We start from the raw sequence: 113535 nt of genomic DNA on the forward strand, positions 1-113535 counted from the left end.
CTATAACACTTATTGGTTAGGTGCTTATCACTTCTATCCCTTAATGGTTAGTGAGTTTGTTAACTTTCTGCACAAGCTCAAAGGATAAGGGTCTATATTTGGGCAGGGGTCTTAAGCTTATTTACATAAAACAATTTTAACAATCTTCCATGTCCCAGGATGTTTCTCTTCTTCATAGACGGTAGTTCCTGATTAGAAGTTCCTTATTGTTGATGGTTTGAAGAACAGGATGGCCTATCTGGTGTGTCAAATTTGTCCTTGTATTTGAAGAGAAACACTTGTATGGATAACAATATGTACTAAGTTGTCTTGGGTGCGATGAGAAGCATTTGTGGGGCCTGCAATGTGAGATGAGAAACAGTTTTGCGGCCTATGAATTCCAGTAAACAATACATTCTTTGCCATGGGTAGCAAGCACATACAGTTCAAGCAACTCTGAACACGGTCTCTTGTTCAGGGTATCAGTTTTGCCTGTCAGAGGATCATTTTAAATTTAAGTTATGGTGATGTTATTTCTAATTGTGGATATTCTACTTTATTGATAGACTTAAACTTGCTACAGTGTTAAAATTCAGGAAAAACTCCCCAAAACTTAAAAGTATCACTCAATACATTTACACCACATTCAAACACAACTGCTGGGCAGTAAACTTACCTTTAGAGAAACTGCCAGTTTCCAAAGGAAACACTCATTCTGAGAAAAACTGTTGCCTTTGTTGCCATTAAAAAGCGTAACATACAGCCATGTGTCCTGGTTTCGACTAGATAGAGTTAATTTTCATTGGAGTATTTCACACCATGTGATGTCATGCCCAGAGATTTAGGTGAGCGGCTCTCTGGAAGGGTCTTTTGCTGAGGCCTTTGGTCTGGCGCTGTTTGCTCGTCGGGCTGTGTTGTTGCTTGGGGAAAGGGGCGGGGGGAGTCGCTGTGCTGGGTAAGCCACTGCTGCATTTTACCCGTTTCTTTTTGGACTCACTATTGTTACTGTTACCCTCTTGTTATATTTAGTAAATTCTTTCTTGTTATTCAACCTAAGAAGTCTCTTCTTTTTGTCCCTCCCCTATTTCACCAGAGGCAGGTGGGAGGGGGTGGGGCGGGGTGAACGGCCAGCAACATGGTATGTGGCTGCCGGCTGACCTCCGCACCATGGAATGACTTCGCTTGTTCAGAAGCCGAGACATTTGTTGCTACCTGCATGGTTTAGGAACACGGTCCAGCCGGCAGTTCCACGACTGAACTTGTATCAGCTAACTACACCGTAAACATCATCCTGATGTTTATGAAACCAGTTTTTTGTAGTTATTGAGGCCCATGCCTCACAAGAGTAACACCTGCCTTTCCGTCTCTGGGAAGGCTACAAAGCTTGCCAAAACCAGCTGCAAAAGTATGTCAATCAGGTGTGAATTCAGGGGACGGATTCACATCTTTTGCAATCAACTCAAGGCTACCATTTCAGATGACTGGGTACTCTGCACGTTGCACCAATGACAAAAGCTAGTCTGGAGAATGGGACAAACCACACTGAAGGCAGCATAACACACAGGCCCGCTGGGCTGTGGATTTCTCAAGCGTCTCCCACCAGCGAGCAGATGCACCTCAAGTCCCCTCTCGTGCCTACAAGTATACACACAAGCAGCTCTCTTCTCCCTTTCAGAGAGTTACCCACTCGGACACCAGCCCGACCAGAGCACGGCTGTCCCACACAGGACCCCCCATGCTGTCCCCGCACTGGGCAGCACTCCCCTCCTCCGGGCGGTCTAGAGGCAAAAGAGGCAGGAACGTTTGACCATGTCCGGCTCCGCAAAGGCAGGAGCCAGGGCCCCACGACAAGGCAGGGCAGGGCCTACCACCAGCCCTGCCGTGGTCTGGCCTTGGCTACCGGGCAAAAGCGGTTGCGCCACCAGAAGCGACGGGCGGGGCGGGTTCAAAGCAGGGGCGGTGCCACCCGGCCGCGCAGGTACCCCCCGCGCTGCAGCACCCTGGCCCCGCCCCCAAGGCGCCGCCTCCCCCGGCCCGCCCGCTTCCCCTCAGCCGCGGCCGCCACCGCCGCCGCTGCGGGGGGAGGATGAGGGGGCGCCGCGGCGGGACTGGTGTTGCAGCCGTGCTCGCCTGATCGGGCCCGGCGGTCCTTTGCGCCGCCTCGCACCTCGCCACCTCCCGGGGCGTGCCGTCGCGGCGAGTGGATGCCCAGCGCTTGCCCGCCGCCGCCTGGCGCCTAGCGGGCGCCGTCAGGGCAGAGACTCGCGGACGCCATGAGCTGCTGCAGCTCCGCCGCGCAGGTGAGCGGCCCGCGCTCGCCGCCGCGCCCTGCTGTCTCCCCCTCCCCTCCCCTCCCCTGCGGCCCCCAGCTGCCGGGCCCTGTTACACCCGCCTGCAGGCCTACTGTCCCCCACGGCTTTGCCCCTCCTCTCCTAGTCTCCGGGTCTGCCTCTCGTGTTGTCCCGTGGCTGTGCACCCGCTTGTTCCCCCATAGCCGTGCGCTCTGGTGGCCGTACATCCCCCTTTGCGCCTTGTAGCCCAGCTCTCCCATGGCTGTGCGGTACTTTGCTCCTTCCCACCACTGTAGCCCCGCTGTCCTGTTGCCGTGCTTCCCCTTGCTACACCTGTAGCACTGCTCTCACATGGCTGCATGATCGCTTGCATCACCTGTAACCATACTCTCCCATGCCTGTGAACCCCCTTCTCTCCCCTCCCTCGTGCTGCTCTCTCATGGCTGTGAGTCCCTTTACACACACCCCCGAGCCTTGATGCACATAACTGAAGAATTTCGCTGCCCTGTTTAGTACGGCTCTTCCTCTTCACGGCTGTGCAACCCCTTCTTCACTCCCCATAGCCATGCTCCCACCATGCTCTGCACTTTCATCCTCTGCATTGCTCTGCACACTGTTCTGTGCTCTGCTTCCCGTGGGGATCAGCATTATCTTGCCCCTTCTTCCCTCAGCCCTGCTATGGCTGTGCAGTCTTTGCCATACTCTGCTCCAGTTCCCTGTCACAGGTCTCCCCTGCCATCCCCATATTGCCTCACAACCCTGTCCTCCGGCTCTGCACTTCCTCCTTCCCTCTGCCATGCCTCTCTGCACTCCCTCCCCTTCCCTGCAGCTTTTCCTTTGGGGTCCCTACTGCCCCACCCCAAAGAGAGGAGCCATCTCATGGGAGGAAACTTGCCATGTCAAGGGCCTCCCCCATGTCCACTGCCTCTGGGAGGGGAGACAGTCCTCATCCCAGCCCCCTTCCCCACTCCGTGGCCAAGGGTTCAGGGTGCCTCCCTGCATCGTTTTCCCTGTGTGTGACTGTCCCCATGCACGCCTCTTATTTCCGAGCTCGGTTTTTATTTCATCCGCCTCCCCCCCCCTTGCTCTGCTTTGCCCTTACTGACTCCGGTTTTTTTCCCACAGAGTGGTGCTGCTAAGCAAGGCACAATCGGGAGCTCCACCCACCCCTCCGGTTTACTGCTCTGCTTCCCATTTAACTTTCGCTTTGAACAACACGACCAGAGCTATACTTTTTTTTGCTCGGCTCCTTTCTGAAGGCTGTAGGACGAGTGATCGTGACTAACGTTATGCCTGTGCTTTGCTTGCTTGTAAATGTTAGTTTCCTTTGGCTGTGTCGCTTGTGGTGATTGAATCCAGCTTCCAGCAGACTGCTTATGTGGGAAAGTCCGTCTCTGCTGTCACAGATGACTCATCACAGAGATGGGTTTTTGTAGCTCATCTGTTCAGGCAGAGGGTTTTTGGTTTGGTTTTGTTTTTTAATAAGGGCTGTGTCCTTCCAGTGCAAAACACTGCAGAGAGAGAGCTGTCCAGTTGCGATGGGAAACATCCTTTCTGTACAGCAAATTTGCTCTAAGGAGGAAGGCAATCAGCTTTATGGTGCATGAGGAAATGGCTTGAATTTCAGAGAGAGAGAGATATGCAAATGTTAGGGAAAGGTTTTAAAATTGTTTGGTCACTGCAGCAGAGTGCCAGGGGAGATTATAGAGTTTGTGTTGTTAGAGGTTTGCTAACAAAAAATGTTAGCTGAACATCAGTCAGGAGTGGCTTAAGGAAAGCTGATACAGACATGGAGACTGAGAGTGAAGTTGATATTTTGAAGTCTTGTGCAACTTTATTTGCTGTGATTTCCTATCCGAATTGCTTTTAATAGGCCCTTTCTAGCTCTTCTTTATGAATTTGAATTGCTGCTTGCTGTTACGTTCTCTTCTTCAGTGAAAATGCAGGCTTATTTGTGGGTAACATTAGATCAAAAGAAGAGGAGGATCAGATGGTTTAAATATGTGGCCTGTTAATAGGTTTCAACTAACTGATTTTGTTTTTCAGCAAATTTGTGTTCCACTGTCAAGGGTGCATGATGTTAATATAAGCTACTGAACCTTTCATTTGCTTTCTTTGTGCATGGCAAGATATGGTACAGTAATCAAGCTTTGTATCCTGTATAAGGAACTGAAGTATAAAAAATGATTATTTAGTTTCTTAGTCATGAGCAATTGTGTGTCACCCCAAATCAAAAGCTAGTTGCTGAATATTTTATCAGCAACAGTTTTGTCTGTTACATTGATTGCAGAAACCTTGCTACCAACAATAGAGTATTACATTAGAGGTCAATGTCTGTCTTCCCTTTTATCATTAACAATAAATGTTGTGTTCCTCATAAACCACTGTCTTTATACTTCCCCCCCATTATTTTCTTTTAAGTTTTCCTTAAGCAGGCATCTGTCAGATGTTCCTTCATGTTGCCTCACTTAGTTCTTTCTTCTCCCTGTGTAGCTTCATCTTTGACTTTGACGTACAGTTTCTCCTCTTACCATGAATGCTTCACCCTCTTTCCTTATGACTTTGGTTTTCAAGTCGATTTCTCATTAAGTTTATTCTTCAGCTCTCTAGCCTATTTGATCATCTGCTAATCTCCATTTCTGTTTCTGAGAGAAATTATGACTTCTGGTTTGATTTTGCCAGTCATCCAGGCTTCTCCAAGTCCATTTCTCATGACTACCACCTCTTCATCTCATTTATGATAATGCACCTACCTGTGACTGGTTGTTGAACCAGGCAGAATTCTTTGACATCTTATTCCTAACTCTTACTTCATACTCAATTATGCTTTTTTTTGTTGTTTGTTTTTTTTTTTTTTTTCCCCCCTTGAATGTATTTCCTGGTTCCTTAGCTTTGAAGGCAAATCTGGAGCTCTGCCTTAGGTTTTGTCCTGTATCTCTTCCCCTGCAGAATCTAAAGGTTTCCAGAGAAAAACGGATTAGAATTGCCGTGTTTACCTTTGGTCAGCATTCTTGCCTGATACTTACAGTGATGGATTCTTGTGTTTTCTGTCTACTTTTTTTTGCCTGTAGCTGCTTAGCCTTACCCTTAAGCCCCATTCATGATTTTTTTTCTGGTTTAATTCAGAATTTCTGGTTTTTACCTCTTGCTGCCATCTTATTCTCTTCTGAATTTTATTCTGAGTTACTATCCTCTATCCTTAAATAACTGATGACAATCAACTCTAGTCTGCTTCCCTTATTTTCCAAGCTGAAGAGAACAGTTTACATTTGTTGTCATACATTCTCTCCTCTTTCTTAATATGAAATTAATTCCAGTCCAAGTTCTGTGCTCTGCTTAAATTACCTTCATTAAGATAACTACAGGCTCCTTCTGGCCAAGTTGCAAGGATTCCCCTCCCTTCTTACCCTCCTTGATCTTTGAGGCTTTTGATACTATCTGCAATCCTTGAAAAGACACTTGATGTCTTATTCTCCCTGGGCTTCTGTAATACAGTACTCTTGTGGTTCTTCACTGCCTTTTAATCTCTCATTATTATTTCTTCTCTTCTAAAACTGTCCGTGCTTGTATTTCCAGTCTTTCCCCCTCTTTTGTTAACTTATCTACTATTCTACCATATTTTTCAACTTGAACTGTTAAGAGTGATGTTAACTTAATACAGCCATACCAGACTTTCTTCCAGGTGTGCTCATTCTTGCCTGTTGTTCCACTGCTCTTTTACCTGTTGAGACACTTGAATCTGGAATACTTCTTTCTAGTGTTTTGTTTGGGGTTTTTTTTCCGTTTTGGTCTTATTCCATGCTCTAATGACGTTCTTTTGCTTTCCCTGGTATAATATCTTCTCAGATCTGAACTCGTTCTTTATTGTCACAACCACTGTTCTTGTTTACCTGTTCCTTTTTAGTGTTACAACTGTGTCATCCTCTTTGTTTCTTTAGGGCCTCATGCTATTCTCTACTTATTTAGGTGGATTCAAACTGTATTTTTTTGTGATTGCTGTGTCTTGGCTCTCACCATCTTGAAGCTTGAGCTTGTTGGAGAAACCTTAGGCCATGTCAGCTACATCTTACAGTTGTTGTCTTAGAGCAGTCTTCATTAATTATCACAACCAGATCCTCCTAACATGTCTTTGAACTGTAGTTGTTTGGGGAAAGTGTGCTGACCTATATGACATGGAAGCCTTGTAAAGGACAGGAGAAAAAACCCGCCTCTGTGTATCTCTGGTCTTGCAGTGCTGCTGGTTGTCAATACCTTCATGTAGTTTCAGCCCACTGTCCTCCTTTGCCATATCTTTATCATGAGCTGCTCAGGATGGGTGCTTCTGTCTAGGTGCATCTCTTTCATCATGGATCTTCTGTGCAACAAAGCTTAAAAAGTTTCTACTCCTTTTTGGTACAGGGTTTTTGGGGTTTTTTTTGTGCTGTTTTGAAAATAATCTTATCTTCCTGAATGTTTGAATCTTTTGAACAAATAGTGCTTAAGCTCTGAGTTGATAGAATAATCAAATTTCTTTCAAATCTTTATTTTCTTTAAAGAGAAATATTTGCAGTTGAGTGGCAATACTTTCTTCCCTTTCTTTTCATTATTCTTCATCAGTGGTATTTTTTGCTATCTCACAACATTTGTCCATTATAAAACTGGATGTGCAGAAGATAACTGTTGGAGTTAATTTCTCCTATGTCACTGTAACTGTTAAGCTATGCTGTAAATCTGTTTGAAGTAGTCTATACAGGTTTTGGGGGGTTTTGGTGTATTTTTTTAAGCAAGTGAACTTTTTTAAGTGTAACTCGGATTGTTCCACTGATCTAGTTTATAACACAGCTTCACAAATTTTGCATTGTTATCTGAGGGAACAGAAATTTGTACTTCATGAAAGGGAACATGCTGTCGAAGGAAGTGGGCCTTAAATTGCTTTCTCTTGGAGTAGTTGTGATACAGAATCTGTTCTTCCTTCCTGCTCTTCTGCAGTTGAAGTGGCTGATAGTAGCTAAAAGCTTTGCAAGATGTTGTAGGAAACAAGGCAAATAACTGAGGTCTTCATGTTGGTATTGGGACTGGGAAATAAGGTGCGTGTTTGTTTATTTTATCCTTACAGCATTGTATGTTAGTTAATCCAAGATATGTGTGAGAGAAGCTTGAAATCTTGATGGAAGATGGAGGCATGACTGGGATAAACAAAGCTCATGTTATTCTTGGTAGGTTTAGTGGTGGCCTTGGTTTTTACAAGACTAAAATAACTTCCCACTATAAGAGGAGATGAAGACAGGTCATTCTTTAACTTTCCATTGAGCATTTGCTGTCAAAACAACACAGAATAAATTCAGAGTTCCTAACTTTAAAAAAAAAAATTCATAGTTCTGATGAAACATCTCTTCTGAGCTGTTATGGACAATACAGATCATTAATTGTAGTTCAGCCATATCTTCAGTTGTCAGAGGTTCTTGCAGCCCAATATAGGGGGCGTCAAAACATGCCTTTTTCATTGTGGGTGTGACTACAAGCATGGAAGATGACCAGCTGAGTAGCAGTGTGGATGGGCAGAAAGAGAATAGTTGTGAATTCTGCTTCTAGGAGCTAGGAAGATTGATCACCCCTTCAACACACTGACAGTAGATGAAGCTTTCATTCTAGCCTCTGGCAAGCAGATACAGTATGAAGGATGAATCAGGGTCCAAACACAGTGTTAATGACTCAGGCATCTCATGAAGTTGTTGACTACTTTTTTGTATTTCTGCTCTGTGAGCTCTGTTTATTTCTGTGAAGTGTGAGGTGTCCTTTCACAAATGCTGTCACAAGTAACTGCACAACCTGTGCAAAAAATTCCTTTTGATCTTAATCTAGAAACTACATAGATACTTAATCTAGAAACTACATAGATACTTTTAAGTACTCTTTCAAATCCGTTGAGTTTTTTTCTACTGAGGACTAGCTCCTGAACTTTACACTATCTTTCAGTTGTGTCACATCTTAAAAGTTTTAAGTAGCACATTATTTCCTTTACTTTGTCAGGTAACTCAAAGATTGACTTTTTTTTTTTTTTAAGTACTTCAAGAAGTGATAGTTTGGATTAAGAAGAAGTATGGGACATTGCATCCCTACAAGACGTTTTTTTGATAAAGTGGCAACAGTTTTGGGAAAGATTATGTTGCATTGTTAAAAGTAAATGGTAAATCCAAAGTTTATTGTAATCTGATTGACATTTAGAATGCTGTCAGCCGTCAGACCTTTAGGTTAGTAATTGTGAGGGTATAGTCAGTATTTTATTAAAAGTCAGCTTTTATTTTCATTATGAAGAAATGACAATGTTTGTTATGTAGTGAAGTTGTTAACTGTCTTTATGCTGTTGTCACTGAAGGTGAGCTTTGCACTAACTATGCATCCCTTTTTCTCGTTTGGTCTGACTATAATTTTTGTCCCTTTGAACTTAACTCAGTGGTTCCCTTTTTATGAAAATCAAAACTTGCAAACCAACTTGACGGAAAGTTGAATATTTGTCTTGAAGGAGCTGTTGGAAAGCTGTGTAAATCTTATGCTTTGTTTCTAAAAAATGGTTATGCAGAGTGTTGCTAGGTGACTTCTACCCACTGACTAAACTTGATTGCTAATTTTTACCTCTGTTTGATGAAACTACACTGAGAGACTTTTTGTGTATAAGTTTTAGAGACCTAGTCTGTGTTGGTGAATATATAATAGGAGTCTTTTTTATTGCATTGATTGGCCTCCTGTCCCTAGGCTTCCTCTTTTTTTGCTGGTTGGGGTTTTTTTTCAATCTTCAAGGTAAGGAAATTTTCTTCTGTGGAATAAAATTGTACAGTTGTGTGACAACAGCCTCAAGAACATCTCTATACGTATTTAAGAAGAGAAAAGGGTCAACTTAATTTTGAAATTCAGCTTTAGAGTCCTAAAATTAATTTTCTCCCCTTCAATACAGTTTTGACACCCAGTGTGCAATGTGCTGCAAGAATAGGAGAAGATTGCAGTATATAGGAAATCTGAAATTTCATACTGCAATTTCTAGATGTTGCTACTTTAACCAGTAATATTGCTAGAATATGGTGGAGGGTCATGGTGAACAGACCATGGTGACTTGTGCCTGATATTGTCAACAAATGTGATGTAGTTAAGCGGCTGTTTACAGCAGAAATGAACTCTGACCTGTTTTGTTTTGTTTTAAATTGAAACCACTCTTGCTGCTCTCCAGATACATTATTTGACTGAGGAAGAGCATGTCATATACACATCCATAGAAACAAACCAGGAAACTCATTGAAGTATGTTGTTCAAGGTCATGGTAACCATGTCCTGGGAATGCGTTTTCAGACTCACCCTAGTTTGCTTTGAAAATGCTTATGTAATAAGCTAAGGGCTTGACACTTCCCTTTCTATTCTTCTCCTGCCCCTTCTTCCGTAAATCAGATAGAGCCTTCTTAGTGTTGATTCCTGTTAATCTAATATGCTTTCAGCATCCTCAAGCAGTGCTCTCTTACTGTAATCCTGAGTGGTTTTCTTTCTTGTTATGCCAGAATTCTGGTCCTGTAAGTCAGGATTTTGTATTTAAGCAGGTAATTAAGCTCTCATCACCGCCGCCACCCCCCCAAAAAAAAAAAAAAAAAAAAAAAAGTAAGCTTAAAGTTTTTCTGATCTTTGTTAGAGGAAATGGGGAAAAAACGTTCTGGGAAGTTGTTATTATATGATGACATCCTTTAAATGTAACTGAATTTGGCTATTGGCTTCTCAGTTTCCAATACAGGTCTTTTGACTTTCATACACAGTGACATGGAGGAATGCATATGGCCAATGTATGCAACAGTTTATAGTGTTGTGCCACAAGGACTTTGTTTGTGTTAACATGTGCAAATACAAGCCTCTAACCTCACAGAACCCTCCACAAGTCCTTTTCCTTTGAAAGGTAGGAAGTTCTGCAAGGTTGTAAATGCAATACACAAATACATAATTTTAAATTGACAAACTCATTTGAATGTAGGATGCAGTTAGAAAGAATGCATAGCAAACTGCTATGTATGTCTCTAGTAAGTGGCTACACTGTTATTTTTCACAGCAGTATTGTGCAGGCCATGAGCTATTGAAGAGCTGTGATTTTTTTTTTTTTTTTTTTGGTCTTGAAATCTGGCTTTAGACACTAAAAGAGTGAAAAAATTCTTCTGGAGAAAATTACTCATCACACAGGAAGAGAGTGCAAAGAACAGGGCCAGCATTTTCTATGGAATGTCCATCTTCTGTGGAGACCACTAATTGGGGGAGTTCTACTGGTTGGTTTTGGTTTTTTTTTTCTTCTCCTAATGTCATGTGATAAAGCTAACACATTTGGAAGCAGTGTGTATTGTAGTTGGACAGTGTTTTGCTGTTGTCCCCAAAACTGGATTCTTCACCTGGTGTGCAAAGAGCCAATTAACACACAGAGTCAAGACAGGTGTATTTATTACGTGGGTGTACATGCATGGTTTCCTGTCCCCAAAACTATGATTATTTGTACACGCAATCTTTACATATTCAATACACTGATAGATACATACTAAGCGATTGGTCATAATCTCTATGTTTAGCATGTAAATTAGCATGCATGCCTAGTTTGCCCTCCCTGCCGCCATCTTTGAGTCTGGGGTGTAATTACAGTTGGTGGTTGCAATCTCCCCCTGCTGGAATTTGTTTTAACATAGTCTACTCCTAATTTGGCAGACATGACGGTTCATCGCAGTTCGTTGTCTCGACTTCCCATTAATCTTACCTAGGCTTCTGCTTTTTGTCATGGGTATGCAATAGCAGATTTTTTCAAGGTTGATCATTTATTTCTACCCTTATTCTAATAACTTATCATTTGGTTCTACAGTGTGATACTGGTTATAAAAGAGAACTCTGATTCTGAGCTGCAGATCCTATGAAAACTTTTTTGTCTTTTATCCTTTTACATTACTAATCCAAAGTTTGAAAATATTTTGTAATTTGGGACTTGCAGACTGCTAAGAATAAAATCTGAGTATCTGTTAAACAGGTTGATATATAACTAAAAAATTCAGTGTGATAAAGTAACTTGGTAGGTACAAAATATCTTCAAAAGTGAACGGTTGGGTTTGGTTTTTCTTTTTGTTTAAGACTGCTTTTTATTAAGGATTAAGAACCACCAAGAAGTACCAAACATGCGTTGAAATGGATATTTTAATCCCCTAAAAAATATTACTGCGGTATTTGTAACGTGTCCTTATTTATTGCTCCTTTCAAGTAAGTAGTTAGCATGTAATGAAGAAAAGAAACAGTAACTTGTCATGCTTTGAGCCCAGAGGGCTACTGAACACCACACAGCTGCTCACTCACCCTTTTTTCCCTCAGGAATGGGAAGGAAAAAATAAAGTGAAGAGCTGGGAAACTGAGATAAGGACAAGGAGGAGTAACTTACCAAATACAGGGCAAAAGACAGACTCGTTAGGTGAAGAAAAAGAACATGAATTTGATTCAAACACTTAAGAACAACAGCACTTAACAGAGTTGGACGGTGAGAAGCATTAGCACATCTTAAAAACACCTTCCCCCTCCTCCCCCCCTTCTTCCTCGGGCTCAGTTTTTGTTCTCAGTCTCTCTACCTCCTCCCTCAACAGCGGTGCAAGGGGCAGAGGATGGGGTTATCAGTCTGCCCCTCCCTCCTCCTCAGGAGGACTCCTTGTCTTCTTCCTCGCTCCAGTGTGGTTCCCCTCTCATGGAGATGGTCCTCCATGAACCTTCTTTGTTGTGAGTTCTTCGGATGGGCTGCAGCTGTTCCTGTGCTGCTCTGTCATAGGTCACCCCTGCATACTGCAGTCCTCCCAGTGCCGAACAACAGTGGGGGCTGCTTCTTCCCTCAAAGTTGCAGCCTCCTTCAGGTGCAGCTGCCTGCCCCAATGTGGGGTCAGCCACAGGCTGCAGGTCAGCATCTGCTCCACCGGTGACCTCCACAGGTGGCAGGAGGGGTGGCCCTGCTGTCTCACCGTGGGATACAGAGAGGGGTTTCTTCTCCAGGGCACCTCTCCCCTTTCCTCTTCCTTTCTTCTTCTGACCTCGATGTTACACAGGTGTTCTCACAACTCCTCCTCCCAGGTTCTCCTTCTTAAATACATTATTACAGAGGCGTGGCTGCCACCCCTAATTGGCTTGGCCTTGGCCAGGAGCAGGTCTGACTTGGAGCTGGGGGAGCTTCAAGAAACTTCTCACAGGGGCCACCGCTGTAGTCCCATTCCCCACTACCAAAAACCCCTGCCACACAAACCCAGCACATTACTAAATACTTCTGAGGATTAAAAACTGGCCTTTTATTTGCAGATGACCTTATTTCTAAAATTTCAAAACCTCATCAAATGTGCTCATCTTGTCAGCTCTTTATTTAATCAGCTCTGTTATGTTTCAAGATAAGTTGTAGACTGAGGTGGAAACATTGTACTAAAGCAGTTTTAGAAGTGATGTTTAGTAAGAGTTGACTAGAAAGATGAGTGGAAGATGATACACAATACAACATATATTAGATTCATAAGTGAAGTCTCCATGTGTGAGTTTTCAGGGTAAACATTTTTGTGTTACACCATTGGTAATGTAAGTGCTGTCTTATGTGCTCTTAATTTTGTTTACATTATGTTGAAAACTTATAAATGCTGTGTGGGGAGTATGAGAACACCAGTTCAGTAGCAGATGTGAACACAGTGAATTACTTATATGCTTAGTCTCTGAAGACAAGCAAAGTATAAATTCATTACCCTTTGGTGGGTAACTTTAAAGCAGTATTACACCACCAGAAAACTTTTCCTAGCAGAAACTCTGAGTTTCATACTTATAAAGAGCAGATGCATCTTTTCAGTGGACAGGGCATTGGAGAGCAAGTGGTGATGTAGTATTATTAGTCAAATGAGAACATGGGTGCTTATATGTAAAGTACTGGCATGTGGCTCTCAGTAAAATCCAAAAGCATGACTAACATCTGCTTTGCAGTACATGGAAAACTAAAGCATTTCGGAATGAGATTGAAGGAGAAATTCCACAAAACCAGGCGTTAGACACCATTGTGATTTGCATAGTCTGTGAAGTAGTCCCTTTTGGAATTTCTCAGAGGCTTTTGGCTTTGTTATCCAGTGGATGGTGTCATGATGAAGAGCACTTGCAGGGAACAGTGTGCTTGTCTTGCACTCTTTCTAGAGACAGCTGCCACTTGAGGCTCTAATAATATTACAGTGACAAGCTCACCTGCTCCTCGAAATAGGAGACATGGCTTTGGTTCTGTTAAGTCTGGGTGAATTCAAGTGTCTGCCTCCCATGAGAATGCTATCATCAGCAGGCTCTTCGGGGTAGGAGCAATACTGCCCTTCCTCAGAGGTAGATTCAGGACAAGTCTACACTAAGAATGCTTTTGGTGTGTTTATGGAGAGCGTATTTTATTCTTCCAGGGAACTGGTATAGTTTAGTAGAGTGAAAGTCTGAGTTTCTGGTGTCTGTTCCTCCTCTAGTAATGGAGGCATACCAATAATTTGCTGTATAATCAATCAGCATGAACTGAAGATTGTTTTAACATTTCAAAGAGTTTGTGTTGGACACTTAAACAGAGTGCATTCACCATATGAAGATTTTATATAGAGAGAAGTGTATTTGTGTGGGAAAGTGAGTGTGGGGTTTTTGGGGGGTTTGGGGTTTTTTGGGGCTAGTTTAGGCACAGTGTCATTCAATCTTCAGAGTAATAGAAGACCCTAGAATAATTATAGACTTCATTCTCCCTAGAGGTAACAAATACAGACCTTCATATTGGCATTGTCAGGGACTGTAGGCTCATTTATTTATGAAGGTGTTAGAAAATGTCCATGTGTTTTCCTTCCCTCTCAGTATGAATTCCTCTATACAGTGTATTTAACACGTTAAAAGCTGCCTAATGCTTTTGTTTGAAAATGTGAAACAACTTGCTAATTTTACATTCTGATATTTCATACACTTGTTCAAATCAGTCATTATCTACTAAGTTGCCTTGCATGTGTATGCAGGGGAATGCTCTGTTTTTCTGGAAGTAGTTCCTGATTCATGTTTACAGTGAAACACACGTAGTCAACACCTGTAATTGGTATCATGTATGTTTTAACCACTTTGTGGTCAAAAGTAGTTCAGATGCAGTATACTGGTCATCTTTCCACAGTTTAACATTCATAATGAGATGAATGGCTAGTAATTTAGTTTGATGTCAAAATGGCTGCAGCTGTTTATGGAATAGGGGACTTATGTCTTGGTTGTAGGGTTAAGGTTAGAGTAATCTAGAAACATCCTAAACTATTAATGCTTGGGGTCAGGACTCCTTTCCTCTTCCTGATTAGGCTGTAGAATTAAGACCTGTTCAGAGGTGGAAGAAGTTTCATTAGGATGATACACAGTTGCTGCTAGTTCTTCTCTTAACTGAATAGTGTAGAAAGGCATGACATGTCCTGGACAGAAAATGCAGAAAACAGAAACAGAAAAATTCTCTGATAAACTGAAGAAACTTGTGTTGGAAACATTTTCGTAAACTAGTGAATTATGGTTCCTCTTTTTTATATGTAGTATGCTTCATGGTAGAGGCCAGTGTGTGATTGGGACTGTTCTTTAGCTCATGAAGATAGGTGAAATGAGTAAAGAATAACCTTCTTAAATGGTCATTAGGAAACACTGACAAATGTTTCAAGAACTGTCTTTTTTGACAGTGTGGGGATGTTCCAATAGCGTGTGAATCACGCTTTTAAACTTACCCTGCAGGACAACTTTTGGACTGGATGACTTCCTGATAGCAACCTCTTTAACCTGACTTGCCCATTTCCCAAGGAGAACGCAAGAGTGGACTATGCCTTACATGTCTTTTTGTGGTGTGTACAGTGTTGCAAATGGACTGAGCAGTTCTGAAGCACTGAACTTGCACTGTAGGTGTAAAATGACTGTATTATATATTCACTATGCTGCTGGGGTAAGCTGAATCCTATTCATACAATCAGCTGAATCTCTGACACTTTTATCAGAACAAGCTTTCATTCTGGAAAGATAGGTTCTTCAGGATTCAGTGCCAGTGTCCCACAAAAGATCTTGGTCAGGATGAGTATCTTTTTTTTGCCTCTAAGGACCATTTATTAATGCTGTGTGCACACTGTGGCTGTTTGTCTCCTATGTAGATTCATAGCTACACAGTGATTTCTGAATTCCTTGATTTACATATACAAACAGCAATAATTTCTGTTTACTCTCCTGTATTGAGCTACAGTCACATGTACTCTGAATCCTGATGTTACGTCAAGTTGATAAAACAACACAGAATTGAAAGGGAATGTAATTAGATGAATGTGGTTCTTAGGATGGGCTTTTATAATAAATTATATTAAACTGCCACATCAGTAATAATATCCCTGAGCGTTTGTAAAAGTACAGTAAAAACTATACTTTCATTTGAAAAAAAAAAACTAAAATACTTGCAACCCAGAATTTTCAGTAACTTCTTATCATTATTGAAACTAGTTAGAAATTATAACAATGACTGTTCCAAGTTTTTCTACAGTGACTCTCTGCAGAACAAAAAACCTAAATTAAAGGTATTTAAAAAGTTAACTTGTGTAATCCTTTTGTAGTAATTTAAACTGCTGGTAATTTAGGTTTGAAAAAAAAAAAGTCTTGGTCACAAATTATACACATTCCATGGCTTCGGGATACTACTTGTTGTTCCCCCCCCTCAAATCATTTATCCAATTTAGCTAACTTGACAGTGATAGTTAATTCAGCAGTGATAGTTGATTGAACGGTTCTATTGCATTCCTGTGAGCTTATTGAAAGATTTGAGGTCAAACCATTGTCACAGATAAAGGGGTGGTTACAAAAGCTGTGTTAAATATCAGAAAACCTAAATGAAAAGGAAAAAAAATCAGAAATTGTTCCCAATTCATGAAGAACTATGATCAGAACTTTACCTTTGTTAGATATCAGAGGATCTGATTGTGCTGTGCAGAAAGACCAGAAGAAATCAATCTTAGCTAGTTCCATGGCTTCTAGAGCTATCAATTTGTTTTTTAGCTAGGTTCTGTGCTTAAAAAACAAAATAAACCTATGTCCCACTGAAAAGAGTAGTCACAGACACTATTCTGAGGAACAAACAGGAGTTCATATATTCATGTCTGTATTTATAATTGACAGCCTAACAAAACAGGTCTGTGAAAGGAAGATGCATTTTAAATTTTCTTAAATTTTGTAAATGATCTTAGGAAATCTTTATAAAAGATGTGCAGTTGCATGAAATATTAAAAACTTGGAAGGTGGATGTAATACAGAAGGGAGACTAAGAAGTCCTTAAAAATTCAGTGTGCATTGGGGAGAGGAGTGAATGGATTAATTTTGTCAATTTATCCAGTCTTTAAGGAAAAGTCAAATAATGAATGATTATAAATAGTGAAATCAGTGGTGAAGTTTCTGTACACTAGGTCTGTGTCTGGCAGTACTGTAACCCACCAGTTAAACCTACAGAAGTTTCAGAAGTAGTATGTGGTCTGAAAAGTCACATCCTTAAAGCATGGTATGAGCTGCTAAGGGGCAAATGGGCCAAATGCTGAAGTGCCTGAGTGTTCTAGGATCTGAAAAATCTTTGTAAATCTAGGCCTGATTGTTTAGATGGATGAGTCAAAATGCCATGTTTTGTATTCAATATTCAATAGAAAAAAACCTGGCCATTTCTAAGTGTAGAAAATATGAAAGCTTATTCTCAATATCTGCAAATGGAAAACTGGATGTTTTGCAGCTTCTTTGTCTTGTGTTAGAAACAGGTTGAAAGAAAAAAACAAACTAAAACTAAGGAATTTATTGCTTGTTAAGAGGGAATGTCAAAATTATTTGTGCACATCTGTTTAAAAACTATTTCAACTTTTCTGTCTCATTTTCTGTTATTTTTGAAGTAGAACTGACTGAAACTTAAATGCTGAAGTAGAATATTGGGTCACTATGTTTCATCTGCATGTAAGGTTTTACTAACATTACTTACGAGGAGAGGTAATGAACAATTTGTCCTGGATGTGGAGTTTCCAAACTCCAGGAGCTTGGAGCACCTGCACCTGGAAGCCTTCTCCAGCCAGAACAGCACAGCTCATGTAACTAATATCTCATGAAGTTTAATTTGGTTTGGCTTTGCTGGTTGTGGACATTGCTTTAAAATTTTGTCTTCTCTTTGCTTTCTTAACACTGTGTATGGTAGTTAGATTAGCAGTTTGCAAGACTGCTCTTCCTCATGACTAGTGAATCTTCCTACAGGATTTGATGGGACATCCTTTGTCCGAGGTGTCTTCTGAGACTTGTTTGGGGCTGAAAAATGTGAGGGTTGTATTAGTTCATTCTGGTTTGGTTTTATTTTTTGCCCTTAACTACCTGAATGAAGCCATGACTGTATCCTTATAACCAGTGTGTTCATATGCAAATTGGAATAGTCCTATACTCTTCAGTTGCTGTCTTAAACTCACTAGCTGAAGTAAAGCCTAGAGCCTAACCTCTCCCTGCATCTCCTTTTCATCCAGTGAATGTTAGTGAGGCCAGTTATTCACTGGGTTCTCTTTAATTCATCCCATCTTCCTCAGCAGTAGCTTCATTTTTTTCTTCCTGAAACATACAATCAGATCACCACAAGATTTTAGGATTTCTTTCTCTGCCTTTCTCATGATGTTACAACATCCTCTGTTGATGGCAAATTCCATCTTTGCTGCTTACCCATCCATATATATAACACTGCAGATGTTCTTTACTTGGCTTCTTGCTTCTGTCACATCATCCCAAATTGTACATTGCCTGAGACCTTTTGTGTTTACAAAAATTCCCTGTAACTCCTTGCATCTGTAGCCTCCTGCTGACGTGCCATATTTTTACACTTTTTTTTTGCTCTTATGCTCTGGTGGGGCAAGTGAGGGCTTGTGTGGTAGTATGCAGTACAGCTATTGCACTCCACAGTGAAAGTGGTAACCATTGGTTTTGTGCTATGCTGATACCTCTGAAGTAGTATATTACAGGATGTGGAAGAGGCATAAATTCAGACCTGCCATTTGGTGCTGCAAAGGTATATTTTGGAAGTGGCAGGGGGAAAGACATCTGGAGGGGGAGGTTTCTTTGTTTATTCTGAAGGGATTGGATGCCACGAATACCAAAAAAATAGCCACTTTTTATTTTGTGTTTACATACATATAGTTTCTGTCTTGTGACCATGTAGCTCTGAATTCAACTAGAAAAGCCAACAGTTAATGTTTTGGCATTCTTCATGCTTCTCTTCTCCAAAAGAAAGCCTAACTTCAGACATCCAACTTTATAGGTGTGGAGTTAAGACGTAATTCTAAAATCATGCTGCAGCCAACAGTTCTCATTTGGTTTTGAGAAGCATTGAGTTTGCTAAGTCTTCTGCAAAATGGACAGATGTAAACTTCTGAACACATTCATTTGGGTTCTTGAGTAACTTAAAATCAACACAAAAGAGCTTTTATGGGCAGGAAAAGTGTTCCCAACCTGCAGGTTTGTCTTGGAGAGACAGGCTCTTTTGTGTGCTTCCAATCTTGACTGATAGTGCTGCTGTGCTGATAGATTCTCTGTGCTGTCATAACACTGCACAGGTAGTCCTGTTCTTTGTTAATGGCAAGAATATCCATAGAGAGCATAGCATAAATTACAAAAACACTGTTTTAAGAGAAAACTTAAAATGAATCAAATCATTTCCAAAAATATTCTCTTTCCTCTAGGTTATCTAGCTTTCTTGCATCAGCAAATACTGTAGACTCTTAATCTGTATGGAGGAAAGGCTGAAATCTGTAGAAGTGCTGATTTAGGATTACAGGCAAACCATGTCTGCTAAAATTTTATGGTGTTTCAGTTACAACGGAGACAAAGCATAGTTTCCAGACTGTAGAACAAACAACATTTGTTAGACCTTATGTTGGCCATAGATCATCAATCTGTGTTGCTCAAGCATGAGTACCACTGTCTGAGTTTGTAGAGTGGACAAGGAGTGGTGAGCAGTCACTAGAGAGACATAGACACCAACTTCAAAGATGAAGATGAAGGACTGTAAAGCTATCTAAATTTGGTGGGAATCCAGAATACAAGGAAACAACCGAGAAGGAAACAGCAAATGGCAGCTAGCTTGGGAGTGTAGCAAGGTCTGGAGAGGCTACTGGAGAAGGGTGTTGTTCTAAAGATGTATAATTTCATACCATGTTATAATAGTATGCTACATGGCTAAATTGGAGTTTGGTAACTATCTAGTGCCTTTTGAGTTGCCTCCAAGCATAGTTTTTGTTTAAAATACTTTTCTCTTTTTCTAAATTATGTTTTGGAGCAGAGTAAAAACTATGGACACAGAATAAATTCCTCATGGGTAACCTTCTAACTGTGTGCTACAACATGGCATTTAAAGTTTCTTTTGACATATAAATTGCAGTCCACTGAGTAAATAAAATGGATTACTTATGGTAACTGGGACTAGTCAGACAATCTAAATCTTCCAAAGCTATTCCAGAAGATGTCTGGTGGCTTTTAAAAATCCTATTAAAAGATTTTGTTTGCAGATGGTGCAGAGAGGATAAAAAAACCCCAACAGAACAAACCACATTATGTGATGCCATCTTACTGCTCCCTCTTCTGTGAAAGGCATCTTACTCGTAAGGTGCAGCTATAGGTGAAATTTATCTCTAGTGTTAGTAAAGAAAAGTAAATTGCTAAAGAATCCAGAGTTCTTGGAGTGGATTTAGGAGTAGGAAGCACAAAGTTTACATATTTTATGCAATTGTTATTCTGTTAATTATAACACTATAAATGACACAATCTTGTTGAAAATTTGAATAGTGTGTTAAAGTGTGAACCACCACGATCAGAAGACAGTTTTGTTGAATGAGTGTAGTAGTGCATAATGTGACCTTTTAGCAGCTCTCACTATTGATTAAGAAGTTTGACTGTTCAGAACTCGGAGTGAACTTGCACAGTTTCAATTAAAAATATAAAAGTATCTTCCTTAATACAAGACTGCAAAAGTAGCATGGAATTCCCTAATGCTAAATCAGACCACTTAGAAAACTGTAGTTTTTGAAACATGGTGCATGCAAGATTTAACTTATATTGTACCCAGTTTGTAGTTTTCTAATGGTAGTGTTTGAAAAGGTTGCTTTGTGCTTGTGAATTATCAAAAACCAAAGTCCTAAATACAAAAAAAACACCTTGCTAATATCACATGAGTTACATACTATTGCTTTTTTTGGTAAAAATGTGCAAAAACATACTGGAGATAAAAGCTGTTGACATTTCATCCGACCACTCTGTTTTAATTCAGTACTGACATTTTCCATCTTGTCAACAAAGTGTTGAAGATGCTTCAGAGTCTTGAGAGAAAAAGAAAGTAAAAATTTGAATAGGTTACTACTTGTGCTCTGTCTCTGAAGAGAGCTATTCTATATTCTCCCTGTATCAATCTTTTTTCCTCAAGTATAAAAACAGTGTGCATTTTTTGAGTCTTAGTAGACATATGTGAACAGTTAGTATTTGGGAACTAATTGAAAAAGCTTGTCTGTGTAATTGTATTTTTAAAAGTACATATAATTAATATTTTTCTTATGATAAATTCTGATACAGTGGTTAGTTTTGTGCTATAGCCAATGCTCATTCTTTTCTTAAAAACATTTTGCCTAGATGGCAAATGACTGTTTTTAACAGACTTTAATTATCTTAGCAGTGTATACACGTGAGAAATTTTGCCTCATGAGCAGTAACTATTTGAACTGCTTACAGCTCCCTTTTTATACTTTGCAATAGAGCTGCCATCATTGAGTATTTCAACCTTTATGTACATGGTTTTCCTTTCTGGCGCCTGGGCAGTACTGACTAGGGATTTCTTTGCTGAAATGTTAATCTCAGCTGTCTTTTGGTGGGTAGAGAACTGTTTCTTTAATAGCAATTTATTACCTCCTTTCTATGTGCACTGCCAGTAATGTTTTAAAACGTAGGAGCTGTTGAAAAGTTTAATCTTTTATCCTCTCAGAAAGCAGGTTACAGGAAGGTAGCTGTGGAAGACTGCAATAGCAGATATTGTTGATTGCATGACATTAGTTTCTCTTTTCTATTAATAAAAAAATAAATGAAAATAACCTGGTTTGTGGATAAATACCAAAAATTCCTGGGCAAATTACCTGTTTTCTGGATAAATAATTCTTTGTCAATCTAGATTCCAGTGGAGGTGCTTCATTGAGGTATATTTCATGAGCCTTACTCTTAAGTTTTTTCACCAAGCTGCTTCAGCTGTGTTGGAGTTTAAAGATAACTCCTGCTTTATGTTAGTGTCTTGAAAAATAATTTTCTGCTTTTTTCTATTATGAGCAGAAGATAATTTTTAAAAGCGTTGTTAACCTCATCTCTCTCTTCTCACAGAAGAGCTCCAAGCGAGAGTGGAAGCCTCTGGAGGACCACAGTTGCACAGATGTACCATGGCTGCTTTTATTCATCCTCTTCTGTGTAGGAATGGTGAGTGAAAAAAGGATTCTGAAGAGTTTTAATTAATGAGAAAGAATTTTTAAAACCTTCAGTAACTCACTGGGTAAGGTCAGGGTATACTTACATGGCAACCATCACCTGTAGAACAGAATTGGGTGCATCTGGGTCTTTGGTGGGGATACATGATTTATTGTTTGTGCCAATTCTCTCTCCAGCTCCTCTTCCCTTGAAACTCCAGTTTCATTTGTAAGTTATTTTCAGCATGGTGAGGTATCACTGGATTCATATAACTTATGGGACTGTGGATGTCCCAGAAATAATAGCTTTGAGTCTGGAAAACCATTCTGTGAAATCACAGTAGACACCTTGCTCATAAAGAAAGATTTGGAATATTAAACAGTTGACTTTTTTTTTTTCTTGGTGCTTAGTAGAAGCACCTACTATTATCAACCATATTAGTACTGGTAAGATCTTTATTTCCAAGTTATCTCAGCTTTGTCCTTGTGTGATGAAACCATCACCTTTTCCAAGACAGACTCACAACATTGTGCACTTTATATTAAAAAACCCAAACCTCCAAAAGTGGCAGATGAGTGAAAACTAGAAATACACTTCTTTTCATCTTGTTTTGTTTCATGTTCTTTCTGAACAGAATGTCTGTCACTGTCTTGTACTGCTGTGTTGTAAGCAGTAGCCCTTAGGAGGTTGGGACTTTTGTGCTGTCATCTTCCTTTTCCACTGTCCCATGTTCTCTGGTCTCTGGAATTACTCTACTGAAAAATTTATTTTTCTTTCCCCAAAGTGTTTGGTTTTGACTGTGCTTCAACAACAAAGATGATAGTATTTTGTTTAGATCATACGGATCATGTATGATTTAAACACTGTAATGTGAATATCTTGAAATCATAAAAAGCACAGTACTTCCTGAAACAAGCACCTCTTTTTTTTTTTTTTTTTTTTTTTTTGGTTGTCTTACTGCCTTTGATGTTCCCTGCTTACTCAGTCTGTATCTACCTGCTCCTCAATTATAAATTAGTCTGCTGTGTGTGAGTGCCCTAGATTTTCCCGCCTAAGCAGTATGATATACAGAGCAATTATCCTGTTGGGTCAAATGACATGTTAGTAGTTCTAGGGGGCTTCACTTGAAGGGTCAGGTACCATGATGGGTCAGGAGGACGTGGCTGCACTGTTCTAAATTAGCTTAGAGGGGGAAGAATTGCACGTCTTCCCTTACCCTGTCTGTAGGGAAAAAATTACTGAACCAGCCAAGAATCTGAGTACTATTGTATGTGTCATTTACAGACTAGTAAGGGATCCAAGAAGCTGAAAGTAAGCGCTGGAAATCAGCTTTAATTATTACTTGTGATACCCTTTTGCTTATTTTGTCCTTGTTTTCACTTTGAGTATTAAGTCTGTAAGTGCATTAGTGCATGGGCAAGAGAAAGATAATGACCAGCTTGCTGTCTGAAATTTCTCTAGAGAGTCAGTGTGTCCATCAGAAAAGGTCACTCTTCTGTATCTTCAGACCTTTAAAACCACCCAAAAATTAACTGTTCCATTATGACTTCATTACCTCTTGTCATCATCTCATGTGGTCCTGTTGCTGCTATCTGTTGCTCCATGCATTTGTCTCAGCTGGTAACTCTGCTTCCCCTTTTTAAACCTTCACTTGCCTCATCTGTAAAAACAGTTCATTGATGGAGTGAGCTGATGGTTCACTTCTCCCTGTCAGTGATGTTGCTAGAAAGCTAATGATTCTTTTGGACAAGTCTCCTGTTTGCATAATCACTGCTTTGATACTGATTTTGCTAGTGAAATATCTCTGACAGTTCACAGCAAGACCTGCCTGACATTGGTTATTTTCTACATTACTCTGAGCCATTTTGCATTCTCTTGCTCTGTGTCTTGTTTCTTTCCTGCATTTGAACCCAGCATCTGGAACCATAGTGGCCTTGACCTGGTCACTTTCTTCAGAGGATTTTCTTAAAAGGAACTTATGTCAGAAAAGCTTCTTCATTCTAGATTATCTTTGAAAGCCCATAATTTGAAGGAAAAAAAAAAAATCTTCAAGCAGGAAGATCTGGACTGCCTGGAATCCTGTAAGATGCATGCTAACCCTTGAAAACTCCAGCTTTGCTTGTAGCTCTCCTTCACTACCTGCCCTTGGCCTCCCTTCTGACTCATGCACCACTTGCTGACAGTATGAATCTCAAAAAACCCACCTACAAGATTCTTAACTATGCTTGGATAATATGCAGTGTTAGATGTCTGAATCCTCTTTTGGCTTGCATTCAATTTTATAATTGCACAACAGTTCTCTGTGGATGGTCCTTGTCTTTACTTTTTCAGTCTGAAAGAATTTTTAAAGAACCCCTGCTTAGAAACAAATGAATTAGAGTGGCTTTTCCCAGCTGTCAGAGTATTACTAAACTGTGGGGTTTTTTTCTCCTCCAGGGTTTTATCTGTGGCTTTTCAATAGCTACAGGAGCAGCTGCAAGACTGCTTTCAGGATATGACAGTTATGGAAATATTTGTGGACAGAAAAATGTCAAGGTGGAGGGAATAGTCAACAGTGGTCTGGACCTCACACACAAGAAGTGAGTATATGATTCAGTTGCTTCATTCTGTAAACCAGGAAAGGCAAAACCTTTCTTTCTTTGAGAGTCGTTTTCAATAAAATGGGAAAAGGGATATGCTGACTGATTTCCTACTTGTCCTTCTTCACTCTTCTCACCTACAGAACAACAATCTTTTATAATAACCAGCAACAGTACTTGGGGAATATATGTTGATGGATGTGCAAGCAATATGAGTACAGCTAAGACAAGGAGAAATTTCCCTTTCTTAGCATCATCTTCATGTAGGAGATAGTATCAGGCCACTGAAGAATCTTGTTTGTTAAAGTTCTAGATATGACAAGTATTTGCAGATTTGGGAGCAGACCTTTGATATCTATGTAGGCATGGTTTGCTTTTGATGTTCCACGCTCAGTTTCTGCCACGGAGTTTAGGAGGAGATGGGATATATCCAACACATTAAAATGAGACTTTCAAATTTAAACTGTAAGCAGTATATATATAAGTGGCTTGTGGAGAAAATGCATAAAACTTCTAAGCAGCACGCAGCTCCTGTTAAGCAGTGTCATGTTAAAATACATACTTACAGATCAGAACCAGCCAGGTATTTCCTAACTTTTGTGCAGAAAAGCACCATACTGCAATAGTAGTATTGGAACTGAGTAACAAGAATTCTGAACTCTCAGGTTCAAAACCTGTGAATGTCTGTTGAGGTCTGTCTGCTACCTCAGAGTGCATCTGTACAACTTGGGTGACTTTAGAAAATAAATTATTTAGTCTAACCTAAGAACAGTGGTATTAATTGACAAAAAAAGAAAAAGATGTTTCCTTCACTGTTGATTACTTCAAAGAACTAAAAAGTCTTTCATTTCTGGGCATGGTAGCCTTTTACTTCACATTTACTTTCAGACTAACAAAACATCCATAATTTGCATGTATTATTTTGGAAGGATTCTTTCAAAAAATCTGTTTATTTTGAGTTGCTATACTGTTAGATTTCTGAATATCTGATTTAAGATTTAATGTAGCTAGGTAGTGTGTTGCTAGAAGAATCTGAGTTAAATAAAATAGCCTGAAGCATTTTACAGATTTCTTCTGAGAAAATAAGAATTTTTTTAATCTAATCACCGCTTCCAGGAGGCTTGAAAGGCTTAAAACTTATTCAGCATAATTTTTCTATTTCTTCATATAAATATTTTAGTGGTTTCTAAAATCAGATGTGTTCAATACAAAATTGTCATTCCTATGAGAGAAAATACAAATTTTAAAATTATAATTTTAAACTTTCCTTTAGAAATACATAGTGTCTGAGTTTGTGTGAAAGTGAAGAAACTCAGACAGCTTATTGAAATGTAACAATTAATAGTGTAATAGTCTCCTACATGTGAAGAAATGAGGCCATTATGAGGAGAAATATTATCACTGCTAAATGATTCTCCCTTGTAAAGCCAGGATCAAAAGACGGCAAATAAAAATGGAGACTATTTTTAACAGATTTAATAGGCAGAGCCCATTGCATGTCAAAGTCTTAATAAGGTTCAGAAGGATTGCCTTTTTCTAATAAAGGCATCATGGCTTGAGGCATGACCTGAGGAAATGAATGATACCCTCATATGGGATATCATCTCTATTTGGTTAAGTGAGAGAGAAAAACTTCTACCGAGGCAGATTATTCTGTAACTGTTCACAGTGAAGTGCCTGGTACAGTCCAGGGTACCCACCTTTGAAGAGGCCGGTTCTCACATAAGCGAGTGATCCTTCCCACTTTCACACCCTATAGCTTTTAAAATTTGCTTGGCAATTTTTCATAAGAAACTTTTCTTCTTTGCATCTGTCTCTAGCACATGGAGGTCCTACAGTGTCTGAGGTGCAGTCCATGGGAGTATTCATGCTATTTTATAGAAGTACTTTTAGGACAGACTGTAAAAATAAACTCTTCTTCCTGCCTGTACTTTGCAGTTTGTGTAGAGAAAGAAAGGTCTTTAAGCTCTACAGACATGGTTCTGGTAATATGAAGTTATTCTTATTTCATTCTGCTTGGAGGGTAATTCTGTCTTCATTTCCCAGTTCAAGGCAGAAAAGCTAAATCATATGTAAAAGTAACATTTTCTTCCTTGTAAATTGCAGAAACTGATAGGCACTGTAATGAGGAAGTGAAATGAATGTGGTCTGTGTGCATATGGAAATCTGGGTGGTAAGGGTGAAGAGCAGAGTTCCTTCAGGGATATGATTTGATCCATGTGCATCAGACGCTGAAACCAGTGAGCTGAAGGGGAATTTTACAGCCTGGTCTCATTCAATCAGGCATCTTTTTACAAAGAAAACACAGTAGAGGTTTAGTAGGCTGTGCTTTAGAGACAGACACAGGATTATAGTTAGCCCTGGCAGTGCATTCTCATTAAACCTATCCATTACAAAAAAGCTCCTTGCTTTTCAAATTCTGGCAGTTATAAGGGGGTTAAAAAATGACCTTTTATTTGCAAATAAATTATAACCATGACAGCCAAATAGAAGTATGTGAAATACTAGTTCAGTCTGATTTTTTTGATCACCAGTATGTAGCTGCTTGGACAGAATTCAGTTTGTACTGTTCACTCAAGCGTGAGATGTGCATGTGCCACTATAGAGAAGAGTTAAGAGTGGCATTCCACCTTAATAAAAGCCTTTGACTCAGGGAAATGCTTGGAGTTTAAGTAGTGGGAAAACCCAGGGAGAGTTTGCACAGGTATACAGAGAATTTGGTTGAGTGAAACTGTGTATACCCTATCCATACTTTGTTTAGAGTGAGTGTGATCGCTTAATTAACTGCTCCCTTATTGTGATACTTTTAAATCACAGCAGACATTTCTGTAAAGTACTCATTTGTTTATAAAGAGATGCCTTGAGGGCTGACAGAAAATCGGTAACACTGGCAAACTTAAGAGTGTACCAAATACCTGAAGGTAAGATAGGCTTGTTCATGTGATCTGTAACAGTGCTTCCAGAATCAAGGTGTAGTGTACAAAATGATGATGCTCTGTCCTCCTGTTTTTGCAAGGGAAGAGGATACTGCTGTGTTTTTCATAGGCATTAACAGGTAATAGGACACTTGTCTGGTAAGCTACCAGTCAGAAGCCAAAGTTGTTGATTTTTTTCTTTTTTCCTTAACCTCTGCTCATTTTGAAATTATGTTTTCGATTACTTGCCTAGAAATCTGGATTTTTCTTTTGGAAGTGAAAAAAAGAAACGCATTGCAATATAAGCTCAAAATAGTGGTAATGCACAAGAAGTTATCCTATAGATCTGTAAAAAAAAAAAGTTATGATTAATTTTGAAAAGTTGTAGTGAGGTTTATTTTGAATTATATGCCTATGGACAACTTGACCTTATTTTCAGAAACCATGGCTTCTGAAAAACTAAATAAAACTCTTCCCTTACTTTTCTTTATGTGTAGGAATCATCTTAAAATTAAAGATTAATTTAAAATTTGTAACTTTTATTACGGCAATGGGAGGAAAACATTAAAAATTACATGCAGTTATTTTTACCCAAGTAAGCTTTTCATCACACTCTATTTGAGAGGTTCTTTTAACAAACTGATTTCCAGAAAAGTGGGTTGTTAAGATCAAAGAATCATAGAACCATATAGAATGCTTCAGGTTCAAAGACAGCTTTCATGGTCATGTAGTTCCAACCCCCCCTGCCATGGGCAGGGACCTCATCAACTAGATCAGATTGCTCAAAGCCTCATCTAGCCTGACCCTGAACACTTCCACGGGGGGAGCAGCCACAACCTCTATGGGCAGCTTGGTTCAGTGTATTACCACCTTCACAGTAAATAATTTCTTCCTTGTATCTAATCTAAATCTACCCTCTTTCAGTTTAAAACTGTTACCCTTGTCCTATCACTAGGCCCTCGTAAAAAGCCTCTCTACATTTTTCATGTAAGTCCCCTTTAAGTACTGAAAGGCCACAATAAGGTCTCCCCGGACCCTTATCTTCTCCAGGCTGAACCAGCCCAATTCTCTCAGCCTTTCTTCACAGGAGAAGTCTTCCAGCCCTCTCATCATTTTTGTGGCCCTTCTCTAGACCTACTCCAACAGGTCCATATTTTTCTTGTAGCAGGGACACCAAAGCTGACTGCAATTCTGCAGGTGGGGTCTCACCAGGGCAGAGCGGTGTGAGAGACTCTCCTCCCTCAAACTGCTGACCATATGTCTTTCGATGCACCCCAGGATACAGTTGGCCTTCTGGACGGCAAGTGCAGATTGCTGGCTCACATTCAATTTTTCATCCACTACTACCCCCAAGTCCTTCTCTGCAGGGCTGATACTTCATAAAGATTCTTCCTAGATTGTAAATCTAATATACTGAATTTCCTATAGCAAACAAATTTTCATTCTCAATGTTGAACATCTCTAACAGTATGATTACTTTGTTTACTTCAGTCTTTGTATTGCTGATCTAAGTTGCTTTCTTATCAACAAATTAGTCTATTGTTGATTCTAAATGACTGAAATTGCAGCACAAACCATGTAAGTACATTCTTCTAGTGAGAAATAAAATCTGTTCTGTAGTGACACAGTATGGCATTTTCAGCAATAAAATCACATACTTTTCAATAAGTAAGTTTTAAAAACAAAAAACAAAATACTTTTTCCTCTGTAATGCTGGTGCTTAGCATTTTGATTTTTGTTTCAGCTGCTAGAAATTTTTTTTAAATCTTACTTCTTCTGGCTTGCTAGATCATGGACTGAAAACACAGATTTTATAGCCTGGAATTCACTTTGCAGCTGCTTTGTTGTTAGAACTGTCTCTGAACCATACAATGCAGTGTTTGAGTTACATGTGTCTGTTTAAGGGTAACACAGCACACTGCTGTCAAAACTGCATATGGCACTATAGTTTCACTGTATTTCTAAATTTCTAGGCTTGAATTAAAATGGTAGTGTTTATTTTAGAATATTCTAAATATTATATAATATTTAGATATTAAATATAATATCTAAATATTTAGAATATTTTAGTGTTTATTAGAATATTCTAATTTCTTCTGGCCATTAAAATTATGGCTTGGCCCTTGAGTTTAAATCACTGTAGAAGTGGGCTGGGTTGTAGCTTGTTAATGCTGATATTCCTGACTTGGTTTCCTTAGGTAATAAGTGTTAACACTTGGAGGGGCCTTCTCTCTGGGCACTGGAGCCCAGCCCAATACATTCTGGGACCCAGGGTCTCTGCCTGGGCTGAGGGATGTGGATGGACAGAAGGACATGGGACACTAACACAGCTGGTTACAGAGACTGGTGCTGGCAAGGTGCTGCCTTCAGTGGCACCCACAATGCAGGACTCACATAAATACAAGCACAGACAGTCACGTCCCCTCCTTCTCATGGGCAGGCAGAGATTCCAGGCCCTCTTAGCTGTCTCAGTGGTCCTCCCTACTTGGCAGCTGGTCCAGCTTGCTGCTCACCAGCAAACACTCATGCACTCATCCCACAGGCACCAGATGCGGGAGAGATGAACACGCACACGATCAATGTGATCAAGCAATGCCCATTTATTAAAGGATACACAGCAATTTATAGACTACCATAAAGTACACATGCAGCTACTTGATTGCTAATAGGCTAAAGCTACTTGTCCACGTGCCCTTTTGCCCTCTTGGTCCTGGTGTGGTGTCCACACGCCATCTCCTGCTAGGCAAACATCTTGTTTTCCACAGTCCAGCTTCCTTATCTCTTTGCTACACACGCAGTTTCTCAGCCCCTTGGCCTTGCAGGTGTTCTTCACAACAGCTACAGCCTGTTGTTACAGTGAGGCCACTCGGTCTGCATCGCTCATATGTCCATTATTTTCCAGCCATTCCTCCACAAATTCTCTTTTTTGTTTTTGAGCAATCCAGGCCCCTTTTATTGTTCGGTCCATCGTTCTCATAAAACACTTCCACACACAGCTTAACATCATTAAAAAGATTATAATGACAATTAAAACTGTTATTCCATGTAAAAACAAATCCTTTAACCATCCAGTAATTGGTAACCTTTTAGCTGAATCATTATTAAATATTCTTCCTTCTTCAAGATGTAAACCCATCATATAAGTGTCACTACAAAACCAAGTGTCATTTACCAGTACTGCTGAAGGGGTCACGTTTTGCCATCCCAGTCAGACTGTCTGATTATACCAAGCATGATGGCCAGTCAGATTTCATCCTCATTAATAACTATATTTCATCTAAACTACATCTTTCACTAGTGACTAGTAAGCCTAGATATTTCATTGAGGAGTTGCAATTACTGTTAGCATTTTCTCTGTTAAGAGCTGGCAACTGTAGTGTATTGTCCTGTTGCAGTAGCAAACATTACCCAGACATTCTGCTTAAATGATCAGTCGAAGAGGCCACAAACTGTTGGTACAGGGGCATCCACAGCACCCACAGCTGGATCCTGAGTGCTGGCTGCCTCTCACACCTCAGGTATGGTTGCACACAACTTGCTGGTAACCACTGGAGACTGTGACCTGTGAAGACACAAGCATAACCTCTTCCCCAGGTTATTGAAAAGATATGGTCCTTCCCAGTTACCACTTTCTAGGTTTTTTGTTAACACTTGAGCCTTGCCCTGGACTTCCTGTTATTCTGGTATCTGTGATGAGAAGTGATGCAGTATTGGTGGCACCTGTAAGACAGGGGAATGTTTAAAAAGTTCATGACATATAATGCCTTATTTAGCCTTTTGTGAGGTGTAGATTGATACCCTGCATCTCCCCCTTTTTGTTGTAATAACACTTTAGCATGCCACACATATGCTCCCCAATGGCCTGTCCAGTCGGTGAGTGGGGAATGCCGGTCAGAGGCTTGTCTCCCCACTGTATGGCAGGATGCAAGCAGTGCTCCAAAAATAGTATTATCAGACACGTGTATATTTTAACATTTCAAATGCAGCTAAGCGAGTGACATCAGATTGGCCTAATTCTGAGGAGGTGAGTCCCCAAGGGCCAACACCACTTCACTGTTGAAGAGATAGAGTCTTTCTGGTGTTCAGGGCAAGTTGCGATGATGTCTTGAGCCTGATGCCTTGATAAAGAAACCTGGTTTTGTATTGCCCTGGCATTCTGGTGGAAAAAATGCATGTGTGTTTTATCCCACTGAAAGAGCAGAGCATATGTCTGACCTGGAGCCAGACCTCTCCCCCTTTTTGTTTTTGCAGAAGCGCTTTCAAGGTTTAGTGTGCTCTTTCTATGATGGCTTGTCCCATGGGGGAATGCAGTATACCTGTGATGTGACGTATACTCATGATGCTTGTCTGTTTGAGATGGCATTAGCTATATGGTGGAGATCATGTTTCACTTTCTCTGTAAGTACTCTGGATGATGTCAGTGAAGGATCTCTTCATAAAATATCAAACAAGCTATGCAGATTATCATTAGTTAGGCCCAACAACGGCTGTATCCAATTTATGGCTCCTAACAGTTTCTGTAGATCTTTTAAAGTCTTAACATCAGTTTTAAGTTTAACCTGTTGCAGGACAATAGTCTGTTCACAAATTCTCCAGCCCAGGTACTGCCTGATGATGACATCTGTACCTTTTCAAGTGCTATTTGCAACTCCATTTGAGATAGTGAGTCTTCAGTTAAAGCAAGAGCCTTTTCCGTGATCTCCTGTGTTTCTGCTGCAATAAGGATGTCATCTATATAATGATATATAACAGCCTGGGGGACCTGCATTCTAACAGGGCTCCAAGCCTTTGCGACAAACCCCTGACACATCGTGGTACTATTTGTTATGTCTTATGGTAAAACAACCCAGTGATACTGACTTGCAGGTTCACTAACATTAATACTGGGAGCAGAGAAGGCAAATTTAGGTGCATCATCTGGATGCGAGGGAATGGTAAAAAAAAAAAAATCAATCCTTTAGATCATTCATTACAAGATGCCAGTTTCAGGGAATCATTGTTGGGGAGGGCATTCATTGTTGTAAAGTACCCTTATCCTCCATGGATACTGTGTCAGAGATCATGTAAAAGTCACCGTTTACCACTTCTCTTTAAAATAACAAACATCAGAGAGTTCTAAGGACTGGTGGTAGGTGTGATGTGTCCCGCACTTGATTGTTCCAGAATTAAATCATTAAGGTGGCACAAGTTTTCCTTTGGCAAGGGCCGCTGACCCACACACACAAGTGATTCTATTTTCCAGGTTTGTTTCAGGGTGGGTTGTGCTGCAGTGGTGCTTAAGATAAATTTGATCCAGTTGGAGTTACCCATTGAGCCATACAGTCACGACCCCAAAATGTAATAGGGGTTTCCAATATAAATGGATATTTGCTACCTGGTTTTCTGGGCCCCTTACATGATTGAGATCCTTGCTGAGAATTGTTACAGCATGACTCCAACCCCGAAAAGCATTTGAGTTACCCCAGCTAATAGTCAAGCTGCTCACAGATATTACAATCACATCTGCACCAGTATATAAAATGCCTGTCAGCTTAACAGAATCTTCTGCTTTAGTGAGGGCACATTTTACCAGAGGGCAACCTTGTGTCACTGTCTGAGCTCAGAATATTTGAGAAGTACCTGTTGATCCGAATCCTAAGTCACTGCAGCTTCTCAACATACTATTAGGGGGAGCCACAGTAAAAATAAACAAGCTGAGCAATTTTTGACCTTTTTGTTACTGAACACACGGATCCAGGCCATAATTCTGATTTCCGCTTCATAATCAGCATCTACAACCCCTGTAAGGTTGTAGATGATCTTTTGACAATATTTCTGTCAGGCAGATGGTACAGAGGTGCACTCTCCTCTCAGAGTATGCACCTAAATTCAAGACAACAATGAACACAGAATTACTGCCTCCCACTAGAGGAGGTATTTCACATGTAACAGTTAGCCCAAACAAACAGCGGTACTGATGACCTAGCGGGCGAGCACTAGGGCTCTGCACTAAGCCATGTTCACTCATCCTGCACTACCCCCGCACTGGTACAGAGTCTGCCCTGTGCTTCGTTCCTCCCCGGCCGCTTCCCTTGCGGGTCGGAGAACTCCACGCTCCACAGCTGCAGCTGGGCTGCGTCTCACACACGCAAAACAATCACACAACCACACAAAGAGGCCCCTTACTCTTATTACTGACACAACATAAAATGACAAATACTACAAATATCAAAACACCATTAAGAATATATAAAGTCATTGCTGCATTGACAGTGTCAGCACCTTCTCTGTGAAAAAACTGCAGCTTTTGGCAGTCGGGGGGGGGGGGGGGCACTGCCAGGCTCAGCCGCAGGCGGTCACTCCATGGCAGGAGGGCTTGGGGAGGCCCCAGGCCACCACTGCCAACTCTGCCTCAAGAGTGTGCAAAACCAACTTCCAAGTAGTTGCTAATTCACTGGCATACTGATCCCTTTTGGAAAAATCATCCCACAACCGTTCACCTATTTCAGCCCATTTTGCTGTTTCAAAGGCTGTAGTTTCTGCACCATTTAAGTAACCTTCGCACAGAAGTTTCGTTATAAGTTATCCCTCTCTTAGAGAGTATAAGTTGATCACCTCTCCCGGATGATTTTCTGTCGATCAACTGCTCTCATACCTCCTCAATCATTTTCAAATCTAAGACCTCTCCTTCATTGCCTTGTGGGGTTACTATTACTGGAAACACCACTGGTCCAAGATGTTTAAACTGCCTCTCAATTATTGTATCCCGAATAACTCCTCACCATTGATGTGCTGGATTACCCTTATCACCTGTGCCTCCTAGTGCCCCCCTCCCATTTGAGCCGACAATGGAAGCGGCCCGATTGCCACTGTTTCCCCCTGACCACCCCCCCCCCCCAGCACTGGTGTGAAAAAAGGGATTAATAGCAAGAGGGGGTGGCGGCGGTGCCGTAGGAATAGGCTGAGCCAGTTCCTTCATTCGCATTTCAAGTTGCTCTAGTTTTCTTGTTAGTTCTCGCAACTGTGGATTTTGTAAGCCATAATGATATTGTTCACACATCGCTTGGGGTGACGGAGGCAAGGACAGGGGCGGGGGGAGGCGGGTGCCTTCCTTTGCCAAGGCGGCAGCGGCAGTCCATGCGGGCTCGGGTGAAAGGTGGCAGGAGCGGGGCAGGGCGGGGATTGTTCCTTTGAGCTTGAAAGGGGGACTCACGCAGCAGCGGCGAGTCTGTTGATTTTTGCTCTTGAATTTCCTGCTGCATGGGTGCTGTGTGTGAGGTGTCCCCACCCCTCCCTTTAGGAACTGCCTTGGGGAACAGGGATCCCGCAAATGCCACAACAGTAGTGGAATCCTTAGTGCCAGCGCCTTCCGTTTCTGCTAACAAGGCAGCGGAAGCAGAGGCGATGGTCTGCTGTTCTTCTTTCATCTCTTTCAGAGTCTCTAGGGTCAATCTCCACACGGTGGAGAATTTCCTACAGTCTTTGGAAGCTGAACTAATATTGTCCCACAGTGCCGCGCTGATTTTTTCCCAAGTAACTACTTCAAAGGCTGCACTTGCTGTGGGGATTAGCCCGTACCGTCGAGCCCATGACAGCAACTTCTCCAGGTTCGCCTCATCATAAGATAATCCTCTCACAGAGAGTATATGTTGGAGGAGTTTTCACCACTTCTTGCTTGTCTTTAGTAAGCACAGACCCCATTCCTCCATGGCCGCCACCTCTTCACGGATCTTAAAGTTACAGCGCTCTGTTTTTCACCTTCAGACACCGGGGAAGCGTCTGGATCAGTTTCGACGGGCTTTCCCCCACCTTAGATTGCACGCTGACAGGTCCTCATCGCAGGTGAAGACTTGTGCCAATCTGAGGGTCCCTGTTCAGGCACCAGATGCGGGAGAGATGAACACGCACACGATCAGTGTGATCAAGCAATGCCCGTTTATTAAAGGATACACAGTAATTTATAGACTACCATGAAATACACATGCAGCTACTTCATTGCTGATAGGCTAAAGCTACTTGTCCATGCGCCCTTTTGCCTTCTATGATTGGTCCCGTTGTGGTGTCCACGTGCCATTCTCCTGCTAGGCAAACATCTTGTTTTCCACAGTCCAGCTTCCTTATCTCTTTGCTACACACACAGTTTCTCAGCCCCTTGGCCTTGCAGGTGTTCTTCACAACAGCTACAGCCTGTTGTTACAGTGAGGCCACTCGGTCTGCATCGCTCATAATATGTCCATTGTTTTCCAGCCGTTCCTCCACAACCACAACACCCACAGATACCCCAAATACCAGAACAGACCCTCCACACGTGACACCTCTGCCTGGACCCAAAGCCTTCTAATCATCAGCTGGTACATCTTGGAGTTTGCTGATGCACCAGCAAACATGAGTTACACATGCACTTATCCACTCTGGGGACCATACATATGTTCAGCCCTTGCTGACAGCCAGCACCCCAAAGGCTGTGACCCACAGTCCTGTGGCAGCCACCTATGCTGAGCCCTTCACCTCTATAGCTGCTTTTTTTGGGACACACATTGTTCCTACCCCAGTGGCTGGTAGCCAAGACCCCTCCCTGTCCTAGTCGCTGGCACTAAGGCCCCACTTACTTTGGTAGCTGAGACCACAGGCCTCGGGCACCCAAACCCCTGGTCTGAGTCCAGTTGTTGGCACCAGATCCATCACGCTGGCACTTAGTCCTTGCAGCACTTGCAGCATCCATGCACGTTGGATAGAGACTAGAATTATGCAGAGAGAGAGTTAAGAAAGGATTTAGTAGAAGAATAGAACAAACTGCAATGATCAAGTGTCAGGCTTGGTAAAACCAATGTGCTGACCAACACTGGCTTAAATGCAACTGTTCCCTTTTACACCCCTTTCTGTCTGCCCACCACTTTGTTCCTCTCTGAATGCTGTCCCACACACATTCCCTCAGCTGACACAGTCCCACTGACTGCTCCTGCATCCTGCATCTTTGGGTTTGCATCCTTATCAGTTGCAAAGTCCCTGCCTGCAATTTCTTGATAGCCCATCAATTATTGTGATTGTCTGGGTTTCTGGTTACTGTTTTCATTAACACTAATAGGTCAAGTTTTATGTCTGAGTGTTTCCCTCCTTTTCCTTATCATTACAATTTGGTGAGGTGCTTAGCCAGATAATCTTACTGAAAGATAAGAATTTTCACACTTGCACCGTTTAGTGCCACTGACCAGGTTTGATCCCATCACAGCTTACCTCCCTTACCACGTGTCAGTCAGGTTTGACTCTGTAGATTCTTGTTTGTAACTCCTTTGACCAGATAGTCTCAAAGGAGCAGACATTCTCCTTCCACCTACCCTTTCAGTATGGAATAGCAACTGCAGGAACTTGCCCTTATGAAGAGGAAGCTATAGCAGGAGTGTCCAGTTAACATAAGTGCTGTATGTCTTGGTATCAATTAGTATTTTTTTGAAACAAAGCAAAACTGTGGAATTAGTGGCTTATTGCTCATGTGCAGTTAGTTACTCAGGCTGTGTCTGTGGGACAGAAGTTTTCATGTTTGCGCTTGCTTCTTAGACTTGCATGATCTATGGAGTCCTGAGATGTGTAGTATGTATTAAGTAAAACCACAGAAATAGCACTGGATAATTTTCACAGAGGTGTGGGCAAGGGAAGAGAATGTTTTATGAATACAAGTAGTGTATTACCACATTACAGCTGCTATAGATGACATGGGTTTTAATGGACTTTGTACTAAGTACTAATAATTCTTGTATACTGAGATTGGATAATAGAACAGTCTTTCTGTGGGGGAAAGTTAGATAGCAATTGGTGTATAGACTGAAAGGGTTCAGGCAGGACCTAAATTCTCTCTAGGAACAGAAGGGATTTTTCTTAATTACAGAATGAATTCCAATTGTGAGGACTGCAAAAATAGAAATGTAATTTGTATTGTAGTTTGGTGTTGTTTTCCTAAGATAATGTTAGATAATATGAGCAGAGTATTTCAATGCGTAGTATATCACCAGAATTGTAGGAATTTGAAAGGCTTGTTCAACTTCAGAATAGAAGAACATTCTGCGTCTGTGTTATACCATGAATGGACTATACTGTAGTGTTAGCATTTTGATTAAATGTGTATAGTCAGAAGGTGTCAGCTAGTTTAAAAACATCACACTTTGGGTTTTTAAATGACAGTGACTCATCATGGAAAGTTAGCGAATAGAATCTCTTTAAAATACTGCACTGGAACGTGAGATAGTTCTACTTGACAATATCTGAACAATTTTTATTTCAAAATAAATACTAAAATAATCTGCTCAGTCATATGGACCAGTGGTGCAGAAAATCAATCTAAGCCAAAAAGCTGTTCTTAATTACTGGTATTATGTGTATTCATTAAAACAGCCACAGGCTTTCTGCAGCATAAGTATAATCTTAAGGAGTCTTTTTGGAAAAAGCTGGAAATCTTGAAGTCAAGTTTAATTTTGGAGTGAAGCTTTGTTTGTGAATATTTAGATGTATCAGTGAAGAGGCATGGTAGAAGTGCTGCTGGTTTTAAGAACATCACCATTTGAATGGACTTGAATCTCGTAAACATCCTTTCTCTCATCCAGAAGTATATAAATATCCATATATTTGTGGTGTATATGTTGTTTGACCCACACAATTATGATCATTCAGAATTTCCTGTGTTTCTGGATGGACTGAAGGTTAGTCTTGGCTGAATCCTGTAGTTTGAAATTAAATTTATTTTGTTCAGTATAACAATTAAAATAGAAGGAATTTACCTTTTTTTCTTCCCTAGGTATGTGTTCTTCTTGGATCCATGCAACATTGATCTAGTACATCAGAGAATAAAGTCTCTTGCTTTGTGTGTATCAGCTTGCCCAAGGAAAGAACTAAAAACTCTGGCTGATATTCAGAAATTTGCAGAAACTAATGGTATGTAAAAAACATGTTGGTTTTTTTTCATGGACCAGATGTTTTCATAGGATTAAAAAGAGGCTTGTGTATTAGCTGAACTAAAAATGAAGATTGTGTTAAGAAACTTCAATGGAAATAAGGTGATATTAAGGTAAAATTTTACTAGATCTTACAGTATTTATATACTTCTATCATGTTTTGGACAGTTTTGAAAGCTCACTGTTAAAACAGGAGTTCAAAGTATTACAAGGGAATGTCTGACTGTAGGGTACGTTGTCAACTCCTGTGGAATTGTTCTGACATTGATGCTCAAGAGTAATGTTGAAGTCTCCTTGTGTATATGGGATTAGTCAGAGAAATACTGCTACTGAATGGCACTTACTGCACAGCATATGACTGTGGATGTGGAACTATTCCTGATTTCATTCAGTGCTACAGTGTAATTCCTGTGGTTTTTTTGTTTTCTTTCACTTTCGTTTTTTAAAGAAGTGTAAAGGAAACTAACTGTATTAACAGATGAAATATTGTACCCCATCTCTCCGAAGAATGGTACTTTTTCTCAGTAGTCATCATACTGATATTACTAGCTCAGTTCATACTTCAACAATGTATGGAATAAAATCTAAGAGAGGTAACCAACTTTTGGGCCTCCCAAAAGAAAGTAAAGATAAAAACTTAATTTGAGGAAATTTCAGAGCTCTTCAGCTATTCAAGTGGGAGTGTTTTGCCTTAAACTTTCCTACTTACTCTTTGAACATGTTGTGGTAAGATTTCTTTGCAATATATTTGGCTAATGATGAGTCAGTCTGGGTGACCAAGTTCAGAGGAGTGAAACTGATTATTTTTCATAGAAGGAAGTGAAATATTGATTTCTGTTCTGGTACAGGTTATGTGACTACTTCTTGTTTGAAAGCAGAGTGAGTTGAAGTAGTCCTAGGATACTGTTAGTGCCCTTGGGTCTCCCACTGCATTGTGTCCAATTACCTGGGTGTCTGACAGCTTGAATCGGGGAGCAGAACTATCATGTGGCATTACAGAATGTGTGGAGGTGCACGAACAGCTGTGCCAGGGCAGTGCAGTGGGTGGTCTTAAGAATGGGAACGTCCTCATGTGATCTGTGCACTGCTGTCAAATACAAATCCACAGTGAAACTAACTGATACCTGCGGTTTTACTCTTTACCCCTTATCTGAGTGTGCTGTGTTTTTCTTAACTAATGCAGGCCAGTTATTTGTTGGTGTGAAGTAAAGGTCACTAGTAGTGGAGTTTAAGTACCTCTTGAAATAATGAAATGTAGCCATGCCTTGTTTTATCACAAACATTGTTTCTATAAGTCAGGGCTCTTACTAACTGTGTCTGAAATATGTTCAGTATAATCGTCTTTTAAAGTACACCAGAAACCACTCTTCCTAAAAAATGGTGTGCCATGTCCTTATGATTCTCCATTCTTACTGTATCTCCCTTAATGCATTAGGTTTTAAAACCTAAAGATAAAAGATTTTTTTAAAAAAAACTTATATCACAGCCAGTTGTTTCAGTTTATGGAAGCTTGGTTAAAAGTGTGAAACCTGATGTTACAGCAGAACAGAATCATCAGTGAGTTCAATTCTTAATTTTCATTATATGATACTGGGTTACCAAAACCAGGTGCTAAACTAAACTGAGCTTTCCTTTTGTAGATGAACTCTGTGCAAGACTGGAATCGCACAGTTCAGATAAATATTGTCATCCTCATGGTTGTGTTTCTGCTTAAATGTTCACCAAACTCTGCCTGTTCCAAAAAGTGATGGTTTGGAGCAAATGAACAGATTAAGTATTGATCACCTTAAATGTTGCGTATGTATAGTAAAAGTTCAAGCATGATTCAATGTTGTAATAGACAACGAACAGTGATTTAGTACCAAGTCTAAGTAGACAAAAACAAAACTCAGTAAACAGAATAATTTTTCTGAGAGCCACTTTGTAACTATGATAGTAGGTTTAAATTAATTACTACTAGGATTGTATTTGGCAGTCTCTTTCAAGGGACCATAGGCTCCACTGTAAAAAGGACAAAAAGAAATCGAAGGACTGTGAACATGGCTGCAGAGAGGCTAATTGCAGTTTCTACGTTTGTGATATTACCTAGCTAGAATTTAGAGTCCAGCTGTGAAGTTCTGAAGAAGGAGTGCAAGACATGCGTGTTTGGTTTCTTGTGATAATCAGTGCTGAATTTTCCCAGGCTTGAAACTTCTAACACACAACAAGAAAACTACCTTAATGTTTTAAATATATGGGTAGAGAATGCAGGCAACTCTTAATTTTGTTCTGCTGAGCCTTTCTGAAAGCTTTAACCCTTCCTGCAACCTGAAAATAGCAGCTGTGCTGGATGTAGGCTCTGTGAAGGTTGTCGCATGTATGTTTGAAGAGCTAGTCATTTTCACCTAGCTCACATCATCCTTGAAATCACTTACTTGTCCATGCACTTTGGAATTCTTTCATAAATTACGGTTTAAGAACCTTTCTATCCCCCAAAAAACATCTGCTGTGCCTCAGTCCATCAAGAGGTGGTATGGTAAGTTCAAATACAGAGTTTTTTTTATCTGAATGCCTTTATTAAAGGATGTAGCATAGCAAAACATACTATAGCATCCTTTTATTGATTGATGATTTTATCAATGCCGGGTATGATCTTCCAGCTAGCTTAGCATTTATGGTATCTTTCCCAAAGTGGGATGGGCACTTACTTGTCTGTATACAACATGACAGAACTGCAGCCCCCTAAGGTTCAGAGCAATTATGGCAGGGCTCTTATTTATTGTGCAGTACACTTTGCGTTCTGTAAGCAAGGTTATAAATAATTATTTAGGGCAGAGAAAAATGCTTGCTTGAGGCAAGATCATTTCACAACAAAGAGGCCTTTTGGCTTCCTGAATCAGTGATGCACTTGCTATTCTGATGTAATTTGGAAAAAGAAGCTGATTTGGTGAATAATGCTGCACCATTTCAGGACAGTAACTTCACTCTTGCCTCCACCCCACTAGCTGTCCCACAGTCAGGTCCTGCGTTTGCGGTACCTTCCCATCTAAGAAGAGTCCATCCTTCACAAAGCCTTGCTAATTTTAGGAAAACAAGAAAGTGTGCACCTTTAACCTGTTCAGAATAACTGACGCCCAGAACACCAGCATCCAGTTGGGTCTTTTTAAAAGAGGAGGCAAAAGGGAAGGAAAAAGCTGTGCAGTTGACCACTCAGATCTTCAGCCTATGCAAAGGTGCAAGTTGTAAAGTACAAGAATGTTCTGGAGCAGCTCTTGGAGGTGATGCAGAAGGGTGCTATGTAGGCTGAGAACATGTTCTACTGCTGTTCTCACACAGCCATGCTGATACTTGAGCTTGCAGAGACGCAGATTTGGACACAAGCGAGAGAATGTTATATCTTGTGAACCGGCTGCTACTGGTCTCCCCAGGATTTTCTCACCCAGCAGAATGTCTCAGGCAGGGACTACTTAGGATTCAATGATTTCGTTGGTCTTGGCACTTAAAAAATAATGCATTTTGAGTAATGAGACTGAAAGATGTTTTCTCTGGAGAGCTGATTGATGCTTCAAAACTTAATATCCATGAAGTATTGCAGTGCTCTTTTCAAAGACTTGCCAAAGCATTTTGAAATATCTTTGAAGATAATTCATATAGGACTGCCAAATGAATAATGAAATGTTATTGTTAAAAACACTAAACAGGTGGCCATAACTGCTGTCATGTTTAATTCAGTGATAACTATACTGACTGGTCATTATGGGAATTAATATTCCTGTCATGTAAATGACTGGATGCCAGTTTAGGAACCTAAAATTAAATTGCTATTTTATAGTGTGTTGACACATGTCTCAGTTGTCAGAATTCTGTAGCTAGGTGTCCTGGTTTGAGTGAGTGGCGGGTGGTTTTGGTAGCAGGGGAGGAAGCTGCAGCAGTGGCCCCCTCTGAGAAGCTTCTCAAAGCTCCCCCGACTCCAAGTCTGACCTACCTCTGCACCAAGGCCAGGCCAATTAGCTGCGCCTCTGCAGTAACGTATTTAAGAAGGGGAACCTTGGAGGAGTGGTGGGAGTTGCGAGGAGAGTATCTGTGTGAACACCAGTGTCAACAGAAGAAAGGAGGAGAAGGGGGAGGTGCACTGGAGCAGAGACTGCCCTGTATCCCATGGTGAGACAACAGGGCCGCCCCCCGCCACCCATGGAGGTCTGTGGTGAAACAGATGCCGATTTGTGGCCGGTTAGGGGGGCCCATGCTGACCCAGGTGACTGCGCCTGAAGAAGGCTGGGACCCCATGGGAAGAAGGCTGGGACCCCATGGGAAGAAGGCCCCAGCGTTGCTGTTTGGCACTGGGAGGATTTCAACACGTGGGGGTGACCCAGACGCCTGTGGGAGTGACTCATGTCGGAGAGAGTTTGCAGAGGACTGTCCCCTGTGAGAAGGGAGCACGCTAGAAAGGGGAGGAATGCCAGAACTTCCCCCTGCTCTGAGGTGAAAGAAGCGGCAGGACTGACTGCACCCCTCATCCCCTGACCCCTGAGCTGCTGGGCAGAAGGAGGTAGAGATACTGAGAACAAAGCTGAGCTCGGGAAGAAGGAAGAGGGGGGAAGGTGTTTTCAACATGTGGTAATGCTTCTTATGGCCCTGCTCTGTTAAGTGGTGTTGTTAGTGTCTGCATTAAATTTACGTTCTTTTTTCCTTCCCCTAACAACCCTGCCTTTTGCCTGTGCCTTAAAGGATGATATCCTCCCTCCCTGCCCTTATCTCAGTTTCCTGGGTCTTTTGTTTTCCTGCTTCTCAGTGCTGGGGGGGAAGCGGGGAGTGAGCAGTGTCTTTTTTTATTTTCCCCTTAGCACTGGGGGGAAGGAGGGAGTGAGTGGCTGCATGGTGCTCAGTTTCTTTCTGAGCTCAAACCACGACACTAGGCCAGGCTAGTTGAGGTCCAGGTAGATTTAGAGCCAGAGATAAAACTACATTAAATCTGCTTTGGAGACTGCCCTGAAAGAAATCAATAAAGGAAAACAGTCTGGGTAAGTCAGAGCAGATCATCTCTCTGATGAGAGGAACTCTGTTGGGAGGAACCATAGGGGAAACAAAGATTTTTCTTGTGTCTGACGACAATGACGTCTTCATGTGTAGTAGTCAGAGTATGTCTCTGTAGCTACTGTTGGTAATTGCCTTAGAAACAGCAGTTACATTCATTGCTAGCAGTTTCTGATGTCTGTCTTCCGTTCCCACTCTCCACACACACTTTGGTTTTGGTGAAAGTGTGCTTAAGTTAAAACTTAATCATTTGCTCATGATTTTCCTGAAGACTGCTGTACCATATTAGTTACAGACACCTTATGGTTGAAGAGTTTCTGCACCACTAGGTTGTTGAGAACCTGAGTGTGTTCATTTTGATGTCATTTTTTGAATGACTGGAATAAAAGTATGATATGACTGGTTTTCAGATACAGAATAATCTGCTGCTACTTTACCTTGTTACCAGAACTTCCCATCAGGGTTGTCCTGTGTTGGAAATGTATCCTCTAGTCAGAATGAAATAATTTTCACAACAGAAAGTGGCTGCATGTGGAGTCCTCCAGTAGTACTGTGTTGTGTTACTGATTACATTAATAAACCATTAGGAAAGGGGGAGGAACAGTGAGGTAATAGATCTTCCTGTGGCTACTGAATTATTTAGAATTACATGTAAAGAATCTGATATCAATTGCAGTGGAATAAAATGTCAAATGGAAAGGTATGCCTGCAGAATGAAGGAGTGGGAAACAATCACTTACGGATTTACCATTTTACTTTAAAATGTTTATTGCTACTTGGGATAGAGATTGTGAAGCTACTGAGTAGGGAGAGGATTAGATGGAGGCACAGCATTGTCCAAAAGTGTAATGTTTATTAATTGTGAAGAGAAAAAAATAGGAACTGCATTTTCTGTAAACTCACACTCTGTTGGCATCATAAAGGCTATGTTCTGGTCCTTCCTTAACAAGTGTTTTCTTAATTTTTTAAAAAATTATACACGTATACATACATGTATATTCCCAGTATGTATACACATACTGAGAAGGGAAACAAGGATGATCGCAAGAAAAGATAACTGACTCTTCTGCCTGGAAAAGAGAAAACTATTAGGAATAGTAGGGTCATTAAAAGTGGGAATAGCTTAGGGAACGTTAAAAAAAATATTATTCCTTGATCTTACAACCTGAGTAATATGGAACTAAAGGTCAAAAATATAATTACTAGCCATCATAGAGCCAGATATTTCCACACAAATTCAGGTTAATTTACAAAATTTATTGCCATGAGGATATTTTAGATACCAAAAGCTAAACTGTTAAAAAAGTGTTTAGATATTTAATAGGATGCTAGTACTCAAGGATATCCTTGAGTTATAAGTGGTGGAGAGCTAAAAGATACAGTAGAGGAAAGATCTGCTACTGGTCCAGGTGAATTCTGAATTTGATTCCAGAGTAGCTGATTTTATTTAACAGTGGAAGAAATTTGAGTAGAGGAATAGGTAAATTAATATTTGTTTTCAACTTTCTGTACTGTTCATAAGATTGAGCGATAGAAAAGAGAATAGTCTGGAGTTTTTAATTACAACTCAGAATAGATATATATGAATTCTGGATAAAAATCTCTAGGATTTTTATTGTGGGGTTTTTTTATGTATGTTTAGTTGTAATAGCAACTGCTTATGTATCTCAGTAATTCTCTTTCTGGTCTTCAATCCTGGAGACATTTCAACCTCTAAGTAATGGGGTTTTGTGTTGGATTTTTCTTGGAACATTCTCACAGGCACTGGAGAATGCTTACTTTCACTTCAGTCCCTCGTTTATTTACAAAAGCAAGCTTTAATTTCTCCTGCCCTCTGGTTCTTACTCTTTCAAAGAAGTGATGGTATGTCTCTCTGCAACAACTAGAAATTTAGATATATGTAGTCTGTCCTTTCCTTCCTTTAAAACACACACTGTGCTTCTGGAAGGTACCAGTGCATATATTTAGAGAATGAAGCTTAATTTCTTCACAGAGAACAAATCTGTCATATTAATCTGAGAATTCGTAACTGTAAAGTGGTCTGTGCCTTCTTACTCATCTCAAGGCATAATGTTTTTCTAGGCTCTACTGGGGCCCAAAAATTAGATTTAGGTGTTAAGGTTCAACTCTATCCTTGTTTGGCTTTCTGCCTCTATTCCCACACCATTTGCAAAAAGCTGCAATGTTTAGGTGTGTTTGTGCAGTCCTCTGATGCCTCCACATTAACTGCAACTTCAGGCTGTATTCAAATCTATTGCTAAGAAGTGGAGTTCTTGATTTCTCACTCATTTCCAGCTCTGATGCTGATCTGCGCACAGCTAAATGCTACTTCATTCCTAAATGTAGCATCAAATGTGAACTTGTCTGTTTCTGGAATGGTTTTGTTGTTCTAAGCAAATAGGAAATTTATACAAGTCTAAACTTTATGTGTTCTTAGTGCTTGTGCTCTGAGTATTGTTGCAGATGGACTGTAATGAATCAAAGAAATTCATTCAACAGCCAGAATCCAATGTAACTGTTAAGCAGATATTCATTATTAGCAGTGCTGGGGTCATCCTCGGGATTCTCCACTGTAAGGGCTCCCAAGAACTAGCAAGGGACATCAGTTTACATACACACAAACCATACGTATTCATTAGATTTCCTAGAAAGGGGTGTCTTATGATGGCGAGTTCCTGGAATTCATAGTACAAGCACGCATAGTGAAAATAGGGTGAGGGTCTTAGGTAGTCAAGGGAAGAAGTAAGTAGTCATCATCACAGTGTTTGCTAGTTCACCCTCTTCCTAGACCATGCGCTATGAAGTAAAGTCCAGGTGTCTCCCTCCTAAATCAGCAAAATCAGTTTCCCGATAATAGGGTCTCTATGTCTCTTTGTTAGAGCCCCCCCTTATCTCATTCTAGGAGTTGCCCAAGTGTCCACTGAAGGCCTTGAGTGTGCTATGAGTGATTTATGTAGGGAGCTTAATGAATATTTTAATCTTATCTAAACAGACAAAGAGACCTAAGAAATGGTTGAGAAGTCAGGAGTCCTTGAGAAACAAATGAAGCAAAACACAAGCAAAACTATGAAGCAAAGCACAAGCAAAGCTTTTAGACATCACATTACAATTTAGTCTTAATGATTGTTAGAAATTAATTTGTTTGAGCCCTTTCATTCCCTTTTAGTAATTACAGTTATCAGACGTAGCAGATAAAGAAGAAGAAAGTCTGGTCAGCATCAGTGATGACTGATGGCCTGAATCTTCTTCTACTTGACAGGAGTTTGTGAAGAGAGGGTCTTGTTATTACTCCCCATTGGCATGCTTTTTCTGAGGTCATGCAGCATTGTACTCTGTTACTTGCAGAAGTCAGCAATGGATAGTAACTTACTACCTCTGTGAAAGTAGTACTTGGCATCCTTCCTGTTCTGTGATTTTTGGCTGTGGAATTTGCAGCAGAATTCCCTACAGATACATGAGACAGTGTCTTAAGCTTCCACTTTTGTACGCCATGTTGCTAGTCCATAATATGCTAATATTGGTAGTGTACCAAGTTATCCCATTGTGTGAAACTTTGGACTGATAATGTGGTTCAGATTAACAGTTTAGAGCTGATAGAGTCTGAGAGATGGATTTGAGGCAAGCTCTGGAGTGAGAATAGTAGAAAAGTGTTAAGAATTTCAGCCTTGTGAGAGACTGGGAGCCTTGTCCTTCTTGAATACCAGTGAATTCCTCCTTGGTCAATATCCAGCTGTCAATATCTAGCTTGTATTGCATGGGTTGGTCAAGCATAATCATGTGTGAGTCATGTATTCATAATGTCAGCAATGTTTTAACTGGTGACACTTACTCATAAAACACCCAGAACTCAAGAGGAATTAGCACTGGACTGAAAGTACAGAGGCCAGTAGTTGTGATTTAAACAGTCTCCTGATAACATTTCTGTACACTCTGTCTCTGATTACCTGTAGTTTGATTCCTGTTTTGGAGGACTTATGTTACTGATGGGCTAATAAGATGTTGCTTGAGAAGGAGAGAGAATGCTTAAAATGGAATAAGATGTTGAGTTTTTTCACTGTAATCTCTGCTTCATCATATGGTCAGTTATGTCACGTGTACAATACATGCGTACTGTCAGTCAGACTCAGAACAGTGAGACCATACATGGAAGATCATATAAATTTCTTCTTCAAAACTGTGGCTTCTAGTTTCTCAGGCTGTGCTTTGCCATGTACCTGTGGAAAGAGGTATGTGGAGCTGCTTGGAGCTATGCCTAACTTAAGCAGAATGTATTCCTCATTTTCTGAAGTGACTGTTCTGCTCCTGGTGCTGAAGCTATCCCAGGTATCACAGAATCATTCAGGTTGGGAAAGACCCTTGGGATCATTGAGTCCAGCCATCAGCCCTACTCTACAAGTTTTCCCCTACACCATATCCCCCAACATCTCATCTAAACGACCCTTAAACACATCCAGGGATGGGGACTCCACCACCTCCCTGGGCAGCCTATTCCACTGTCTGACCACTCCTTCTGTGAAAAACTTTTTCCTAATGCCCAGTCTGAACCTCTCCTGTTGCAGTTTAAAGCCATTCCCTCTTGTTCTGTCACTAAGCACCTGTGAGAAGAGACCAGCACCAACCTCTCTACAGCGTCCTTTCAGGTAGCTGTAGAGAGTGATGAGGTCTCCCCTCAGCCTTCTCCTCCTCAAGCTAAACAGTCCCAGCTCCTTCAGTCACACCTCATAGGATTTGTTCTCCAGGCCCTTCACCAGCTCCGTTGCCCTCCTCTGCACTCACTCCAGCACCTCAATATCTCTCTCATGCTGAGGTGCCCAAAACTGGACACAATACTCCAAGTGTGGCCTCACCAGTTGTTACGGATGCTCTCAGATAAACAACCGACCACCAAAAATAAAAAAAATTATTATTAACACAATTAACTAGCTCTCCATAAATTATAGGTTCAGATGTCTGTTAGAGGAAGACAGCACAGATTTCCAAGGTTTAACGGCAACCTGCAACGCTTTACAAAGAGCTCTATGGGATTTAATGGCAACCCAAAATGCTGAACAAAGCCCCACCCGCTAGGGTTTAACGACAACCCAAAACGCTTTATAACTCACCTGACAAGTGAGGACTCTCAACCTCGAGGACCTGCTCAGGGCAGCGTCCCGACCCACGGTCCCTCAAGGAGTTTCCTTGGGCAGTGTCCTGACCCAAGGGGAGAGTCCTCGACCGCAGCGTGCTGCTCCAGGGGACTCCATTTATACCCAGGACGAATCTGATCTGTCGTCAATAGTGGCTCCCATTGGCCAAAAGCCCCAATTGCCATGAGGCCCTGAGAACAAAGGCAGCCCCGGGCTACTACACTTCAGCAGTCAAGACGCTCTGCTTTCACTGGGCGGATGCACCTGCCACACCAGTGCAGAGTACAGGGGGACTGTCACCTCCCTACTTCTGCTCGTCACACTATTTCTAATACAAGCCAGGATGCCGTTGGCTTTCTTGCCCACCCGGGCACACTGCTGGCTCGTGTTCAGCTGCTTGTCAGTTAGAACCCCCAGATCCTTCTCTCCCAGACAGCTCCAGCCACACCTCCCCAGGCCTGTAGCTATGCAGGGGGCTGTTGTGGCCCAAGTGCAGGACCTGGCACTTGGCCTTGTTGAACCTCATCCTGCTGATGTTGGCCCACTGATCCAATCTATCCAAGTCTCTCTGCAGAGCCTCCCTATCCTCATGCAGATCGACACTCCTGCTTAACTCGGTGTCATCTGTGAACTTACTGATGATACACTCTGTGTCCTTATCAAGATCATCAATAAAGATGTTGAACAGAAATGGTCCCAACACCAAGCCCTGAGGTCACCACTTGTGACCAGCCACCAGCTGGATTTAGCTCCACTGACCACCACTCTCTGGGACCATCCAGCCAGCCAGTGCTTGACCCAGCAGACCGTTCACTCAGGCGAATGAGAATTCTATGGGGAACTGTGTCAAATGCTTTTAGAAAATCCAGGTAGACAATATCCACAGCTTTTCCTTCGTCCAGTAGTTGGGTAATCTTGTCATAGAAGGAGATCTGGTTTGTCAGTAGGACCTGCCTTTCATAACGCCATGCTGACTAGGCCTGATCCCCTGGTTGTGCATTATATGACTTGTAATGGCACTCGAGATGACCTGCTCCATGACCTTCCCTGGCACTGGGGTCAGACTGACAGGTCTATAGTTTCCTGGATCCTCCTTTCTGACTCTGTTGTAGATGGGTGTTATATTTGCTACCCTCCATCCAATGGGACCTCCCCAGTTAGCCATGACTTCAGGTAAATCATGGACAGCAGCTTGGCGAGCACATCTGCCAACTCTTTCAGCACCCTTGGGTGTAACCCATCTGGTCCCACAGACCTGTGTGCATCCAGGTGGTGTAGCAGGTCTCTGACCACCTCCTCTTCAACTGTGCTGACCTCAGTCTGCTTCCCCTCCCCATGTCCCAGCTCATGAGGCTGGGTGTGCAGGGAACAGCCAGTTCCACTGCTAAAGACTGAGGCAATGTAGGCGTTGAGCACCTCAGCCTTTTCCTCATCCTTTGTCACCATGTTTCCCTCTGCATCCAGTAAAGGAGGGAGATTTTCCCTAATCCTCCTTTTGCCGTTAATGTATTTATACAAACATTTTTTTATTAACAGCTGTAGCCAGGTTGAGCTCTAACTGCTTTCATTGGAGTGTTTCATACCATGTGATGTCATGCCCGGGTGGGCGCTCTCTCTCTCTCTCTCTCTCTCTCTCTCTCTCTCTCACATGCTGTCTGCTTGGGCAGTATTGTTGTGGAGGGGAAGTCACCGTGCTTGGTAAGCCACTGCTGCATTTTACCTGTTTTCTTTTTGAACTCGCTATTGTTACTGTTGTTCTTTTGTTATATTTAGTAAATTCCTTCTTTTTACTCAACCCACAAATTCTCTTCTTTTGTCCCTCCCTTATTTCACCAGAGAGGGGTGGGGGAGGTGAACGGCCGGCCAAGTGGCATCTGGCTGCTGGCTGAGTTCAAACCTCCACACCTGCATAGCTTCACTACATCTTTATATATAGTCTTCATGAGAGACCTTCCCCCTCTTCCAAAGGCAATAGATTCTCCTTTTGTTCTTGAGATCCAGCCAAAGGTCCCTGTTTAGCCAGGCCGGTCTCCTTCCCCACCTGCTTGTTTTTCGGCACGTGGGAACAGCCTGCTCCTGTCCCTGTAAGACTTCTCTCCTGAAGTATGTCCAGCCTTCCGGGACTCCTATTTCCTTCAGGGCAGCCTCCCAAGGGATTTTGTTAATCAGCCTTTTGAACAGGTCAAAGTTAGTCCAAGGTGACAGTTTTACTAACCCCTCTCTTTGTCTCTCCAAGGATCGAAAACTTAATCATCTCACGATCACTGCACCCTAGATGGCCTCCAACGTTTACTTCCCCCACAAGCTCTTCCCTGTTCACAAGAAGCAGGTCCAGGAGGCACCTTCCCTGCGTGGCTCACTCACCAGCTGTGTGAGGCAGTTATCTTCCACACATTCCAGGAACCTCCTGGATTGTTCCCTCTCTGCTGTGTTGCGATCCCAGCAGATACCTGGGAGGTTGAAGTCCCCCACAAGAACAAGTGACCGCGACATTTCTCCCAACTGTTCGTAGAAAGCTTCATCCACCTCACTGCTTTGGTTGGGAGGTCTATAGCAGACTCCCACAGCAAGATCTGCTTTATTGGCCCTTAACCTAATCGAAACACTCTCAACCCTGTTATCACTTGATTTCTGAGCTGTCATAGCATTCTCTAACACACAAGGCCACTCCACCACCTCTCCTTCCCTGTCTATCCCCCCTGAAGAGCTTGTAGCCATCAATTGCAGCACTCCAGTCATGTAAGGGATCCCACCATGTTTCTGTTATAGCTACTCTGTCATAGTTCTCATGCTGCATCATGCTTTCAAGCTCCCCCTGTTTGTTGCTCATACTGCATACATTGCTATACATGCACTTGAGATGAGCTCATGAATCCCAACACCTTTTTGTGAGTGTGGGCCCCATTTCCTACCAGACCCTTCTCAGGTGCTACCACAGTTTTAAGTTTGATTACTCAAGCACATATTTGGCTTGTAAAACTCTCCTTTACAGTACTAGAGAAGTTGGAAGGTTTTCAAAATAAAAGAAATTGGAAAAGTAAAAATTTATTCTGCCTAATTATTGTAGGACAGACAGACAAATAAATCTCATGGGCATTATTTCAGCTATCAGACTGATAGTTTCTTTAGATGCAGGGTGCATAATGTCCCGTCTCACAAGCTCCTTGAAAATATTTTTCTGCTTGTCTGGGAGTCTGAAGAAGCACGCAGTGTGTCATAGGCAGCTGAAGGGAAAAGCTCCAAAGAAGCCCCAAGAGTAGTTCCCCAGGCAAGAGGTGATAATGGCAGCCAGAGTTGTCCACTGCATGACAGGAGGGAACTTGCCGTTGGGTTCCAGAGAGACTGGCAAGATGTTTCCAGTTTCCTCCACAGCTAGGGGTTTGTTGTGTTACCCTAGTCTACAAGTCCTACTTGTATGGCTTGTGACCTGTGAGCAAATCAGGATCTAGCTTTTCCTTTTCCTTGGGTTACATTTGTGATCCAAACAGAAGGTCTTCAGATACACATTTGTGCAGAGAGACTTTAAACCTCGTACCCTGGTCATAGCAAATCCTACCCTTTTTCTCTAGACTTCTAGACTGCTAGAAGTCACAAGGGAGTATGGGCAGCCACAGATCAGCCATGTCCCTTAGGCTTATTTGGGTGCGGAGGGCTCTACATAAGATACTTAAACTGTAAAGTGATAAGGAAAGCAATAAGGTCTCCCCTCATCCTCCTTTTCTCCAGGCTAAACAACTCCAGTTGCCTCAGCTGCAGCTCCCAGGACTTGTTCTCTAGACCCTTCACTAGCTTTGTTGCCCGTCTTTGGACATGCTCCAAACACCTCAATGTCTTTCTTGTAGTGAGGGACCCAAAACTGAAAACAGTATTTGGGGTGTGGCCTTACCAGTGCCGAGGACAGGGGATATCACTTCCCTAGTCCTGCTGGCCACACTATCTCAGATGCTGTTGGCCTTCTTGGCCATTGGGGCCCACAGCCGGCTCATATACAGCTGGCTGTCAGCCATCTTTATAATTTAGCTTTTGGGATATATTCAAAGCAAAATAATGTAAATATTTGCAGTTTTCTTTTTCGCTCTGTTTTTAAGATAAACATGTGACTATTGCTGCTCATCCATCAAATTCTGGAGTTTCTTGTAAATGCACTTGATGCAGAAGTTTTCATATCTGTAAGAATAGATTAAAATTTTTTGCAGCAGTACAGAGTGTATCATCCAAAAAGAATAATAATTACTTTTACATACCGTGTTTACAACTACAATATAAGGAAGGTAGTTTCTGTCTGATGTCTGTTTATCTGATGCCATTTTCCACGTAACCAAGTAGAGGCATAAGGATTCGTATAAACAGCATAACTGATAATGGAGTTCAGATGTTTGACCTGATACTTTATCTTTGCAGGAAATCAAACTTTCTTCAGTGGTGTATTTGGTGTGTTGGACCTGCTCCCAAAAAACTAATTGGTAAAAGTGGTATTTAAGTAGTGTTGTAGAGACTGCATGGGATAGCCTGCTGAGGTGCTCTCTGTCTTCTCTTTCAGTCTGTAAACAGAAGATGTCTCTTCATAGAGGTAGCATTGTAACAATGGTTTTCAGCAAATAATCCTTTTGTTTGGTGTCATGCAGGCCAAGATAAGGTTGTTTGTTTAATTTGGGTAAAAATCTGTGTGTATTATCCAGATCCACTTTGTACAAGTGTCTGCTACAAAGTATTTCTGGAGAGGAGACTTTCATAATGGAAAGAATTGAATAGTTAAAGGGATGATCAAGGTGTCCTTAATTAATTATGTAGGGAAAAAAGGACACTAAAGGCAATGTATCCAGAGACCTTGCACTGGGGAGTAAGAAATCTGTTGACCAACAAACCTGGGAAGAAACTCACTTTTCGATAAGCAGCTTATACCATTGGAGGGTTTCTTAACTCTTCCTCCAGTTTCTGAGAGTCTGCTGCTCCAATCTGATTTTGCAGTTGCTGTATTCCTAGAAGTACTGGCTCAGATGTTCAGTATCTTGATTATAGACAAATGTAAAGAGATCTGTCTAGGTCATGTACTTCTGTTAGGCAACTGTCAGGTACTATGCAAACCTCAAATTATGTTTGAATTTTGTTGCAGGCAACTTGATCTTTATTGTACTGTACTGATTTGTTTATGGAGAGAGTTCAGCTTCATTAAAAGTTTTGGACATCTAATGCAGTGCTTGTATTTTTCAGCTAACTTTCTGACTTCAGCAGTTTGGTTTCTTTGTTCCTCTCCCTGAAGTCTATAAACCAGTTGTATTTTGAAAACACACACAAAAAAACCCAACCCAAAAAAAAACCATTTAAATGTTTTCTTTCTATAATGAATATTGTCTTATGTAATATTCATGCACTAAAAATGATCAAGAAAAAGCATGGTGGAGTATCAGGGGAGTGTGACTTCAAAGTACTTTTTGTCCTTCTCTTTTGTACTGCATTGTAAATTAGCCTTTTCCACTCGAATACACAATTCTTGGAAGACCCAAAGCTAGATGGAGAGGGTCATTCTGTTACACCAAAGCCTGTGCTGGGCCTGATTCACTGTTCCATTACAGGAGGAACTGTAGCATAACACTGTGGTAATAACAGGAGGAGCTGCAGCATCAGGACCCTATATTGGTTTTAATAACATTTGCAAAGAACAGGAAAATTTGATTTTAATTTTTTTTCCCCACCAGTCTTTTTTTTTCTTCTTCTCAACAGGATCCACTCTGTGTAGCTATGAACTACAGCCATCAGAATACACTACAGACCTAAGAGCTGCCAAGTTATGTCCTAAATATCCTGTTCCAGAGAGGTAATACTAATATCTTAACTGATTGGGGGTGGAGGAAGAAGAGATTTGTTTTGCTCGTGGCAGTTCTTTAGAAAATATGCAGCACAGATTTATTCTGGTGGTGTTTTAGTGTAATGTTGCCATGTTTTTAAAAGATTGTGAAAGCAACTCTTAAAAACCTCAGACCATCCATGCATGTGTTACTGAGGGTGTTGAGCTGATATATTCAAGTTCTCTTCTGCCTCATGTAACTGACACTGTGCTGAGTATCAGCTGGTTTACTGCCTTTCAGCCTATAGCCAGCTGCCTGTCAGCAATGCAGATCAGAGACAATTAAGGAGCACTTTGGATCGTTGGGAGGAAAATGAATATATTGACACACAGCTCTCTGCAGTGTTAACTTCTTGTACCTTACCTCAGCCAGACATATTTAGCAAATTGCTTTGTTTTTTTATTCTTTCAGTCCCCAAATGAATAATATAAGGATGGTCAAGTACCAAAAAGAGGGCTGTATTTTATAAACAGATCGATTTGACTTTTATTGTTTAAAATATTGTATTAGACTGCCTGTTAGGAAGTAGGATAGAAAAGTTTGTGGCTCCAGAAACTTTGCTAGCTGTGCTGGCTGGAACTGTGGAGATGAGTATTGCTGAGAAGTGATCTATTTGAAGTGCACACCCTTCTGTCAGTAGTTCCACTCAAGAAAAATCCTATTGTGTGTTCATGAAGTTTAGCTTCTCAAACCTATTAAGTAGTGGGCTGTAACTGCAGAGTCTTTTCCTATGCACAGTTTTTTGTTATGATTTTATTAAATGTTATAATTGTGTCAGTTCTGAAAACTCTGATTTAAGTCTGTGTTGTCTGCAAGGTAGCCTCTCCAATGAATAACTTTTTTTAGGTTGTAGTGACAATAAATAGCAGCCTGAATATTAACCTTTTTTTTACTTTTTGCCAGTAGATTAATATTCCATTAATAACCAGCTGTTATAGCTGTAACACAAAAACAAATGAAAATTTCAGTGCCAGCTTGCATACTGAAAAGGCTTGTCAGTTTTAATTTTTGCCAGAATTATACTGACTTTTCCAACTGTGTTCCCATGTCATTCAGTCTGAATGAATATAGCTTAATAAGTAAACAGAAGGATAGAACAGTGTGTCAGAGCTCTAATGACACTATGTAAATTTCTCATGAAAACTACCTTGAGTTATGTTTGAAAAGCTGTGGTGTAGATGGCGTATTTCCCCTTTTTTATTTGGTGTGAATAAAATGTACAATATGGTTGAGTATTTTTGAGATTGAAGTCTGAACTTAATGCCCTAAGACAAAAAAAATCCAATATTGTATCTGTAAACCACTCTGGTTTTATCATTAAATTATTTGAGTAAATTAGTGTAATTAGGAGGGGAAATGGAATCCCGTGGAGACAAAAAAATTAAAACCTAACGCCCTGTAGGCTGAAGCATTCATGGAGAACTTAACTAACACTTATGTTCTCAGATTTGATCTGTCAGAGATATGAACTGTCATCTGATTCCCATTAGGTCCATGGGATGTAGATAGTATATGATGTGAGGACTGTCCCTTGATGTTTTATTTTAGATGACCGTGCTTCTTCACACCCTTCAGGTTGAGGCTCCACCTCTCCATGGACTCTGATCCTTCAGCTTCTAGCCATTATGTCCAGCTTTGACAAAGCAGTGCAGCCTAGCAATGCAGCAAGCAATGCATGTTTCTTCCAGAAACTGTGCGTAGCATATCCCAGCTTCAGTAGGGCATGACTTAGCTGTTTAAGAGGACCCTGGAGTAAAATCTATCCAACTTTTCCCTTCAGCATTTATTTATCAACCAGCTGTGCTGAGCTATGCCAAGGAGCTGCCCTGCAGAGGTTGTAAAGACCAGCTAGCAGTCTGACCAGGCTTTCCTCAGACAGATTGTTGCATATGCCCAGGTGTAGTAGTGAGAGGAAAAAGCTCTTCTCTGAAATCTAATACTTGAACAGTCAAATGGGTCTCTTAATTTCATTTGAATATTGCTTTAAAAATACAATTTTTAAAGCCATCTGCTGGCTTGAACTTTACTTGCTCTTGTTCATGATTAAGCATTATGTTGTTATTTCAGAAACATTGTAATTCCATTTCAATATGTAATATACGAAGTTATAATCAAGAAGCCATATAAAATAGCACAGCTCATGAAAAATAGATGTTACTGTATTTTTTATTAAACAAGACACCTTTCCTTGCTTACTCATTCAGTCAGAATCACTGAAGCAATAGCAGATCTCAAAAGGTGGATTCTCAGAAGTCCCATTTACTCAAGAAAGCTTGTAGCAACCACTAACCTATTTTTTTTTATTAATTAAAGTTAGAAATTATTGCACATGAAAATAGGTAAAATGTATAATGAAATTGCTATAGTTTAATGGATGTTAGATGAGTGATACAAACTCTGGTACGCAAAAAGCATGTTTTCCTGTTGCGATGTATTTTGGAACAGTATTTTAATCCCATTAGTTCCCCTTTTCAAATTGGGTCTTTTCCTATGTAGATACAGGAATGACAGTCCTTTGCCTACTCTCAGCTCAAAACTTGAGCTTTGTTATGGATGTTGACAACTTCTAAATGCTCTAGGCTTTCTGGAAAGATGAAGCAGTTAATGATTAAATAAACCTCCATATTTCTGTCTTTTCTAGTATTACTGCATATAGTGAGCTGCAGTATGCTGCATATTCCAAAACAGGCTATGTTGTAAGAGGCTGAGCGGATATATGGGCAACCTGTTAAATACAGCAGCCATCATTATGGGTTTAATTTGGTTTCTAGCAACTATGGCTACTTGAGAGTTACCTTGCTGTGCTTAACTGCTGTCTTCATCACTACCCAAAAGTAGACCATCACAGAATCATCTAGGTTGGAAAAGACCTTGAAGATCACCTAGTCCAACCATTAACCTAACACAGACCATTCTCAACTAACTGCACCAGATCCCTAGGCGCTATGTCAGCTGTACTCTTAAACACCTCCTGGGATGGGGACTCCACCACCGCCCTGGCCAGCCCATTCCAACGCCCAACAACCCTTTCTGCAAAGAAATGCTTCCTAATATCCAGTCTAAACATTCCCTGATGCAACTTGAGGCCATTCCCTCTTGTTCTATCTCTTGTTACCTGGTTAAAGAGACTCATCCCCAGTTTCTACAACCTCCTCTCAGGTAGCTGTAGAGAGCGATGGGGTCTCCCCTCAGCCTCCTCTTCTCCAGACTAAACACCCCCTGTTCCCTCAGCCACTCCCCATATGACCTGTGCTCTAGACCCTGCACCAGCTTCGTTGCCCTTCTCTGGACACGCTCGAGTCATGCAATGTCCTTTTTGTAGTGAGAGGCCCAAAACTGAACACAGGAATCGAGGTGCGGCCTCACCAGTGCCGAGTACAGGGGTAAGATCCCTTCCCTGTCCCTGCTGGCCACGCTATTGCTGACACAAGCCAGGATGCCATTGGCCTTCTTGGCCCCCTGGGCACACTCCTGGCTCCTGTTCAGACGGCTGTCAGTCAACACCCCCAGGTCCCTCTCTGACTGGCAGCTCTCCAGCCACTCCTCCCCAAGCCTGTAGCGCTGCTGGGGGTTGTTGTGGCCCAAGGGCAGCCCCCGGCATTTGGCCTTATGGAAACTCCTCCAGTTGGCCTCAGCCCATGGCTCCAGCCTGTCCAGGTCTCTCTGCATAGCCTCCCTACCCTCGAGCAGATCAACACTCCCACCCAACTTGGGGTCATCTGCAAACTGACTGAGGGTGCACTCGATCCCCTCGTCTAGATCATCAATAAAGATGTTAAACAGGAGTGGCCCCAAAACCGAGCCCTGGGGGACACCACTCGTGACCGGCCGCCAACTGGATTTAACTCCGTTCACCACAACTCTCTGGGCCCGGCCATCCAGGACAGTTTTTTACCCAGCGAGGCTTGTGCCCATCCAAGCCACGAGCAGCCAGTTTCGCCAAGAGAATGCTGTGGGAAACGGTGTCAAAGGCCTTACTGAAGTCAAGGTAGACAACATCCACAGCCTTTCCCTCATCCAATAAGCAGGTTGCCCTGTTGTAGAAGGAGATCAGGTTTGTCAGGCAGGACCTGCCTTTCATAAACCCATGCTGACTGGGCCTGAGCATCTGGTTGTCCCACATGTGTTGTGTGATGGTACTCAGGATGAGCTGCTTCATCAGATTCCCGGGCACCAAAGTCAAGCTGACAGGCCTGTAATTTCCTAGATCATCCTTCCGATCCTTCTTATAGATGGGTGTCACACTGGCCAATTTCCAGTCTGTCAGGACCTCCCCGGTCAGCCAGGACTGCTGGTAAATGATGGAAAGCGTCTTGGCGAGCACCCCAGCCAGCTCCTTCAGCACCCTTGGGTGTATCCCGTCTGGTCCCATAGGCTTGTGTATGTCTACATGATGAGCATCCCCAAATATGTTTACCCACTCAGCACAGGAAATTTAAAACCATATAGTTTATAGTTGTCAATCACTTCAAACAAAAAACTAGGATCTGCTAAAAACCCAGGTATGGTGAGTCACCATAATTTCTTCCAAATTCTGTACAGAATAATTACACACAGCATATTGGTTTTTTTTTTTCAAAAAAACACAATTCCTAGAAAGGATGTGCCTAAGGCAGCTGCTTTACTTATTACATGCTTAAAATTATGGTTAGAATTTTGGAAATGCATGGGCTTAAATAGTTACTGAGTACAGCAAATTGCTCATTTATGTCATTACTCAAATGGGGAAACTGCAAAAGATTATGTGCTACAGTCCACTGAAATCTTTTAAGTAAGGAAGATTGGACAGGGTGAAACAAATACAGTTTAGAAGAAGAGACTGACTTAGTATGAAAGACATTTCTTTTTAATTGGATCCAATTACAGAAAGGAACATGTAATTCATCGAACTTGTGTCGGAAGTGTAATTGGGAAGATTGATCAAATAATGTAATAGGCCACTTTCAGGTCTGACAGTTTATGAGCAAGAAAAGCAGCTACTTAATAGGAAACACTTGGAAAACAAAAGTACCCACTTTTAAAGTGAACTTTTTGCTCTTATATCTTCTTCTGATGGTCTGATAACAGGTTCTGCAGAGCATTCTGCAGAGTTTAATGCATAGCATCAGTATTTTTGGGCAGGATGCTTCCAAAACAGTTCAGGAACAGTGAAACAATAGAGGTATCTTTGCATGTTTTGCAAAGAATATAGTGCATAATTTTGAACAAGTTAATAAAAGTAAACACTGTGATTGTAATCTTTAATACAAGAGCAAATATAGTGTGGGGAAAGACTAAGAATAAATACACTGGTTTTGCTTGTCAGTGGCTGTAAGTGCTGATGTCTTTTAGCATAAAATGTGTGCTTGCAAGAAGAGTATTGTCATTCTGGGATTTCTTTTGCTGCAAATATGGGCCAATGTTCCATTCGAACATGAGTGAAAGCTGCTGGTTTACCACCTGACACTTGAATGAGACATGTTTAAGTGGAACTAGGAATATGTTTTTTCTGAGCCTTGCCATTTAAGTGTGGGAGGGTGATAATTTCCTGTTGGATTGTGTACTCCAGCCTCACAGGGTTACTTGTAAGAACTGCATCACTTCCCATTACGATCATCCTCATTCCAGCAGCACTTGTGCATTCAACACATGGTTTCTGGTTATGATGTTATGAGGGTGGAATGGTTGCATCTATTCACCTTTCATTTATGTGTTGATGTGGCATTTATATTAAGTAGGAGTAATTTTTTTTCTGATTTTTTTTTCTTGTGTCACCAGTGCACCTATTCCATTCTTCCATCGCTGTGCTCCTGTGAACATTTCCTGCTATGCCAAGTTTGCAGAGGCCCTGATCACCTTTGTCAGTGACAGTAGTGTCTTACACAGGCTGATTAGTGGAGTTATGACCAGCAAAGAGATTATAATGGGACTTTGCTTGTTATCACTAGGTAATTGTTTTTCTCATTACTAGCTATTTCTTAGTATTGCATTAGGAGATTGTTAACACCCTCTAACCACAGTAAAAGCAAAAAACATGTATGATAGCAATGAGCCCTTAGAAAATGGTTCAGAATGCTTTTTTTAAATTTCATTTGACAGATGGGTAACTTATTCAGAAGCAATATATATATGCATTCCTGTTTTTTCTCCTCTTCCACTGATTATAAGATAGAGGATGTTAATTAGCCAGCATTAGTTTCGGTATAGTTAACAGAACATCCCCATTCTAATTTTTATTATCATATTCCTCTTTCCCATTTCTAATATTCATCTTCTGCCAGTCCAAGTCCAAATAAACCCTTTCCAGATAAAAAGGACGGTGTGAGAAATACGGAACAGCACACTTTTCTAGAATGTAGGGAGTTCGTTTTGTTTCACTTAACATACTTGTGCAAGGATATGAGAACTTTCAGAGGGAAAACAAGAAACAGGTGCCCATTTATTGTATTGTATGTTACCTCCTTGTTCCCCATCCCTCAAAATTAAAAACTTCGGGCCTTTGAAAATCTCAGCCTTGTCTGAAGAGTGGGAAATTCCCAGCACTATAGGGGTGCTGAATCGTTTCTGCAGTTTCAAGATGCCTCTGGCCTATAGAGTGACACATTGCACTAGACTGAAGTGCTGTTTTAACATAGTCTTGTGAATTAAGGTGGAACATTGCTCACCCACATAAATTACTTTCCTAATGAGTCTATTTTACTCCTACCCGGTATAAAATCTGAAATCCTAAAATGGGAGGCTCCAGATATTAGCCGTGTATGAACAATGTGTGCAGTGTGTGGTTTAGAAATAAACATTGCAAAGCTGCACAAGATAAAGAAGTCCATTGTTTTCAGTCTGCCTTTGTGGTTGGGAAAAAAAAAAAAAGGATGCTAGATACCATTTAAAAAACCCCAAAACCACAAAAGACCATTGAGTATCTTTTCAACTATGACTGGAAAGCTGTTTATTGTTCTATCTTGACACTTGCAGTATTAGACAATGACTGTTACGAATCTGAAAGCTAGTCTCTGATTAGCAGTACTACTGTTCAGACAGTGTCTGAAGTTACTACAGAGTTTTACATACAGTTTATTTTTAAAATATTTTTCATACCTTCTAAGTTAAACAAAATTTATTTTTAAACAATGGGTCAGATTGTGTGATTCAGAAAGCCAGGTTCCAGTGGCTCTCATGTAACTGCTGTACACAAATATGTATATGCAAAAATATGTGCATGAACTTACATACACCACTCACTAAACCTTAGTTGGTTGGGATTGTAGTGGCAGTGGAATGATGTGAACAAAGCTTGTTAAAGAACTAATTTTGAATGTTGAAAATAAAGTAACCCTTTTTTTACTTTTTACTGGCATTAAATTTTGGAATACAGAGACATCATATTATCTGCACTTGTTTGACAAGTGTATTTGAGTGCAAATTCTGCTCTGGTCCTCAGGAGGTGTGCCAGACTCAGAGTACTGTCATGTCTTGCTGTCGGTTTTGTCATTGTCTAAATACATCTCTGTCTGTCTGTATGCATTATGTCTTGTATTTAATGTACCATGTAAATGTATTTATGCTCTCTTTGTTTTAATCAACAGTATCAAAGCAGAAGTTGTAGAGATGCCTAATTTCCTTAACTGACTGTGCAGTGAGTTTGTAAGCCTCAGAAATCTGTCTAAAAATTGTATTGGAAGGCAGCCATCTTAGTGCAGTGGGAGAGTAACGATGGCTATTTATACTTGAAGTAATTGCTCTGCTTATTTTATTTGTCGTCTCTTGCAGTGTTGTCCATGATTTTGATGGTTATAATCAGGTACATTTCAAGAGTACTTGTCTGGATTTTAACAATTCTTGTCATTCTGGGATCACTTGGTAAGTCTTGTTTGTCTCCCAGTTGTAATCTTTGTGCTGCATGTCATCAAGCCAGCCACATCCTGAATAGATCTTGGGCCATGCATTTCCCTTCGGCTTTCCTTGGAGTCCCTTGCAAGACATATGTCAAAAATGCCACCTTTTTAATTGCAGTCCTCTCCCAGAGAGTGCATTGCTCCCTAGAGATTTGCTGTAGACCCTGCTTGGCTGGCAAGCTTCCTGTCAGCCTATCTCAGTAGAGTCCACATAAGCAATATGAGATATTTGCACAGCAGTAAATGTTGCCTTCTTCTTAACCTGCCTTCCAGACATGTCAGCGAGGCAGCTAGTCTGGGTGTATCTGATGGCCCACCCTCTTGCTGAGTGTGCTCAAGCATGCAGGAATCAAAGAGCAACTATTGTTTATGCAGCCTCAGGGAACACTAGTATGTAGATGTGCCCATAAAACCCTGACATGTTCATCAGCCCCTTCAGTCCTCTGAGTAGCTCTGTAGGTGTATCTAAGACCTGTTCTTGAGGAGAGGAAGCAAAGGTGCATTTACAGCATTTCTAATCAAGTCCTTGTATTTCCATATGACTCAAAAGTCCTGCATGACCTAGGTCATGTATGAAATGCAACCAGCCATGCCGTCTTGGGAATGGCTAGAGATTTTCTTACCCAAAATGATGTAACTTACATGAAAACAGCCTTACTTTATCACATTAACTTTTACATTTGTAAAACTAAAGTTTTCTATTGATATTCAGTAGCTAAGCCAAAATGTAGGGGCAGATGAGTGTAGGGAAGGAACAAAAATAGAATAATCAAATTAGGAAGCACTAGCAATTTAATTCTTGGAATTCAGGACTGCAAGGGTTGGGGAAAAATGAGCAGACCATCTGTTTTTTCAGGATCACTTGGGTTTTCTGGTTACTAGTCTTAGGATCCTTGATGACAGAAAAGGAAAAAAGTAGATTTTTTTTTTCCATTTATACTCTTTAGAATCTGAGTGACTATGAGTGAAAGAATTGAATCTTATTGCCATCTGTTGTTATGTTCTAAAAAATTGCATCCATTACACAGACAGAATCAGAACATGTCATTTGTGAGACATACTGCTTGTTCTGTTTTCTCTGTTTAAGAGACATCAAAAGAGCATCCTCCATTTTAGACCTTCAGCAAAGACTTGTGGTCTCTAGATAAGCTTATGCATCTGATGCAGAAATAACAAAAGAACAGAGAAGGATACTCAAAAGAGGGAAAAAAAAATGTGTCAGAGGGGAGAGGTTATCTCCCTGAGACACTAGAGTCCTGTATAAGATAAGTTTTCCTTGGAAAGGTAGCTAGAATAGGAGAACTATATTCTGGCCATAAGGCTAGGGTTTGTAACAGGGGTTAGAGGACATTACCTCACATTATATTGACCTCTTGTGCCCTTCACCAATGTTTTTTCCAGTGCCCAAAAGACATTGTCTGATGCAGGTGTAGCTATGTGTCATTAACCCGAGGTACTGTTTTCAACATCAGAGCTGTTCCTTCTCTTCTTGATTAGTCTTCCCAGGAGCTGTAGACTCCTTTTTTTGTTCTTCTTGTTATTTTGTATCCTAATCCAAAGGTGCCTCTCTGCTCCCTGCTTGTTTCCTCCTCCCCCCCCCCCCCCCCTCCCAAATTCTTACCGCCTATAACTCCATATAACTCTTTATTCTTTTTTTTGTTCCTCTAATGCTTGTCTAATGGGAGCTATTAGGGCTTCCCATGAACTAGTCTTTCCATGCACTTCCCTCAGACAGAGTCAAAGAGCTGCGGGTCTCTTAAGTGGTCATAGTGGGGTGGGACTGTGAAAATACTATATCCACTTGAGAAGAGGGTAACAGAGGAGAACTAAGCACTTCTCTCTCTTCAGAAGTTCCTGTTGGGTTAAGCATCAGTGCCCTTGAGTATTCTGTACCAGACTAGACTTAAAAAGAAGAAACTGTTTAGTTTCACATAAAATAGTGTCACATAAAATGAGCATGTAATAAATTTCATTTATCCTTTTTTTTTTTTTTTTTTTTTTCCTCGCTTCATTTATCCTTTTTTTTTGTCCTCTAAACATAGGTGGTACAGGAGTCCTGTGGTGGCTCTATGCTAAGCAACGACTATCTGCCAGTGCTGTTCAGACTCAAATAGCCAAAGACAATCTTCAGGCTCTCCTGATATATGCCATTTCAGCTACAGTCTTCACGGTATCCTTTGCTAATGACTATATTACTTTCTTTTTCTGTCTTCCTGGTGGTCTCTTCTTTTTTTTTTTTTTTTTTTTAATTCAGGCAAAAGGTTTATAGTGCACACATTTTTGAAGAGTCTATTTCTATTGCAACCTCTGTTGCAGTGATTTTATTTATTTATTCCAGGCATTTTTCTCTATTACCTGATATTGAGTCAGGAGAGAGTTCCTAACCCTGCAGCTACTCTCCTCTACTGTAAAATGTACACAGGGACTTCCAAGAGTAGGTACAATATTGGACTCCTGATCCAGTTTCACTTAGGAGATTTTTCTTAGGTTCCTATTTCAGAGGTACTTAGTATTTTCAGTTTATTTGAAAGTCCTTAAACCATTCCTACTTCTGAAGTCAATTGTTTTCAAACTTCTTCCATTTAGAGAAGGGTAACTGTGAACTGAAATACTGATTACTGAAACAATTCATCTTTAGGCCTTGCTGTTTGTTTTGGAGTCACTGACTTTACTACTAAAAATTGACAATGTTTGACAAACTTACATGACAAGACCACCACACCATGCTCAGATGGGAATGTTAAATTGTATTCTTTGTTAAATCTTGCTGATTTCATTGATATAATTGAGGGTAGCATCTGGTCTGATCTCATCACACTGAGGCTGATGATGATTGCAAATACCTAATTATGAGATTGGAATTCCCCATAAGTAGAATTTGAAAAATAATTTATCACCAGAAGAAGCTGATAGAAGTTTTATATTGATCTAGTGAGTTTACAGATAGAGCATGTGTTAAATTCACTGTGTTTAAGTATGATAGCTTGCTTATTTTTCAGTTCTCTAAAATGTGATTTGGAAACTTAACCCTCTAGGTCATCTTGTTCCTGATAATGTTAATTATGCGCAAACGAGTAGCTCTCACCATTGCCTTGTTCCATGTGGCTGGCAAGGTCTTCATTCACCTGCCGCTGCTAGTCTTCCAGCCATTTTGGACATTCTTTGTGCTTATTGTCTTCTGGATATACTGGATCACAGTCCTGCTTTTCCTTGGTACTACAGGTAAGCATCTATCAGGCTTATTTTAAATAAATTCCATTTCATTTCTTATGGTTTCAGGCTGAGTTGGTTAAAAAGCACGTGGGAACCTCTAGAAAAAAAAACCATCATTTTGTGCTTCTGTTCCTGTCTGCTTCAGTGACTTCAAAACACTTGTTTCAAAAAAGTTGTGCGTTTGAGTCTGCATTCCCAGTATGTTACTTTCTGCTTTAGGCTGGCTTTCTGATTTGATTGCAAGTTGGCATGTTGCAAACCACAAGACTCTGTTGGTAAGACAGCTATAACAATTTTTCAAGTCATTCCCTCTAATTTTACACAGCAGGTTAAACCCAGTCTAATCTTGCAGCTAATCTTACAAAGTGTTGTATTGTAGCCAGTACTCACACAGATGAAGACACCGTAATGAAGGCACTCTTGTACAAAGTTGCTGTCTTCCAAAATGTAAATATACTGGAAATAGTTTTTATTTGTTCATAACTTCAGTGTCCAGTATTATTCCTTCGTTTTCTAGGGTTATTAGGGAGATTTTTCTGTTATTTGTACACTGTATTCTGAGAACAGCCAATGTACTCTCCATTTCTGCCTGCAGTATAGAGTGCAGAAGATGAGAGCATGGTTTGTGTTCAGGATCTGACAAGAGCTTCCTGGAGTTAATCAATCCTATAGGCTCAAATCTTAGTTCAGCAGAGAAACCTAGCAATTGCTTTCTAAAATGGAAGGTGTCTGTGCAGTAAATTGTAGGCAATAGAGACTATCATTCATTATTAAAACCTTAGAATTTTGGAATTTCTTATTTACTGATAAGTAGCAGTGTTTCAGATTACAGAGCTATTGCAGGGTAATACAAGGTATTTTTTATTTCATAGCCTGTATTCTTAGTGAGGGATGGAGGTAATAGAATTCATGTATTCTTGTTCTCAGTACTGTTGCAATTTTTAGTTTTCATTACATGCTGTGCTATGTGCAGAAAATGTTTGCTCTGAAAGTGAGTTGAGTCTCAGTCCCATGCTTCACTTTCTGGGTTAAAGACCACAGTAGAGGGACTAAATTTGTTGCAGAATTTAGGTTGATGTTATATTTTAATGACAGAATTCTTCAACTGGCCATGATTCAGCAAATACTGATTTATACTTTATATGCACTCATTATCTTCACTGTTAAACAAAATCTTTGTGCAAATAGGGCCAGATCTTTTCAATCCAAACCAGGAGAACTGAAAAAGTGTACATTATATGTGTATGAGAAGAAACCTACACTTATTAAAAGCTTATTCACTAAAACCGAAATTATTTCAGTAGTTCAATTTAGTCACAAGAAAATACTAAATCTTTATATGTGTAAAAACATAGCTAAGTCAAAACAATGGTTTCAAAATTTTGTGCATGTGATGTTACTTTCAGTATTTCTCTGAATCTCATCAGCTGTTCACATAACTGTTGTAGATGAAACATTTCAATGTGAGTTAACACATTGAAACAGAGCTTATCCTAGGAGAGTTCTGATGTGCTATCTGTCTCAATACATGATTTTGCTGTTCAGATTAGACAGTGGGTTTCTGAATGTATAAAATCATATGTTTAGAATCTCTAAAGCAGCTCCTTATGTCTGTAATTGCCTGTAAAGCTACAAATACTGTTGAAATACTTGTACAAAGACTTACCATAAGGAAGACCAAAAGTGATTGTTAATGTTGACATCTAGATGTAAGGAGCTATGAAGTTTAATAGTGATTCTCACTGTAAGAATAATTCCAACAGACCAGCAGACTGAAATTAAGAATGGTTGAAGCAGTCTTCTATTAAGTTTAATTATAAGAATTTTTTGCTACTTGGTGGTGGTTAGATTTTGAAATTTTCACTATGTGGCTGAAAATTAAAAGAAGTGTTGTGGGAGTTAGAGTATGCTGAGATTTATTTTTTTTTTAGCACTTTTTCAATAGCCATTATCCTGATTGTTTCAAAAGCTGTATCTTTCCTATCAGTAGTCTTCCTAAACATGACATTTAGAACTATTAGTAGAAGCTAGAGGGGTTCTGCGTAGACAGTTATGAACTGCTAATACCATATGCTTCTTTCTTTCTGAGTTGATGTTAAGCACCATTTCCTTTTTTTACCCTCATTTATTTCTAGGTAGTCCTGTCCCAAATGAAGAAGGATTTGTTGAATTTCATATGGTAGGTCCTTTGAAATACATGTGGTGGTACCATGCAGTGGGACTTATCTGGATCAGCGAGTTTATCCTAGCTTGTCAGCAGATGACAGTAGCAGGGGCTGTTGTGACATACTATTTTACAAGGTAAGAACAATTTAGTTCTACTGTAAGTAGTGTAGAAGAGAAATTAGCAGAAGTAATGGGGGATAGAGCTTTTGGGAAGAATAAGTGCTTCCATCATGAAAGCTGGAGAGCAGTTGAATTGTATTAACTCCTTTAAATTTGTATCAAGTCCTAAAATAATCTGTTTTGCTGGTTATTGTTATGGAGGTATACGAAAGGGCCTTCACACAGATAATAGACTTTAATTTGTAACCAAATCCAAACAGCTGAAGCCAACAAGACGATAGGGGTAACCAAAACAGTGCTCCAATAACATTTAATAAACTACAGGTTCTGGGTACCAGTTGGGGAAGTTATTACTACACAATGACACAGAAGAACAATGACTCCAATGTGTGCACACTCTCACTCACTGTGCCTTTTAAATTATTTACAATGCTTCATTAATATTCTTACACAAGATTACTTAGGGTCTTTTTAGATTCATCGTTTACATACACATTCTGACAAGACTCTACTTTTTTATCTTTTTTGAATGAAACGCATGTGAAAGTAACTTTCTCCTAAGTTGGGAAGGTATTTTATGTTTGGAATGTTAGCACTTGTTCCTTTAAGATCCTTATTATTATGCTTATATTTCTAATAAAGAAGAAAAGCCATTCTTCAAATGTTGACTAGAGCTGTTCTTTGAGAGAGAAACAGAAGTGGCTTCCTTGGTAGGAAATATAAATAAAAACTTGTAGAGGGAATTGCCTCAAAACTGTAAAAGTGAGTATTCATCTGACAGATTAAAAATATTCTAGCCATGTTGCAATAAAATGGCTCATTTTAAGGCTTAATACTTGGTTTCTTGAGGATATAATAGCTAAATCAGAAATGCAAAACATCTGAGAGGAATTTGCCTAATAAATAAAAATAGTAATGTCCTCTCCAGTGTCTACAAAGACCTCCAACAGAACAAGAAAGAAGGGGAAGGCAAGTTTATCAGTAGTTCAACTGAAAAAATATTAGTATTGCTTCTAATGCTTTTAGGAGGGTTTTGAATTTTATAGAAACTGCTAGCTGGCAATACAGGTAAAGCAGCCAACTGCTAGTAAGACTACCCTCTAAGTCATACTGATTCCTTATCCTATTGCTATTACTGCATTAGGGCCAAAACTGTAACTTGCACAGACTGTCTGTCAGTGTGGAGTGAACAGTATACCCTGCAAACTAATATAAGAATAATACGCTCCTTTCACATGTTGTTTTATTGAGAATTTATAGCACTTTTAGATGATACTACATACATACTGATCATTCTATTCTTTTTCTATTTTTCAACAGGGAGAAAAGGAATTTGCCATTTACTCCTATTCTGGCATCTGTTAATCGCCTTGTTTGTTACCACCTAGGAACAGTAGCAAAGGGGTCTTTCATTATCACACTAGTGAAGATACCACGAATGATTCTTATGTATATTCATACACAACTCAAAGGAAAAGTAAGATAAATATTCTGTTTTGTTACTGAAATTCATGGCCTGACATGTTTACAGCTAATTTAATCTGCATAGGAGACTGGAAGTCTGGGTCTTTAAAGAAGGTGGGACGGAGGGGGACTGCTTACATTACCACCTGAGTATCAGTTACTGAAACACAAAGGAATGTTGTTTTCTTAAGATTTGTTGGTTTTACTCTTTGTTTTCCCACATTTTGTGCTTTCCTAGGAAAATGCTTGTGCTCGCTGTATGCTTAAAGCCTGCATCTGCTGCCTTTGGTGTCTAGAAAAGTGCCTGACTTACTTAAATCAGGTAATATTTTCAATATTTGTTTTTCGTAAGGGCTGATGAGAGAGAGAGAGAGAGAGAGAGAGAGAGGGAAAGAGATTGATTCCCAGAATGCAGTCTGAGGCAGACACATAATATGTTATACTTTGGAACTGAACTTGAATAACAGCACTTCAGTATTGTCTCCATTACTGAAATTACACTGCAAATCACTACATTAGTCATTGTTTGTATTGCAAAGGTGAAAAATAGCCACTATTCATCTTTGTGAATATGGTATCTCAACTTTCTTGTTTGGTGGTTGGAGACGTTCCCACTTATGTCCACTCTGTCAAACTACATCTGGGTTTCGGAATATGTTTGCTATGAAAAGAGAACAAAGCTTTTCTAGGTGTAATATTTAAGGTTCACACAATTGAAAAACTGTATATAACATCAAATTGTCATCGTCATCTATGAAGTGGAAAAAGAGTTGCAAGTTGCGACACACTAGCTGGGCAGACCCCTTTGTAAAAGAGGTTTTATTGGCCTGTGGTTCCATCTTTGTTAAGTACGTCTATAAATATCTCTAATGTCTTTTTGACTGTTGTTCATTCTTTTGTGGAAATTGTGGAAATATAGAAAATAAAATCAGAAGAAAGCAGGCAAAAAACCTCGCTGTAATCCTTAAAAATTATCCTGGTTAACCTTGAATGCAGTGTAGTGAAGTATCTAGAAATTATCTTGGTGGACATTTATGACTCTCTTTAATACTTAGAAGATATTTTCTAAGTACTTAATTGCTGTAGTTGTACCAGTGCTTACCTCCTCCTGCAGACAAATTGTAAATTCTGTTTAATTCGTTTTTTGGAATAAACTTGTTAATGCATAAATGATGAGCGAGGGAGGAGAAGAATAGTAATTCTCTACCTTGTATCTTCTGTCAGCTGGTAGATACTGCTTGATTCAACAATTGTCAAGGGAATCTTTGTTCATTAGCATCATATGACTTATGTGACTTATTCAGAAGTTATATCTTCCTCTTCTCCTCTCCCCTCCTCCATCTGAAATACCTGATCATTCCATGAATAAATCTTCAATTTCCTTTTCCCAGAATGCATATACAGCCACAGCTATCAACAGCACTAACTTCTGCACCTCAGCAAAGGATGCCTTTGTTATTCTAGTGGAAAATGCTTTGCGAGTGGCTGCCATAAACACAGTTGGGGATTTTATGCTATTTCTAGGAAAGGTATGTCTGCATACAGTTTTTATATATACAGCTGTTAATGGACTCACATACTAGCAAGCTGTCCTATTCAGCTAGGATAGGGTTAAGTTTCCCCAGCAGAGAGGGGGAAGGGATCTTGTGCAGCTAGGCATCGCGGGAAGTTTTTCCTTTGTGGCTTTGGTCCGGGGAACCATGCGTGTGGGCTGGCTGTGTCCATTGCGGTATTTCTCTGTACAACTTTTGTCTTGTTTACTGTTATTACTGTTTATTGTTGTTATCATTGCTACTGTTGTTGTTCAGATTGTTTATCACACTGATGTATTAAATTTCTTCTTATTTCAACCCGGGGTTTGTGCCCTACTTGTGTCCGAGGGTGGGGGAGGGAAAACGGCAACGTGGTCTCTGGTCCCAGCAGGGCTTAAAACTACCACAGCCTTTTTGGTGCACCAACGTGGGGCACAAGAGGGTTGAAATAAGGTTCAAAAAGGGACAGACCCTGACCAGAGTGTGTTAGAGCAATCTGTTGGGTGTAATTTTCTGTTTGTACTTGTACTGTTTGATAAGAAAATGTTTGCAATGCTGGCCCACTTGCTTGCTTGGTGGGGCTGGATTATTCCTTATATCCAGTGTATGATCCCAGTGCTGGTGTTTGTTGTCGGTGGAAAATGTATAAAGGGGATTGTTTTGATGTACTGGCTCTTGACTGCTTATGATGTGTTTGTATCGCTGTGTGTGGGGGCGGGCTGGTACCTGTTTGCTGCCTGGGCTTTTGTTAGGGGTCTCACCCCCTCTATGGGTGAGCCAGGGAAGAGATCCTCTCGGTTTTTGGAAGTTTCAGTTATCCTTGGGGCATTCAGGCCAGTGTATTTGCGGCACAATGTTTTCTGGGTGTCTGCCAGATCTTGTTTTGGGCCATGCAGCACTTCTCTAACAATAGCAGCACCGGAAACCTGCCTCAAGATCAGATAATAGTGAGTGGCAAGGGGTGTGGGAAAAGATGGGCAAAGGCCTGATTCGGTGCACACCCCCAATGCTTTGGAATTTCACTCCTGAACAAATGCAGAGCCCTGAGAAGCTGATGGAGTGCTTAGAAAGGGTGTGTTACCAAGCTGGCAAAACCCAGGAGACACAAATCTCTGCAATGTGCTGGGGACTTGCCCATGCCTACCGTGTCCTCTTTAATACCACTCACTGCTCTCAAGGGGGAGAAAGGGCTATAGGATCTGAGAGTGAACTTACTTGTACAGTATCTGGGCCGGGGGGACAGGCAGAGCCAGTTTCAGTCGCCTCCACCAGCACAGCAGCTGAGCCAGAGAGCCAGCCAGTGCCAGTGTCAGTCGCCCCAATACAGAAAACAAAATATACCAGAAAGTCAGCTCGCAAAGTGGGGGATGGGGATGAGCCAGGCCCAGCATGGGAACAGAGGAAGGGCCAGTGGTGATCCTCCGATCTCTATCCCCAACTGAGCTGCGAGATATGTGGAGAGATTTCCCGCCTGGGAGGCGAGCAGATTTGCACCTGGCTGCTCCGATGCTGGGACAATGGAGCCAGTGCTTTTGAGATGGAGGGGAGAGAGGCCAAGCAGCTGGGATCTTTGGCCAAGGATGCTGGCACTGATAGGGAAATAGGGAAGCAGACTCAAACCCTCACCATTTGGAGGCGACTCCTGCTCAGTGTAAGGGAGAGGCACCCCTACAAGGATGATATCCTATGTCAGCTAAGCAAATGCATTGAGAAAGGCATCCAGAACCTCAGGGAACTGGCTGCGTTTGAGATGATCTATGGTGATCTGAATGATGAGCAGTCACCCATGGACCCAGATCAGGCCCCTTGCACACACCTGATGTGGCGAAATTCCTGAAGAGCGCACCAGAAGCACACTCGAAAGCATTGGCAATAGTGTCCTGGTGGACAGACACCCACACTCTAACAGTGGATGGAGTGGTTGGCAAGCTCCGGCAATATGAGGGAAATCTCCCTTCATCTCAACATTCCTGGGTCTCAGCTGTGGAGGAACTGTCTCAGAGGTTCCAGAAAATGGAAGAGGACATGTCCTACATTCCACCTGCACGGGCTGATGTCTCAGCCATTAGAAGTAAATGTTTCCCCACCCAAGAGAAAGGCAGCAGAAGGCACACACCACGAGGCACCCTGTGGTTTTTCCTCCGCGACCATGGAGAAAACATGAGGAGGTGGGATGGACAGCCCACTGCTGCCCTAGCTGCACGAGTAGAGCAGCTGAAAGGGAAGACCATCACAAAAGGGGAGTCCTCCAAGAGGAGCGCAGCTCCAGTGTCCAGTCAGAAATCCCCCAACAGAATAGAATGGTGAACGTTATGTCTGACCCTCTTGAGGGGACCAGTAAATCATTCTTACAAGAAGTGAGTGATGCTGAGCAGGATTAGAGGGGCCCTGCCTCCAGCCAGGTGGAGGAAAGGGATAATGGGATTTACTGGACAGTGTGGATCCGATGGCCTGGCACATCAGACCCACAAGAGTATAAGGCTTTGGTGGACACTGGCACCCTGTGCACCCCGATGCCATTGAGCTACAGTGGGGTTGAATCCATTTGCATCTCTGGAGTGACAGGGGGATCCCAACAGCTGACCCTACTGGAAGCTGAAGTGAGCCTGACTGGGAAGGACTGGCATAAGCACCCCATTGTGACTGGCCCAGATGCCCCGTGCATCCTGGGCATAGACTATCTCAGGAGAGGGTACTTCAGAGACCCAAAAGGGTACCGGTGGGCTTTTGGTGTAGCTGCCCTGGAGGAGGTTGAACAGTTGTCCACCTTACCCGGCCTCTCAGAGGATCCCTCAGTGGTGGGGCGGCTTAAGGTTGAGGAGCAGCGAGCGCCGATTGCTACCAGGACGGTGCACCGGCGGCAGTACCGCACCAACCCAGATTCCCTGGTCCCCATCCATCAGCTGATCCATCAACTAGAAAGCCGGAAGGTGATCAGCAAAACTCACTCACCCTTCAACAGCCCTATAAGGGCAGTGAGAAAGCCTGATGGCAAATGGAGGCTAACTGTGGAGTGCCGTGGCCTGAATGAAGTTACGCCAGCAATGAGTGCTGCAGTGCCGGACATGCTGGAGCTCCAGCATGAACTGGAGTCGAAGGCAGCCAAGTGGTACGCCACGATTGACATTGCTAACGCGTTCTTCTCCATTCCGATAGCGCCAGAGTGCAGGCCACAGTTTGCGTTCACTTGGAGAGGCATCCAGTACACCTGGAATCGATTGCCCCAGGGGTGGAACCACAGCTCCACCATTTGCCATGGACTGGTCCCTACTGCACTGGAGAAAGGTGGGGCTCCAGAACACCTGCAGTACATTGATGACATCATTGTATGGGGGGACACAGCCGAGGAAGTCTTTGAGAAAGGAAAGAAGATAATTGAAATCCTCCTGAAGGAAGGCTTTGCCATTAAGCAAAAGAAAGTTAAGGGTCCTGCAAGGGAAATTCAATTCCTAGGAATAAAATGGCAAGATGGGCGTCGCCACATCCCAGTGGAGGTGATAAACAAGATAACAGCCATGGCCCCACCAACCTCTAAAAAGGAGACTCAGTCTTTCCTGGGCGCTGTGGGGTTCTGGAGGATGCACATCCCCAACTACAGCCTGATTGTGAGCCCTCTCTACCGCGTTACCCGTAAGAAGAACAATTTTGAATGGGGCCCTGCGCAACAACAATCCTTTGAACAAATTAAGCGGGAGATTGCCCAAGCAGTAGCCCTCAGGCCAGTCCAGGAAGGGCAGGAGGTTAAGAACATGCTCTACACCGCAGCCGGGGAGAATGGCCCTACCTGGAGCCTCTGGCACAGAGCACCTGGGGAAACCCGAGGCCGACCTCTGGGCTTTTGGAGCCGGGGATACAAAGGCTCTGAAGCTAATTACACACCAACTGAGAAGGCGATACTGGCAGCGTACAAAGGAGTTTGGGCTGCCTCAGAAGTGGTTGGCACTGAAACACAGCTCCTCCTGGCACCCCGACTGCCGGTGCTGGGGTGGATGTTCAAAAGAAAGGCCTCCTCCACACATCATGCAACCGATGCCATGTGGAGTAAATGGGTTGCGTTGATAACACAATGGGCTTGAATAGGGAACCCCAGCCGCCCAGGGATACTAGAGGTGATCACGAACTGGCCAGAGAGCAAAGATTCCAGGATGTCACCAGAACAGGAGGTGACACGTGCTAAGGAGGCCCCACCATATAACGAGCTGCCGGATGAGGAGAAGCGATATGCCCTGTTCACTGATGGTCTTGTTGCATTGTGGGAAAACATCGATGATAGAAGGCTGCTGTGTGGAGTCCCACATGACGGGTCACTGAAGCTGCTGAGGGACAGGGTGAATCAAGCCAGTTTGCAGAGGTGAAAGACATCCAGCTTGCTTTGGATATTGCTGAGCAGAAAAAATGCCTGAGGCTCTACCGCTGCACCGACTCATGGGCAGTGGCAAATACCCTATGGAAATGGCTGCAGCAATGGAAACAGAGCAACTGGCAACGTAAGGGTAAAACTGCCTGGGCTGCTCAAGTATGGAAAGACATTGCAGCCCGTGTGGAAAACCTCGTTGTGAAGGTGCGCCATGTGGATGCCCATGTACCCAAGAGTCGGGCCAGTGATGAACATCGACACAACCAGCAGGCAGACCAAGCTGCTAAGATTAGAGTGGCTCAGGTGGACTTGGACTGGCAGCGCAAAGGTGAACTGTTCATAGCCCGGTGGGCCCATGAGACCTCGGGCCACCAAGGTAGAGATGCAACATACAGGTGGGCTCGAGATCGAGGGGTGGACCTCACCATTGACACCATTGCAGAGATCATCCACGGATGTGAGACGTGTGCTGCAATCAAACATGCCAAGCGGGTGAAGCCCCAGCAAAATGGAGAGCGATGACTGAAATACAGATATGGAGAGGCCTGGCAGATCAACTACATCACACTGCCACAGACCCGCCACAGGAAGCGCCACGTGCTCACAATGGTGGAAGTAACCACTGGATGGCTGGAAGCTTACCCAGCACCCCACGCCACCACCCAGAACACCATCCTGGGCCTTGAAACCCAAGTCCTGTGGCGACACGGCACCGCAGAGAGAATTGAGTCAGACAACAGAACCCACTGCCGAAACAACCTTATAAGTGCCTGGGCAGAAGAACACGGCATCGAGTGGGTCTACCATATCCCCTACCACGCACCAGCCTCTGGGAAGATCGAGCGCTACAATGGACTGTTAAAAACCACATTGAAAGCACTGGGAGGTGGGACCTTCAAAGACTGGGACATGCATCTAGCAAAGGCCGCCTGGCTAGTCAACACAAGAGGGTCTGCCAGTCGAGCTGGCCCGGCTCAGTCAAAACCTCCACGTGCTGTAGATGGGGATAAAGTCCCTGTGGTGCGCATGAGGAATATATTGGGAAAAATGGTCTGGTTTAGTCCTGCGCCAGGCAAAGGTAAAGACAAACCCATCCACGGGATTGCTTTTGCCCAAGGACCTGGGTGTACCTGGTGGGTGATGCAGGACAATGGAGAAGTCCGATGTGTACCACAGGGGGACTTGATTCTGGGTGAGAACATGCCGTGAATTATGCTGTGCCTTTGTAAATTGTTATTTTGTTATTGTTAACTGCTAAATGGCAACTGGACGTGACGCAGATGGTATAGAATAAAGGGGTGGATTATGTCCTGGTTCAGCTAGGATAGGGTTAAGTATCCCCAGCAGAGAAGGGGGAAGGGATCTCCAGCCGGGTTATTCATACCATGCTGATATCAGGTCTGGCGCGGCAGCTCGGGAAGCTTTCCTTTGTGGCTTTGGTTGTGGGGAGCATGCGGCGGGCTGTCTGTATCCATTGCAGCATTTCTCTGTATATCTTTTGTCTTGTTTGCTGTAATTACTGTTTGTTGTTGTTATTATTATCGCTATTGTTGTTGTTCAGATTGTTTATCACACTGTTGTATTTAATTTCTTATTTTAACCCTGGGGTTTGTGCCCTACTTTGTCTGAGGGTGAGGGAGGGACAACGGCAACGTGGTCTCCGGTCCTGGCAGGGCTTAAAACTATCACACAAGCTTTCCTTAGCAATGGCTTGCATCACAAATACAAAATGCGTTAAAATTCCTGTTTATTAGCATGCACTTTATCACATTTAACTGCATCATATCAGGACGAGACTGTCCAGGATACTGAGGATAAAAAATTATCTACTTATGTTAAGTAACAGTGATTAGAAAGGAGTAGCTGAAGATGATGACACCTTTTGCATGAATTTATTTGCAGGGAGTCATGAGAAAAGCTATTATAAATTCTAAGTTTTTTATTGTTTTTGTGGTTAAAATATTTCTTCTAAATTCTGTTTAGTAAGGGCTCTGCAGGTTTATATTGAAAATTGACACATTATTGATCACCATTTATGACAAAATTGTATTGGAAGGTAGTACAGAAGCCTGCTGTGAGGAACTGTCAACTTAAGCAACTGAGTTACCTCTACTATGAGAATTAAAAGGAGACTAGAATAATTGCTGCTGTCAGTCAGCTTCCTGGGTCTCCCACTGATGGAGGTATACTTTATGGAAACCTAATCCAGTGAGTTATTCTCATCCTTTGAATTATTTTGTGCCATAATTTACTAAAACAATTAATACCAATCTACTTGAAATGACCAGTGCCTAAGTGTTCAAACACTAGTTAGATTGAACTGTCTTCCTTCTTGCATTCCTCTACTTTTATTAAGTGGGCTGAACTTTTAATCCTGTAATTAGGTCAATAAGATGTGAGAAGAAATAAACACATAATGAAGATATTGGTGCTTGGGAGACCATGAAATTGCATAACATGGTTTTATGGAGGAGTCTGAAAGGTGTTAGGAAACATTTCCCTGAAAAGATGTGTTTCAAATTTTTGGAGAAGTGCACAGGTGACAGAAATGTTATAATGAACAGTGCAGCATATAAAAAATTGTATCAGTTAAAACAGTGCTAGGCTGTGAGCCTCTCTCCTCTACCAGTCCAACCTGGTATTTTCATAATACAGTAAAGCTGACCTATTTTACATTTTTTTGTTTAGCTGCAGTTCATAATAATAGGTTCAGAAATGTTCAAAATTCTGAGTTGGCACAACAGTTATTTTAGTCCTTTTGTTATTCCCAAAGACCAAACTGGTACCCAGTGGAATATCTATTAGGGCCTCGCACATAGTGTAGCTCTGTGGAGACTGTTATATGAAATGCCTCACATGAATTCTGATTAATTGCCCCTGTATGGAGATGAGACAGATAAAACAAGCTTGGAGGTTGTTTCCAACGGCAAAATTAAAAAACATAACAATCCTCCTAAGGATCTATCTTCTTTCCCCCCACAACCAAAAATCAATTGCCTGTTAGTTGATTGGTAGCATCAGGTTCTAGGGGTTTTATAATTGACAGGATAGGGATTTTTTTACAGGAATAATCTATGACAGCAGGATATAAATGTAATTTGCTCTGAAAAAATACCTTTTGTGTAGAAGGATGTGTTTGAAACTTCTGATTTACATGTGCTGGACCAATGGATAAATTGTCATGTACATTTGCGACATGGGTTTAAAAAATCAAAAATATCTAAAGGCTTCTGCCATTAGAGTTGTTTACTGTTTTCTTCTTCAGGTACTGATTGTCTGCAGTACAGGTTTGGCTGGGATTATGTTGCTGAATTACCAACGAGATTACACCATCTGGGTGCTGCCACTCATCATTGTCTGCCTCTTTGCATTCCTGGTTGCTCACTGCTTCCTTTCCATTTATGAAATGGTTGTAGATGTCCTTTTCTTATGTTTTGCCATCGATACAAAATACAATGATGGGAGCCCTGGGAGGGAATTCTACATGGATAAAGTTCTCATGGTAAGTTTCCCCTCACTCTCTGTGTCTAATGATATGATTCCATATAATGGTATTTTGACAGTGTAATGAACTCACTAGCTGAGTTTAATACAGTCCTTTTTTACCTGGGTTACCTCACTGTCTTGTTTATGGCTTGATCAGCAAACTGTGTGATATGATGGAGCATCAGATAAGTAATGATGCTTCCTTCCCGTGGCATCACTGGTATTGGCTTCTGTTTGCTAGCTGTTAGATGAGCCATCTCATCTTGCAGAATCATAGTCTTCGGTATCATTTCTTGTACGTGATAACAGTGCAGAACGGAAAGCAGCGAAACAAGGAGTAAAGGCTTGGTTCTTGTACTTTCCTAAGGACAACCTCCCTTGGGATGTAGAAAAGAAAAAATGCCAGAGTACTCTACCCCACACACAGGTAGTGACCATGCTGGAGTTTTTCTTCTTTCAGATAGATAGCAACCAGAATTTGACTCTGTCTCATGCACTGAAACAACAGGTTTTATGTTCTGTCCTAGAGTCTAGATGCTAAGTCAAGGCCTTTTGCACAATTCAGTTCTTAGTTTTGTTCCATCTTATTCCCTGTTTATTCTAGCTAGAGACCACAATGTAAAAAGTCTGCTCCTCAAGCCCTTTCAGTTTGTTGCTGAGTAGGTAATTTTCCTGACAATATTTTTAAGTGGCAACCTGTCCTTGTAAAATGTAGCCCCATGTGTAGTCTAGAGGAAGACTCTCACGACTTCTTAGTGTAATAATTTTTCTGATTACTTTTTGGAAAACCATGCCAAGAATTTAACATTTTTTTTTGTAGAACACTACAGAACTGAGAGTATATAATAAATAAAATGGTAGCTGATGAGTAGTTTTTTAGCACAGAATAAGAGTAAAATGCAGAATGGTGTCTTAGAAGACAGCATAGATAAATAATAAAAGCATTGTGTGTTCCTTCAGTCAGCAGCTGATATCACAGAACACCAGCAGCTAAAGTTTTCTGAAATCTACTACAGAATGCTTGCCTTTAAGAGAAAAAAATTACATAAAACTGAATGAGCACCTTTGCTAATCTTCATGAATAGGTGATTGTGATCCAGTGAAAAATGTAAGAGTTTCAACTGAGGGAAGTTAGGAAAATCAACAAGACCTTGCAAGTAATTATCTCCATTATCTTTTTAATGGAGTTCTATCATTACACACAGGGATAGGATGTGATAACTGGGATCTCAGGATTGTGGGTGGTTTGGGTTTTTTTGACAACCACCCTTCTATCTTCCTTCCCCATGAAGGAGAGCTTATGTGATAAATGTGAAAGTTTTAACAGCTCACAAAGCATATACCTGTCTTCCAGAATTAAATGAGGCAGACCCTTGTGGCTATTTGGCAGGCTTTTTTGATACTTCTTGATACTTTGTGGACAAGAGAAATGGGAGGAGCAAGTTGTTGTTGACATTTTGAGCAGTTACATCTTGGAAGTTTTGACTTGAGATTTGATTTTTGGAGTCTGCTCTAAAAAAACACTTTTCACTTTTTAGGAGTTTGTGGAGAATAGTAGGAAATCTATGAAAGAAGCTGGCCGAGGAGGTGGAGCTGAGGGCAGAGAGCTAAAACCAATGGTAGGTGCAGATGAGGAGGTGGCGATCCTCCAAGAGTTTCACTTTTACTTCTTCTCCCTCTTTGTCTTTACTGACTGCACTTCCTCAGGAGAAGTTTTTGTTCTCTGTATCACTCAAGATGTTCTGCTTTTTCTGTTTGTGAGCTTGCCTATCACCTGGATGGCAGAGTTTTTGTCACAGCTGAGACCATCTCCTGTAAAAGTAAGATGAAAGGAAATGTGTCATATGAAACAAAAGCAGTATCATTTCATTAGGATTATTAGTGCATGCTATGCAGTATACACAGACAGCCCCAATTGCTGAGGACTAAGATGGCTCTGGAATTCATTTTGCTATTCTGACTTTAATCCACTTTTCAGCTCTGAGCTGAACAATTTTTATTCATCTTACATGCACTGTAAAAGCCTGAAGAACACTACTGAGCACGTCTATTGCTGCAGAGTAGGACCAGGCATTTAAAGCTCTCACCAAATTATTTTATACAGTGCCAAGGAATTGGACACAGTGATTCCTTTCAACCTGCTCAAATGACATTTCTCCCAGTTGTTTGTTTTTATTGCCAACTACTTATGTTGCTTGTCTTTTGTGTGCTCTTTCCATATCACACTGTCAGATACACAGACAGTGAACAATGCATCATTTATGCTTCTGCAGCCTGTTTTACTTATGGTGTGCCTGTTAGGAAGGCATTGCATGTCTGAGTAGCCTGGAATAAGGAACAACTATACATGGTACAGATAACAGATAGGAGGATGAGTTTGGAAGGTGGAGAACTGAGAGCGTATGATGGAGAGCCAGGCTGGGCAAGGTATGACTTGTCATTGTGCAATATGACTGTGAAATGAAATATTTTCCATCATTATTTTCTCACAGTATTTGGGGCCTGAATCAGTTCCTTACCATGGGGACAATTTTTTAAAATAATGGAATCTAAATAACTGTATACTAATGGTAGAATTTTTTTTTTCAATGATGTATGTGAAGCTATGTTGCATGAGCACTTTTTGGCCAAGCTGGAATGTTTTCCTGCTCTAGAGTGGGTAGATATGAGGCTTTGTGTGGTTTGCTATTTCACTATAGCATACCAGTATCTAGATTTGCTTATGCCTAAACACTGCTGTGTTTGTACATCTAAAACCCTAATTCTATGCTCAATTACTGTTTTCTTCTGGGAGTAATTCTAGCTGTTCAAACAGGCACTGATGTTGGGATTTTCAGAGTGGTCTAAATGCTGTAGATGTAAAGCTGCTGTTAAAATGTTTGAGAATTGGCTGTGCAAACCCACTAGTCACATGCACAAAAAATCTCAGTTCAAAATTTTATTATGTTAATCTCTAATTCAAACTGATTTACCTTAAGTGGTTTTCCACTTACATTCTTGTTAGTGCTAGTACAGACCATTACTTTTGTACATGACTGCCTAAAGCTTGGATGTATGAAAACCTTTATTTACCCCTACCTTGTAAAAGGACAAACCAAGTATGTACAAGCCAAGGGTGGTCTTGTTCTTTTAAGAACTTGACTCTAGGTGCTTGAGCCTGGTACTGGCTGAAAGACCCTTCTAGGACTGCTGGAGAAGATATTGAGCACTTGGGGCACAGCTGGGTGTCACCTGCTGAATTACTCCCAGTTCTGCTGCTCATGTGATTGTCTTGTTTGGAACTGATCGGGCCTTGTTTTCTCAAGTGGTCTTCCATTTTTGGGCATTCAGCTCCTGTGGAATAGATCCTGAAATACTGGGATCTCACTTCCTGACAAGGACGAGACACAGCAGTCACCTCCATGAAATTTCTGATACCTTTCCCCAAAGCACTGATAAAAGCTTTGGTTACATTTGGAATAGGATCATTCATAAGTCTATTCTGTACTAGTAGTGCCTATAGGCCCAAAATTGGGTGCCTGAAAATTAGATTAATTTTTCTTCTTTTTTAAAACTAGAGTCTTTACTGGTTTGCTTCAGTCTCCTTGAAATGGGAATATTTCTTAGACATGACAATTAGTTCTAAAAGTGAAATGCCATAAGTGTGGTTGTATATTAATCAGGTGTTAATAGCAGAGATGACAAAACATTTAGGACCTTCTGTTCTTGTATCAAAGCACAGGAAAAAAAAAACACTTTTCAGGCTTCTTTCTTTATGGTTTCCAGTGACCCCTTTGACTCAGTTTCTCCTTGTCCTTTGGCATTTGTCTAAGACTGTACTGTATGACTTTGTTTTCTAGGCCTCTGGAGCAAGTTCATCTTGAAACTAGCCAGCCATATTGGAACCCATTGACATTCCAAAACAGTATATATATACATATATACATACCTACATATATATATATATATATATATATATATAAACAAACAGCCAAAATCAGAGAAAAGGAACAGGGATTTAATACTTTTTTTAACAATTATTTTTGTGAAACATGTACTCTTTTCATACGGGTGGCTTTTATGAGCAGCTTTATCATTGTTCATTTTTTAAATTATTCATGGTCATGGAAATGTTGATTCTTATCTGCTTGATACTTTAAAATCTGGAAGAGGTATCATTGTAAAGATAATCTGAAATGATGACTGAGTTTAGAGACAGATTTCCCATGACACTACTAATATGCTGAGAGTTTTACTTGTTTAGTTTGTTTAAATTTGCATTAAATTCAGGACAGTTACATGCAAGGAAAACCCTCAAATCAAGAAAAGTCTCGAATATAGTTTTTCAAAAGGTGGTTTCAGTGAGAGTTCATTCAGTTTGAACAAGTTTGTAAGCAGTCATTTTACTTTACAGCCCTGGTCGGGCACAGTTTTGTTTATTGGTATCAGATATCACAATAACCACTGCTCAGGTATTCAGGTATGTGGGAGCCCTTGCATCTCCTATTAAACAGAAACTACAAAATGGGGACAGATAATTTTTATATGCAATTAACTTCCTGGTTTACCCTACTTACCCCTCATACCCGTTGCCCTCTATCCTCCCCTTGAGTTCAGTATCCTCCTTCACACTTCAGCAGTGCTCCTTTGAAGGGTAATGATTCTCCATAAGAGCAATTGAAATAACAGATTGTTAAAGCTCAGTCTTAGCCATACTCATGATTAATTCATGACTAAACATAAAGATTCTGAGGGTAGGAAGAGAAATGAACTGTACTGCTGTACAAAAAAGTACTGTATGCTTCATTTCATTTAATGCCAGAGAGCTCTGGGAGGTGGAAGGAACCATTCCTTGCCTGTCATTTTATCCATATTTGTATGTACTGTAGCAGGCGGCTAAAACAGGAAGGGGCAGAGAAACATTTATCTGGAAGTATAACTGCCAGGATAGTTATCTGAAGTTATCAAATAATGACAAGAAAACATGCTTTTTTATTATTATTAGATACTTACATTTCTTTTCAGTCTGGAAGCTCACCAGATATGAATGCTAATATTCAATTGTTCAGCATATTGTAATGGTAAATGCTTAAAAGTGTATTTGCTAAGAATTCATGATCTGTCTGTGCTATATACTCCTTTTGTTACAATTTTTTTAAAAAAACTATTTTTGTTAATGTAAAGTTAATATTTCAGAGCAAAATTTTTAAACTTATTGCACTAAATACAACCTCTGTAGAAATAAATAATGCCTCAATGGTTCAATCACTCCATTCAAGAAAATCTTTTGAAAGAGGAAAGTCCTTCTAAAGAAGCTTTGTGATGGAGTAAAGAGGTATGTCTAGGTAGACACATGCACAACTCGTGTTATCAAAGTTTAATAAGTAAGCAGTTATCTCTGCTTCCTTTCAGAGGATCAGACTTTTAAATTGCTGCTGAAGGTTTAAAAAAATATGTAGTATCGTGTAGCTAACCAGTGCTCTTTTGGCAGTAGTGAAATATTTCACTTCTGCTTCTAGTCATTTGATAACAAATTTGTTTAGTTTTCTTTCAGTAAGCTAATTAAAAGGATTTACTCTTTTCATATCACAGAACCCAAACTATATGAAAGGTATGAAAATAAAAATATATTTTGAAATTATAGCTGCTGGGGAGGCAGGGAGACAGAATTATCCAATCCTGCAAGCACTTAGACACACTCATTTAAGTGAACCGTATTGGTAGCTCAAATGACATCAGGAGAGCTCTCTAAGTATGGAAGCTGTATTACACATCCACGTAAGTGCTAACTGGACTAGAGCTTCAACTTAGGGATTCAGACAGGAGCACTGGCAAGGCCTCTCAGTGCAAGAGGTCAGACTATCTAGAAGAAGCACTGGGGCAGCCTTAAGTTTGTGGAGAGGAGGCATTTCTGCTGTACCAGTGTCTAAGACAGCAGTGGCACTGAACACATCAGTGGGGTTTAGCAACAGAAATTAAAAACCTGACATAGACAAATCCTAGAAACTAGATTCCAAGGCTAAGAGACTTACCACGTACCCAGTTACTTCCAGAGGAACTGATTTCCATCTTGTTTGGAAGTTACTGTGAAGCTGCTTTGATTGAAGGTGCTTGGAGTCTGCTCATTTTGGCAACAAATTTCTGCCATGACCAGTTCTGCAAGTTTGTGTTCTCTGCTCACTGGCGGTCCTGGGTGGGGGCTTTTCTCTGTAATTGCAGCTAGGATTGCAGTTGGAAACAAATTTTGTATTTTTGTATGACTTGACTGTGCACCATTTTTATAGCAGTTTATCCTGTCTTAAAAATAAATTTGTTTTATTTACATGGTATTTAAAAGATACAGGCAACACTTTTCTATGGCTAGTTATAATATTTAAGTGACAAATCTATATATCATTATAAAGTTCTTAAATCGTGTGCACCATTCTTGAATGTATAACCATCATGCAGAGGTTTTCAGTCATGCCAAAAAGGCATTCCATCCACACACGGGATTCCAGTGGCCCTTCAAAGGCCCTTTTGAACATCCTTTGAAGTTCATTTGCAACCAAACTGCAAGCTGCCCTCTTCCAGCTCTGTCTTGTGCAAGGAGATAAGCAGAAGACTGATGCCTGAAGAGACAACTTTTCAGGACAAATTTAGACTCTGCTTTCCTTCCACAGTGGGATAGTGGAGTGAGAGAACACTTGACATGTAAATCCCTAGTTGGCAGTAGAGGTGCTGGGGTCTGCCAGTTGTGATGGATTAAATGCTTTTTTTGCCAGCTGGTTATTAAAGGCAATATATTGACTGCTTTGTGAGAAGCAGTCTAGACTAACCAGAGGATGATGCTGCACTGGGAATAACATTGCAGGAGGAGCAGATGAGACAGCTGAGACAGAGAAATCATCTCCTTGGAAAGTCCACTGAACCAGGTAGTGCTTGAGGACTGGAGATTTGGGATGAACAATTTGAGTTTAAAAATCAAGCCAGTGGTATTAATGGTTCCCAGCATTTGGTTTCTGCAGACAGTCCACATCATAGCCTCTGGAAAAGGAAAAAAGCATGCCATTCTTTAAATTGTTCAATTTTTCCCACATTATTTTACTCTTTCATTTGGAAGTTGAGCAGGCATCTGTCATCTTTATTTCTTCCAGCCCCAGAGAATTTTTTTTTGTTCTTTTAGCTCTTATTTCTGTATTGCTCTTTAAGCAAAGGAGGGCCAGCGTGGCAGCTTCCCTTTGTCCCACCAATCTTAGCACATGCCTCCTCACCTTCCTGAGGCAATGATTCAGGATATCACCTGGACTTAATGGGATGGGAAGCAGGTGCTGAGCTGAAGTTCTGAGGTGTGTTTTTATTTTGTATGAAAACACTCCATCACTCTGCTTGCTGTGGTTAGGAGTGCAGCCCCTTCACTTCTATGGTTTCAGTGCTGCGCCACAGCTAGACTAAACATATGGTATAGCCAGCATAGAATTGCATCTTCAGCCTTCCAGTGGCTTGGGTTCACACTCCTAGCTGCCAAAAATAGGATAGATTTTACATGTGGCCTTAGCTTGGCATGGTAACCCAAGGACTTTCTTCGTCAGGAAAGAACATCCTAAAAGGGAGAACTTAAAGTAGATAACCGAATTGCACATTGTGGTGGGTTGACCCTGGCTAGCAGGTAAGTCCCTACTTTGTTGCTTGCTCAGTTCCCCCAGCAGCATGGGAGAGAGCATTGGAAGGACAAAAGCACTGAGATAAAGACAGTTTATTAAGTTAACGGAAAAAAAAGAAATCCAAGTGATGCAAAGGCAATCACTCTCCACCTCCCACTAGCAGACCAATGCCCAGCCAGTCTCCAAGCAACTTACTTTGGAACCACACACACACATACACCCCCACACCTCTAATTTTATTGCTGAGTATGACATCATATGATATGGAATATTTCTTCAGTCTGTTCAGGTCAGCTGTCCTGGTGCCCTCCCACCCCCTTGCCCAACCTCAGACTACTCTGCTGGGGTGGCAGCATGAGAAAACAGAGAAGGCCTTGACCCTGTGCAAGCACTGCTCAGCAATAGGTAAAATGTTGTGTTACCAACACTTTTGGTCACAAATCTAGAACGCAGCACCATGCAGGCTGCTGTGAAGAAAATTTAACTTCATCCCAGCCTAACCCAGTACACAGGTCCACTTACCCAAGAGTTAGTCCAGGACTTGCTCTCTCTGTACAGCACCTTCTCAGGGTGGATACTTATTTCTGAAAGGGCTTTTTTTCGCAGTGGGCAATTAGCCTGCTCCGAAGTGCTCTCTTCCGTGGAGGGAGCAGGGGATGCTAGCTCTTACTCTTTCAGCACAAAATGGGGATATAAAGCAAAAATGAGCCCTTTCTGTATCAGTGTTCTGGCAAATGAGCACCCAGTGTTAGAGACAACATACTTAATGTGCCCTCGGGGCATGCACTTCAGTGGTTTGCTCTCAGTGGTTATGATGTGTTCTATGAATGTGTGTTATAGTCAGAATAAAATGCATGTAGCAGGCATATAACTCATCATCACCACCCAGTGATCATTTTGTTCTGAGTACATATTACATGCTGTATTGAACATGGCACAGTCATATTAAGAAACACTCTTAAGATTTAAAAGTAGATACCGAACAGCATCTTTTTCTTTTTTTTTTTAATCATGGCTTTGCCTGTGCAGATACTGTTTACTGAATCTAAACATCACTGGTCCATTGTTTCTTGAACAGCTTGTGTGTCACATTATCACCACAGCAGTCCTATTTAATCTTTGTGGAAAAAAAACACCTCCTGTTTCCCAAAACAAAACCCAACAGACTTATTTGAAGCATTTCTTGCACTCAGCTTGTTCATTGGAATGATGGAAGTTTAATTCATTTATAAATGCTCTTTCAACTGTTTCATCTCTGCTGTTATATCCATCACATAATAAGAGATTATGGAGACTAGTAAATTTGTATTTCTTGTGTTCTGTAGCACATACTGTTCTCAAGGTATAGTTTTTCTTTTATATTTAGAGTGATGAGAGAAGAGATGAAACTTGTATCTTGTGATGTGAGTCATGTATAAAAGGCAGAATTTCTGTTCTGGGATGGAGCTGTGATGTGTCCTGCAGTGTTTGCAAGATGATGCAATCAAGCCAAAGCTCTTCAGAGACATTGAAATTATGAAAATATTTCTAGGGACAATAGGTAGCATGAATTCATCTAAAAAATAGCCATTTGGAGGCTAAACTATGTGGTATTCATTTGACAGAGATCTATTAAAGCAGAAAATCAGCAAACATCCCTCTCGGAGAGGTTCTCCCCTCTCTCCTTGAGGTCAGGTCATCATATATGAATATGATGAGCAGAACTTGGTGTTTTAAGCATGTGGTACTTTTCTGTAGAAACAAGAGATTCCACTTAGAAACAAAATTTCAAGAATTCAGAGCAAAATTACCAGCTGACTTTAGCAGAACTAGTCTAATTTCAGTAACTTTAAAGACAGCTCTGGCCTCTCTAAGTATATGATGGAAGATGCTGGCAGCGTAGGTGGCTACCATTCCTCAAACTCGTTGGTGAAATAGGGGCAACTAGGGAATATTTCAGAAAGGTTTTGTGAGATTAGGAAGCTGGTTACTCCTGAAACTCAGCAGAAGTTGGGTGCTGACTGGAATTCCCACAGAAGTCATGATTTTTAACTCTCAAATAAATACTGCGTGTGCCCAATGTTAGTATTGGTTGGGTCCCACGCTGCTCAAACTGAAAAGGGAGAATATATCTCATTAGAAAAACAGTGCCGCAGACAATGTCATAGTGTGTCCTAGGGGAGTGAGGGAGGAGAAAACAGGTTTTGTTTCTAATGTAGGCCAGAAAGCAGCTGCCAGAGGTTAGGTGTAGAGAGCAGGATTTCACAGGTAGAAAATATTCTGCAGGATCTTCGCAGTAGTTAAGAAAATTCACATTCTGATTCACAGACATCTCACAGCGACATCCCCTGTGCCCTATTTTTATTTTGCTCTGGAGCTCTTCAGAGCAAGAAAGAAGGTGGAATCCTATACCTATAGAAAAGAATTACTTCTATATAGTGGATTGTGTTGCTGATTATAGCAACTACCCTAAGGAAAAAGGAAAATCTTCTGAACGGATTTTAAAGGCTTGACAGTACTTGCATTGACACAGTCCATCAAAGCTTCATGTGGAAACAAATTTTTCATCCTCTTTCACTCATACTTCTAACACGGCAATCAAACGCCTGGAGTGGCTTAGTGATTTACATTGAATCAAAATCAACTAACAAGTGCTCCTTTTTCCAGTGGAATACCACCTCCTTTCTGAATGAGAAAAGTAAATGTGACACTGTTTATTGTTGTCTTGAGAACTTGAAATGTTTTATACTGCAAGCTGTGAATGCAGGAAAAGAAGGGAAATGAATAGTACTGATCTAATCTTAGATTTTCTGTGTAAACTGACATTGTGCCAGGATACTGATGCAAAACTGTATTTTAGTCTAAGAAATGTATAGATTTTTTAATGTATCAAAATAAAGTTTTTCTTTTTAAGTAAGAAAGAAGTTTCTCTGTCTTCTCTGCAGGGAGCTAAGCCTTTCTCTTCTTAAGAATACTGTCTCCCATCCCTGAAAGCAAGCAGAGCCCATGAAATCTTTGCTCAAGCTTTGCTTTGCTAAGTGCCTGCCCTTTAGCTGAGTAGTGGTAGTGCTGGGCATGCCCTCTTGGCTCGGTTACAGTCCTGGTGCCAAGAAGAGCATTGTGATCCTAAAATTTTGCTGAGCTGGGTGGCATGAACGTGGCTTTGTAGAGCAAAGGTTGGGTGGTTTTGCTTTCTTTATAACTTTCTGCTCTTCAGCTTCTCTCCTGGGGATAGGAAACTGCCCCTTTAACTTTATGCTAGCATTTTCACTCATCAGCAGCTTTTTTGGCTTCCCTGATATGTAGGCTACAGGGGGTGTTGAAAGGTTAGTCCCACACAGAAGAGATTGCTAGTGTCTTCCCTGTCAAAGTGGAGGTTGCCATCACACATGTGCACAAGAGTCCCTTGCTCATGCCCAGGATGCAGGACTCGGGACTGCTAAGGAAATCTCATTATGTAGCACGAGCTCTGCAAACTGCACATCTGAGCGCAGCACCTCTTGGGGGTGTGCAGGTTTAAGCCCTGCCGGGATCGGAGAGCGCGTTGCTGTTGCCCTTCCCCCACCCTCTGCCGGTCGGGCTGGAAAGTTAAACACAGACCCCGGGCTAAAATAAGAAGAAAATTTAATACGACAGTGTGATAAAACAATCTGAATAGCAGCAGTGGCAATGATAACAACAATGAGCAGCAATAACAGTGAACAAGACAAAAGATATACAGAGAAATACCGCAAATGGTCAGAGAACAAGCCCGCCGCGTGTGTCGCAACCCCCAAAACCAGAAGCGAAAGTAAAAAGGCTCCGCCCCTGGACCTGACGCCAGCATGGTATGAATAACCCGGCTGGAGATCCCTTCCCCCTCTCTCTTTGCTGGGGAAAACTTGACCCTATCCCAGCTGAACCAGGACATGGGATTACCTCCTGTTCTGCAAGGTCCTGTAGATGCTCCCACTCCCAAAGCAGGGTCCCTGTTTACAGAGGTATTGTAACTAGCTTGGATAGCTGAAGATGTATGGTATATAGAAGCAATTAACAGCACCAGGATAATCTTACTAGCAGAGATATGTGAAGGCACAAAGATACCTTCCTTTCTCTCTCTCCCATGGGCACAGCAAATTTCTGCTTTCTTTACTGCCAGTTTTTTTAATACACTAATAAGTCAAGCTGAACCATGTTTTGTTGCTTGTATTACTCTTTACTGCAAACCATGTGAGCACAGCATTTGCATGAGATGGTTTACTTTATCTGGGAACCACTGCCACTTCTGAACGTGAGGCAGATCACTAAATACAGTTATGATGAAAAGGAGCAGCCAGCCCATCAGGCAGGACCTCTGCACACAAGCAGGTTCCCATGCTGTGGACCCAAGTGTTTTGCTGCATGTCTCAGTGTTTTGCACTTCCTCTGAAGGTATGTCCCCTTTGCTCAGTGTCTTTCTCATGGTTTATTAAGGGTGAGGCTGCTTGGCTAGATGGGTTTAGTTGCATGGAGCAAAAGAGACTCCAGAGATGCCCTTCGTCATCACTAGAGGTGTTACGGGCAGGAAACACATCGCATACGGATTATGAAGACCCTGTCTGGTTTGCACTGGGTTTTGCCTGTGTCAGAACTGCAGAACAGGAGCTCTTTGGCTCTTCCCACCCTCTCCAGCAGTGAGGGACTGAAGTACTGTCTGGGGAAAGCAATGCTGATTCTCCTAGCTCTGAAACAAAAGTTTTGTGGCTTCCAAAGAAAAAAATAATGACAAGCCTAAAGGTGGGATGGGCTGGGATAGAGTGAGAAAAGCATATACAGGGAGAACAGAATGGGACATGGGGCTTGAAGTGAAAGGAAAACCTGAGGGCACTGGGGTGGATTGGGCAAGAACACCCAGGAAGCTGTTAGTGGATATGAGAGCAGGGACCTGGAGACAGAGGACTGGAGCTACAAAAGCAGGATTTGGCCTTCAGCCACACAGTGGTTCCCACTGCCAAGACACTGCATGCAGTGAGCATGTACCTCTGAACACTAAGCCTCAGGATCTGCTCCCTGGCATCAGCAATTGAAGAACAGCACAGTCAGATGCCTCCCCAGATCCTGGCACCCTGAGCTGCCCTGATCTCCCACCACAGCTGAAGGGCCAGCCTCCTTGTTTGCAGGACAGCACAGCTCCTTGTCTGCTGAAGGAGCTCTCCTGCCTTGTGAAGAGGATGGGTCCCTCTGTGTGCAACCCTCAGCATGCAGCAAACCCGCTCCTCCAAGCCAGTGAGGCCAGATCCTGCACCGCTGAAGTCTGGTGGGAGCTCCTCCCACCTGGGGCCACTGAAGAGCTGACTGAGTTTTAGTCACTGGTATTTAGATGTTTAATGAAGATTAACTAGTGCCCAGGAAGAGATTATTTAGAATTCCTAATGACTATTTAAATCATGTATGTGTGAAATGTATGGAGCTTGCACTCCTGCACACAGAGCACCTAAAAAAGCTTTTTTTCTGACACCTGCTGACATAATCTCCATCTAATGCTCAGGCCTTGTTTACCTTGGATATACTAAAAACAAAGTGGAAGAAAATTCAGTACCAGGGTGGATTTTCTGAGACTTTTCCTAGAGCAGTCAAAGTTACAAACAAAGTGTTATAATCAGACAAAGCTAATTTTTATAAAAATATATATATTTATTTGGGTTCAGTCGATTTAGGGTGGGAAGCAATAGGCAAAGCAGCGCTGGGTGTGCGGAGAGCCGCAACTCTGCCACACGCACGCCGAGTTCCAAAAAGCAGTGTTTTTTATACTGTTGTGCCATCGTCTTTGACCAATCTCCTCCCGTCAGATAGTTGTCCTGCTCTTTTCCATTGGGTCATTTGGGTTGCTGGGGTGCATGTCCTCCTCCTATGGGGTCTTTTGAAAGTCTCAAAGCCTTGGTCTCCTGGCGCACTTTTCTCCTATTGGATCTTTTAAAAGCCCCATGATCCCATCCTTTTGGCGGGCTTTTCTTCAACCACCAGTTACATATCAGCTCTAGGTGGGGTTTCTGAGACACGGTTACAGTGTTCCAGCCGAATGCTGGGGGGGGTGGGTTTCTGAGACACAGTTACATTGTTCCAATCCGAATGGCACATTTTACATTTAATTCTTCAACATTTACAGATCATTCAAGTGTATCCTACCCGCCCTGCCCAACCTAACAAATTAGTTACAATAGTTTATTACAGTCCGGCCCCCCCCTTTTTTTTTTTTTCCCTAATTTGCAAGTTAAGCTTAAAAATAGCTTCTCTAGCAGCCCCTAAAAAGGTGGTATCTTCTAATTCAGTCTCTAGTCGGTGTTCTTCTTGTCGGGTTAAATCAGTATATTGTTGCCTTAACATCATGAGTTGGACAGCTTCAATCCTGTTCTTAACAAGGTTAATTAATTTGTTCAAGATACAAGGTCCAAAAGTGAGAATTAATAACAAAATAATCAGGGATCCAATTAAGGTTGTTTTTATCTCCTAAAGGACTGAAAACTTTGTTTAAATTATCATTTATCTGTATATTGCAATACCAGGATCCCGTATCATTTCTCCATACACAGGTTCGATTATAAAAGCTATTTCCATATAATTTAACATATTCACTTTCATTTTTATCTGACCAAAATCCCTTGAATCCTTTGCTACGTCCCTGTTCATTAAGCCATAACCATATATAAATACCTCTATCTTTGTTGATTAATTATGTGTAAGTGTCCACTGGCATTTACTCTCCCCTACATCAATTCCTCCTTTCTGAGTTTGATTCACACAAAATCTGCCCTGATTTGGAAACTGGATTGGCCATGTTCCGTTTTCTTCCCAGGTAGTGTTGTTAATATCACTGTAATTACTCACAATCTGTGACGGAGTAAGGGGTGCAGAGACCCACAGCCAGCTGAACAGTCCTACAGTCCTCCACAGACCCAACAGTGGCTTAGACTGAAAGTTCTGTTTATTGTCTTGGCTAATAAAACAAACTTACTATCTTCAAGGGGATCATATGGAGCACTTTGACTTTCCGTATTCATTACAGGGCTGATACATATAATTAGGAGAAAAAGGAAACCACTGTAGTGAGGTCCGGTATGGCACATTTTTCTGTTTGTCCCTAGACCCATTGGGTTGCTGCCAACGGTCAGGTGTTTATCTTCTTAACAGCAAAAATGGAGGCCAACCCGGTCTTGCCCTCACTTAGAATTTATTTTTAGTCTTCTTCTCCTTTTTCTTATTCTTATTCAACTTCTTATTCAACCATATACAACGGCTTATACATATTTATAAAGCAGACACCAGAACTTATTAAAACAAACATTCAGGATTTTACAAAACTTCATAACAAATACCTTAAATTTTCTTGTTACCAATATGGAGTCCCTCTAATTATTCAGTTAGTCTTAATGAGTCCATCCCTTTGTTGATTCTGCTGCATTTGAAGCTTTAGGTCTCCCGGCGTTGATTCAATCTTCCACTGAGGCTTTTCTGTAACAGGTCCTTTTACCCTGGAAACTTGAGTCCACCCTCTCTCAGCAGTTCTTACAGCAGTTTTTGTGGTTAATAGTACTAGGAATGGTCCTTCTTATCTATGAGATAAGCTTTCCTCCTTCCAAGTTTTAATCATTACTTCACCTCCAGGTTGTATTTTGTGTACTGCAAATCCTAAAGGAGTTGTCTGGGCTAATATGATCTGAATTAAATGCTCTTATAATTCCAAATAGTGGTATAATTTGTTCCAGTACTATTTTAGTTACTGACTGAGCAGTCGCTCTGGTGCTAGGAAAGGCTTCTACCCAGTGAGTAAATTGATTTACCCTTACCAGCAAATATTTATGTCTCCCAACTTTGGTGGTTCTGTGAAATCTATCTGGACCCTCTCAAAAGGTTGATAAACTGTTTTCCTTCCACCAGCTGCTGTCTGTCTCATAGTTTCTTTATTAATCTTTTGATATGTTAAACAACCGTATGTAGTTTGTTTTGCAATTTCATATATTCCAACGCAGCCAAAATATCTCAAGAAATGATCACTCAAAGCCTTAGTGCCCCAAGGACTTAATTTTCTACAATTTGTAATTTAGATTTTGAAACCTTTAATCCTTTTTCTCTTACAAAGTTCAGCAGTTCTATGGTCCCCATCCTGACATCATTCTCAGTTTGTCCAGCTATTAATAAATCATCTACATATTGTAAAAGCTTTATTTTTGAGGATGGCTTGAATGTTTGCAGTAACTTTTTTTATTTTTTTTTTAATGCCTGCCCAAAAAGGTTAGTCGATTCTGTAAACCCTTGGGGAAGCACTGTCCATCTGAGTTGTTGTTTTCTATTATTAGATGGATCTTCCCATTCAAACGCAAAACAGTCTCTGTTCCCCTTGTCCAGGGGGTCAGGACCAAAATGCATCCTTTAAGTCAATTACACTGTACCAAATATAGTTAGGGGTATTTGGTTAAGCAGCATATAGGGGTTTGCTACCACAGGGAAACGAGCCACAGTTTGCTGATTTACAGCCCTTAAATCTTGCACCAATCTGTAAGATCTGTCTGATTTTAAAACCGGTAATATAGGTGTATTATGTGGAGACATACAAGGTTCCAATGTGCCTTTACTTTATAATTCGTCTGTAATTGGTTTCAGCCCCTCTCGACCCTTTAGGGGAATGGGGTATTGTTTTATCTGAATTGGTGTCTCTGGAATAATTATATCAATTTTAATAGGCTTTATTTTAAGCTTTTCAATCTCTCCTTTTGTATATCAGACTTTAGGATTTATCTGTTGCTCATCTTTTTCCGTTAATGTATTTTTTATTATTATTATTTTTCTTGTACTATTATTTTTTTTAATTTCAGCTTCTGGTAGCAATAATAAATCCCCTCGGAATATTTTTTTACAGTTGATTTTTTCCGCACCCCTATTTGCTAAAAATCTAAACTCTTCTCTCTGGGACTTCATTTTATTTTTATCAAGCACTCCTTTTGTCACCGAAATCCGGGATAAAAATAACATATCGACACCAATTTGATGCAGATCAGCAGACACTTCTTTATTGACGGCCGGACGGGTAGGGGAGTGCTCTCACCAACAACACACACCAGGCACCAGAATCATACACCTTATATAGAACTTACTCATACATATTCATTAAGTCTTCATACATAAGCATGCAACTTCCAAGAAATCATTAACATATTCTCCTCCTATTTCTGATTCTGCGCAGTAGAGGTTAGAAATGTCTAGAAATGGGTCTGGGGTGTAATGTGAGTAGGTGGTCCATGAGTCGGTGGTTGCGATCTCCCCCTGCCGGAATTACCTTCTGCTTAAGGACACAGTTTCCTTGGCAGGTACCTGCAAGCTGTTACGGTTACTGCCCTCAGTTCCTGTTAATCCTGGACCTTGACAACTGCTTGCATTCTTCTAGTCCTATGTATGTATTATAAATCAGTTTACAAATCACCTCATGTTTTGTTACCTAGGTTCTAACCGTTCCTACTAAACAATTATGACCAATCCCTTCAGCCTTGGTACAGGGCTGTACAGGGGATTTTAGAGTAGCAGTCGGTTGCTAGATTCAAAACACAATAAATGTAAAATGATTTTTACTAAAATATCCCTTAATTCTATACTTATATTAAAATCAAACACAATTTAATTTCAGTTGATAATAAAATCAGTAACACTTTGACGTCTTTGTCCCCAGAAAATAGAGCTCCCGACTCCCTTATTCTTCTTTAAACATCCTTTAATCCTGCTCCTGCTTTCTACAACTCTGCTGTAAATGTCCCTTCTTTCCACAATAATAGCATGCTAATTCGTTTTCTCTAATTACTGCCCCTTTCTTTTCACCACCCAAAGCTCCAGGTAAATCCATTAGAATGCGATCTCAGAGGTTTCTCTGACTGCTGCTTTTCTTTCTGCTTTTCTGCTTCCTGCTTTTCTTCGTGTCTCCTAACATACACTTTCTGTGTTTCTTTTATTAGCTCCTGCAGACTCCGTTCTTGCCAATTGTATACTTTTTCTAACTTTTTCCTGATGGCACCTCACGAATTGGCTACGAATTGACAGTGTTTTGGTTTTGGTTTTGGGGGGGGTGTGGGGTGTGGTGGTGGTGGTTGTTTGTTTGTTTTGTTTTGTTTTGTTTTGTTTTGTTTTGTTGTTGTTTTTTAATAAAGCCTCTCCCACCTGGCATGTCGGGTCTACCCCCGAATACATTTGTAAGTTCTGTCTTAATCTTTCCAGCCAATCAGTGGGTGGTCCATCTCTCCCTTGATGTTTGCTAAAGACTATATTAATGTTTTGCCCCCGAGGAACTGCTTCTCTAATGCCGGCCACTGTTAAATTTCTAAGGTCCCTCATATTCTGTCGGCCCTGTTCTTGATGACCCTAATTAGGGCGGACACTGGGCCATTTCTCATCTGCCGGCGGCCCTGCTTGATTTTGCAGTTCCCACAAACGCATTCGGGCTGGTCTAATCATTTGCCTTTCCCCGGTCATAAATAAGATGCTTAAAATGGACTGTACTTCTTCCCAGGTGTAAGTACTGGGACCTAAAAATTGATCTAACCTCTCAGCTACTCCGAGAGGATCATCTAATGGAGTCCCCATCTCTTTCTTAAAATTTCGTACATCGGAGGTGTTTAACGGGACTGCCACAAATCCGATGCCTCCTTGATTGCCTCCGAGGGGTACCTCCTGTAAGGGATAAAGAAGCTCCCTCAGTTACGGCAGTTTTACTTCTTGTACATGCAGCCGGAGGTGGAAGGGGAACCGCCGGGGCCGTTAAAGCCGCCGGGGCAGTTAAAGCAGCCGGAGTTGTTAAGGCCGCCTGGGCCGGGGCCGTCAAAGCCGCCGGGGCCGGATAATTAAAGTATGGAGGCGGCCAGTTATCTAGTGGTTCCCATTTATCATCTTTTTCTATTCCTTCCTTGTTCTTATCCCCTTTTTCTTCAGATTTTTCATCCTTTTTAGTGTAAGTATTGAAGCTGGATAAGGACATGAAGTCCTGATCCACAATTTTGCATAATCGCTTTCTTCTCAGCTAAAAGGTTTTCTTGAGTAAACATATGTACTGGAAGCCTGGCAAATCCAGTCTTCAGAAGATCCAAAAGTAGGCCAGAAGACAGGTGGGTTTAAAGGTTTCTTCGGCCATTCAACCATACAATATTGGACTAATTTTAATTTAATTTTTTCCTTTTCTAGGACCACTTTCATTCCAATTTCTAATCATGCCTAATGGACTATCTGGTGGTATATACGGTAACTTACTCATTTTTTTCTGGTCCTGGGTTTTTGATTTGTTTTGACCCATCTAGGGGTTTTACTGTGGCAACTCCTACAGCCCTTGTAGGGGGTTGGATCCAGGGAGTTGGGCCTCTTACCCATTCATGTATCCTTTGGGAATTTTCTAAGGCAATTCCTCTCACCTTGGGAGTTTTTGTATGGCAATTCCTCTTGCCCTTGTAGGGGGTTAGATCTAGGGAGTTGAATCTTTTACCCACGTATCTCCTAGGAATTTTCTACGGCAGTTCCTCTCGCCTTGGGAGTTTTCTATGGCAATTCCTCTTGCCTTGGGAATTTTCCACAGCAATTCCTCTCGCCTTGGGAATTTTCTACGGCAATTTCTCTCACCCTTCGTTACTGGTAAGAGTGTCCTGTGGGGGGCTGAACCCTTTACCCACCCACGTACCCCTAGAACCCGTGCTTCCACCCACGAGTCCTATAGGATCCGCTTCGGTCCTTCACCGGCCAAATCCCTCGCAGGACTTTGGAACCATGGTTAGAAGACCTCCACACTCGATTCGGAACTCAAATGATGGCTCCAAAACTACTTTTGTTTCCAGAATGAGGTTCCGTCTCAATCACACTCTCACACACAAGCAACCAAATCCCACCCAACCAAACAGTATCCCTTATACTCATGACTCCATCGTCTTCGTTCGGGTCTTCATGCACCAGAATTACGGGTATTTTATACTGCAGTCTTTCCCTTTGGAGCTTCAGTTCCTTTGACTATTGCTTCTCTTTTGTCCGTTGATCTCTGGAGACTGACCCAGACTGCTACATTCGAGCCACAATCTGTGGGGCGCCCCTCGAGAAGCCACAGTCCAGGAAAGCACACTGAGATCAGGTCGGGGTCACCAAATTGTTATAATCAGATAAAACCCATTTTTATAAATATATATATATTTATTTGGGTTCAATCGATTTAGGGTGGGAAGCAATAGGCAAAGCAGCGCTGGGTGCATGGAGAGCCGCAGCTCTGCAACACGCGTTCCAAAAAGCAGCGTTTTTTATACTGTTGTGCCATCGTCTCTAACCAATCTCCTCCCGTCAGATAGTTGTCCTGCTCTTTTCCATTGGGTCATTTGGGTTGCTGGGGTGCATGTCCTCCTCCTATGGGGTCTTTTGAAAGTCTCGAAGCCTTGGTCTCCTGGTGCGCTTCTCTCCTATTGGATCTTTTAAAAGCCCCATGATCTCATCCTTTTGGCGGGCTTTTCTTCAACCACCAGTTACATGTCAGCTCTAGGTGGGGTTTCTGAGACACGGTTACAGTGTTCCAATCCGAAGGGCACACTTTACATTTTTATGGTTTAACATTTACAGATCATTCAAATGTATCGTACCTGCCCTGCCCAACCTAACAAATTAGTTACAATAGTTTATTACAGTGCCCCCCTTGCTTAACTTAGCAAATTAGTTACAATAGTTTATTACATAAAGGATAAGCCAGAAGCTGCTGAATTGTATTATCTAGCTACCTCAGCTGACAGTAATCAAGTGGGAGACAAATAAATGGGTGAGCATGTATTTCACACTGCAGTGGTTTGAAGAAACCACAGACCTGAACCTTGTGCCCTGTAAAAACAAAAACAAACAACAAAAAAAACCCCAAAACAACACCACCCCCCCCCCAAAAAAAAAAAAAAACAACGTTGCTACAGTCCCAGAAATAGTGTTTAAATGTCCCTTGGTTTTAATTACTTTTCTGACAGCTCTTGGCTGTATTCTAGTTTTAAATATTAAGTCCTGGAGGAATACAAACTTTGGACAAAAAGCATTCAGTTAGATGTTGGCAATGTCAGACAGAGGTGGCCTGGCCACCTCTCCTGATGGCAGGGCCCACCACATCCCCTCATCCAGCTCCAGGGACTTTCAGGGAAGAGAGGGACAGCTCAAAGATGTGGACATCTGCCTGGGGCCAACACACTGCTGCTCCATCACAGACCTCCTCTGTAGCCTGGAGCTCATCACTTGCTGTCTTTGTGCCTCCCTTTCCCCAATGATGGGGAAGCCATGATGGTGAGTACATTAAAGATCAGTAAGCACTCAGATACTGCAGAAGGAGAAAAAAAAGAATGGAATAGGGGTAGATAAGGCTATGTGGTAAGTTGGGACATAAAAACACCTCTCTGCAACTGCAAGAGGCGGTGAATGGGGCAGAAGTTGCAGGGAAATGATACAGACATGGACACCTGAGACTCCTCCCTCTTCTGATGCTTAAATATCTAAATACTCAATCCTCTGCTAGCAAACCCTGTCCAGTCCTTTAGTGAGCCTTGGTAGCTCATTAGATAAATGAAGTCATCCTGACTTCCTTTCACTGTAAGTCATCTACCAATTTGTTTCTGACACTTCTGGTTTCAGTGAAAGCTTTCCTGGCAGAGCATATGGTTCAATATCCCATGTTTTTCTGTGTTGGGATTCATTGCCCTGATTTTCATCAGCAGAAGGGTGAAACAACAGGAATGGTAACAATGTCAGTCCCAGGAAAGGGGAGAGGGAGGGCTCAGAAGAGTATTTTGAGAGAACTCAGGGTTTTGTTTTGTATTTTTAATAAAAATAATATCTGGAAGCAAACCATGCACAAAGCATCCTGTGATAGAACTGGGCTGGAACAAGGTCTCTCAAATCCCAGGCCAGGAACACCACTGCAAGAGCCTCCTTTCTGCAAGAGGAAAAATTCACTTGTTGGAAGGTGTTTCTGGGTCCCTTCCAAATCTCTACAAAATGCAGTGGCCCTAATGACAACAGCAAAACTTGACTTTAATACCTAATGTTGGAACATTGCTAGAGAAAGTAAAGGGATTTCAAAGCCTGAGTTTGCTTCCTGTTTCATAAGGCCTGGTAGGAGGACTGCAGCAGACTGCCTTGTTCTTATGAGCACAGAAGTCCTGCTGCCTCCAGGCAAGGAGCACCACAGTTTGCTTTTGAAACCTCTGGTGTTGCATCCATCTATTGTGAGGCAACATGAGGACAAGAAATCTCAGAACAGCCTGTATTGCATCACAGCAGGAGACCAGCCTGCCAGAAAAGCATCTGAGGTTCATGCTGTTCATGATGAAGAGGAAGCTTAAGAGTTTTATCAAAATAGAATTTGGTCCCCAAAAAATCCCAGCACAAGAGTGTGCAGGTCCAAATTTCCTGAAGATGCACAGCTTGAAACGATATTAAGCTTCAGAAAGCAATAATAAGGAAGCAAAGCCTGAATGAAGGATGTTGGGGAACCATACACAAACCTGACATTTATGTTCACATCATTGTGTTCATGGGCCAGGTCCCCCAACCTTTCCATAATTGTAATTTGGATTTACTTTAAGAATAGCACATAATAAGACAAGTAAAAAGTGCCCATTGAATTTTTGAGTCATGGGGGCAAGGCAATTGTTGTTCAAAGCAAGCTGAGCCTTTGATATGTGGCCACAAACTGTGCTTGGGCTCCAAAAGGGCCCCAGCCACCTCATGGTGAAGAAAGTGGGAGGAAGGAGGGAATGGACTGATGACCTGCCAAGCACTAAACATCAACCAGGTTAAGTCCCAGAAATGGCAAAGCCTTCCTCAGTGTCCAAGCTGAAGAGCGTCTTGTATTTGCACCTTGTAGCTATGCCCTCCACCGTTGAGCTCTTGCAGAGCTTGTTTTGAAGCTAATCCTTCTGGAGGCATCAGGCCAGAAAGGCAGTGATTTGGGAAAAGCCAATGGAAAAGCCACAGGGAAAATATAATAAGTAGGCTATAATCAAACGAGTCAATTTTTCAATATATATATATATATATATATTTTTAATCGGGTTCAACTGATTTAGGGTGAGAAACAACAGACAAAGCAGCGCTGGGTGTGTTGGGAGTCTCTGCTCCACCAAGACACACACAGAGTTCCAAAAAGCAGCGTCTTTTATAGTCCTGTACCACCGTCTTAACCAATCCTCTCTCGTCAGATGATTGTCCTGCTCTTTCTCCATTGGGCCCTTTGAAGGTCTCGAAGCCTTGGTCTCCTGTGCGCTTTTCTCCTATTGGATCTTTTAAAAGCCTCATGATCCCATCTTTTGGTGGGCTTTTCTTCAAGCAGCAGTTACATGTTATCTCTAGGTGATGAGGTTTCCGAGAAGTGGTTACCTATCAGCTCTAGGTGATGAGGTTTCCCAGAAGCAGTTACATTTTTCCAACCGAATGGCATATTTTATATTTTATCCATATATATATATATATATATATATTCAAACATTCATTGTAATATAGGTTATAGTAATCGCAAATCATTTCAAAACCCACACAGGGTACCATATTCTATTTTTACAATACTTTAGACAGCAGGATAGTATGGTTTAACATTTACAAATCATTCAAATGTATCGTACCCACCTTGCTTAACTTAGCAAATTAGTTACAATAGTTTATTACAGTAGTAAATGAGATGACAGAATCCAGAGACTCTCCTCACAAACAGGTTGCAGGAAAGCCCAAAGCATTACATATGCCTTGCGTATTGGAGGAGTGGCAGCCGTGTGTTTCTTTGCAGGGTGGGTACTTGTGTTTGCTGCTACCAATTACAGCTACCCTGGATGAACAAAACTGTTGCTGCCGGCATTAATAAGAATTTGGTTATCTTTGGCTAGAGATAAGCATTTTCATGGAGGTGTCGGAAAACTGTATGAAGACAGATGATCCCCTGCAGTCTGAAGGTCATTGGATCTGCAGCAGAAGTAACTTCTGGGGATACTCTCCCTTGAGTGTCTTACTTTTGCAAGGGGAACAAAGCTGTCCTTGCTTCCTGTTCTGATAGAAAAACTGTTAAGAAGATCTGGTAAGAAATGATGCACCTCTGCAGGACAGGAGACACAGCATCTTGCTGTGCTAGTGGTAACACAGCGGTACTGAGCATGTCACATATATGCAGATATAACTATGGTGTGCTTGTGCAGGTTACCTAAGTGGAAACTATCATAAATGACAGGCACCTCACACTGAAGCATTCCACTCTTCAGGAAAAAAAAAAAAAAAAAAAGCAGTTGCTCCTGAGCCAAAGGGTTATTTTTTAAAAAAATTTTTAAATTTTTTTTATAGTTAAAAAAGCCTAGACAAATACAAAATTTGCTTTTTCACTGTTCCTGATGAGTCCTGCCAATTTGCTCAGCCTAAGGGCACAGCTCAATACAAAAAGTGATTTTCATCACTGGTTGTCACAGGAGGAATTTCTCTGCAGAATGCTGTGCTCAGTCCTGTGCTGATAAGTAAATTTTCTGTGTTGTTCCCTTGTCCCAGGCGCAGCCAGGAGTGCATGTTTACAAATGCTAGCCTCACCTGAAGGTTTTAGGCTGCCCACAGCTGCCCCTCACACATCTCAGCTGGGAGAGATGCTGCCACCATCCAGCTGCATGTTTGGCTCTGCAATATCCTCCATAAATAACTCCATTTGGTTCAACTCGGCATGCATTAAGCCATATTTATTTCTCTGGGGCACTATTGGCCCGCCCTTTCCTCTGTGCATGAAGATCAGGAAACCAAACTGGCCATGATTATTTCACTGCAGACTACTTCAGCAAGCTCCTAGAAAATGGAGTTTGCTGGCACTGACAGATCTCACTAGCAGCTCAGAGCTCATTAGGGAATCTAATTTAATGCTCCAGATATGTGCAGTCACTTCCCACATTGTGCATGGATGCATGACACTCCCTGGGCTTGGAAGCTCCCCAGCGATTGTGCTTCCACTGTCCTGACTGGAGACTTAATTACAGCTCTCTGAAAGGAAATTGCAACATTTTTTTTCTCTTCTAGATTCTTCTGTAAGAGCAAACTGCTCACTTTTGTATCTATTCTAGGCGTCTAACAAATCAGCACAGGTTTGAAATGGTGTGAAATCTTTCACCACAGAAAAAAATACAATCTTCAAAGGCACCTTCTGGACAAGCTCCAGTTTGGGACAGCCCTGCTCCGAGATGAGCTGCGGTGCTGCAGCTAGGCAGCAAGGCTTCAAACAAAGCTTCCTGGGACCTGTTAACTTGGGTTTGCTGTCCTCTTAGCTAAAGGACTATTGCCAGCTCGATGACCTTCTAACATATGTTAATGGTGTGTGACCCCCACCTCACTCCTCCTCCAAGGGGGGCTGACTTGTGTCAGCGTTTGCCCCCATGCAGCCTGTGGTCCAGGCACCTGGCATGATGCAGCCAGCCTATAAGCGTCACAAGGAGCATGAACAGCTAAGAAGCTTGCCTCTTGACTGGCCCAGCCCAGAGTCAGGAGATGGTGCACAAAGCACTGGTACTGCTGATACCTGACCTCCCCTAGCTACCATCCTTGCCTCTGCCAGCTAGCTTATCAGTGTGACCCAAGGGGATGCACCAGAGGTTAATGCTCTCCAAAATGTGGCAGGAAATCAGCCTTCAGGGCAAAGGCTATCAGCTTCCTTTGTGGTAAATGTAGGACAGGGTCAGAACACCCACTTCACACTCCCAAGTTTCTTGGGTTTAAGGCTGAGCCTACTGTTTTTTTTTTTTTCCTGCTGCCAATCTTCTTTTGCTATGCAGACAGACTTCCCTGCAAGATATGGGAAGTTGTCATGTCCATCATTCATTGTTGCCCTCTGAAGGGGGCACACAAACATGTACAACACTGCATTCACAGAGGTGCAGAAAAGCAATTTTTGAGGCTCACATCTCCTGAATCACCTTTTTAACCTTGTCTCAATTACTGCAATCCTATTTTTTTCTTTTCTTTAAACAGACAGGAGATCTTCATGCCACAGGTGGAACTCAGTCTGCACTTCCGCTGTCCATATGCTCAGCCACTCTCCTTCTCACTGTCTGCCTTACACCCTTTCTCTTCCCCCCACACTCTCACCCGAGTATTGCCCTTGTTGTGCCTCCCTCTGATTCTCTGCTGTCCTCTGTGACATTTTCCCAGATAAAGCTCTTGGACCCAGCCTTGAACACTGTGTATGATCCCCACCTCTCCCCGACCCAGGCCTTCTCTCTGTAACACCTCTCTGCTATTCCAGCTCAGACCTGGCTGCTCACCACAACTCTTGCTCCTGCAGTCATCTGGGAAAATGGTCCTCATATTTTCCCCACTATTTCTGTCTTTTGTCAAGCTAGATATCAAATTTGTCTGTCTCAGAGTTTAAACATCCCTTGGGGAGAGAAAATGGAAGCAGTCTCCATTCTGCAAATCTGGCTTGCCCTGGTAACTTCAGTGAAGGTAGGCAGGTGGCCAACAGCTTCAAATCTCTGCTCTGCCTTTTACAAGATCAGTTGATGGCGATGCAGCTAATGGTCTTTTAAGCTTTAATCTCCTTGCTTTGTAGCTAAATGCCAGCAACAGAGAACACAGATGTGTTGCTACCTCCTTGCATGTCCATGCTATGGTTCCTATCTCTGTGTAGGTGAGTCGTTGTGTAGCACTTAGTAAAACCAGGGGTCCTGCTCCAGTACAAAATGTTACTTGGTGGAGTTCCAATTGCACTGCAAGCAGAGTGGAGAACAGAAATGCGCTTTCAAGTGCTTTTAAACATCTCACCCTAAAATGATTTGAACAAGAACCAAAAGGCCTTATACATGGTGATTTTCAACATCATTCTTCAAGTAGCATTTAAATGAAAGTGCTAGATGCAATGTCCCTCGTTTGGCACAGCACTCTGCACATGGCAACACAACCATAAATACAAGCAGCAAACTAAATTTCAGAGAGAGCCTAGACTCAGATCTAAACAACCCTAAATCTTTGTTTTAGACTGAGTTTTGCCTTGGTTCCGGTTATAATTTAAATACAATAATTTATTTTAAGTGCTCACTTTGGGAAGACAGTAGGAGGTTACTCACTCCACACCAGCTCCAGTTCAGGTAACACAGGGAGACTTGCATGTTTCTGCAGGATTTCAGTGCACTTTTCAGCTGAAACTGAGAGCACCCTAAAGTGACTAGTGTTTTCACTAATTCAAACTTCCCTGCATTAGTGACATTAGCAGAGCATAGTGGCACATGTTGTTACCCACATTTGCTCTGAGAGACCACAGCTGGTGGGTGGCAGACCCCCATGAGCCTGAGCACACAGACCAACATACATGCAACCTCTTCCAATGGAAGTTGTGTCCCTCCAGCGATTTCATGGTGTCTGTCTTCTTCTGCACAGACCCTCAGCATCCCCTCCTGGTGCATAGGGCCGGGCAGGTACCTGCAAGAGCAGAGACTGAGGGAACCTGGGGCATGGGTGGGGACAGAGAGCACAGCAGTGGGTGCTGCTGATACCCAGGTCCAGGACTGCTTGTAGGGATGTGTCTCAAGCCCTGGGATAATGTAGTTTCCTGTAAAGCCAGCAAAAGTGCTTATAAATTTGCATCCCCCATCCCTCTGCCTTGTCTTTGCCCTTCAAATCCTTTATGAAGTTCTTCAAATGTCCCCAACGACTTCAATAAGCTCTATTTGTCTGAGCAAAACTGCAGCCACTTCAGAAGAGGACATGCTCCCAGGAGGATCCAGTAAAACACACTAGTAATTATAAATGCCTGTCAGTGATCAGTGAGCCACCTATTTGGCCAGCTGGCCAGCAAATGTCAGGCTTTTCAAGCCAGGCACATCAAAACTGCACTAGCAGCAGGCCACTGTTTCTGTGAAGAAAGGCGTGCACAACATACAGACATTTTCTCGAGGACCACAACAGCCTGCAGACATCTGACAACAGCTGCACCCTTCTAGAGGAGCATGCTGTGGAGCTTCACCATGGCACTTTACTGATCTGGGTGGCCATCCCGCCTGCAGAGGGAGAGCTGGCAGGCCAAAATGGGTATGGGATGTCTCCAGCTGGTTGCAGCATGGCTCATCCTGCCTCAGAGAGCACGCAGGCACTGTGGGGAAGGGAAACAGGTCTGCTTGGCCACAGGTTGTGAATGAGAACTGGGTGCATCTCTTCCTTTGCAGGAGAGCACTGGTGGTCTTGGGGTGGACTTGGAGCTAGCTGTCCTTGGGAGAAAGATGTGGGGTTGTCACCAGCAGCTCCTCCAGCTTTCAGACCATCTGCAGCCCTCAAGAGGAAAGCCAGGATTGTTGTCCATGCCACAGCCTCCAGCTCCATTATACCCAGGCTACAGTCTCTATGCACAAATTTCCTCCTGTGCAAAGCCTTCAGATTGCACCACCCTGTTCACCAAACTAGTGGTAACTAGCAGATAGAAATGACAGGTCATGCACCATGTTTTGGAGCTCCAGCATTCCTGCTGGACACTGATCACAGGCAGGTAACCCACTGCTTTCCTCCCGCCACACAGACTGATGAAGACACTGCCATCAGCTGGGCGTCTGTAGCCACCTGCCCGTCACCGAAGCCTGGGTTAGTTTCCTACCAGAAGGCAGGGTCTTCATACAACTGCATCTTCTGTGCTCAACAAACTCTTTGCAGCAGACAACAGTGAACACAGAATGTATGCCTGCCCTAGGTGAGGAGGGCAAACCAGACTGTAACATATAAACAGGATTAGGGGGTCTTAAGAGCACAGCAGCTAATCCTTGCTACAAAGCAGCTTTAGGGAGCCTTGTGTCCTCCATGGTGTGCCCTGTCACCCACCACCATCTACTCGCTACCTGAAGGCAGGCATGGCAGCAGCTGTGCCCCTGGCACTAGCAGCAGTCTGCCTCGAGGGTGAAAGCCTCTGCCTGAAATTTACTTCAGGAAAGAGGATGTCTATATGGCAAGCTGGAAAAGTAGTAATCCTTAGCTTTTAACGACCAGAGGAGTGCACCCAACCATACAGCCTAGCAAAGTGCAGCCAGACCTGAAATTATGATCCTTCTCTTCCAAACTGCAACTGGTCTCTCCACTGGAGTATGCCAGCATGTCTCTCCCTGGAGGTCAGACCTCACATTTCCTCATTTCCTCTTAACTCACTCTGTACTGGAAAAAAAGGCAGCAGCAGACCTTTTTTCCCAGGTGTGCTTATTTTTTTTCCACATGAAAAAGCTCCCTTTCTCTGCTCTTTCTCCTGCTGCTGCCTCTGCTCCTACCCAGTTTATCTCCTCACTGTGTCTATCTTTCAGTTCCTGTCTGGCTGCAGGGCTTCTCAAAATCTGTTTTTAAAATGTAAAGTGACTTCTGGACTGTGTGGCTCTGGGCCAAGCCTTCATAGCCAGTGGCTAAGAAAATGTACTTATTCACTGCTTTTCAACACGAGTCAAAACTTATTCAAACATGTGCTTCAGCATGAGAGGAGCAACTTCAGAAACTGACAATACGATGTGATTTGAAGATCTCGGCCCTCATCTTCATGGACGGGCAACTCCTCAGCAATATACTTAACTTTGTTTTCACATACTGGGTCTTTCATTTCTTTCCAGCAGCTCTCATAAACTCCCTTGGCTCTGCTTTATTTGGGTGGTGTATATAGGTATATCCTACCTATACAGATATATCCTGTGTCCTGAAAAGTTCCTCCCTCTCTCTATCCCTCTGGGAAAAATTTAAAAAAAAAAAAGATACACCAATAAAGAAATTCACAATAGTTAAGCAAAATCAAAGGCCAAACTAGGCTGAGCTGGCTGCTTTTGAAACTCACCTCACCCAACATAAAGAGTCAGTAGTAGGAGAACAAAATTCACAGCGGGGCAGGCTCCCAGAGATGGCACAAACTCGGTGCTATGCCAAGGCACTGATGTACTACCACACAGCTGGTACCAGCACAGGGCAACTGCCTGTCATTAACAGAACTAGTTTTACTGGGCTTGGATGATCCCTTTTATTACTCCCACAGCTCATATATTTTAATGTAAGGCCAATTTCCTGGGATGGAGGATGGCTATTTTCTTTCAGTCCTAGTTATCATGAGCTCTGTGACAATCTGTGACACTGAAGGGGTATTTTCTGTAGGCTTAAGTGTACTCAAAATGTGCACAACTGTTTAGTGATACAGAGAAATGATTGTTTTGAGATTTATTTACTTATTTACTTATAGAAAACTACTTAGCAACTTATTTAGCAAGTTATAGTATTTTTTTAAATATTGCTAAGAATCCTGCATGCCCGGACTGTTCTGTGGAGTTTTACCAAGGACTACTGTGTTCATCAAAACAAAGCAGTTCACTGTGAAAATCTACCAAGGATTACAATGTTCAGCAAAATATTATACTTTTGTCCTTGAGTAACAGGTGGTTCTAACTAGTTGGAATTTTGCTAATGAGTAAAGATAGCCATATATGAATGGTAGAAGTTCTATTGGTTCTCTTAGATAAGATAGAAAGTAAACCATCTGAAAAACACGCTTGTTATTTAAGAAATTGGCCAAGAGAATCTGCGCATCCTCCGGGAAAAAAACAAAGTGAGAAAGACTACAAGCCTTCCCCCAAAGACCCCTGAAGACACCTACCAGGAGGCAATGCGCAGGCGCAAAGAGAACATAAACTGTTGACATCAGCCTTTCTAACTAACCCAGCCTTACTCGTGCATGTGTATGTTTGTGTTACGTAATCCAATGAATATGGATATCCACACTATGTAAGTTTCTGGTAAAATGTGCAGTGGGTTTGCAAGATTTGTGGAGAGATCCCCTTGCACCCCAGCGCCGGAGTAAACATACCTGCTTTATAAATCGATTCGAGTTGTAGAGTCTTTTTTTTCCGTGAATCATTAGTTTCCTCTGCAGTCACATATAGCTTTTATTATTGCCCTACTGATCTGAACAAGACTGTGACCCACAGCTGCAAACATCTCTGTGATACTTCTGGCACTATGGCATGGGCTGGCAGCCAGGGGTTTTAGGAGCCTGCCCCAAGGGGAATATGCTCAGAGAGTGACAGACGGAGGAGCTGTCTTAAAAGAGCTGACTTAAAATACGGGTGCACAATGGTACATGGTATACATGGGAGGGTCATGCACAGTAGCAATACTGAGAGCATGAATATTACAGATATGGGAATAAGAAGTGAGAGAGAAAATAAATGTGGAATTTAATAGTAAAATGTACTCTGGAGAAGAATATAAGGTGTCTAACTGATTAGTTTAGGTATGATTTTCTCTCACATCTTCAGAAATTTTTTTAAGCAGGTTTTGGAACACATGCAGATAATAACCTTTGTAAGAACATGTGGAGCGCCAGGAGAGTGTACAGGCACTCTCACTGAAACAACAGGATTAATCTGCACGGAGCAGGATGTTTAGGGCTTCTGGAAGAAGTTGTTGTTCAACAGCAGGCCAGCAATACTCCCCTCCCCAAGCTGCAGGGCCACCTGCTGGGCAGTCTGTTGATCCATCACCTTCCCAGATGACTGTGCTCACTGAAGTCAGGTTTCTACACAGGCAAACAGCAAAACCTCCAAATCCAATAGCTATGTCTGATCAAGGAGATGCTCTGTGCCACATTTTTTCTTTTTTCTTATTTTCTTTCCCCTTCAGAAATATCCAAGGCTTGAACTGCAGGCTGCACGGAGCAAGGGAGATCCTGCACAGGCACTCTGCTACCTGGTGCAGGATATGTCCTTAATGGATTCAGGTGCCAAGCTTTTTTTTGTAACAGTGATGATGTCACATCGGACCTGGGGTGAAAAAGATTTCATTCTGCCTTTCCTGATTTATTGTGTATCAAGTGGTGACGGTGGGTTTTACACCAATCACACCAAAGTCCGTCCTTTCCACCTTGCAATTCAGTGCCACTAAAGACAGATTCACCACTGACTTATAGTGCTTTAAAGGAGGAAGATAATATTTTAAAGGCTTCAAACCCTCATTTGACACACTGCATTGAAGAGTAATTCAAGTCTTGGTCCTTTTTTGTTTGTTTTTCATTCCTGGTCTTTCAAAAAAATGAATGCCTTTTAGTGCATGTAAAACCAGCAATGCAGGAGATTTTAAAACGCATTGCAGGGAAGGAAAATTAGTTGTTCAAGTCTCAGAACACATTTTAGTCTCCTCCCTTTCTAATTGGAAGACAATTCATCAAAAATCAAAGCCCTGCTGTACTAAGTATACACACAGTTCTTAAATCAAAATTTTTGCATATATTTTAATTCTATGGTTGCAGAGCCTGTTGAAACAATAAAGCAGATTTGATAACCACAGCCTTCTCTGTATGTGCATAAATCAAACCTCCCTCTGCTTCCTTTCATGAAGTGACTAACTGATTCAAAGAACAGTAGGAAAGTCTGTTTTCCTCTGCCCACTGTCCTCTGTTCTTGATATGGAGCAGAACACTCTGAGAAAGGTTCACCTCTACTGGTTTGGGAATACCAGGGGGCATTTTAATCAAAATTTCTTTATTCAGTTCTTTAACTGCAGCTAATATTGTCTTTGTTTCAAAAAAAAAAAAAAAAAAAAAAGTTCAGAAGTTGGTAGTGGTGAAAGAAAATTTCACAAATCTTATTTTCTTGAGTCATGATAGCAACACTGCAGCAACTACATTTAATATAATGAGCCATCAACGGACTGACTTTGGTGTTCATCATGGTAATGAGGCGATAATCAAGCACTGAAGGAGCAGCACTGTCACAATCTCAGCCCATCCACAGTGACTCTCAGGAAGTCCTCAGCACGGCCCACAAAAACCCACCTATCCAGACCCCAGGTTGTCACGTACCTTGCTGCAAGGAAAGCCAGGGAAGTCCTTACTGTTCTCAGATTGTTTGGGCAGACTAGGTCCCATACACCGAGGCATCCAGGCTTCTTTGCTCCACTGATCTTCCTCTGACTGATTGGTTGTGCTGACCTTCTGCTCAAAAAGAAAAAAGAAATTGATACAGCAAGGAAAGTCTGCATCAATGAGGAGCCTGTTGGGGCAGTTTGTCAGGGACTTGCCCCTTGCTTTGGTACATGCTTGCACACATACCCTCAAAAGCACAAAAGGGGTCCAAGTCCATAGGGGGAGTGAGCTGCCTTGTTTTTTCAAGACACAAAAAGAAGGCCCTTTTCAAAATAAAGCGTCACGGAACAACAGATAATGGTGACTTTGAGCTGTGCAAGAAGAGTTAGTTGATACCAGAGTGTGGTGGTGTTCTCCCCTCCCAGCCTGACCTGTATTTCCCATAACCCTATTCAAGTGATAATCACCAGTGGTGATCCTAATGGATTTGTCTGGTGTGATGGCTGTATCCAACTCAAAGTGGATTTGGGGGAGACAGATGAAATACAATAGTCAAGGGCTAATTTGAACAATGTGCCCACCTAACCATGGTGCTGATCAATGTCCAACTCAAGTCAAACCTGGAAGAAACTTAACTTCTGTAATCAGTATGTAAATATGACTATAAGTCAATTATCTTACTCCGTAAGTAGTGGACAGCCCAGGGTTCTTTGAGCTCTTCTGCATGGGAGCAGGCTGCACGGCAGGATCTCCCGTTGGAGTAAGGATGCCTATCAAGGTTACTCCTTGAGGTTGAGGGAGTCATTGCTGCAACAGATTCTTGGTAAGCGACTAATAGCATGCTAAAATTTGAAATCCTAACTAAGTGATATAAAGGATTGATTGTGCATGTATATAATCCTTTAGACATAAACCATTGACCAAGTCTGGGACTAGAACTGGATAGAGCTGCATCTAGACACATCTCTGAGAAGGAGTTTAGGAAGCAAGGGGTCTATTCTGAACCTCACAACTTAATAGAAAGGCCTCCCCAACAGTTTTGTCTGACCCTGTCCTTTATGCAGTAAATATCAAGTGAACTTTGCCATTGAACCTTGTTAAACCACTGTTGCATCAAACTTTGCTAAATCACTGTTTTATATCAATAAACATATATCTCTCTTACGAGTGAGGTATGTTACTCCATCCGTGACACATCAAGTTGCACATAAACAACTCCAATGTCTGTAGCGCTCACCACAGGGTCTGGCCCTTCTCAAAGCCATATCATAGCAAACATACTGTGTTATGAAGGCTGTCTTCCTACTTTGCTATTTTGCTAGCTTGGTTTCTCAGACACAGTTTTAGTATCAGTTTTAACTACTTCCAAGACTTCTTCCATACAGAAATGCAACAACCTGCTGCCTCCTCCTCACAAGACCCATGGATGTATCTGGCACTGCAAATAAATATAGGTACTGCAGTCCAACTACTGTTTGAAGAAAATACAAAAATGGCATAACCTTAGAGCTGGGAGAAAATAGTATTGTAATTCTCACAAGTTTCAAGATACTAAGCGCTTGAAGGAGGTGGCCAGGTAAGGCTAAATCTTGCTTTATGGTTCTTGTGTTAAACTGTAAGGAAGCAGTATGTTTGGTGCCAAAAAAACCTTTTTCTGGGGCAAAGTCAGAGTTAAGTTTCTAACTTTGTTTTAAAGACAAATTTGATAAGTAGATGTGTCTAATTTACCATCCTGTGAGCTGACACAGGCAGGACACAGGAACAACCACAAAACCATGGATGAAATGCACAGAGTAAATTTATTCTCATTACCTCACAACTCTGGAGGATCTCCACAGCAGCACATGGGCACAGGCACACAAGCAGGATCACAGGCACTGTGGAGCTCGGTCCTTGCTAACCAGAAAGAGGAGAAGAAAAAAGAATCTTGAACCTGCTGCTTTTGCCTGTATATCAGGTATTTTTGCAAGCATAGTTTTCTACTGCGCTTTGATCTTTCCCACAGCAGGGCAGGAACCTCAAGCATGTTCAATAAGGTGCCTCTGAGTCTGTCACAGGCCTGTATTAGCTAAATGCAGACATTCTACCCACCATGCACACAAAGCTAAACAACAATTAGTATGATATATGTGGCTTTTGACACCCCAGCTCCAAGTCACTCGAGCATGTCTACAAACCTCGTCATCAACCTTCCGTTGTATTCCCACATTAAATCCAACCTCTACTTGTATTACTCTGTGATTACCCAAGGTGGTCCATTCTTGGTTTAGGAAGCTGAAGTACTTCTTCCTCCTCAAACTTCTTGTAATTGTTTCCTTTGACTCTTCATCCTGTGATATTTCTTTTTGGTCTAGAACAGGCTAAAAGCCTTAACTTAGAAGATATTCTCTATCCCCTCTAGCATCCTGCCAGCAGTGTTTCTGTTCATATGTTAGCTTAGTGATCATCTGCTTTACAGGCACCCTACCTAACAAGGGTTTGGTCCAGGACTCAGTTTCCCAAGGGCTGTCAAGGACCCGCATATGTTTTTGCCTTGTTCCCTTGATTTCTCGGTGTATAAAGCAATAATATATCATTACAAGTTCCTTTAGGGACAATTCTAATAATCTGAAATATTTATTCTTACCAGTCCTTCCTCTTTTAAAAATATCCATCATGGAAAAAAAAAGAACAAGGACAACTCTAGAAAAAATCTTCTTAGCAGATAATTTTGTTGCTCAATTTATTTTCAGAAGAGTGCTGAAGAAACCCATAAAACCATGGAATTGTGACC

The 113535-nt window shown here is 41.6% G+C and overlaps 1 protein-coding gene across 4 annotated transcripts; it reads left to right on the plus strand.

Annotated features, from left to right (window-relative positions):
* Positions 1 to 2022: 2022 nt before the first annotated feature.
* On the plus strand, positions 2023 to 82294 carry SLC44A1 (solute carrier family 44 member 1). Of its 4 annotated transcripts, none has more exons than XM_074932524.1 (16): positions 2023 to 2279; positions 21672 to 21764; positions 24189 to 24331; positions 38012 to 38148; positions 54029 to 54122; positions 59911 to 60080; positions 61900 to 61989; positions 64067 to 64194; positions 65060 to 65246; positions 67373 to 67538; positions 68844 to 69000; positions 69226 to 69309; positions 70379 to 70516; positions 78142 to 78378; positions 79901 to 79981; positions 82202 to 82294. In XM_074932524.1, the coding sequence occupies exons 1-16, from the start codon at positions 2253 to 2255 to the stop codon at positions 82223 to 82225; spliced, it is 1956 nt and encodes a 651-aa protein (XP_074788625.1). In that variant the 5' UTR covers positions 2023 to 2252; the 3' UTR covers positions 82226 to 82294. The 4 variants fall into 4 exon arrangements, with proteins under 4 accessions (XP_074788625.1, XP_074788624.1, XP_074788622.1 ...); XM_074932523.1 differs by having other exon boundaries at positions 80636 to 82257; XM_074932521.1 differs by having other exon boundaries at positions 79901 to 82257.
* The last annotated feature ends 31241 nt before the right edge of the window (positions 82295 to 113535 follow it).

The sequence above is a fragment of the Athene noctua genome, chromosome Z, assembly GCF_965140245.1.
Source record: "Athene noctua chromosome Z, bAthNoc1.hap1.1, whole genome shotgun sequence".
NCBI classification, from domain to species: Eukaryota; Metazoa; Chordata; class Aves; order Strigiformes; family Strigidae; genus Athene; species Athene noctua.

What these genes read in the sequence shown, in the direction of transcription:
- SLC44A1 (XM_074932521.1), top strand. Translation starts at nt 2,253, where the DNA reads ATGAGCTGCTGCAGCTCCGCCGCGCAG. An exon ending in GCTGCAGCTCCGCCGCGCAG is followed by an intron (nt 2,280 to 21,671) that starts GTGAGCGGCCCG and finishes CTCTTCTCACAG; the next exon opens with AAGAGCTCCAAGCGAGAGTG. An exon ending in GAAATTTGCAGAAACTAATG is followed by an intron (nt 38,149 to 54,028) that starts GTATGTAAAAAA and finishes TCTTCTCAACAG; the next exon opens with GATCCACTCTGTGTAGCTAT.